This window comes from Melanaphis sacchari, unplaced genomic scaffold, assembly GCF_002803265.2.
Source record: "Melanaphis sacchari strain LSU unplaced genomic scaffold, SCAv2.0 Contig13_pilon_pilon, whole genome shotgun sequence".
Classification (NCBI taxonomy): Eukaryota; Metazoa; Arthropoda; class Insecta; order Hemiptera; family Aphididae; genus Melanaphis; species Melanaphis sacchari.
In genome coordinates, this window is record NW_020270588.1 from 2,480,350 (window position 1) to 2,624,528 (window position 144,179).

Consider the following 144,179-nt stretch of genomic DNA (forward strand, 5'->3'; position numbering starts at 1 on the left):
CCCCACAAATACAGCAACAAGTGTGTGAGTTACGTCTCGTTATATCAATGTAGAATTAGGTAAGTTTAAAGTAAAAAATTATATAAAAAAAAAATGATCTTGGACACTACAGTTTTTTATTTATATTATAAATAAGTTCGAGACGTCGTCCTTGTTAAATATGTGAAAATCACAATAATGATAATACAACCATATTATTTTATATAACTTTCATGGCTATTGTGTTAAACTTAAAATTTGAACCTACGTGAATATTTTACAATAAGGCTTGAAATGGATTGTGCATCGTGTGGAGTCTCGGTGTATTCATCATTATTTTTAAACCAATTCAGCCTCAAGCAAAATCCTTGATACACACTTGGGACGACGATTAATTTATTACTATACAATTAAAAATAACGACGTATATGAATTTTAGAATAGTATTACGTATACTCTAATTAGTATGTTAAATTGTTTTCATTTCAATATTATAATATGATCTTGATTTAATAAAAAATTAATATATTATTATATTTTTTTTTAATATACGATTTTGCATGGTACATTTTTCCTTAGATATAACTTCTCTAAACGATTTTATTGGTTCAGAAATCTTGTTTTGATTATTAAAAATAATGTTATACTAAAAAGTTGATAATAAAAACTAAATAGTAAAATATTTAAGGCTATTTCGAGATCTAAACGAATAAAATATTTATTATATTATATTTTATGCACCTTATCTGTAAATTTATTCAAAACGTATAACTAGTATGAAGACAAAAATAGCAAATATTATTTTATGTAGTGTCAGTAAGCAATATCGAGACAGGGGGGTGGGATGGAATTGAATCCAACATTTTCGTTTACCCTCCCCCTTCACCCCAAAATAAAAAACTGTTTGTAGTGAGTCATACAAAAAACATAACATATTATAATAGCTGATGGAAATCGCATGACACACACACACACACACATACACGCGCAATAATAATACTGTAATATGACAACAACGATATATTTACACGGCGTACTGAAAAGACATCGTCACCTGCAGCATCATCCGACGAAAACAAAACGCCCCGCGGGAAACAATATAATATAATACATAACGAGAAAAAAATACGAACCGTTTCAATCCCTCTGGTCGTCTGCCATTCACTTTCATATCCGATGGAATGCCTTCACAACGAAAACGTCACTGTGGCTCTTATATACAGCTGCGTGTACATGCCCATGTGTGTATATGTATTTATATATATATATATATATAGATAGATAGTGTATAATATATACTATGTGTATATGTGTTAATGGTATATGCGTGCGAGATCCAAATCGTATCGTATTTCTACGGTGTTCTGGGGTACCGCCCACCGACCTTGTACTGTAGGGACAGATGCTGCAGATTTCCCAGCATCCGTCATTGAACCGGCTCTATGCTTTATGTGTATACCGTAGTACCGTGTCATCCTACTATGCAGCCGACCAGACTTGATTTCCCTAGCCAAATACATCTTTGTTTCCAACAAAATACCGGAAATCGACATTCGTTTGGGTAAGATGTTTGATGACACTGTCGCGTTGAATTTCTAGTATATATATATGTGCACATTGAATTCATATAATTGTCTATGGCATATAATAAATAATAATATATTATATACAAGACACAATTTTAGATAACTATTCCTCTCGGGGTACTTGTAAAAAAGTAATATGGACACCATCTTCTGCTGCTTACGGGTTTATTTTTACGAACCTCCGAAACTGACTGTTTTATTTTTCTGGACACTAAAGAACCGTCTCACTTCATAAAATACGTATATTTTATAATATAGCTCTGAACGTTGATTTAAATATATAATATTTTTATCTTTAAGATTCGTTTTTGTTTCTGTTTCAGCCATAGCAATAAGAAATCGTTTTTAGTATTCCGACAGTTTATTACACAATGGTAATTACTAAAATGATTAGGTACAGTAAAAAAAAACACAACCAAATGGGTATGTATTAAGACATTTAAATTGTTATCAGTCGGACTAAAGTTTTCTACTCGGTGATTCAAGAACCGTGCAGTCGTATAGTGAAATGAGATTGTCTTTTTTTGCTGTTTGAAAATTTACATAATATATACATACAATGTTTCTACCTCATTATACAGTAAGTCAAAATGATTTACAATTATAGACCATGATTTAATAAGTAAAAAATATTTTAGACTGCAGTATTAACGTAGTAAATACTACAATCGTTTATTATATTCGAACGTGTAAGCAAAAATGACTGTTAGTTAAGTTAATTATAAAACATAATATCATAAACCATAAACCATAAAAACTTAAAAAAAAATTGATTTATATTAAGATATAAGCAAATTTTGTTTTTATATCATGATTGAATTCAATAAACGTGACTATGCCGGATGCATATCAATACGTATAAGATATCGTTCACACGCTGCTTAATATTATTTACAAACTTAATCTAATCAACGCAGTTGAACCTATTCAGCAATAATCATCGTAATCAAAAATCAGTTACTGTTGACTAAAACAAAACAAAATATATACTATTCAGTATTCATCAATCAGTTTTTGAATACTAAACGAACACACGACTAATGACAGTTCAGTTCATCTAAAACCCAACGTAATACTTAGATTTGAACTGATATGGCAAAGGCGACTTGATCGGTTTGATCCAGGCGTGAATTTATATTATCGAACATGATCACAGAACCGAACATATAGAGTTCTTATTTGTTCTTGTCGGTTTTACGTTTGTATCAGCAGCTGACCCATCTATGATCGAATTACGGCCACAACGTCGTGGGAAACGCGTTTGAAAAGATTTAGTTGGATTGTACTTTTTACCTAGATTCTTCAAACTGCTGAATTTGGCTTAAAACTCAGACATCAATTATTAATGATTTGACCGGACTGACAGAGATTTTAATCATTGGCGTGGTAAAAAATAATAGTTTTTTTTTTTTATGTCTAATTATGTTGATGTATAAATTATACATCATATTTATTCAAAATCGTTTTAAACACATCTCAGTGCAGCTTTATATATCCATTATTATCATGCCAATATTATTATATTTTAAGTAATCATGAAAATTAATTAATTTTATTTATAAACACTTTTATAGAAACACTTTTTTTGATCTAAGTGTAGTAGTATGATCATCATCTTTTTTTGATCCAAACACTGTTTTTTAAACCAGATGCAATACAACTAAAATAAGTGCAATTTAAAAACCTCTTGCAGTCCTAAGATATCACATTGTTTTAGACGGTCATGAATTTACTGGGTTATCATCAACTGCTTCAACGAGTAGGGTCAAACTTATCATCGATTTAAGCGGTATAACTTAAATTGAATTGTATGACCGGCACGATAGGAGCGATACGTTTAAAAGCGAGTGCAGAGTGAGTGGTTTGTGTGGTGGGTTAGCGTTAGACGGCGTAAATTGATTTTTGCAATTAATTTAACACTGCGCCAGTTTCCTCAGTAATTACCTATACGTTGCGCGCCAAATCTGATGACCGCCACCGTTGCGTCTATCGCAGCGGCAGTCGTGGTTTTGCGGAGCAAAAAAAAAAATACGTGCTGGGGAGTCAAGTACGCTTGTCGATGGAGGGGTGGAGAATATATAACTATAAATTACCGTTCATGAAAGTTTCCGCACCACGTTCGATAACGCTGCAGCACCAGACCAGTACAGTGCATACCTATATACACATTATACTTATAATGAACGTGTGTGATGTATAGACATGTATTATTATTATTATGTTGTACACACACACCATGTACGGGATGGATTGTATTATATTATTATTATTATTATTATTTATATATTTTATAACGTGCGTGTGGACCAATTATTCGTCGTATATTATATAGATATATATACACACACACGCATATATACATACACAGGGCACTCGCTGCATTGCTGGTGTGCAGTATATCGCCCGGGGTGATTACTGGTCGGAGAACGTTGTTTATAGCCATTGTTATAAGAAATATAATTAAACGATTTCTCGATATTCGTTACCAACAACGACAACAAGAAACGGGCCGTGACAAAAAAAAAAAAATAAAACGAAACAATAATGATGTCGTTCGATAAAAACCGTGTGCGGTGACTGGATTCTCACGATATACATATGCCGAACAAGGCGCGAACGCGATCGCAAACACGACGACGCGAAATATAATAACTATTATGAAAGTAAAGATAAATAGACTACGCGTATTTAAGCACAAAATCATATTTATCGAAACGAAAACCCGATGGTCGGACGCAATGTTTGTGAAGCAACGTAAATCTGAAACATTTGAAACGTTGGGAGAAAAATTAGTTCCAAATGAATTTTGAAGTAGTGTTCACATTAAAATAACGATATTAATAATGTACTTCACTACTTATATATTATATAGATGTAAATACAATTATATAGATAATAATGTATAAATAATATAACCATTTTCAAATCAAGCAAATTAACTTTTAAAATTAAAAAAAAAATAAAATAATATTTGAAAATATATTAGGGTTTGGGATTTTGGGTTGCTGATTTTGAGTTATGAGGTTAAAGTTTTCCAAACAACAACTCTCCACAATACACATAATGTTTCCACAGTAAGCGGATTCTATAATAAAATATTGTTATGCCCATGGGTTCCGATAATATAGATCGATTTTGTGAGTATCTACATACAGTTAGTTTTAAAACAACCTATCGACTCTGCCACCTACCAATTTTCACCAAAGGTTATCTTGGTTACTCTCTAATAACCGTATTTGCTAATTTGAAAATAAATCCATATAGGAGTAATAAATGCACCAATGGGATAATATAGTTATAAACTTATACCTATATATTTTGCAAACAACTAATGACAGAATATAAATCGTAAGGGCTTATATTTTTGGAAATAATAATTATTCAAGTACCTATGGTCCATATAAATTAGACGTAGTTTAAACAATAAAATCTGATAATGCTTACCATATTATACCTATAATGCCGTATATAATGGTTATTTAAATACTAAATATATGAATAAGCTTTAAAATAGTAAATCCTGGTACTGATCATTTAAATGTGAAAATCGAAATTTAATAATCAATCATTTCTTATAGAAAATAACGATTTGTACGTTTTGTTCGTGATCTTTTTTTTTTTTATTATCTATACACTAGCTGATTCGATTGATTGACAATTTTTTTATTACGGCAAAAAGCAACTCTACCTCAAATTACTTAAAATTCGATTTAAAACTATTTGTGAGATTGACTGCTGTCCTTTGCGATGAAATATATTTACCAGTTTCCATAGGTAATCATATATTATGGTCTGTGGGAATCGATAAAATCTCATATCGGTAAATCTAAATCGTAGGCACGCGGCTGATTGAACCGACCGCGTATGCTCATTTAATATACATACATACTAATATAGTAACACTGGTTATAAATACCAGTATTTACCGGCATACATATTAAATAATGCGCACAACGTACACGCGCTTGCCGAACAGGATACACGAAAATGTCTTCGGTCGGCGGCGATGATTATAATTTTAATGCTCTGTAATTACGCGCGCAGATCGTACCCATAGGTAACATACAAAACGTAAAAATCACGATAAACGTCTGCCAATAAACTTATACTATAGCCGTATATTATATGGTATATGATCGAATAATATAGTCTGTATGCGCACCCGTTGCAACGAGTAGGTATATGATATGCATATAAATATATGTGTGTGTGTGTGTGTGTGTGTTTACCTGTGAATACTTGTGCACCTGTCCGTCTACTCCGACCGGCTATTTACTTAAACTATACCTACTTCCAATTTATAATGGGTATCTATATTATTGTCGTTCGTACGGGAAGGCGCGGTCACTGGGTATATTATTAAACGTCTAGTTGTAGTACTTTGGCAAACGGCGAGGAGTCGGTGAGTTATATTATATTATTATTATTATTATTATTATTATTATTATTATATTATATCAAATAGGTACAGGCGCGCGAAAACACATACCGTCGGGAGACTGCGGATAGTAAATAGCGAATATACGACGTTAAGTTCGGGCGGCGAACAAAGGAACAACGACGACAACGCCGCCGCCGGCGCCGATTATGTATACCGGAGTTTATAATGTACGCGAACAAAAGGGGACAGTGTGTGCGTGTTGGCGGGACATATTGCGATCTGGAATATTAATAAAACGAGAGATAGAAAGAGAGAGAGAGAGAGAGAGAGAACACTCATATTATATTATATTATTGTATATTTATATTTATATAATAGCACTTAGATTATATATTCTATCGTAATGCGGCGTGGCTGTGGTATTTGTGTGCGACGGGAAAACGTTACTGCAGCGTACAGTAAATTAAAAGCTGCGAACCGACAACTCTACACACATAGGTACCCATCTACTCATCCACATACAAATGAGTGTGATGCCCGTAGACATGAAAACGCTTCGGGCTTAGGAATCAAGAGTTTTCAATGAAAATTTTTTACATAATTATGAACTATATTTTTATTTTTACTGTATGACAATTTTTTTTTTTCGTATGATATAGCATATACATATTTGACGTAATAGTGGTAGTCAACCAACAGCAACAGAGTCTTGTTTGAATCGCTCTGTTAAGTTCAGTGCAATACCTGCATCAAATAATATGATAGAAAAAATAAATACGTACCGTAATTATTATTCCACGGATCAGATGTCTTTTATCTGAAACTATATAAAATTAATATTTTTGAATATCTGATGCAATATTGTGTATAAAACATACATTAATGATTGAGTTGAATGAATTCATCGGAAACTTGCTGTTGACTATTTTTGTGTTTGAACTGAAGATTTTTAATAGGAAGAAATCATCAGAATCTACTGCAGGCAAACAGTACACCTTTATATCTTACAATATGTTAAAAATATTTAAATTATAAAGAGATAATGAATAATGTTTGTCTCGGTACAAGCTAATATTAACAGCTGTATTTTCATTATTCGTCTAAGTTATTTGAAAATGGATTTAAATTATAGTTAGGTGATAACGATGTTTATATAACTTTCTTTTTTTAAATTTATAGTATTTATGAAAAAAAAAGTTACGAACATTAATTTTAAGTTTCAATGGATTATAATATTATATTAGTTATAAACTTAGCACGGAGATTAAAACTAGTTTTAATATTCATGAAACATAGCTTTGCATTTGTTTTCTTACAAGATAATGTTTAAGATTTTAACGGAAAATAAATGTACTGATTTTATAATGATGCATGTTTTTTTTTTCTTTGTTTGTCTGTAATTACCTTTGTAATGTTAAAAATACTTAGATTTACAACTTAAATACTTTTTTCCGGTAGGTAAGAAAATTAACATAATTAATACTTTAAGGGGTTAAAAATTAAAAAGTTTCTAGAACTTTTCTTAACAATTATTAAAATTATGAGGAATATTTACGCGAAACCAATATTTGATAAATTCGATTTTGGCATAACTCAAAAACAAATAATTGCATCTACATAAAATTCTTATCAAATATTTATATTTGTATTATTATTTATATGCATGATAAAATTTTTTTTGAAATTTTTTTTCGTATAAATGTCTAGTACTTGATGAACAACCTTAAAAATGTATTACCGGGTTCCTCATAAGTTATGAGTTTTTATACCCATTTCGAAATAGGTATTAAAAATATAATTAATAAGTTAAATTTTTTTCATAATCATTTAAAGTTAAAATTGTAATAACATTATTATGGAACGCTCAATTTTTATAGTTCAGACTTAAAAAAAATAATAATTATTTGCTGATTAATAATTCATCATGTGACTATAAAATATAAAAATATGTAAACACAGTTTTTTTTTATAGAAATTTTAAAATACAATCTGGACAATATTGAATATTAATACAAAGAATAACGATTTTAATTATTTTTCAGTAATATAAAAAGATTATTTAAGGGCACTTTACGCCCTTTAACGTATTATACGATGCTACTAGATTTTATCCATATGACAGAATAAACAACATTATGGTGATTAGGCAAAAATGAATACAATCTACCGTTTTAAAAAAATAAAATAAATTACTATAATAATAATATAAAAAATTAATGTATTAGTGCAAAAATAATTAGACTTATGCTAATCACTTAGTAACACACTAAGCTGATTATTTTTGATCAGAATCGTCTTTATGTATGGAATGTTCTATTAATTAATTTAAATTGAACACATACATTAAAATGACTTCCTCAATGAAGAGGTAAACTTGAGAAATACTGTAAAACAGAGTAATTACCAATATATTTTTTCATTTATATTTTTAATTATAATTTATCTATGAAATAATTGGTTTTAATTACGTTAATTCCTAGTGATATTATGATGGTCTTAATTAAATACTTATCACTAAATAGAAAAAAAAATATTGATATTTAATTAATATCGTCAATCTTTTTATTTTGTATTAAATATGTTATTTTTAGTAATTCATTATTATTTAATTATAAGATTATGTTTAAAAAAAAGATTTTTTTTTAGAAAAAAAACAAATTTTGGCACCACAATGTTAAAATATAATACACATAAAAAGTAAGAGCTCAATAATTAACATATAATATAAATTGAATAATACTACATGATTATAGAGGTAAATATCTTTAATTTAACCTTCAAATGATGATGTCTCAATTATATAATTTAAATAGTACAACAGTAATCTGTAACGTGTAATATTATTACTATTCTATACGATTGTTTATGTTATTATACCTATTAGATCGTGCGCCAAAAAATATTTAAATTTACATATTATATTGCAAAAACCTCAACTTTATAGTATTATATATGATGTGAAAATGTAATTACTTATATTAATCATGAATAACGATCGATGCGAATAACAAGTTCGACGTTTTGAATAATACCATAATGGGCTCTTTATTTATAATAGCAGATATATGGGTATTTGAACAAAAGTGATAAGTGCTGTGAAAAACCAACTCATTTGTTAATCGAAAACCACACGACCGTTAAAATTTGTCAGCATGTGCTGAATTCCCAACATACGTGGTTTAAGTGGAAATTATTTAAATTATTTACGTTAGAAAAACAAATGTTATCAAAATAGATAGGAAAAACCTAGAAATCTTAAATTTAAATTACCTAATCAATTTTTAAAAAAAATCTTTAAGTCTACGTTTTAAAAATTTTACGAATAATTTAAATAAATAATTATAATGAACTTTATCAAGAACCAGTGTTGAGTAAATAGGTATTCCCGTTTTTCTGTATTTTTGTTTTAGTCAATAATTTTTAAAAGTGAAGCAATTTTTTTCCTTTAACTTCTATAAGTATCAAATTTGACCTGAATTTCAACCACAAATTATCTTTAATATTGAAAAATTTTCAAAAACAATCAAATGTTAAATTTTACCATCAATTAAAGATCGAGTGTACACCCGTCCGAACAACATCAATGCAATTTAAATCGTCCACACCGACGAATGTTGTTAACTCTCATATAATATACACTCGCAGACAGTGTGACAGTGTACCTAAATGTGAAAATATTATTTTATCTATACAAATGCGGTTTCTGCCGTTTTTCTCCTTACTTTGATCTATTAATTTCACAATCTATGAAACTACGAATTTAAACCTAAAGTGAAACGCACCATATCCTCTTGCTTATATTTATATGTATCTATAAATACATACAAGTATAGTGTTTCCCTCTGTATACACTATTCGAATTTTGTGTTCTGGAGTAAGAAATTGTTTCCGGTGCGCTTCCGGCAATCCGCCAGTTTGCCGACACTATCTCCGTATCTCCATATGTGGAAGTTTATTTTTTGTTGGCGAGTTTTAAAAGTCGATATTCGTTTGTACATCCATATTAAACAAATTATAACTAAATAAAAAGGATGAATCTATAGAAATACTACCCATTAACTCAAATTAATAAAATTATGATAAATATTTGGGAAACATGCCCACTACAGCGTGATCAACTAAGTTCCATATATTTCCAACTATGTCGTGGCCCGATTAAACGAATATAGTTGATTGTTTTATTTAGCATACATAGTTAATAATCATATAGATACGTTTATGAATTTAAGCACAGCAAAATCGAATCAGAAATCATTATCGTTAATAATGAGTTTCCGTCGAAAATCACTTGATTCGTATCTAAAATTTTTTTTTAATTAATTTTGTGCTATTGCATGAAAATTAGAATAATACATTTAAATCAGCTGTTTTTCATAAATTTAAATATCTATTTACGCTGAAAAGTGCTTATATTGACCAAACGGAATATAGAGATATTAATAACATTCATTTTAAATGTTTAATTTCCGCGTGTTCAGCACCTCAAACGACCAAAACAAAATGTTTTTATTGTAATGATAGTGGTAATAAAAACATAATAACGCATAATAGAAAATACGAATACGTGTATGTATCTACAGTTTATGTTATACTTTATTATTATAATATTAAAAACTATACGCGTTGGGCGTTTGATTGGAAACTGTGTCACGCCACGCCGTCGACGAATCCAATAATATTATAATAATCTAATAATAAAAAGCAATATTCACATTGATCGAACTCGGCCTCCACTCCCGTCCACCGGTATTAACCCAGTATTTTATTAGGTAGGTATCTATGTGTATTATAATGTATCGTGTCATTTTCGTTTTGACAAAATCTCGTTGAATTTTTGAATTGTTGTTTCGAAGAAAACGCAGGCGTTATTCATATTGTAATGATGACGAACGTATAGTGTTCCAAAAGTGCGACACAGAATGTCATTATAATATTATTAGCATTTTTTTTTCACCATTACAATTTTCTAGTTTTATTTCGTTTGACTGAATAATTTAAATCGTTGTAGGAAGTATGAAGGGGAGTGCAATACTGTCGTCGTTTTGTGGCTTATATATTATAAATTAATTTCGTTTCGGACGTTATTTTCTGCGTATTACATTCGTTATATACATACATTCTACTTTCCGCGCTATGCATATATATATATATACGTATAATATATACGTTATTTTTCTCTTCTGTAAAGGACAATTGTACGCCAGTTTTTTTTTTTTATATGTATATATATATAATATTACAGTCGAATTTATCAACATCCGTTTCGCAGTCGTAAAAACATTACGTTATAAATCACGTTTTACAAATATTTGAGAATATGTACAGCCTTAAGCTTAACTTTAAAAACAGAATTCTTTTTTCGCGTTTTCTATTGGAACGTTAAGAACGCGTGGAATACAATAAAATAACAGTTTTTTTCGCTTGACATCTAAGAAACGACACAACTATATTGTATTTACGTTGTTTTATTTATATCCTTTCTTGATTGGTTAAAGGGTTTGTCTCGGATACTACTGTAGTCAATGAACCGATTTTTCGGGTATTTCGCATACAACAGACGTGTTTTTTTTAGAAATTTGGTCCCCAAAAAACAACATTAATAACTATTTACCTTTTGTTTAAAAACAATTATAAATTTAATTAAAAATAAGTCGAATGTGTTTTTATTTTCAATAATTATTTGATTATTATCTAAAAATATAACGCATTTAAGTATATTAATAGAAATAATTAGATAGATGTTGTATACCTGGAAATATAATCTAGACGCAAACAGATTGCGTGCCCGTGCAATTTATAATTAAAAACATGATTAGTTAAAAAAAAAAAAATAGAAATAATTATTTCGATATTTAAACAAGATTCAAATCAATTTATAAATATTATAGTTTATATAAGTGTAATACTATAATGAACAAAACGATAATTATTAATTGAACTTTTTGACCTCTGTTGTATTTTTTACGATTAGATCGTTTATATGACGTGTGTACTTTTTGGTTTATACGGTAAGCGTGTAATATCATATACAATTACTTTATGCACCCATCTAATATTTACGCACGTATCAGCTATAATACAAAATAATGTTTACACGGTCACATACACACGCACATAGATGAATAGAGATAAATTAATTGATTCTGATCATAAAAATGTATGAACAGGAAAAATAATTCATTAAAAACGTATGTGAAATTGGTGCGCTAAAAATATTGCTCAGACCACCTGCGTTTTAATATAAGGAGTATATAGATATAAAAACAAAACTTTTAACCGATTTGGTTTCTTTTCTTAGGAAAAATTTTTCGTGGAGTATTTTGTAAGTACACCAGTACCTACATATAGTTCAAAGTCCGAAGACGTGTATGGAAAAATATCATAATTCCTGTAAATTGCACTCATAGTTTACACTATTTACAGGTAGTAATAACAGTACCTTTATCTAGTAAATTTCACTCATAATATTTATGTCGTATACTATACTATTCACTAAAATACTACCGCTATGATTCTATTTTTTTTTTTTTTTTTTTTTAAGAAGCTTAGAGGCGTTTAAAATTTTACTCAAGGTATCATATTAAGTTGAATTTTATTTTAAAACTATAAATATGTAAATTATAAAAAATACAGTTAACGATATGAATGTTTCTTAAATGATTATTTTATAGCTTCACTATATTGTTACTTGAGAACCTTAATACTGAAGTTAATATCAAATTTTTAACTTTCCAGAAGAAAAAAAAAATCTGGTTTATTGGTAGCTGGTAGAAAATTTATAAAAGTAAGTTGCTATCCCTTTGAATAATTATAAATCATAAAACACGTATCTATTGTTTCTGTCAGAAAAGTTATTTCTACCAGTATTTAATTTTTATTAAAAATGTATTATGATGGCCTTGATTACTATTTAAACTTTAAACACGACATTAGAACATGATATCTGAAATTAATTCTTCTCTGAGCCATGATATTTTTCCAATTAATGAGATTATCTTTAATGATTAATGATTTTAAAAAGCCATGATAAAATTTTGATTTATCATGGCGCATATTTGGTTTTAATCTCAAAATAAATACTGACCTAAGTTTCTTGAAAACACGAATCAATATATATATAAAATTTCAAATTCGAATGTTTAGTGATCGGCCATGACGGTTCTTAAGCGTCGATATTATTATTAGTTGCTCACACTATTAGTTTGCTAGTACTGTAATATGTACATGACTTATTCTTACTTAGCAAAACTTCATCAGAAACTACCAGCGTAATTCAATATTTAATATATTATGTTTAGCTGAAAAAGAGTAGTTAGAATTTACTATTTCTATAGTATTTTGACCCAAAAAAACGATAGTTGAAGTTTAAACTTTATGTGACAATAATTTACATCTGCCCAATATAAAATTATGTCATCAATAGTAAATTGTGTTTCTTGCCACTTACCAAAAATAAAAATAATTATTAATTGTTGTATAGGTAGATATATATATATATATATATCGTGTAAATGTAACCTAATCTTAAATTATAGTTAATTACTTATTTAGCTTTTTCGAGAATAAAAATCAGCCTGCTTTTATAGGTTAGATTAAGTAAATTATAATAGTTACTATAAGAACCACCTTCGTATGTACCAATACTATACCCGGATTCTAGATCCCGTTGTCGAAAAAAAAAACATTTATTGAAATAAGTATTGATCGAGTTCGACCCCTTTCAAATTACCTACAACGACAGTACAGACCAATAGTGGCCAATCCACGGTCCACGGACTACTTTGGATTAGGAGCTGTGGAATTGATTCCACTATTACAAAAAAATGTTTATTTTTATTTTTCGTGTCGCATACATATAATTTGGTCCGCGGGATTATAATGAATTTTCATAGTGACTCGTAAGATCATTTGGGTTGGCCGTTCCTAATATAGATATACATGTTTTGCAATTTGTTTGGTATACTAAAATGAATGGTTGGATTTTATCAATGATCAACCATCATATGATTTTTATTGTTTTTAAAAAAAAATACGTATATTATATTCATACTAGTTTTCGAATATAATATGCTTGTTATAGTAACATTCGTGTATGTTTTACCCGGTAATAACCCATATAATATTATGATTACATTGTTTTACACACATAATATCACTTGGTACTGCCACCAAGCGTATCCGGTTTCCAATCTACTGTTATAACCGTAGGTGTAACGCAGAACAATTCAATTTTCTATAAAGGAGTGACAAAACATGTTACACATTTTGAATATTTAGGGAGGGCTTAATAAGTTACGCCCATGTTGACTGAATACACTATAAGATATAATAACGTGCATTCTTATACATTGATCACTATTAACTGCTACCTATATTACTATGGTATAGCTTACAATAACTTGATGTCACAGATGTAGCTGTTATACTTATGCTATATACCTATAGGTGTGGGATTTTGTTTTCAAACAATGCACCTAGTTGAACACAATTTATTTCTGAAATTTTTTTTTTTTTTTATATTGTGCAAGAGTATTACACAGCAAATATTTTGTTTGTATGTATAAACTACGATGGTTAGAAAAGAATCAATAAATGATTTAAGCAATCCCCTGAGCCGAATCATAAGGATACGGAAGTAACCTAACGGCCAAGCCAATCGGCCACAGTTATATGCAGTGTGGGTATAATAAATTATGTATGTTATATATATAGATGTATTAATGAGTTAAGTAGAACATCGTTCGGTGTTTTAGATCGATGTTCAAAATACATGCTTGGCTTGTAATATATACATTCATTTTCATATGCCTGGAATAAAACCGTTAAATATAGTACGACTAAGTCATAAAATAATTGACTAGAGTATATAATTTTCTCGAGTGTGCTACAGAGATTCAACTGACTACCGTCGAAAATAACACAAATATTTACTATACTATTAAATAGTTAATAATTTTAATAGGTATATGCACCCTATCTTTTAAATAATCTTGGTGACATGGGAATTTGATATCAGGTCTTAATGTATACAGTAAGTGAATTGTTAATTTGATGGTTAAAATAATGGAGTAAAACGAATCCTCATTAAGAGAACGCTATTTAATTGTGTTGTTTTTGTACAACATTGCAAATTTTCGTTAAGTAGAACCAATTTTGTGTATTTAACTTTTATATAAAAGTGAAATAATTTTATTGTAACATATTTATAATACTTTAATTTTGAAGCAAATTATGAGAATTTCTAAATATTATTTTTTAACTTACTTGTAACTTGCTTAAAAATTAAAGTACCTTACAAAGCCAATGCTAGAACACGGATAATAATTTTACCTTTAAGTTTAATAATAAGTCATTTCACTCAAATATTTAAACTAAACACATAAAATTGGTTATGCTGAATAACAATTCACCATGCTGTACGCTTGTAACTCGAAAATGACAGGTCATGCGGGTGTGGCGTCCTCTTAACGTCAAATTTGCCATATTATGCGTTTGTATAAAGACAGAGACAACCCATGCGGGTGAAAAATGTTTCAATTTAACAAACCGAGTATAACATATAACTTATAGTATATGTAGCAAAATATTACCTTACCTATCATATTATAATTCTTTCACTAAATTATCAATGGGAAACATTACAATATTGCTATTGTCTACGTTATATCACCTATCAGAAATACAGAACAGTATACTATAGAAAAAATAAAATATAACAATTTTTTTTTTTCCATTAATCCATTGAGTTATTAAAGTTATTTCATTGTAAAATAATTATATTGACTTACTTGACAATGGCATGTTATGTGTGAGACTTAGAATGTTTAGTTACATAATATGGCAAAATAACACTCGTCGAAACTATGCATTTAATAATGTGTATTAAGCAATACTATTCTATTAGATCGATTGATTTATTTGTATTTCAATGGGCGAGACCATGTTGTATTATATTATAATATGGCAGAATTCGAGTGGTTGTTCAGCATGTTAAACATATTATACGAAACGTGCGCACCATTAAAATATTTCCAACAAACGAACACACTATATTATATTTATGTGTTTATATTACACGAATGAAAGTATTTAACTTTATGTTTTACGCAGTTTTGTTGTTGTTTTTATTGTTGTATAAAATAATTTAGATCCTAAACTAAATTATTTTGAACGTATATTTTGTTTTCTCGACGAACGACTTGCTCTCGACTCATGCACGACATATTATTTGGCACGGTCGCAAGTGTACAATTTATTTGATTTATAAAAGTATATCCGATATCCACATACATTTCGCATATGGAATGGATGTAACAAAACATTACGTGCGCGTGAAACCAGTCGTTACAAGGATCGGTAATAATATTGTGAACGAATACAACAAACCAAGCACATATGTTAATCGAACTATGTATAATACGATATTATGAGTTTTGTCAAATTATTATTATTTTTTTATTTATTAGATGGGCTGCAGTCCAAGTACAGTTAACTTATTAAATAAAAGTTATAGAAAATACAAATTGTTGGCACTGTTTTACGATGGTTTGCCTTTTAGCTACAAGCCTAGTATTCTATGCACTTGATATTCAATATCAGTGCATAATGTAGTTTGTGATCATTTTTCAGCTGGTAAGCAGCATAATCTTTCGAAAATATGGTTTTTATTGATTTAATAGTAACAGGTACATAGTAAATTCACTAGTTATTATTAGGTTTTAGTACGGGGTACAATATGATATTATGTTATGTACCGTTCGATTCGTTCGATAATTAACACAAACTATTAATGCCATTTTCGCACCAAATCATGCGTGTTAAACAATAATTAAATTATGTTCGCAGTTTACTGTAAAGTTAATATTCCGCAGATTATATAGATCATGTATTATAACAACGCTACTACTGAAATTATTGCTTAATAATTGGTCTATTGATATCATCTAGTAGCATACTTGCAGGAATTTACAAGGGACTGGAATATTATAGTACTGTCTGACAGGCTCACGAAAATAAGATTTAAACATTTGACCCAGGCTTCTAGGATTTTAAATACATTTCAGTTGTGCCTCTTAATTCCAAAAATTGCAAAAAGTATCTTACATTAGAAAGAATGGCTTATAAAAAAAAGCAACCCGAACATCTTATTAATTTTAGAGTGAATACTTTTTACAACGTTTAAATTTTTATAGATCGTAACTTATAATTTATCAATCTATCATAACAAAAATACAATGACTCCAGCTTTCTTAACCGTAGGTTTATTTTATCAATACAAATTTCCAAAACTCCACAAAATTAAAAAAAAAAAAAAAATTAAAACATTCCTTTTTACTATATATAGATACAATGGTGTTATTTAAGTTTTAGTAAAATCCATTTAACTTCTCGATTTAATACGAGTATAATATAATATAGTTGAATGTAGCATGTGTATAATGTATACGAGTATATAGTATGTAAATACGCTTTTCGTTATTATATAAGATCAATAAATTGGATGAGAATAAGTATTTATTTTACGCCCGTGGGAAACGTCAAAATTATTAATATAGTACGGATTAATTGATATAGTTTGCGATTTATGTTGGGTCAAATATTGTCTAACCCTTTTCTTTACCTATTATAAAGCTGTATTTGTTGCCTTGTGTACCATCATAAACTGAACAAATATGCCGTATTATATTATATACATACAATATAATATTATATATTAAATAAACAAAACTAAATTTATTTAATTGCGTGGTTATAGCCGATCCGAACAGACTGATAAGTGTATTACCGTATTTTTGTTTAAAACATATGTATTTCGTTTAAATACATAATAATATTATATAATATTACATATTATAATTTTATAATATTATTTTCTATAATAGATTAAATGGTCGAGTCGGCGAACAGTTGGATATTAGGTCGTATTGGCAGAAATTTAAAAACGAAACATTGTTTTCTTCTCTCAATCTTTTCCTCAAGAGTGTGAGACCTCATTCACAACAATCGAACGCTCACAAATTCGATGACGTTTGAATCGTATCGAACGGTTTACTATCACAACACACAATGACGACGCTGTATGAAAATAATATCAATTACGTTAACACAAAGATATATTTCGTCAAAAGTGACCGAAAGCCAAATTCAATATAATATATAATACAGTGAATTATGATATTCTATAACGGGCTATTAATATTATTATTATTATTATTATTATTATTATTATACCCGTTGTTTGATCGCTCAATACAACCGGAACGAAAAGTGTATAAACCAGACGAATTTGGTACAACTATGAGAGTGCCGGGCTCACGAAAAGGAGGGAAATATAATAAATAGGCGTAGGACGAGGTCGAGAAAGCATTTCATTTAGATTTTTTTCATTAAAAACAACAAAGCACACATGCACATACACAATACAATATAAATTACAATCGGCATATTTTCCGCGTTTGTCCGCCGTTGCCGTTCGAGTGCGTACCTACCTATATCGGTAAATAAATGGTTCGCGTAGGACCGCGTAGTAATATATATATATATGTTTATACCATGTGCCGTGTACAAAACAGTATATGTATTGGCGTTGGTGCGAGTTGCTCGCACGTGCTCATATTATATTATAGACAGTAGTTCACCCCGTTTTTTTGCACGCCCAGAACCATACACTCTACTCAAAAACCCAAAGACAAATTATACCTTTTTTTTTCCACCGTCGAACTGAACGAGACGGGCGAAAACACGATGAATACATTATTACCGTTATTATTTACGTACTACACATATAGTATAATAATAATAATAATCAGTAATATATTATAGATATCAGCACGACCTCGGTACATATTATATAATATCATTACATACTCGTAAGAGTGTATATCGAGCCGATGTGATTTCCAAACAGCATTCGCTACATAAATACGAGCACAGGGCCACATCGTCGTATCGTTCGCTCGTGAGACTGCAGACGGATTGTCGTTATCATAATGTTTTTGTGGATTTGTGCTCTATAATAATTTCTTATTTTCTTCGTTGCCGTCGAAATGCTGAAATGTTGATGGCGTGATGACTGTATAGTCCGTATTATTGTAACATGAATGCCTTCAAGTGGTTTAAGTGCTTAGAACTTTGGTTGCCTACTGTATAGAAACTTCATTAAAAATAATCTTGTGGATCATACGTTTCGCGGAAGTGATTCAGCACCACTCAAGAGATCAATAAATATAAAAAGTGGTACTACGTTAGAAAAAACGTTAACATATTTCATTATCGTTTTAGTAAGAAGTGATATATTTTTTAGAAACTGGTCGTAGAATATTTTGCTTATTAACTGTGTTTTTGAAGATAGATCATCGAAACAGTAGCTTCCTATAATTTTGTGGGCTAATAATAATAGACACCTAATATGATATATACACATATAATGTAATAATATTATAAATATATAATATATAGGGTGGTCCTTATTTATATAGGGGGAATATTTTTTTTTGATAAGTTAATACAGTACCTTCTTAATTTGTTCAGTTACATGAATAGGTAATTTTGACTGAAATTTGGAAGGCCTTACTCAACCCCTTCTGGTGCTACATCGGGGTTGAATATGACAAAAGAGGGTAGTTTTCTTATTATTTTATTTAATTCAGAAACTATCGCAATTAATGAAAAAATTTAAAACTTAAATTATATATTATGATATTGTCTAAAAAAAATCATTTTACAAAAATTATCGCAAATCCATTATTTTTTTTACGAAAAATTGATAGTATCAAAATATTGTATTTATTTATTGAAATTGATTTTTTTTTTTGGTTAATTAAATATACATTACGTCCGTTTGGATGTATGATAAAACATCTAAAATTATTATAATACGAAATTCAATATTCTAGAAATAAATGCTTACACTAAAAATGTCATAAGGTTAACTTTTTTGTAGGTTTTGGTTTTATTTAACTACATTTTTTGTGAAATATATTAATAAAAGAAATTGTTTTTTTTTTTTATTATTATTTTTAATTTTACTAATAATGAATTTTTGACTCTTAAAATGTTTTCATGAATGTTTGTCTATCACTTTTTAGATATTTATTTCAATAGTCTTAAACAATCTAGAAAATTTAAAGATATTTTGAAGTTTGATTTAAGTTAACTATAGTTAAAATATTTGCCTATTACACGAATTTTTTTTGTTCTTTGTTTTTTGTAAATTTCTTCTATTAGTTTGACTCCTGTCTCGCAGCTATGTTATTCATGTTTTTAATGATTTTATGATTTATTTTTCAATGTTGTAGTTATTTTGATTAGGCAAATAAATTGGATCAATAGTCAACAACTTGGTGGAAACATTAAACCTCTTGAACATTTCAATTGATTTAAAGTATTTTTAATCAGTTAGTAGATCTTTTTGAATCAGAACTAATATAAAAAAAAATAATTATAGCAATAATTGAGAATTATTATCGTGTTCTGTTTGTTAAAAATATGAAAATAAAAACAAATGTTTTTGATAGGTATAATAGTGTTATATATCAGATTCAAAGTGATTGATTTTAAAATATAATTTAATGTATTATTTATTAATGGATAAATGAAAATATGACGTGTAAACATGGACATGATAACACTCGTGATCGAACTCGCTGTACGATTATATTACAATAAATACTGTTAGTTCACAGATAGAAAAAAATAAATAAGAAATACAAATGCGTCCCGTGGTTTGACGACGGATTAAGCAATACAAAAACATCGAACACGACTATCGTCTTAATAATCTATCAGGATTAACACTACCGTGGTATACGACAAATGGCCAAATGCGACTTATTTTAACGTATCAAACGTCAACATCGAGCGCTGTGTGATGCCTGTATTATCGAGACCAAATCACGATTCCTTCATATTATTTAAGCTGCGTCACATATACAGCTCTAATACATTATTATACTCGTATTATCGTGTAGACGGGCACGTGTTCACATATACAAACAGATTAATTCTCGTATAAAAGCGTGTATATCGAATGTTATCCTCGGAAGAAAAGCGGAAAATGTTAAGCCATACTATAAATTTATGAACGTGTATAGAACGATGTGGATCGTGATTCGTTATTAGATGTTCAAAAAACCACAAACGTGTCGATAGTTTTTTTTTTTTTAAATAACCCGTCCTTGACGTTGAGTGTGCATTTAAAATTAAAAAAATGCATATATTATACATGTGGGCATTCGGCTATTAACGATACACGTAGGTAGGTATCTACTTACTTACGGTTATGTTGACTAAAATATGCAAAGCAGAAAATAATTTTCGTTTTTCAATCACGTAATTATCCCTGGCTTGTTAATATATAATACGTATACATACATTATAAACAGTATAAAACACACGAGCACCCACACATAATAATTAAGGTATAGAATAGTTGATCTCAAAACTAAGTTTATGTTTAGAATGAGCTCGAAAACTGCACTTCTTATAATTTGTAGACCATATTCCAATACTGCATACCTTATTTCTTTTAATCAATAAAAAAAATGTACTTACTTTTTAGCCTCACTTTAAAACACGAATATATAATATATTTTTATCCACTTGAACAAGATTTCACATTAAATTATTTATTATACATAAACTAAAATTTAAAACTCGTTTATCGATTACTTTATTATTGAGTAAAAATATATATATTTATTAGCCTTATTGGCTCGTTACTCAGCGCAATACTGTATATAATACTATAATAATGATAGTATAATACTATTCATTAGTTTATGTGTACAGTTTTCATTTACTTTTATCATATTTAAATTTAGAGTTCATTAATACGTGTATTTTTATTTTATAAAACTATGTAAGGAAAGTAGATAAAATGTCATCTACATATATGAATTATTACCTACTACAAATATTAAATACTATTTCTACATAACATTTGAAATTTAAACAACCCACGTCTATTATTATCAGGAAAATATTGGTCTGCTAAATATTCTTCCTTGAAAATAGGCGAGTGTGATTGGTGATTGACTCTGAAATGTTTTAAACGCAATAATCACGATGACTGATGAGATGAAAAGGTTATTTTAATTGATAAACTTCCATTAACTACACGTGTGTATGTGTGTTAAAACAAACACACGTGGAATCTGCTCATCTAATATAATATAATGTAAGAATTTATTTAGACGATATACGATTAAAAAAGTTAGCGAAACGAACTCGCGCTTTGAGGTCACGACGATCAAAGGAGTGTCTCCCCGGAGAGTACAGAGAGAACGAAACATGTAGAACACGACTAGCATAATATTATAACAATACAATAATATAGACTATCGGTAAATATCGAATAAACAAGACTTATATAGATATAGATAAAAAAAAAATAGCCGAGATAACCACTGCAATGTAGTGTAACGTTTATGACCATTGTATAATGATAACAATAATGTTTATAAGGCAGCAAGCAGACGTGTGGATCGATAAAAAATGCACCCGATCGGAGGAATTGCGTTTTTATTTTTTTCTGATCGTCAGATTTAGGAAACGGGATTTATTCATCGTTAGCGGCTATGCCAGGCATTTATCCGTCCGCGGGGATGGTGCGAAATTTTCCAGAACCGTGCAGATGTGCTCATCCGGACATCGGACACGTCTCCGTGAACCGGATCGCCAGCAGTTTTTTATATTATACAGTGGTAGTCTTTATATATATATATGCGTGTATATTAAAGTTGGTGTACACGCGTATATAGTATGTGTTTCATATATTCTATAGAGAAATATAGAAATACCATCTATAAGTTCACCATCTCAGTGGCTCCGGGGTGAGATATAAACCTTTTTGGAGTCGTTGGCACCCTTCTTCGACCGTTCTGGACGTTACGCGTTTGGGTGGTCCTCGAGTAAGTACTCGGAGTGATAAATATTATAGTTTCACGCCGTCGTAATCAAATATGCGGTTCGTCGATCAATTAACGTTGATAATATTATTATGTCTTGTTATCATGGACAACAACAGCATACTGGCGGAATAATTACCGTGATTTTCGGTTATCATATATTTCATAGAAAGACTTTTGATTAGCTGCGGTAACAATATATGTGTGTCAGATGTCCGCGAGATCTCGCAATTTCGATAATCCTCTGATCGTTGTCAATGTGTGTAGTTATGTTTACTTAATTCACAACATTGACGCATTACAATATCCCAATATCCGATAGGACTGAATTCGTCTTTGAAATGTGTTGTATAAATGTATAATATAAGTCGAAGTAATGTTTATCTAATATATTTGTGCTATTACATTATGTATTTAATATTTATATATAATGTATATACTGGACACGTCAATACACTTTTAAACTTGATTGGACTTTTAAACCCAGACGATTACTTATTGTTATTTTTAATTCAGATATAAAATATTTAAATTAATAAGCCATATACATGTTGGCTATTACGATCAGAATTACATTTTAGAGGTGGGCGACGACAAATTGATATTTTCCAACCTCCGTTTACGTATAAACTCCATTTATGGTTTTCGCAAAAAAACAACAAAATATTATAATTTATATCAGTGTGTACCTTTTTATTCTCAAATACAAAAGTAATAAGCTATTATGAACATAATAATATTTACCTACTATCTATAAGCTTGAAAACATGTTTAATAAAGAAACGATAATTTTGACAGAACGTTCTATTCGTTAGTGAGTAAAATTAAAGTAATTTTTAAATTGTGTTTTGAATGGAAAAATTAAGTTCCTTATAAAAATCAAGTTTTAAAAATACTGATTTTACATAGTATTAATGGTGACTGGTGAGATACTACCTATAAATTTAATATAAACATCTGTAATATGATGAACATAAACATATAATTATATGTGTTATAACTCGACTTAGAAATTTTCTGATCAGACGTTTTAAAACATAACAATTTTTACTGGATACACGTGTCACATTAATGCATAACATGTAATCATGTAATCGTGCAGTAGATATTCAAACCGATCTGACTGGTCTGCGTCTGTAACATTTCAAGTATACATATATAATGCTTTGATGTACGTACGTGTTGTTCACGAAAAGATTTTTTCAATCAAACACTTAGGAATAAACTTATTTGAAAAAAATTGTGTTTTATTTGTATAATATATGTATAGCAAATAAAAAAAATCACACAAAAAAAGCAAATTCGTAAATACCTAAGTATTTTTTGTACCTAATATTTGCTATAGTAACTTGAAATTCATAATGTTAATAATATGAAAACGTTGATGGAAATGTTTAATTTGATTTTTTCTTTTAGGTAAGATAAGGTATATTTGAAAATATTGGAAGACATTTTTAGAGTAACATTTATGCTCATCTTGATATTCTATCCAGTGTCTTGAATAATGTTTGAAGATACTTTTTTTTCTCGGCATCTTGCCCAACCTGGTATTTATGTATAATGATGTAATGTTTGTTAATATAATATGATCCGCAAAAGTTGGCGTTATCGCAAACTGGCTTCCGCCAAACATCCACATAATATATAATTTATTATAATATACACGGGGAAACGAATACTGGGAGCTTATATACTTAATCTAACGCCGATTTGTGGAGCGTAAGTACATTTTCTCGGTTGTTTTCTGTTACGAGAACGCGCAAATCTGCCTATTAAACTCAATGTGCGTAAACATACTACACGTCCACACATATTCATATAGCAGTCATAACGCGATGGCCAAATGCTTATACCATAAACAGTGGCAGTGAACTTTGTCTGCGACGCACCGTTGTTATATTTTATCAGCAACATAAATACATTTTAAACTACTATCTTGTAGACATGTTTTATGCTCGCAGGCAGCAACGAATAAAAGAGGAATTTCGTAGCAACAATGCAGTCTCGACTTACTGTAAAACGTACAAATTTTTTGAATTTCGCATACGATATCATCGCCCGATAGTAGTTGTTTGTTTAATTATTCTAGCGCGAATACGCGACATCTTTACGATTGCCTGACTTTATCCGATATTCAGCGATCACACACTACCCGTATGCGTAATAATGTGTTACCGTGTAAACGGTTCGCGATGACAGAGAGAGTGAGTGTAAGTACCTATATTATACTGCCGGAAACGTCGCATTGTTGAAATTCCCAAATGGTCACATATATTCGGTGTTCAGCGATGTTTGCTGTAGCTTAGGTGATACGTGCGATTACGGCAATTCCACTGTACGGCGAGCATGGCGAGAATTGTGTTTGTTTTAGTAATAAATTGGCAGTTGTTCATTAGTTAGGAATAAATAAAATAGTATGTTGTGTATAGTATTATAATCCAGTTTGTGTACACATACGATTTAAACCCCGCATAAAATATATCACACACATTATTATATTATATTGTTATGGTGTTGAAATATAGAAACATATACATTTTTTTTTTTTTTTAACGTGCAAAATAATTACAGAGTTGCAGATGTATGCCACAGAAGATCGTTCAATATATTTTCAAAAAATTATAGTTAATCATAATGAATTGAATATTGACCATACCCAATAAATATTTTAGTATACAATATACAAATATTCTGTAAATCAATGTTAGAGATATAATATAAAAATGACACTTGTACCAGTGTCAAACGATTAAAATACATGGTTAATGTCTATAAATTGTTATGCAATAGGTTTTAGAAATTTATCAAACTTCACCAAAAGTACTTTTAACAACAAAGATAGTTGAATAGTATTAACATAACTGTAGAGTTTTTAGATGAATTGTATAGTTATTTACTTTAATTTAAATCGATGCATGGCGTAGGTATATTGTAAAAGTAACAACTATTGAAAAATTGTTAAAATAACATATTTTTGTTATCATGGTGAGTACTATAAAAATTCAAATTTTTTAACTCAAAAATAAACAATTTATCATATGTGAATTAAAAAATAAATATTTTATAAAAATTCAAATTGTTAATTAAAACTTTTTAAATTACTTATATACTTAAATATAAAAATACTCAATGTATTTTGTCAAAAACGAGTTTTGTCTAAAAATTTTCCTTAGATCCCCATCCTTAAAATAAACCAACTTACTACCAAAAATCAAAGTGAAAGTTGAAAATTGTATATTTAGTGTTCATAAGAATATTTTTATCGCTATTTAAAATTTGTTTAAATTTATGTTTCAAGTTTGATTATGTATTATATATTTTTTAAATATATAAAAAAACACATGCATGATATTATAATAATCTATTCTCAAATATTAACTTAATTTTTATATTTCTTAATGAAAAAAAAAAAAAAAAAAATTTACAGATGTTATAAAAAATTTAACTTATTTAAAACTTGGAAACATCTCCAAATCTATAGAAATGGATTTAATCCAAAGAATTTAGGTTCGATAGCATTCTAAAATTGAAAAGTTCACATGATAATGGGTCTGAAGTAAATAGTTCGTATCAGTGCATTCGTATATAAGTATATTAGTGTATATTAGTATATATTATTAAGTATTAGTAAATGTATGTATCGTGACTTTTTTAGCTGATAGTTGTTGTAGTTAATAATGTAAAGTTCGAAAAAAAAAATTACTCCATAAAGTAACTATAAATGGAATTTGAAGTTTTTTTTTATCTGAAGGTTATTACTTTAGTTTAATAACAATGAGTACGAAATATGATACTTGATATGGTATATTTTATATGATATTACACATTAAGTTGTTTACATACAAGTAAATAGTTTTTGATTTTTACCCTCTTAAAAACAATTTATTGTATTTACGACCAACACGAGTATAGTGTAGTGATTGTTCTATTAACAATAAACGCAAACAATCGATAGTTAGTATACTTAATCATGGATGAATTTAAATTTTTTCAATAGTCAAAACCTTCCAATAATAAATTTGTTAAACGCTGCAAAATGTTACTTTTTCGAACGATATTTATAAAGTCTACTGGTTTTATACTTAAATTCATTAAACACCATCACTGTATAATATTATATAGCATACATTTAAAGCTAGACTTCTCAGACTATTACCCAAAATTATGTCTAGTTTTTGTTTATCTTCAGACTAGCTTTTGACCAAAACTAATGTAATGTTAACGTTAAGATCAAAGTATATTCTATAAACTGTTAACTGAATGTTTGCACCCTATTTTAATAGTCAAATTTATAATGTTTTTGAACAAATGCGTAGGTCGTTTAAATCATGTTTGAAGTTACAACGGATTTTATTGATGTAAATTATAACTTTACTATTAATAATGAAAAGTAACGAATACGGTAAAATTATTTGAGTATAATCGTAGTAGTATTTTTCTATTATATTATATTATAACAAAGCATTTTTTTCTGATTATACGTTTGATATAATATTTTAAATACAATACATAATCTAAAGTATTATATAGCCCTTTTTCCCAACCGATCGGATTTATGGTGTCTTTGTACAACACGAAGCTTTTGAAACATATTTCCTGTGCCGTATTGAACGTGTTTAATGAGAGAAGAGCTGCACAATATTGCGATATCTGCATCATACTAGGGATTAAAAATTGGTGCTTGCTCACAATCGTGTTTAAAGTATAATATTGTGCGTGCTCTGGGATAAAATAAAAACAAATGGCAAAAACGCACGATTTATGTCGAAATTATTGTAAATATCGTTTAAATCAAACTCACCGAGTAGACTGTTTAAACATTATGAATATTCTTGCTTGTATCGCGAATACCTATAATGTAATTGTACTCGTCTTAAATGGTATATGCGTTTTGACTCAATGCACCTACTTATTAACAAATATAATACAAATATAAAAATAAATTTAACTTGTTTAATTTAATGGTTTTATAATCAAGACAAAATCGAAAATGTAATAATGTGTTGGTATGCAGTGAAATGTTTGCTAAGATAATATAGTGTGCTGTTTTTAAACCATTGGGTACATTAGCATTTTATTAAAACAATACTTTTCGGTTGTGAGCATTAAGGCCAGAACGAAAATCATGAGTGTGCGCAATCGATTTAATCAACTAGCGTTTTAAAGGAATTACATTAACCGATTTATAGACGTAAGTAAAAACAAAAGGTTAATGTGTACGATTGCTGTTGTGGTAGCTGAGTATGCTCGAGGCGTCTTAATATTATTGTTTGGGTCTCTATCTCACTCTATCTTTCTTTCTCTCTCTAACCCCGTCATACGAATTTCTGCGTTGGTGAAAATAAAAGGGACGCGGATTACAAACGGTTGAACGTTTTCGGTGAAAAAATTAATTATTTTTCGACCTAGTCTCCAACAAAGACCCATCCATTACGTCTACAACGGCTGACATGTCAACTCATGAGCCACGTATATACGCGTACGCCTAGGTATAATATAGGGGTAGGCAAGATGTGTGCAGTGCGCGTGCCTTGTAAGACCGCAGCTGACGGTAGTCGTTGAGTTGTTGTCGGGCGGTGACCGTAATATTAATTTTTCGTATAACACCGACGACCAAAAGCACAACTTGGCTATTTACGTACAGTGCCGGCATGTTTGCACTCGTATGTGTGTGAGTATGAGTGTGTTTATACATAAAAGTTTTCTACCGAAATCCATGACGGCGGTGATTCTCGCTTTAGCTGCGAAACGCACCACGAACCAATAGACAATTTTATGACCCGATGAAGACGATAAAGGTGATTTGTAACTATACCTGTAATAGTCGAGCGCAATTGGTAAAAAAAATAACGATGACAATTCTATCAGTTTTTTAGTGCTTTCCCGGCGAGCGAATATAGTTTTGTTTTTCAACTACCTAATTCAATTTAATATATTGTTATTACTTATTATTATCACTGTACCTAAATACATTCATATTAATTCATATTTTTTGTTAAATTTAACTTTTACGTTATATTATAGTTCTATATGATGTCATGAATACAATATATTATATTGTCATACACACGTGGTGGTGCCACAGAGTTTAATGTCGTTTAGGTACAGAGTAAACCTGTCTCTGCATTATTCAACTAACCAACATTGCGTTCCTTGTTTTTAAATAGTTTTGTATGTAGCATAGTGAATTGTTCGAGTTGATTTATTTTATAATTATATTTACCACTATGCAATTATAGCTTTAAATATGCGTACAGTGAATTTATTAATCGTTATTATTATTGTGTAAAATTGTTATAATATACTCGTATACGTAAATGTAGGTAAATGAAAATAAAGGTAAGACTTGCCGACATTCGATATAGAAATATAAACAAATACAAATGTCCCAAATGGCTGTAGATATGTATAAATAAAACCGTATCCTATCTGCACCCACTACTCACAAATCAAAGGTTAATCTAGGTTCGGCTTCCTATAAATAGATTTCAGAATAGACCAGTTCTTCTTTTATTGATATTGAATAGTTCTACTCGTATGGAATTGCTATAAATTTAATTATAACGTAACTAACTTTAATTTATATTTAAAAAATGTATAACTGTTGTTAAAATAATAAGTAATCATTACATTGCAATATATACAATTTATTTGCTGTTACATGCCATTATACACATACTGGTGTATACACACACCAATATTTTGTATCCTAGAATACACTAATATATAAATGCATTTTATTCAAATGCATTGTTGGTATGTATTTTTAAATTACTATGGCGAACTTGTATATACATTATACACATTGTCGGAGTAACATTTAATATAATGTAACGTCATGAGTCTCAGGGGAGACTTTATTGTTCAAATATAAATTATCCAGAGAATGTGGCTGTATGTTTAAATAGGATTTACCAAAGGTTTGAGAGTATAGTACTATAAGTGAAAACAATTTTAAATATGGTGCAAATAAAAATATACTAACTTGGGTATTTTTTTTTATTAATTTTACATTGTAGGTATAACAGTTCAAAGTAACTACAACGTAAAATACTTAATCGAGATTCACAAAAATACGTATATGTTTAACAGAAGCTATATCTGTATGAAATTCTTGAGTGACGGTAGTCTGTGTTTGACTGTATTTACAAAATGCTTTGTTTGATTATTGGTTATAGTTATAAAGGTCTTTTATATATTATGTATACTTCGTACATATAAATATAATAAAGATAGATGCCGCGTATAACTTATTTGAAGTTTATAGCATACACGTGGGATTGAATGTTCTATAAATAAATTTGATAACTGTACAAGACAACAATATATAAAGTATCGAAAATTAATACATTAATAATTTTAAAAAAAATGTATAATATTAATCTAACTGGTACCTATTAATGTAGAAGAAACTCACACACCCACGATTATTATATGCAAATCATTACAGTTAGATCGCTTAGAATGCATATTATGCAGAACTGAAATTGTCAGGTATAATATTTTGAAAAATCTTGAATTTTAAAGACAAATAGGTATGTGCATGGTAAGTATCTGTACAAATAACTGATTATAATTCAAATTATTATTGTATAGCATACTCAACACGAGCGCGGTCGTATTGTCGTTACTATTTGGGTACAGTAGAATACCAAGAACAACATATATTTTCTCGTCACGTTTGCGAAAATACATTAATGAACTTGGTGAAGATATTTCTCATCGTTTATAAAACACAATACTGTGATACTAAAGTTTTTGGTGAAAAAAATGTATAGTATAAGATATTACAATGCAGCTGCAATACCATCGAACAAGCATAATTCCTAGGTATTGAGAATATAAAGGGTCTTATTCCATTCAGGCTTTGATCACTAGTTTAGCGCAAAATTAAATTTCAACATCGACCTTTGTAAGACTATTTGCTATGTAACCATTTCCAGTTGCAATATCATTATGCATTTATTGTTTGCAATTCACTTGAAAAAAAAAAAACAATATATTAATAAGTTCTTAACAAAGCAGTTAACTTTAAGAAAATATACGTCAATAAATGTTATATAAAATGAACTTTATGCAAAACATAATACGACTATTTCGATTTAAGTTCAAATGACGAAGATACCATATTGTAGTTGAAGCTTTAAAACATGATAACATTTTTGCAATTTAATATGTAATTAAAATTATTTTTTTGTACGACTTTGGTTTGGAGCTTATCCGCTTATCTTACAGGGTATCTAATATATGTAACTAAACATTTTGTAATTTATTTTGGGTGCGATGGTAGGCTAATAGCACGCTTCTATCGTTACCAAAACGTAAGTATGTCTTTTATTTAACACGCACCCGACTTTGATAAAATATGTATAGTAGAAAATTAAATGCATTATTTATCTATAATAAAAGTACTACATTCATTATATATTAAAGTTATATCAGTTAAATCCAAGTTTTAAATATACAAACACTTGTTAATCAGAGCGTGTAAATTGTATTTTGTTAATTCATGGAGCTTAATACAGTTTTGATTTTTTAAATCTAAATTCAGTAAACAACCAATACAAATAATATCAATACATTAAAATTGAAAATATTTTTATAAACCATATTTATATGATTTTTATACATTATGACAGGTATAAATATATTTGTATTTGATTATACTGAATTTTTTGTATTTATTTACACTACGTGAGCATATCCTTGTATAATCATATGCCTCGTTTAGAATCGTTGATGATCCGTTGGCTTTTGTTTAAAGCCGACACAATGAGTCACTGTGTGCAACGCACATCCATCGAAAGTCAGCAAATACGATAAACTTATATATTATAATAATATATAGTAATATCTGAGTCGAATCTAGGATTGTAAATCTCAATGGTCTTAGTAAATCGTCGATAAACACGGATAATTTTGATTAGATATTTACTTGTTTAAATAAACTGTAGAGATAATCATGATAAATACTAGTAAATATCTACATTGGGGTAGCACTTAATTGTATCCTAATAAAATATACGTTTATATACTATGATATTTAGTATTGTAACTTTAAAATTTGCGTTATGAGACATAATATACGTATTATAAACACGTATATAATTATGCGTGTACCATATTATCTAGAAATATGAATATATTTTAAAGTTATCAATCAATTTTAATATATTTTATTAAATAATGTGGTCAATACTTTATTCATGATTATTATAATAATACACATAAATACAGAAGTACACGGTACATATACAGATAAACAAAATTAGAATCTCGACCGTGCAATAAGTAATCAGTTATTAAATATAAAATCGATATCTACCGTGCGGTTACCCGTGCGATAGACGTGCTTAGAATTTTTCTTTCCTAGTGAGAGCGTAATATCTTCGAAGAAATTCAATGTTAATGAAAATGGTTACATGTTACATTTTAACTTTTTTCAAAAAAAAAAAAAAACTTAAAATGTAAAATTATTATTTGAGATCTTAACTGAATAAGTTAAAAAAAAAAAAAATGAATAAAAATATTAAATGTATATTAAGCTATAAACACACAGAAGTGAGGGTGAAAATTAATTTTTTTTTTAACAATAGTCTTAAGTTTAAAATTTATTAAAATTCGTCTTAATAAAAAAAGGCAAACAATTTTTTGGATTACAAAAATCCTTCTTTTTAAATAAAATTTTGAAGTTAAAATTGTGTGTAGAGAGTATTGTTTATGTACTTTCAATATAATTATTCATAATTTAATTCATATCTTAACTTACCTAATGGCATTTTCGATTTTAATTTTATGCGTGGATTATTAAAATTAAAAATTATAATTGTTAAGACTATTATTTTAAAGATAAAATAAACAGTAATGACGATAAAAAAATCAGATGTCAATTTAATATAACACCTAACTATTCATTCATCATGACCTTAGACACAAATTATGTGACAGTTATTATAATAATGTCTATACACTGGTGTTATATAAATATTTTTTTTTTTGTGAATATTTTAATTTTATATCATATTTGATATTGACGTTCAAAAGACTATGGAAAATATATCATAATAAGTAATAACTAATAATCAATAGTCATAACACATAACAACCACATTTAAAAAAATATATTGCAAAACATTAATTATACATTCTAGTAGATTAGATCACAACATTTTAATTTTAACTGTGTATATCATTAAAAATGTAATTTCTATTTTTATTACAAATTATAGCTATTATTGGTTACATATTGAAAAATAATTAAATTTAGTGTGCATTTTTATGCACATAAAAATTATGTTGTATTTTCATTTTTATTTTTTTTAAATTTGTTTTTGAACTAATATTAAATTTATATGATTTGACACCGATTAATTAATATTTTTCCTTGGATCAAAATTTATTCTTGTCATTAACCTTCGATAAATTTTTTTTTTTTTTTTTTTTATTGATCCAATAAAAAGCCCGACAACTATGGTCATTAGCTACAAATATGCAATATACAATAGTTATTTACAGTTTTTAGGTATTCTTATATATAAATTAAGTATTGATATTGAAATTACATAATAGGTGGGGTTACATAGTGTACAGTGGGGTTAAATATTATTATATTAAATTGTAAAGGCCTGTCGATTTCAGGAATTTTATTAACTTAGAGTTTTCTTCAGTGTTGGGTCCCAGTGCGGTGTCCAGTGATGAAACTAAGTACATTTTTATACAAAATTTCGGGCCAAACGCCCTAAAATTAACTTTAACGTTATTCAACCGAATCTTCACTGAAGGCTTTTGGCCAAGTACATGGAAAAATGGTACGGTAATACCAATTCTAAAACCTGAAAAAGATAAGTTTAAGTCCGATGGATACAGACCAATAACGCTCTTAAACACCTTGTGTAAAATGTTGGAAAAAGTCATTAACTATAGACTTACTTGGATACTAGAAAAACATAAATACTTATCCAAACATCAATACGGCTTTAGAAAAAACAAAAGCACAATCGATAACCTAACTCAAATCAACCATGAAATAAACCAGACTTTTAAAAATAAACAGATAATGGGGCTAGTCAACCTCGACATCTCAAAAGCATACGACTGTACATGGAGACACAACATCATAGTCAAACTAAATCAAATACTATGCCAAGGAAAGACACTCGATTTAATAACCGACTTCTTAAAAGATCGCACATTCAAGGTTAAAGCAAACGGTCATTTATCCAAAGAATTTACCCAAGAAAACGGAGTACCACAGGGTTCAGCATTATCTGTTACTCTATTTCTCTTAGCCATAGACGATATAACCCAAAGCTGTTCGCTACCCACAAAATGCAATCTATTTGCCGACGATTTTAGTTATTCATGTCGCAGCAGCAATATAAGCTCAGTACGAAATCACCTCCAAACAACCACTGATAATTTAGTTGAATGGGCAAGAAACACAGGTTTTAACTTCGCACCAACAAAATCAAACCTCATAATATTCACTAAAAAGAAAAAAGTTGGTGAACTTTTAATTACACTCAACAACAAACAAATCCCCATTAAAAAATCAGTCAAAATACTAGGTATCTTCTTCGACTGCCGACATACATGGACAACACATATAAACTATCTTAAATCTTCAACTAGTCAATCATTAAATATTCTAAAAATACTTTCACACACATCCTGGGGAGGAGAATCCAGAACACTTCGATAAATTACCTGTTCATGTTATGGTCATTATAGATAATATATGTGTTTATATTAACTAAAAATAAAAGCTATTAAATCCGTATGGTCTTGCGTGTATTAGTTAACACATATGCTTTTTTATACATTTATTCAAAAATAAAATAAACAACGAACTCCGCCGAGGTTTAGGATGAGTTGAACATTATCGCTATTTATCATAGTCGACAGAAAAATATTCACTGGCTAGATTTTCATTACTCCGCACATGCGAGTTGCATTCGGATTGCATTCAAACGTACGAGGTTTTCCGCAGTTTTGAATTATTTACAAGCTCCGATGTTCTATTACACCACAATGAAAAATTTAATTTCATGTCCTGTGACATCGTCCTACCACGTATATTGTGTATAGCCATATAGGTCAAGCGTTCAGTAATTCATCAGTCCAAAGTGGCACGTATCATATATTTTATTCTTCAGTGTAGTGTTTCTTTCACTGCAAATATTATTATTATTATTATTATTATTATTATTATTATTATACTTACTATACTATTTTTCCTCTTTTTTCTTTAAATATTTTTTTTATAGTCTAGTAGTATAAATTTATAATATTTGGCAAATTGTATATTATTTTATATTCACATACGTTATGCATAAGAGACACGAGTATATAAATATGATGACAACAGGTCACAAGAGGGCACGATATTCGTGTCGTGAAAATTGTATCAAATCATATTTAATTAAAATTTTTCACGAAAATTACAAAAAAAAAAAAAAGAATTGTAATAATATTTAAGTATAGAAGAACTATAATATTATTCAGTGACTTTTGCCCACGGTAAACGATTTTTATATATTCATATAATATATAAGTAGACAATCATATTATACTACAAATTGCAATATAATAATTTCAACAATGTCTTATGTGTAGGAAAACCGAACTATATGTGAACAGATTCAAGCATAAAAGCTAATCGATAGATTTATAATATTTGTATAGGCTATAAGGTAAATCTATCACGTGAAACACTGGCCTGTATGACGTGAAACACATAGCAGTTGCCAGTTCAAAATATAGGTATACGAAATAATAGTTGAACCGTTACCGGAAACTTTGACTACATATACATATAACGAGATAGGCATTTCAAAACTTTGTTGGATTATAATATAATAACATACACGAATATATTTTTGTATCACTGACATATTTTTAGCATTCTTATATTCTATTAATCGTTGTCAATGCAATTACAAATCTTAAATTTTATTATCTTCTGCCCTACAAAATTACTATAAAGTAACTACTAACTATGTTCTATGATAATGTATCATACTACAATTATCGGCTTGCTTATTATTTCATTGATTACAATTTTAAATATGTTTCTTATATATATATTTTTAAAGCTAACCGTAAATTTAAAAAAAAATAAATATTATACTGTAAAATATACTATGTCTTATCTCAGCCTCAACAGTGTTGTGATTTACTGATCTAATATTTAGTTTGCGTCGCGTAATTTTCTTAAATATTAAACTTGCTTACTTATACAGGGTTACATAGTGGATGACGATGATTAATAACTCGTGTATCTAATTCGATTACGATTTATGGATTTATAGATTGTTATTATTTATTTAGTTTTGTTTTTGTTTCCACTAAAGTCCTAGCATTGTTTTATTTTTATTATTTTTATTATTATTTTCAGTGTACAAGTGTATAACATATATACTCTAGAAATACTTGAAGGTTTGTTTATTTTATTTTGGTTGCTTTTGTTTTTCCTTTATGACGCACGCGTGAGTCTACATAGGTTTCACCAAAGTTTTCTTTAAAAACATTGAAACTTGAAAAAAAAAATCTAAACAATAACATCTTCCTAAAAATACCAATGTCTGCTAAAGCGGCACGACGCGATAGTCCTGTACATAGAATGTATGTTTGTGAGCTTGCAAAACCTAACCTAATCGTTCAGGGACATAAATAACATTTTTTTGTAATTTTATTTTTATTTGTGTTTTATGATGCGCTTCAAGGTTAAGTCCAAGTGTTGAATCCTTTAATCCTCCACGCCCACACACGACTTAGTTGACACGAATGCTATCTTGTCAGAGAACACTAGGGAAAAGAAAGAATATTTACACAAAAGTAGACTTTTTTTTATACACACGATTATTTCTTTTAAAAATATTTCTTTATAAACTGTCAGTAAATAAAAGGTTTTTCACGAATGAATTTGGAGTGCAGAGCGTGTATCTGTGTATACATAGCACACCACTCGTGTATATAGGTACACTAACCATATATATATATGCACGTACAATAATATATTTGGTGTAAAAGCCAGAGTGAGTATAATAGACATTAACGACATATCTACAAAGTTCACAATATAACGTTATACAATGTGTGCGTATATACTTTTATCTATAACTTTTTTGTGACAACTTTTGTTGTATTCAGTTCTTAGTTCTACTGAGTGTAGATCACGAGTGATGACAGACAAAGACTACGACACTTTATAGTCTTAAATTTTTTATTAAACGATTTAAAAAAAATGTATTTTAAATCCATAACGTGAATAAGATTTAGTCTATAATTATATTTGAAATACTTGTGTAACGTGGCTGGGGAACCTAGTTACTATATTAGTTATCCAGGGAAGGTTTTCTGGTCTTTATGGATAAATTTCCCGTAGCTAGGGGGTTAAAACACGGTATGTGGGATCTTATCAATAAATACAACACGTTTAGTTTATAAATCTCTGTTCAAAATATATTTTTGGTTTGTACTTAACAAAATGTAGATGGTGGTAAACAATCCCTGTGTTGGTGAGTTCGTGTTTGTTGCTGGTCAGTCTCGAACTGCCCTTTCGATAAATGGTGCGTATTGGCCACAGGCCTCACAATCATTAACAATGTTTATCTCAGCACAAATATCCTACTATTGCCTACTACGGAATTGACACATACACAGGTGTCATGTAACAATAATATATATTATTGTTACACTTGTTTTGATAAATATATTCAAATTCAATAATATTTAACAATAATTATATAACTTAATGATTCAAATTGAAGTTTTAGTAAACTTATTGATTAGAAACCAATATTTTTTTTGATGTCCTTATGAAGTTTTTGATACTATACAAGGTAAATGATAAAATTTCAATGTTCTTAGGTTCTATATTTTATACATTGCTCGAGTAAAATAATTTTTTATAGTTGTTAAAATATTTGATTAATAAAATTACCAGTTATTTTCTATAAGTATTATTAATGTCGACAGGATCCAACTGTTAATAAATCTCATAATGTTCCATATTTTAATTTATAACATAGCTACAAAATCAACACACATTATGATGTGTAATTATCCGTATTTTGTACTTCGTTTTTATTTATGATATGCTTAAGACAGTAAGATGTTCTTTTCATACCTATATAGTAGTATATACACTTCCTGACAATATATTATTAATAGTTGTCCAAAAACTGTTTTAAAATAAAGTGCCATCTAAACATTGGCGATCTGATGAAAAACAAAAATTAATTAATTAATATACAAAAGTGTTTATACGCTACTTTATCGTTACGAAACAGTGAATACCTACTAATAGCCTCATTTAATAATCAAGTCCTACGGATCCAACAATACATTTAATTATCTTGAGTTAACTTTTGACAAACTACACATAATGCAAATTTACGAAAAATGCGCAAATCAGTCGATACGAAACTCCAAGGGATTGTTTTAAAACCTAAATTTGTTAATAATCTGTACAGATTAGTTATATGGTATACCCAGATTTGGACATTTGCCAAACCGTCCATTACAAAAACTTTGCGAACATTCTAATCTATATGCCAACGTCAAATAACCTCTACCATTGTTATATTTATATATAGGCACCTATAACTACTTAATCTTAATGAACCAGCCAAATCCTACTATACTAAATTTTATTAAAATCTGAATACCTACAAAAATCTTAAAAACCCATACTACTATTCTATAAATGTTCTCATAATTTTTATATACGTACCCAGATGACTTAAAAATAATAACATATAGACACCTCCCAAAAAGGTAAACAAAAATTAAAAGACAATCCTAGTTGAGTGGCTTTGTTGATTGTCTTTTCATTCAAGTGAATTCTGTTATAATATTATCTTTTTACTATTTAATATTTTTATCAAACTCTATAGACAATAAAATATAGTTATTTCTAGATAAAATAAAAAATAATAATAATAATACATTTCTATATATTTACTGAACCATTCAAAGAAAACAAAAAACGCATTACGTCTTGATTAACAAATTAATATTATTATAACATTTTTTGTCGTTACATTTAATATTATCAAAATTAATACCTATCTATTTATTTTAAATTCTGATTAGCTAAGAATGGCGTTAAGACATTAACGAATGTAAAGTGATAAAAAATATAATTAGTGTGCATATCTTGACGAATGGAATAATAAATTACTGTAAAACCTTAGTTTATCCGAAATATTACAAACTTTGGTCATTTTGTACGTAATGATATTATGGTTATATTATTCATTCGATTATTTCGCGTGAATGACAACAAACTACTATATCACGTATACAAATACTCGTATTATCGAAGTGGTTATAATATAGTCATATATTGTTTATCGTTTATTCTACTATTCAGAACGTACCCATATAATATTCATTCTCACAAACTGTTTTATTTCTTTATATTTGGGTTCAAACAAAACTCAAACTCACTCTAAAAAGGATACTGTATATAGTATCGACTCAAGTCAACCACATTTTGCTTCTTTGAATTTTTACTCGTATATATTAAAGAGGACACGCAATATTATTTTTTGCTCAGATAATTCCCTCATACGTGACCCATAATTGAGTGGTTTTAAAAACAAATCTACCGACGCCACAGGAGAAGTAAACAAACATAAATAAATAAAATATGTACTACACGAAGAAAATACAACTATTAACTGTAATGTGTGTAAAAATGGAGTTAAGGTTATATAAATATTAAATATATTTAAACATATTATATAATAATTAAAATTAGCGTGGATATTGTTATTACGTAAATATAAGTTAGCTATAATAATATAATGAATAAAAAAGAAAACGCGATAATTATTGAAATCGGTATTGTCGTATTAGTATATTTTTGTCGAATCTTTTTCGGATCGCCAAACATTTTGTAATATTGAATTGTAAATATCTATTTAATTATTCGACGAATAAAAAAAAAAAAATTTCCATTGTAAATATTTTAATTTCGACTTAATTCAGTTACTATTTTTTTATTAAAATACAATATATAAAAAATTATCTTTACTTTGGGAACATTTAAAAAAGTTCTCATTACATTAGATATTCTTATAGGTGTTAAAGGAATAATATTTTAGGTTAATACAGGTGTATAAAAATGAATAGTTTAAAAAAGTGTTATGTTCAAATATCTTAATAAAACTAAAAAAAATATAAAAATGTCATTTAATATTGCTTATAAATTACATCTTAAGTTAGTGTTTATAAAGCTTGTTTTATAATATTATGCGTCTTTACAACAAAATAAATTTCAGGGTAAAATTATCGTTTTATAATTATTACTAAAACGCATAATATTTGACCTTTATTGTAATTATATTTAATTATATTAATTTTGAAACTTTAACACTTCTAAAAGTCAATTTAAACTTTATTTCATTAAAAAAATACAAATAATTTATCATTAAATATACATTAGAACACATTTTATTTTTGCACAAAAAATTAAAATACTATACAATTTTAGAAACTAATTTATTTAGAGGAAATAAGTTGTTTTTATTCATGATGGTCAGTTTGATCTTTTTTAAGATTGTTTTTTTTTTAAATTTATTAATAGGTCAAAGATTAGAATCTCTTGATTCAAATTTTAAATTTTTGTCGACATTTTGATTCAAGTTATATGTAAATACTTTAGTTCATTTTATCTCAGAAAAAATGTTTAAATATTATTTATAAAATTATGAATTTTGAAAAATAAATGTTTAATATTATTTATATGATAGAAATTTAATAAAGAAAGACAATATGTCAATTTTATTTGAGCCATTTTATTTTCACTAAAAACTGTGTAGAAATATTCCAGGGTTTAGTTAAGTGTAAAGGTTAGACTGCAAAATCTTAAATATTTAATTAGAGTTGTAAATTTTAAATAAAAATAGGAAATGCATATGATTTATGATCTGTAGAATATAAGATGGAAATTGATTTTTTTGTAATTCTTACATCAACAGTTAAATTTTAATGCGAGTTGAAGCATAAGAATGTTAGTTTTTTTTACCCTGATGAATTATAAAATTATTTTCCGAGTACTATAGATTAAAATATAATTAAGCATATCGTTAAGTTTTGTGATTTTGTTTAATTATCAAATATAAGATAGTAGATGAGTTAGACTACTTCCGTGTTATTCTATTAAATAGTTTGGTAAATCTAAACGCCCAAAGTTGCAAGAACAGTTAACTGTCGATTATCGATTTCTATACATAATCGAAGGTAGTATAAGTGTAATAAAAAATATGTATGTATGACTTGTTTGGGATAAGGAAATTTCAGTCTAGCTCTCATCTATAACCAAAATAGAATCACACTTTCCATCTTTATTACACAAAAGGTATTGTGTATAATATTGAGACAATATTTCGATTATTAACCTACATGTCTCCGAAAACGGTTTTACATTTGTATCTTCTTTAGTGGTGAATTTTGGATCCTTTATTTGAAACATAAACCACAAAAAAAAAAATAATAAATACAATTTAAACCAGAAATAAGAATTGTGAGAGAATAGTATATTATTGGACAGTTTGAACCACAGAAAATCAAAAAATTATCTTTCTAGGTGTTCTATTTATAATAATCCGTCGCCATCTAAGAATAATAGGTATTTAAAATTAAGAAGATAATCTTATCTTAAAATCAAAAGTTTATTTATTATGAAAATATTAGCTAACTCGGCAAACTTTTTTTTTTTTTTTGTACACATTTAATTTTAATTTTTAAATATTCATCTTATATCTAACTGTTTTACGACGTGTATAAATATAGAATAGAAAAATATAACTTTTACAAACAAAAAAAATTACAAATTCTATGTACAGTGTTATACGGTATACTAAGTATAAAAATAAAATATGTTTCTTGTTAAACAAATTACATAACAACGCATGTAGTAGGTATCTTTATAGTTAACAAGAGTTGTACAATTTTGTGCTTTTCACTATGAAATGTTGAAATGTTATTTATTTTTTTATTTTTTTTTTTTTTTTAGTGATATTTACGACATTATAATCTTTTTACATTACAAATTCTATGTATATATCTACACTATATAAATGTCCTAAACAAATGTTGAAGCGTTTTTTTCCTGCGCATACTATTGCAACATAAACCAATAAAACAGTAAACAAAAATTATATACGTTGGCTAATATGTGTAAGTATAAATATTTTTATGTAAATTTGAAAATACAATTTTACGCCAATCGAATGAAAAAAATGTTCTTAAAACAAAGCAATAAACGTATTATAAATTAGTCTGTAAAGTTTAAAGACGATCGGTATATTGTGTATAAGATAAACAACGAACAACTTTTTCTAAATTAACTTTCTAGATACCGTGTGTACTGTATACATAATATACAGATTTTTTTATGCTCGGTAAATCAATTGTTTAGTTAACAGTCGTATTGTTTAAGTAAACAGTTATTTACCTCACTATAATTTGTCCGTGAAACATGTGTAAATTAATAGTATCTTTTGTCAAACATGAACTAAAATAATCTATGTAGAATGTTCTAATTTATCAAAAAAAAAAAAATAAACTTATAATTGCTTGTAATATAAAAAACAACAATAATAAACAATTGTTTTGTAATTCTAAATCTACTGGTTAAATTATGAAAATGATAAAAATATGTAGTTATTCAAATTTCCTATTTTATATTATACAGTTACACATACAATATTGATTAACCAAAATTAGTATAATAAACAATATAACAAATTTACTCTTCATAAGCACTGTTTTCACATCCATAATGATTATTTCAAAACAATAGGTAGTTAATTACAATATTTTTTGCGTGGGAAATATTAATACAACTTAGATTTGTATATACAATTCATAATAATATAAACTTTATTCAAATCATTCCGGGGTAAATTAATTGTTTTTCCTGTAAAGATAATATATAATGTAAATAATGTCGAGAATTACATTAAAATAGCTACCATTATACTGTAAAGTATTTTATTATAGTTATATTTGACTATGAGAACAATGTTCACGTAGTAGGTGCGCATCAAATACATGAGCATACTAATACTACGTGTAACATTTTTTTGTGATAAAATAATTAGTATAATTATTGTGTGCAGAAGAATGCAAGTTGTTTTGTAATTATAAATGTAAATTATGAAAATTGTGGTTTTTCGTAAATCGTGTTTAATTTTTAGTTTGAATTATCGAGTCAGAATTAAATTTTGCTCAAATATTGGTGTTTGCTAGAACTCATTATCTTAATAAATTGCGTGTATTTAGAATTGGTATTGTATAATAAATTCCAAGAAAATTATGTATTATTAGACAGTCCTCATAAATTAAATAAATATACACCTGTAAGTATTTACTTATGACTTCATACACAACATGAAAAACAGAATGTAAATTTAAAAAAATACTTAGAAAAATTATCTTTAAATGACTTAAATAAGTAGTTTAGAGTTTCTATATTATGTTGGTATTCTATCAAATTAATCGTAATTATTTAATATTATTTTAAATAATTTAAATTTTTAACTAATTAAGTATGAGTGAACGTTGATACGTTTTATTTATATGTAATTAAAATATAATACGTTATATTGTTACTTTTTTTGTATATTCTGAGTGTTATTTAAAAACTTTAGAAATATAGATAAATCCAATAAATGTTTATTTGACACAATATATTTCTACTAAAGGAATAAGTATTTAAATATATTCGAATATAATATGTAACATGATATTTAACTATAATTATAATAACGATTTTTAATAATAATATATATATATAAAAAAAATCAAGTTAATAAATAATAAAAATAATTGTTTTTAGTAAATAAATTACATTATTCAGTAATCCTGGGTATCGAACAAGAACTAACGCTAAGCTAGTATTAAGGATAGCATATTAATAGCAGGATATGAACTATTGATAAACTATTTTCTTTGTTTATTTATTTATTTATTTTTTAATTATAACATTATCACTGGTGTTCACTTAATAATTGGAGTAGGTATTTTGCATTCACCTCCATTATACTACCTTCCGAAATATATAAAAGTCATTACCGCTAGAATTTCCATGAATAAATTATGGAATTTTCGAAGCATAGAACTTGGAAAATTATGAGAACTTTGCCTGTTTTCTTGAAAAGTTATCCTGGAGTATTAACACCCTCGCGATGTTTATCGATGTTTGATGACGCACACACACATACACACATATCACTGATTTTTGTATTATATATAATTGTAAAGTATTTCATATATTAATAATATTATATTGTTATTTAACGCTATATTATAATATTATAACAATATTGGCTGTTTTTTTCGATGCAAAGTTGTTTTTGTTACGATGCAGCGCAATTTCAATGCGCTATGTTTGCATATAATTTAATCAGTTCTACAAGTATTATTTATGCATGCCTTGTTAATATTCTGATCTGATTCTTTTGTATTTGGTTCGGTAAGATTAAAATTGAATCAATTAAGCTTTTTGTTATCGCACCGTCAAATCGAAACAGTTTAGACATCTGCACGTTCTTCAATTCAAGGCTCATTCCATTTCTATTATTTATTTTACTAACTTACCTTCATTTCATTTTATCGTCGATAATTGTTATCGTCATTATAATATTATACTTGGTATTGAGATAAAAAATAATTTACTCTGCGAATTTCATCCAATCGTTACCAACTGTAACATGTATTTTAAGAACATCTCAGATCAATGTCTATATTGTGCATCGTGTGTCATGCCTAATTCCTGATAATAATACTAAATATATAATAATTATACTGCACACGGGCATGATATTTATTTAATATATAAAACGTAAATAATCATTTTAAAATATTTATTTTTTTTTAATGTTATCTCTAAAATACGTTAAGTGTCAGAATATTAAATATAAAAAGCCATTAAACTTCATTGATTTAAGAACATTGTTTTTTGTCAAGACATCTTAATCTTACCGTGATGGTTATTAAAATCTACACACCTTACCTAAACTAAAATGTTTAAATTGGAACAATAAAATGCTATGTTCAAATTACACTCGGGTCAAAAACAGATAATGTTCGAATTTCATTGGTTCGATTGTTCTACAAAACTTATAAGCGTATTTTTTTTAAAGTAAAAACGAAATATTCTGTACGCTGATTTTGAATTGGTTTGAACTTTTTCCAAGAAGATAGGAAATAAAGAAACGTACATTATTTAATGATCTTAAAATGATAAGACCTTACAATGGGAATATATGCACAAGTACAATAAAATTGTTGTGCTTTTAAATATAAATGGGAGCTGTAAGACCAGATTCGGATAGACCAATAGGTTAAACTTGTTTATATTATAAATACATATTATCGCTAACCTATTCATTAAGAAAAACAATATATTTTTACATTTTTTTTTCTTTTTTTTTTAGCCAAACATGTAAGTACAAATCTATAATTAATAAACAAATTATCTTTTTTCCAATTTATTTAATTGCACTTTTTCGTTAAGAATAAAATTTAATTTATATTGAATCGTTGTTGGTCATCAAATATTTATTAAGATTGTAAAATACAAATCATCGTCGATTTGTTCCTAAACCTTTTTGTAAAGGCTAAAAATAGCCATTGCATATCAATAGAAATATTAGCTATGTGAAAACATGAAAACACCTAGTTCAGAAAGTCTGATTTTATGCGAAATTTTTGAATTGTTACCTTAAAGAATATTTGCATAACCATAATTTCCTTTAGACTATTATTTTTGATAAGTATTAGTTTAACTCATTTTTCTATATTTTTATATCAACCTTCACAGGAGTTTCCTTAAATTTTTTCACGGTGTACTTACTTGTCAAGCTTTCACGAGGTATAAGTTTAAATGTATGTTTCGCGATATTATTGGCAAGAAGTTTATTATTAGAGGAAGCTACACAAAATTATCTTTCAACGCAGTATTGTAAATCGAAATTTGGACTTGATATTGAAAAAAAATATTTAAATAATTCAAGTTTCGAAATTATGCTTTAAATCACACTACAATTTTCGCATTAATATTCTATTGCTTGTACTTAATTATATAGTGAGCACAGATAGGGGTAAGTAGGTGTAATTTTTTCAAAAATATATAGGTAACTAGAAGTTTTATATATATTTTTTTGTATAGTTGATGTCAATGAATTTACGTGGCAGCAAACTATAACGGCTACATACATAACTTGTGATCTATAAAATGCTTTCTCACTTTATTTATTTTATTATTATTTAATTGTTTAAATAAGTTTTTGGATAGCTTTTTAAAAAATATATTATTTTAACTATAAAATATTTAATAAAACTCAAATATGTAAAAACATGTAACATCAACTATACCTTAAAACAATCAAGCAATCCTGCATTTTATTTCTGTAGTGAAATCATTTAATTATCTTTATTTGTGACATAATATATGTAAATACACGCAAACCCGCATCCTAATTATTATTTTCAAATAAAAGCTATACGTACTTTTTATAATAAAAACGACAAACTTTATTATACATTAAATATGCAAATAAAACTGATATTCGTTAATAAATGGGTTTTATATACTATTGTTATTGTAACGAGTGTAATAATTCGATCATTATCATTTCTGTCCCTAGTGAAATTCTAAGTGTGAGTTGACCTATGTTTCAATCATTTTTACCAATTTTGAATACACTTGTTATTGAAAAATGCACTCATTATCCTTTTTCCAGCCATTCATTTGAGCCCATACAACGAGTATAATATTCATGGGAATTTAAAAATCCACACGTCATGTATTCTTACGTTATATATTATATTATACTAAATAATATACGTTATGTACCTATCTATTATTGTTAAGTAGTATGCTAACCGTAAATATCAAAATTAAAATTAAAGCTTATTGATCGCGAATTTGGTAATTTGTGTATATAGCGTATTAAAATTGTAAAGCATGACGTGTATAAACACATCGTTCATAATAATATATTTTATATTATATCATTATATACACGCGCTGTATTCGATGGGCCTATAGCCCGTGGCGTAAATATAAATGTATATATATTTTTTTGTTGTTGTGTTTAATTAAAACGATATCTCATAATGTCCAAAAAACACTTGTGATATAGGCATGTTAAAATACACTGCGTTCACGGCTATATATCGTGAAAAGTTTTTGTTGGGGAGGGGGGACGTGTTTTCAAAAATATAATAACAATAAATATTATATTTTGAATTATAATAATATTATTATGCTGTGCAGTTGTGCTCAGTTTATAAACATTATGTTATAATGTTACCTTTCGATAGATTATTTCGATTACCCGTGAGGTATGTGCGCGTATTGTTTCATACGGTACAAGACAACACACTCACACACACTAACTAATATAATACACCCTTAGGCTACTCGTGGTGTTTATATCAGAGAGATGTGTCCGCGGCAAGTTTTTTTTTTCACAACATGATATTGTATTTATTGGTTTTTATATAATATGCGCTAACGACTCGACAACACGAACGCTCGTATATGATTAATTGTCTGCCTAACGTAATTAAACTCTTAACGCACACGCAAAGGTCTGCTCAAGGGGTTTACGTGAGGTTTGAGCTCTCCCAAATCCTCCCCTTCAAATTGATAGATGAAATAACACTAACCATACTATTAACCCTCATTTTCCAGGACAAAAAATAATAATTTAAGACAATATCGGCATTACCGATCACCGGAAGCACTAATTATCTGCATTATTCAGTTTCAGATGTATAGATAACAATCATTGTAAAAATTAAAAACATATCACGGCCATAAAATAATGTTTAGTGAGTCGCTGTGCATTTATATACGCATGTTTAAGCATACATACCATACATTTATCGTATAATTTAGATATGACATAATACGTATACATACGGCACACTATACCACACTGGAGTTTATGTTTTCACGTCACTATCTTCTACGCTGGTTTTATTCGCTACGTTTCTAGAGTTGTGAATGAAAATAAACATCTCGATTTATGAATAAAAGTCAGGTGGTCGCTGTACCACCTGCAGTGCGTATATTAGTTTTTGAAGATCCGTCACGGTTGTAGAGAAAGACATAGAAAAACAGTCTTTTCCACTGAATGACAATTATATTAAATAATATCGTCCGTATGATACGTGCGTTTTCTAATATTATTGTTAAGGTAATGACAAACTAAGACGATATTGACTAAAATTATTTCGAATTTTTACTGCCTAATGGATGCCGTCGACGATATATTATTATTTTTAATATTTATATTATCGTTGCGACGATACACAGCGTGAAACTTTTAACGTCCTTGTTTTATTATACCTACAAGATTATACCCCCGAATATCACTATTATTGCCGTGGATAAAACGCCCATGTAGGATTTGTGTGTGTGTGTGTGTGTTTTTTTCTTAAGAATACTATAATATGTATATTAGGTAAATGGGTATTGTGTATAGGCAATATTTACGATCGACGCGTAACAGGTTTGACGGTGATGAGTCAATTTAAAAGCTATAATAATAATACTGCAGGTGCATATTGTAATTTATAATACATACAATTATCGCGTCGATGGCCGTCGGTGATAGTTTAATAATATATAATGATATAGTCGTAAAATACGAAGGATCGGCAGAGGATGTCGACGACATATTCTTGTCGCAGGCGTATAAACTGTATACCTATATTATAATACATGTATTAAATTAATATTGAATTATTCAACACGGGTGTACATAAAAATGCTTCGAAACATTAAACGCGTCGTTCTCTGTCCTATTAAAAATTATAGTAATATTATAACGTGTATTATACGTAAGCATGTTATTAAAACGTGCATCTATTAAATGTGTTGTATTTTAAATATTATAATATAGTTTATATTTTCACGCAGCTATGTTTTTAATTTTTAATGCATTTGTTTTAGGCATATATATATATATAATACATGTATTATGGCAGCAGGACATTAAAATGTTTTATTATAATCTGGACCGTAGTTCTGTACATGTACATCAACTGATATAAAATCGGTAGTCCACTATAAACAGCGTGTACCGTCTGGAACACGTTTTTATACACCAAATTATATGGTATGATTTAGGTAAAATGATTTAATTATGGTCATTACTCATTAATAATCACACGATGGAGTAGTAGAATAATTTCAATCGATCGGTACATTACGGCAACGTGTTAAATACACGGTTTACATCGCAGATTTTGTGGTAGTGGTACGCCACTTCAAAAGCGTTTATAAATATATAATACTATTATTCTTTATTTATAGAATCAAAAACAGCAGCTGCAGCACTCCGGTCCAGAATAAACTATAAGCTTATGAATATATAACGATATTATGCCTCAGTAAAACAGGATAGATCATCGCTGTATTAATCATTTACACAGTGTGATAAGGTCGTCAGGTATACTCTTCGCGGAGGGCAGATGATTGAATGGCTCAATCAAGCCAAAAGGATTGGACGAGTCCCAAGTATTTGCGGTCGTTAAATACCATATCGTTAGCGCGCCTACGTTTATCGCAAGGGCCGCCAATTTTGTTTTGGTACACATTACAATAATTATAATGATGATAGTAATAATAATTAAATAATAACATTCTAGTACAATATAATATTACTCAATATGTGTAAGGTTAGTTGCGCGCGTGTTGGCTTGTTAACGGGTCTGATCTCTAAAGTTTTTTCAATTATTTCTTATCAAGAAGACCAGCTGTTTATTATATTGCTTATTATATTCAATATTGTACATATAGTATATATTAGTTAGTAATTTATATCTTACTATCTATTCTATTTTTATTATTCTAAATAATTATCATGTTAAAATTGTTAAAAATTGTACCATTGTAATCATCAATAGATGTAGATAGCCAAGGCTAGGAACATCTTATTTAAAAAAAAAAATAAAAAAAAAAAAAAATTATATATACATTTTAGCGATGTTATGTTTATTGTTTTAAATATAAAAAATACTAAATACAATTTAAATCTATTTGTTCATTACGATAGTACCTACTCAGCAGTCTGTATTTGAATTAAAAAAAAAAAAATATGATAGACGTGTTCCGTCACAACTAGGTCGATCCGATTAGGTCTTCGTATTTTACAACAGTTTTTTAGATGATTTTCAGTACTTAAAATATTAAAAGAAAACATATTGTGTCGACCAGTCATGTATGGCTAATAAAAAACATATCAAGTCTAGTCATTTTGAGTAACTATTTCGATATAAAAATGTAATATGTAGGTTAGGTAAAAAAAAAAGGTTAATAAATATCATAATATTTAATATATTTATTATTACGAACGGGTTATAAACATTATATTATGGCTGAATTTCGATTTTACGAGGATTTAAAAGAAAAAAATGTCCTAACATTGTTATGAACAATTTGTGACATATACTGAAATTTGAAATTAATTTCTTTCTTGATTTAGAAACCTATAGAATCACTGTAAAATTCAAAATATCATGAATTTAAATTATTTTATTTTTGATACTAATATGTACTAAAATAATAAATTTTAACTTGATATTTTATTTGATTGAAATTTGTGAATTTTTTAATGAAATATGTTGAATCTTATATTTAACAACTGTTTATGTTTTGTAATTATTAGTTTTATAGTTTTATGAACGTTTTAATTTGAAGTATAAATAATTTTTTTGATTTGCATTAAATCATAATGAAATCTCAGTCATTAAATTTGTTTTCACTAAGCTTTAGCAGTTAAAATAATTAATTCATTCTTCAAAGACTAATTCGTAGATGATGTAATTTATTTTATCTGGATTTCATTAATCTGAATTTAACGAAAATAACTTTGTTTGTATTAATTTTTAGTTTACAGAATAAAATTACAATGACCGCTGCGAGAAACTGAAAACAAAATAAAAATAATTATGTTTGTTAGCTTTTATTCAATAAAAAAAAAAAAAAAAAAACAAAAAAAAACAAATACATTTTCAGAATATTTGGTATATAAAAGAAAAAAGTAATTGAAAGGATGTAAAAAAAGTAAAAATGTAGCATAGAATTTAGGATCGGTGTTCTTAATTAGTGAGTAGAAAATGTAGAGTGTAATAAAGAAAACAAAAATTAAGAAATTAATAGTACCTTATGGATTACCAGTAGAGGTATCAATTAAATATTAAAGGGTTAAATAGTTTTAATAAAAATATTTTAGCTTAGGAAAAGATTATGAATTAATTGAAAAAAGAAAATATTTGAGAATCCATATTCCAAATCAAAGAAAATAATATACAATATTGTGGAAATTATAATAGTTTTTACATTTTGAGTCATTATTTTAAAATTAGAAAAGTACTATAAAAAAAGAAAACAGATTCTAAAATTATGATTTTAAGAAATTATTTTGGATCTATATCATAAAGGTCTATAATTAAGTCTATGCTCGATAGGATGTAGAATATCTAATATATTTTTATGTAGTATATATAGAATAGGATAGAGCTTATGATGGAATACCAATAGGAGTATTGCAGTGTACGTTTAGAAAAAAAACTGTACTGATAGTGAGTATGAAAGTAATGGAAGACATGCATAAATAGGAAACAATGAGTGAAAGATTGTATCTACAGAAACAGAAGAATTTAGTAAAATAAAATTTAGTAGGTTATGTATTGGGGTTAATCCTTGATTCCTTTTCTGTTTTAAATTAAATCTATTACAAAAAATATACAAAATAAAGTATTTTAAAGTATGTTGTTTGCATAATGCTCTATTAATGGAAAAATATTTCCGAAAGAAGTGATTAAGATTTTGGACAAGTAAGGAATAGAGTTTGAAGAGAAGTAACTAAGTATAAGTAAGAGTAAAATAGAGACAATCGTATATAATTTTTGAAGTATTAATCGAGAAATATATAGAGTAAGAGATCGTTTGATGATATGATGGTGTAAATAAAATTAAATCAATAAATTCAAGGATTTAGGATTAGTGTTATAAAGGATTGGTAATTTTAAAAATAACATCAAAAATAGAATTATTAGCGGGCGGATAAATTAGGGAAAGCGTTAAGTATTGTGTGTTACAAGAAGAAATTAAAAGATATATTTTACAAATTAGTCATGAGTTCAGTTATGTTTTATGGATCAGAATATTTAACGGTGAACATTATAGTAGAAAAGACAATAAATCTAGCAGAAATAAATATCCTAAAAATGCTAAATTTAATGTGTGAAATGAATAACAAAAGAAATTACCTAACCTGACTTAGAGAGAAAATAGAAGGGGCTCCGATTATAGAAAAAATGTTTGTGATGCAGGTATAATATTATTTCTCAAAAAAATTGGTCTAAATAAAAAGCTGAGCCCATTAGCACACACTATATCCAACTAGACGTTGAGGATGATCCTGGGTTGCGGTCATATAATTAGATATTATGATTCGAACTAGGAAAATGACAGTCATATTTATTTAACACGGATGAAATGAATTATATTATAACAAACTAGTATAGGAGTGATGAATTTATTCCAAAACGACGCGTTGCTTCAAAATTTCGGTTTTAATAAAGTAAACGTGGCAAACAAAATATATAATTCACTCTATATCTCCCCCCAAACTGTATAGACCGTAGATTTATCAACAGAACGTAATATTATTGTTACCGTTATAATCATATAATATATTATACTACATAATATATATATATATATATATTTAGCGGCGCACAAGCGCAAATAATAATATTAGTACCTAATAATAGGTACCCGTCACAGTGTGGTTGTATAATAATATTGTGTCTACGGTAGACGACTTTTCAGGATTGTAACCAAGCAAAGGTTCATAAATTAGATTACTATTATCAATTATGTAGAATACTGCGACAAACTGATGTCCAAACTCCAAACATATACTCGTAAAAGGCACATATTACAGGTATGTACTAAATACATGAATATATATTATACTATGCCAGACTTTAGTACCTTCATAATAACGCATGTCTATTAATTATCGAATTTTATGATACACATATACGTTAGTATAATATCCACAATATGGTGTCATTTATAAATTATTTATCAAGAGGTTTATTCGTTACATGTACCAATGTTTCATCTGCAAGTCAATGTTTGGATTAATTTAATACCTAAACGTCTTAACATCCTACAATACGTTTTTGGTATTAAAATAATTTATGGTCGGACATACGATGTAACCATGTCACGTGTCATAGACTTCATTAATTGTTTTAAAAACAGGAACATTTTTTTTTTTTTTTACCGAGGCGTAGAGTCCAAATCAACTAGAACCTGCAAAAACTCTTAAATTGACCATCGCCTAATTACAGAACACTTTTTTTTTTTGAAACTCTTAATCTTATTGATTAAAACTATGGATTAACCAAAATATCTCATAATTTTAGTTTTTTAATGGTTCAATAAAGTTGTTGGTTTCACAATTAGGTATGTTTTTTTTTTTTTAATTACTTATTGTCTCTTATCAGATTTTTGAACAGAAAAATGCTCCTATCAACTTGGTTTCAAGTTTGAGGGTAATTTCTAGCAACAAATTTTTTTAATTAGTACTTTAAGGGGTTGAATATAAAAATATTTTCATAATTTTTTAATTGAAAAAACCTATAGAAAAATTACAAAAAACTAGAATAATATCACAAAATAATTTTTAATTTAAGATTTTTTAATGTATATCAAATATTGTTATTATCTTTGCTTGGTATACATTTTAAAATATTTTTAATTTTTATAACTCATTAGATATAGATTATTTAGATATTTGATTTTTTTTTTTTTATATTAAATGTTGATAAAAAAAATATATTATACACTTGATCAAAAATTTCAAAAATATAATGATATGATACCTAAATTAAGTTATTCTAATAATAATTTTAAATTTTAAATAACGATTTTTCTCCATAAACTTTTAAAGCTTAAAATTAAATATGATTCGTAAAAATTATAAATTATTTTTTTGATAATAACTATTCATAAAATTTTTAATTTTTATAGTTGTTAAGGATTATTATCTATTAATTAACTTAGAAGTTATTAGAACAGTGTATAATAATTAATTAAATTATATTAAAATAGTTATTTTATAAAAATGTTATGTTTTTTGCAGAAAAAAAAATATATATATTATTATAAAATACCTTAAATAATAAAGGACTATAGATCGTTTCGCTAAGAATATTCTATTATATATTTGTACCTATGGAATGATTCATCATCTATTATAGTATGTAAATAATTATGTATACTCAACTCTTAAAATTATAAATAAACAATGAATACGTTTATTTTTTAAGTTCATGACACGTAAAACTCTTTTATTTATATAGAAATTTTAAATTTAATACCACATGGTGAGTGTTCTTAATTTTCTTACCATTAGTTTTTTCAAATAATATTGATACAATAATTATGATCTATGAAAAGTAACAACTATTGTATTTCACGTTTTTATTTTTTTTTTTTTTTACGAAAATAGTTTTAAATAGTTAAAATAGATTAAAATATATCAAAAATATTGAAAAATACCAAAAAAAAAAAAATAAATAAATAAATAAATAAATAATCACAAATAAGGTTTGTTTTGATAAAGTTTACATATATAATAGTATGTGCATCATATTTTTATTTTTAAAAATTTTTGTGGTATGAAATTTGTAATAAAAACTGTTTTACAATCGTTAGGAAACAATAGTGTCTATAAAGGGGTACCATGTTGTTGTGATAAATAAAATATGACACTATCTCATTTTTCATATTATACTGTCACTATAATTCAAAACAATCGACAACGTATTTTTTAAACTATAGGTAGACATTTTATACTATAGAATTTATTGAAAATATACAATATGTTTTATTTTTATGTAGTTTTCATACAATTATTATAGTATAATTTCGTTACAAACTACATAACTATGGAAGTTATTAAAAATACATACAAATGACTGTGCTATAAAATATAAAATATAATTTGTATACTAAACTACAATCATAAATTAAAATATTAAAAGTTACGTGCAAAATGTATATAGTATATACAGACGCTTAGAGGATAAAAGTTTAAGGAAGATTTTATGCTTTTTTTTTATTTTATAACATTTTTATTTACATTGAATATTTGTTAAGTTAAATGGTTCTTTTTTAAAAAAAAAAAAAAAATTTATTATAAAAAACAATATTATTATTGTTTAATTTATTTGATTATTGAAAAAAATTTCAATATTATATACAAATGACCAAATTAAATACGATAAAGTTAAATACATCAAAATATTTTCAATCAAACGAAAATCCAATAAAACGATGAAAAACACATGAAATCAATAGTTCAGTAATAATTAAGTACAGATTGTGGTAATTTATATTAATTCTAAGTATCTAGTTCATCATTAAAATTACATCAGTCACGATCACGATATTACAACAGTCAACAGCCATGTAAACATAAAATTGCCTAAATAATACAATATCTCAGAGAGTCAAATATTTACGTAGTACTTTAAATATAATAATAAAAAAAAGAAAATAAAAATCGATGATTTTCACTCTTAATCAGTTTTTGACAAAATCGAAATTAATTGTTTTATTTTTAAAAGTAATAATTGTAGAAATCAATAATTTATTCTTGAATTTAAAAACGTAGTAAATGGTTAAAATATTTTGGGTCTTTATTTAAATTATTTATAAATATTTTAAATATTATCAACGTTATAAGTATTTTTTAGATGTATGTATTCATAGAAAAAATATTGTTAAAAAAAAATATTGTAACAGTAAAAAAGTTTGAAAATTTAATACGAGATTCCTAATAAGTTATTTTTATAGATATTATATAGGTTTTACGTTGTAATCCATATTACAATTGTTTTCAAAATTAATTTGTAAGATATAATAGTTCGTCAATGAAAGAAAATTATATAGTCGATTGATTTATACACAATTACTGTCAATTTTAAGATAATAAATAATGTAATGTGCTTATTTCAAAATAAACATTTGGATGTTGTCTTAATAAACATATAGTTTGTAATAGCATAGTTTATATTTTCACAGTTACACTTGTAAATAACAGTTTTTATTACTTTATGCATAATTCATAAGAAAAAAATAATAATTAATAAATTATGATTTTATGAATTTATAGGGTCATAATACAGTAGAATAGTCAATATGTATATTTTATTTAGCACTTCCGAGTTTAGGGATAATCCACGAGCTTGTACTATGTTAATAAAAAAAAAAATGCAACCACAATATTTTTTACATATTCTCTTAATTATACGATATTGACGTTGTTTTGTGGAATTTCGTATTTTTTTTATATTTTGTACACCACAAATGTTGCAACTACAAAGAGATGCTTTTAAAATATATGATTGAAAAAATACTATCCTATCGTAAAAATAACAATAAATTATTAGTTTACGTTGATTACATTACATACACACTGTGTGTTTCGATTGCGGACTGACGTCACCGACGTATAGATGCATCATGGTAATGTTAAACCTGTATCTGAAATTCAAATAGCTAAAATGGGTAGGTGAAGTCAATCGTATACGTCGAACATGATGATTGCAAGTTGCGGTGTGCTAATGAAATTAAATTCGTTTCACAGCCGATCTGCGACAGTGTTACAATTGTCGTTGACTCATCGTCACGAGCTCATCTAACGAACAACTTATACGCACATATACACAATATTATACTATCAGGTGTGGTTTTTGGTAAATAGACCCGGCCGGTCTCGTTAGGCTGGATTCTCCCGGGGGTAGACTTTAAAGAGTGACAAATGACAATCGAGAAATCTTAACGAGTTTACCCATATATTGATTTATGTTTTTCTACATTACACTGCAAAATATATAAAATGCCATTGCAGTTACAAACGTCAACTTATCATGTCATAAAAATACGATGGAAATAGAATAAATCGGAATATATTTTTGCACACCTAATAAAATATTATATGGGTTATGCATCATAAATATTTTCACTAGAAAAATGCATAAAAAAACAGTTTTCTTAGAAATATTAAGATTTCATTAAATTATAATTTTATTTATTGTAGTATAGTAGAACATAATAGATAATAAAATTTATCATAAGTGATTATAATTCTATAAGTATAACATGTGAAGACTCATTATTCGATATTATATTACAACAACGGAAATTAGTGGTTGAAATTTTGTTAAAAATTACACATTTCACCATTTTTTATGTTGTCGATAGGGCCCCAAATCTCCCACTTAACTAAGAATAGTAAAGACTATTATCATTAAGACCATTATAAAATATCAAAAAATTGTTAAAATTTAAAAAAAAAAAGATATAATGAATAGCAAATAATTTATGATATTTTTTTTTTAAATTGTACAGAGAACAAAGAATTGTAGTATCGTTAAAAATTTATATTTTTATGGCTCAAAATACTGAATTTTATATAATGGGCTCAAGTGCTTACATCTGTATATTGTTATGTTAAGTACTCGTGTAATCATGCTATTAAACAAGAAATAACAATCTACTACTTATTTCACATTTATATATAAAAAAAAAAACACGCAATTAAAATATTAAACAAGAAGTTGAAGTAAACATATGCACAAGGACATATTATCAACAGTTCATAATCATAATAATTGGTAACATTTTTTGCAATGCTATAATGCACAGATATCTTTGAAAAAAAATTGATTAGTAAATACCTCAAATTCTAATACATACACAAATAAATATTTTAGTATCAGTATAAAAAAGAGTCAAACATCATTAAAAATATCAATAGAAGAAGTTTTAAAAGATACAAAAAAAATAAAATAAAATATAAAACATATAAAAAAATTCTAACATAGACATAAAAAAAAAAAAATTATTTAGCGATATGGAAGATAAACAAAATACAGATTATGAAATTTAGAGCCAGGCCTTTCTGGATATTTTTATGAATGTTATATTATTAGGACAAACATAAATACTAAGTACAAAGAACATATACTAAATATATATAAAACTAAAATGTATTAAAAATTATAGTATAAAACACGGGAAATTTATTTAAAGAGATCAAAAGTCACATAAATAAGTGTTATACAAGTTATACCTAATAAATTCAAAAAAAAAAAATTACTTATTTAAAATATTGTGATATGAATTTAAAAAACAAAATCTTTTATCTTTGTATTTTCACTTTAAAATATCACTTTATCAAAACAAAATGTACGTGACAAACAAGCGACTAATTGATTTATGAAATCCAATAATAACTATTCATTACATGGATCGTCATTGACAATGACATATAATATTCCTTAAATTCCCTAAAAATGTTATGTCCTAAAGAACTTTATATGCATTCAAGTTGATGATGACAATAATATTCGATAAATTATATAATTATTTAGATTACGTTTAATAATTAATATTTATTTTATCTATTACGAATAGGAATTTCGTTCATCCTAGTTTTAGCGGCATGTCCTTCTGTTCTAGTCGGTAATTCAGTTTGTCCCGATTAATATTAAATTAGATTTTGGTTTACTTTGTAACGTATATTACGAAAAAACTAAGTATTATACAAATATATTGAAAAAAAAAATATTCAGATAAAAAGTGTTTAATATAAACAAATATGAAAATTATATTATTTATACTTACCTACTAAAATATTGAAAAACCATAATATCTATAAAGTACTAATAACAATTAATAAATAATAAAGAATTGATATGCGTAACCTCATATTAGCTTTAAGTGTTACATAAAAAAAATCATAAAATGCCCCAAATTAATTGTCCGGAACTTTTATCCCTAATGATATGTAACCGACAACCTTACATAGATTTGGTACATAGATTGGTCACCGTGTTTCTATCTTAAAACTAATGCAGGAAAACAAGGAAAACAGGAGAACATAGTACCACTATATAGACATGCACATAATTTTGGTGATAACCGAGGTCTTATAAGACTATTTAGCTTAATTTACTTATATTTCGGTACATAATATACTAGTACCCGAAACAAAAAAATATAAACGGTACATGTGTATATCGTTCGATCATCATTCGTCGCAAATATATAATAATGATTAACATACGTCCCACACCCTTCATAAGTACTGTAATATTATTATTGGATATTAATAAATACTATACTAACGTTTTAGGATGCCCTTATCGACGTTTCATGTATACTTACCAAATCGATGTTGTGTTTTTTTTTTTTACAGTTAATTACTAATCAAAAATTAAGTAAAATTTTAAAGAGGGTTTTTTTTTATTTTACAATCAGAGCAACAAATTTAATGGTTTTACAACTACTTGTGTTCCTTTTCATTTATATCGTCAATAGGTTTACATAGTATATTTATGACTTTTTCATATTTTTTCTTTTAAATTAACCTTTTGGAGCAATAAAAATCGTTAACTTTGAGAGTGATTTGAGGTAAAAAATTTGATAGATTATGGAAATTAGAAGTAAACAGTTAAGTATACCGTATTTAATAACTCGAGAAAAAAAATACATAAAAATAGAAATTTTTACGTAACACAAATTGTTGACAAAACAGATTTTGCTATCTGATGATAATTAAAAAAACTTATGATTATTTTATAGAATTTTTCAGTCAGGGTTTAATTTTAAAAATATGTTGACTCTTCTCGTGTTATTTCTAAACAATTGAAAAAACAAACTTGTACGTTTGATTTTCAAATTAGGTATATCAATATTTTTAAAAACATATCTAATAAATAATTAAAAGTAAAAAAAAGATTTTTATTAGAAAAAATTAAAGTTAGTTTATATCACCTAAGAACACTTACTAAGTAGAACAATAAAATCTATAGAATTTAAAATATGGCTTTTAAATATATTTAAACATTCCAAAAATTAGAATTTAAATAAATGCATTGTTAAATGAAATATTGGAGGGGGGGGGGGGGGAAAAATTACCAAAGAATTACTCTGTGCATTAATATTTATGCAATGTTTTTGGTATAAATTAGTTAAACCGACCATAATGATGGTTATAACTTATATAAGTAGGTACATTATAAAATATCCTAAAAGTATTAATTGACACTCTTTATCCCCTTAAAATCATCTATTACATCCAATGATTCATCAATGAATTCAAATTACATACATCCATTATAGTACCTACTCAATAACGATTAATTAAGTATACTAAAAATATACTATATGATCGAGTAACTGTCGAGGTTTATAAAAAAATAAATATTAAATATGTGATATTTTGAGAATTATTTTTTTCTTTTTCATTATAACTAATTGCATAATTAACAATACTATGTAATATTTCAATTTAATTAAATTAATATCCAACACAACATGATATTGGAAATTACAAATATGATTAACATTTAATTTTTAATTGATCATCTAAGAAGAAAGTAATTTTTTTTATTTCCGTGATAAAACAACCTAATCCAAACATTTACCAAAATAGAATCCAATTTATAAATGATTTAAAATAAGTAATACAATTTTCTCCAATATTGCAAACAATAAAAAGAACAATACTCGTTTAAAATCGAAATTTGTTTGAGGTGAAATTACTTAGGTGAGCTATGTCCACGTAGCCCGGTATTCCCTAATCTTCGATTAATCCCATTAAAATAATAATAGTTTAGATAAAACTGCCTCATACGCAATGTACCTAGCTATATATTGTTATCACCACGTTTCGAAAACAATACACTTCAATCATTCATGATTTAATATAATAATCCGTATACGCATTGTTTGAGTTTGAAATTCGCTGTTTTTGATATTGTTTTGTGTTAATTCGTGTGTTTAGATTTAAGATAGGCAAAAAAAAAAATAGGCATAATACTATCTTTTTTTAAGAATGGTCGCTATGAAATTTTTAAGATAAAAAACATAAATTATATTTTAAGCATCCATTAATAATATAAGCGTACTTGTTTAGTTAACCTCTAGTTGTGATCAGATTACTACTGGTGATAATATTTTAAGTCGCCAAAATTAAAAACTTATTTAAGGGGTATTTTAATCGAGTTAAAAATGTATTTGTCGTTCATTTTTTTACAGATAAAACATTATACTGTTTACTGCAGTGTTTTATGAAAATTAATTTTTGTAATATTATTTTATATAATATTGTTAAACTGCTTATTAACAACTGTATATTTTTTTTTAAATGTATAGATACATAGTATATGCATACTATGAATAAGTACTTGGTACATAATATTATTATGAATTAGTATGTGGTTGTTTTACGTATATTGAATAATCTTAATAAAATAGTTATTTATATTTTCCTGAAAAAAAAAATGTATATCATTCAATAAATAGCTCAATTCCAATAATAATTATACAAAAGATAAATACTAAAAAAATTGATGTGTTTATAGATCAAGCTCTCTCAAAATTTTATTTATTTGTGCAATAAAATGTTAATTCGATTGTTATCATTTCATTAATAAAATCTTAAGCTTTTCCTTGACATGAGAAAACCTTGTATTCGTTAATGAATCATTACGAGTACCTATATTTATAAGTAAATATTTAATCTTTTTGACAGTCAAATACATCAATTTAATTCAAAATAACACGCAATAATAATAATTATAGTTCAATTTACTATTTCACCATATGCAACTTTGCAATTTACTTATTTCATATCAATTCGATCATTGACGTTGTTACTGTTGCAGGTTTACTGTTTGATATTTTTCTATGGTACACATAATTTTAAAACTGAAAAGATTATAATTGAGTTACCTAATTAATTATAAAAGGAAATTTTTTTTTATTATAATTGTAATATCAATATCGATTTTAAATTAAACGATTAGATAATTTGAAGATAAAACGATTTTGAACAGTACCTATACTCACCATATAAAAAACATAAATACAAACACCTCCATTCCAACATCACAATGGAGTTATTATACAATCGTGTTTAGATTTTTATACACCAGCTAACTCATGAAAAATAAAAATAATAAAAGTATTTCACATTCTTCTCGCTGACTTTGAACAGCTATACCGTTCGGAACGTGAACTTATATTGAATTATTATTTTTTATGATTTTCGTACGTATAAAATATTGAAAAATTCTTGTTATTATAGGTTTAGCCGTGAACGTTAAATCAAAGGTCAGCAAAAAAAAAAAAAACAAAAGTTATATAACGAATAACAACTACTAGTAGTTTACAAAAAAAAATAAAAAAATAATAGTAATAATAAATAAAAGCATAGAAAAAAGTCAATTGTATATTACATTTGAGTAAATAAAAATGTATACATTTCTAAGTGCTTATTTATAAATATCGTTATACGTCGGTACTCCAATGAAAAAAAAAAAAAAACTTCAAAGCCTAAATATATACTACGCACATTCATGAACATAATGAGCAATAAACTCAGAAATAAACGTAAGCTTATATAATAGTACTCGCGTTACATGTATATGATAATAATAATAATAATGATAATATATTTGCCGTTCTTTGAAAGTTTGAACTACGTTGTAATATACTGCCGATACACGTAAGTACGTTTATAGTAACTAGAACGATGATGGTATCATGTTTAGAGTACCTACCTAAAAGTATAACATGAAGCGGCCCGCATTTCTTAAGCTGACCCCTATGTGCAGGACAAACGGCAAACAAATTAATCTCCACTGCTGTTGTAGTGCTGAACTGTCGACGTATGTAGGTACACAATACACGTGTAAATGTGGAATAGCTATAAATTTATTATAATAGTACTTTTACGCAAGAATTCAAAAACTCAACTTAAGAAGACGTCAAGCCCGCATTTGTTTTCTCTGCCTTACAACAGTGCGTAACATAGGCAATTTACGACCAGTAGCTCAGGTTTGGTAATATTATAATATCGTTAGGTTGGTTTAGTGTTAAAGTGAATTAATCAATTATAAAACTTTACAGTAAAAACATTTTCTGTAATGATATGTCGGTTTTTACGACAGTTTAGTTTTTAAGCAAGAGAATTTTTCAATTACGCCATATTATATAACCAACTTGCCAACATTTCGATTATCGTAAAAACGAACGGAAAAAGATAATATTCTTACTATTAAGTTTTATAAAAGGTCGATTCGCTTCAGTTTTTAAGCTAATTAAGCTAAACGTGAATCGCTGGGCGTAAATTTACTATGTTGCGCACTTGTAAGACGGAGATAACAAAATACAGGTATGATAATACGATTTGAAATGAATAATTTTAGAATATACATATTTTACATCATTGAGTACATCAAAAAATCACCAGTAGTTTGTATAAATTCACAAATAAACATTGCTCAATCAAAGTACAAACGAGTTGTGCGTTGAACGAATACATTTTAACGTTTAATTGAAACTTTTCGTGAAAAGAGATATACCATATCATTTTGGGTTAACTGGAACTAATAAATAATGTTTATTTTTCATTAAAGACCCTTAATCTAAAACAATAGGTAGTTAGATATAAAAAAACAGCTGTAACGATATTTACAATTGTTCTGTTTCTGTTTTGGTTCGATAGATAGAATACTATGTATTATGCATTGTAATATAGCTCAAATGATTCCAATAACAGTAAAATAGAGCTTATATTTAATAAAGATGCTTTTATCATGATTTAATTGTTTTTAAAAACATAAATTATATACATATATTACAATAATGTGTATGTGTTTTTGTATGTCAACCATAAACTTTTGAAATAATACAAAAATGCTACAATCTTTAATACCATTACTGTTAGAAAATAAATATAGTTCGGAATCAAAAGTAAACGTTACTCTTACTTTCATTAATAATTCGTAAAAACAAAAAACAAAATTAGCGATCAGCATTCATTTTTATTTTTATTTTGCGTGAATATTTTTTGCTAACCAATTTAAAGAAAAAAAAATATCGATTATATTATTTTACTTTAATTCAAAAATAAATTATCTTTGATAGATATTTGAAATCTTCACTAATTGTAATTAAATAGAGATTAAGTTTAATTAGTAAACTGTTTTATAACCATAAGTGAAACAAATTCAGTATGTAATATTATACCTATTTGGAAATATTTTTAATTTTATGATTAGTTATATAATTTAATATTTTTAAAGAATTTAAATAATTCATTTACGGTTATCAATGAAAATATAGCATCATCATTCATCACGGTGTATCGCACAAAATATATGAATATTGTTTCAAATGAATATCACTGTTAAAATACTATAGTTGTATTTATTTTGTATATGCAAATTCATCTGATACATAATATGCATACTCGATGTACAATTATTCATTACAATATGCTCATCCCCTTATCTGTTTGGGGAAAGCGAATGGGTTCTAAAAAATTGAACATCATTAGGATACTGATAATTTAATGAAAGTTATATGAACTGTAGACAAGCAAAGTAAACATTTACTTATTCCATTAAACTTTAAGATAATATCATATAAAATTGTATTTCATCGTTAATTTGTATGCATTATTTGTATGCAGTTATAAGTTTTAATTTGAGATCTTCGTATATATTTAAACTTTTTCAAATATTCATTTTTAAGTTCCCCCATTCATCACAACTTCAACATATAATATTATTTTCAATTAAGTATATATGTTTAATTAAATACAAAATATCTGAGATGTTAGTAGATACAATAATAGTAACAATTCTGAGTTGCTGTTACAGGTTTAAACTAAAATATAACATATTTTGACTTTAATTTTAACTGAGTGTAGAAATTCTAGGAGGTTAGTCTTTTTCAAGTTAGTGTGAAATTCAGATATTACATTTATATTTTATTGTTGTTCACTAATTTGTTTTCTATTTTCTGAGGCTTCGAAGTGTACCTAAATAATACAGTAAAACTTTTTGAAAGGGTGAAAACTATGCAGCGTTTTGTTTTCAACTGAGCATTTTATTGACATGTTCTTGGATATTGTATGTTTTATATATATGTATGTATTTTTTTTAAGCTGAATAAATAACGCTGCAGTCAGTGGTGTGATATATAGTGGATCATTAATATTTCATTAAATAGAAGATCATTATAGACTAGGTTACCTAACCGAAACTATTGCTTAATTAAATATAAATAGTAAAGTTTTAAACATTACAACTTCTTGAATTTTCTTGAATTTAAAATGAATGTTATTTATGCGTACTGTTTAAGTTATGTTATTTAAAATTATTATATGAGTAGTATGAAGTCTTAGAGGTTTTAAATAGTCATTTTAGGTATGCTCATTTTGCATACTGTGTCACTTTGTGACATCTAAGTAAGTCCAGACGTTAGGGGTAACTTTAGAGGCTAACATCCATTACTTTTTTGGCATTTAGGTCATACACAACTATTAGTTTTATTGAACTAAAATTAAATTTATTTAATTAAATGTATGATTAAAAAACGATAGTTAATAAACATGTTAGTAAATAATTTTCATATACTTAAAAGATCAATATTAATATAATATTTTTTTTCATAATCACTTACATGAAAAAAATGTTCACACAAATGTCCAAATCTAAAAATAGAAGTACAGCTTCAAAAGTTTGTGAGAACGGAATAACTGTTTTATCATTAATTTAATTGCTCGTTGATTTAAATCGACATTGACAGTGGAGTATTGATAGTATCAACTAAGCAAATTAAATACTAAGATCTTTATAGCGATTATTTAAAACACTAAATAACTGATCATCTTTTTTACATACATGTATATATTATAATGTATTTTGTTGTTCCTATTATAAAGTGTGTCATATAATGAAAATTATGGGTGGCACGTGATATATTATAAATAACCATGAAATTAATAAATCATAATTTATTGATGATTATATACAGATTATAAAAATATACGTGACTAAGAAAATGTGCATAATTTTAAATTAGTGATGTTTTACTTGAAAATGCTTGTTTGCATAATGTATTGTAAATTATATGTTTAATATTTTGCAGTAAATCATTTTTATTGAATTATATTAAATCAAATTTAAAAAAATACTATTGCTAAACTAATGATAGATAAATAAATAGATACCTGTAGTACCTATTAAAAATAGTAAAATTTAGTACATGAATAAAATGTACACTCCGTGTAGATTAAATTATTTTAATATCTATGTTTATTTTTAATTTGAAAAAAATAATACTGGTTTATTATATGTATTAACTCGCGTTGCACCACTAGTATACAGCCATTAAACATTTATACGTATAACACGTATCGACATAATATAATATAAAATATCACACGTCAACTCTTTATATCGGTATCGTAGAAATGTTTTTATAAACGGTATGAACAAAAATAATAATCACGAAAAAATCGACAAAACGTCGGAAGATTCGTAATACGATTGTATTCTGATAAACTGTCAGTACTCGGAAAATTGAGTTATCAAAAAATAAAATATAAATTTGGCATTCAATTAAATACACACACACACATGAATATATATTGTGTGCAACTATATAACATAAATGCGTGCACTCACTTCATCCCATATATTTTTTGACATTAATACCTTTTAAATGTAATAAGTCGTTAAGATTAATTGTTACAAAGATAGATTAATTTAAAATTAATTTTATTTTACAAAATATTTCACCAATATCGTACTTCATATAATATATATATATATATATAAATATATGTGACATGGATTGTAGCAAATATTCATATTTTGTAGTTACCTGTTTTTCTTTAACTGGGTGGTCAAATATTTTAAACTATTTCTATATGATAATAAATTATTGTCTATACTGCATATATGAATAGTTAATACTAATTTATTAATTGTCTCAGGTTAAATCTATAGATCATACTTATATATTATATACGCCATGAGTAAGTACGTTACGTAAATGTTGAACAAGAAAAAAAATGTCTCGTTATGGTTATGAATACCAACCAACCTAACACAACTTCTTGTATTATTGTGTTTTGTTTTAAGTTAAAAAAAAAATTGTAAGTTTTCATGTGTTTGAAAAATGTTATGATACAATATTATTTTATCTATTTTTATCCCTAATGTACAAATACGCCTACGGTTTATAGTTAAGTAAAAACCAACAACAACTCAACGCACATTGCGAATTGCACAATAAAATATACTTGCATCCTGTATAAAATCATATTGGCGTCATCGGTCGCTTTCGTTATTCACATTAATCAGATATAATATGGGCACAAACTATACTTGATTGATTGAAAATAAAAATAAAAAAACAATTGCCATATGATTGAATTTGAAACATGCCATAATGATGTAAAAAGACAAATTGTCATTTTCATATCACTTTTTTTTTCTACAAGGGATACTCGTATACTCGTTACAGGTATTCGAGTATAGGTCATTAGCCGTATTAAATGACTATGTATTCGTATACCGATTTTGTTTATAAAAGATGATCGAGTTCGTATCATTTGGGCCGTATTGTCACGTTTACATGTGACGTATGCCAGATAGTTTAATATAACATATTATTTAAACTTGACTAAGCATCTTCATTGCCAATTCAAATTGCTGCTTGTTGTAAAACGATATTATTATAATATAACATAATATTAATATGACCATTCCATAAATATTTTTTGATACTCGTAATTTCCGGTTTGAAATCGCTCTCCCGTTCTGATATTAAAATATAATAATATGTTATATGTGTGGTAAGGTAATACATTTTTATAGTGTACGAGACCGTCGGAATACTTCTGCAAATTGTTGTCGTATGACTAAGTCTAGTGATAATACATTTCTGTATATTATAACCCTATCGCGTTGTGTGTCTCATATACGTATACGTATAATTATATGTTCGACGTACATTCATTTCCGAAAGTATTTCGTGCCGTTCGCCGTCGTATTAACACGTTTTAAAATAATAATTATCGTGCGATTTAATTTCAATTCGATGGACGGTATTCGATTATTCCATAATGATTACACACACATGTTCAATTATGACGTGCCTATGTGCCATAATATACCGATAAACGTTGGCGAGACAATGCTCATACGGCGTGCGCATGTGTGTCGAACCCGCAAGTATTCGTATTGTCTGCGAAGGCAGCATTTCGTTTTTCAAGAAAAATAAAAATGACTTAAGTACGCATGTGTGTGTGTGTACACAAGTTTATGTATTACGTGAGGTTTTGGCGGGTTGCTCCGAGCCCGATACAATGCGAATTTTTTGCGAGTTTTGCGATCGCCGACGAACACGACGCGAGAAGAATTTTTTCTATCTTTACTCGCCCGCCTGCCTCTATTTACTTCGACGCAAACGAAAAACCGATATGCCGACAACGATAGATTTCATTTTGTATCGGTACTGTTGTTCTGCAGTGGTTCATGACTGTATTTATCGTAATGATCGGAGTATATTTTCACGTTAATACGAGTATACTGCTGCGCATCGTATAATTGATTTATCTTTCCGGTGGGTAAAATATTCCTAAGATATTAATATAAAGATTCTAAATCCTTACCGATAACAATTTTTTCTTTGATCATATCACTGATTTGAAGGTTCATCGAGAAATTAGATTGAAAGACTTTTGACGCTGCTAAAATATGTTACTGCAAATTTGAGCACAACGAAGTATCATTGTGGATAAATGTAAAAAAATGTCCATCAAGTTTATTAAAATCTATATTTTAACTGTGCTTAAACTGAAATACATTAGTAGTATTTTTTAGACGGTTGATGGCTCCCCTTAAAACTATAAATCTATACTACCTCGCCCATCCTATATATTTTTTATTTTTTCTGATTCTGTGTCCCCCGTAAAAACAATTTAACCCACCCGCCCTAAATATTTTTTTTAATTATATTAATTTGTTATTGTCGTTAATAACATGTCAAATTGTTAAAATATAAAACTGAAATTGATTGAACTCAAAGAACGAATGATAACTTATGCAGTTTTCAGTATTACCCCTATAGTACCATACTATCGTTCTATGTAATGAGGAGTCTATTTCATTAAAACCTGAAGTACTAAACGAACCTACGCGAGTTTTTATTTTCAATTTTATTTTGGAGCAAATTATTCTTAGACCATTTGACGGAGACAAGGGAAGGAGCTGCAGAGGAATGTGATTGAACTGTATCGGTTGTATTCAATGAAGATGAAATGTCACTTTTCGTCAACACATTACCCGAACCTTACGTTTTAATAATACAATATTATTATTCATTATTATTTTTTTATTGGTATTACAAAAAATAATAGCATAATATAAAAATTAGTATTTTTTACTTAATGTTTTTCGCTCGGTGGTTATACCCATCACATATTTATATTTATTACCATATTTAGCATAGCCTAATAAAAATAACATTCATAGTATCGAGCTTATATGTAGAATAATATTAATAATCAAAAAATACATATCACGTCTTTTTTTAAATTTCCCGATAAAATATCCTGATGGCTGAAAGTTTTTTTACATGCACAACACTTGAAATCATTATAGTCATACACAAGCTGTTCTCATAGTTTATGAGAATACTATCACTTAATCGGATAAAGACATCATGCTTTTATATGCTTAACTTCCCGCAAAGACACTCATTATTAATGACTAATAAGTGAAAACATTTTTCTTACAATAACAAATTTAAAAAAATACCAAATTTCACCTTTACACGAAAAACATTTACAATGTTTAGCAAATAAAATAACATTTTTTTTATGAATAAGCTTCTATATTATTTCATTTCGTTTATTTTATCACATATACTCATGTATACATTTTTAACAAGTGGTGTTTTACTCGACATTATTAGTCAAGTATTAATTTACATATTATTAATCAAAATAAAAAATTAACAAAATTAAAAAAATATTTAGGGTGGGTGAGTTAAATTATTTTTGCGGGGAACGCAGAATTGGAAAAAATAAAAAAAATATTTATAGTGTAAGTGGATATTTATGGCTTAATGATTTTAAGAAGAGCCATTAATCGGCTAAAACATACTACTCACATTCATGTTTTATTTTTATATTTTCTATATTATAATAAATCGAGAGCGATTACTTAATATAAGTATAACATAACAATATAATCTAACCTAACCTTGGAAATATTATGGTTGAATGTTATCTGCCACATGTATGTTTTTCAAGTTTTGCACAAATGTTAACTGATTTACTTAATTTATTAGTTGTGTGGATACATTTTAAGTATCTTGAAAATAATAATAACGAAAAAAACTCGACAGCTAATTGTTTATTCAAAAATAATTACTAATTTTTTTTTTTTTAGATTAAACCTTCATACGGAATGTTAGACGTAAAATCAATAAACATGGATGGATTTAAAGGAGTGATAATCTATATATTTTCGAGGCAAGTATCGTTTCTGATAAAATTATACTATCACTTATTATATTATACTTACACGTGTAATACCAGTAGAGCACTTTCTATTAATGAACAGGTTATGGAAGATTTATATTTGTATTTTGGTTTATTTTCTGTGGTAAAAGCAAATGTTCAAACGTTGGTTATAGGTATCAATATATCAATATCAATAAATCTCTTCCTAACGCATGTTATTGATTCGTTCATCATTTCATACGGTGTACTCGTACTTTAATTTATAAACATTCACGCAATCGCGCTGTAATATACTATATTATATTTAATTTTAATTACTGATAAATTAAAATTAATAAAAGTATACAGAAAATCAACTAACTAGTTCGATTTTGATTCAGGAAAAAGATTTCAACAATACAAAATATATATATATATATATATATAAATCTTGATCAATATGCATGTGTACATATCAATATACATCGTGTGGATAAACTGTGTTTTTGAATAAAATAATCCGCGATTACAATTAGAGTTGAACTACTAATAATATATTTGAAGTTATATGTTTCTATATAAAATAGACATATTTATAATTATATGAGAAAACAAATATTTTTTTCCGTCCCCGCCTATCATCAGCAGAAAGTGCTTATTTTCATCAGAAAAGTCATTAAAAATCGTAACTGTTATGATTTTGTACATATGTTTTTTTTTCTTTTACACGATATTTAATTAAATAAGATATTTTTACGTAAAAATATTTCACAGAAATCTATAATGGAGATTTTATTAACGAACATCACTTATTTAGCTTTTAAAATATGAAATAAAGAATATAATAATTTTATATCTACTATATTTATACTCATTATCATATTGATAATAATTATTATTATTTATACTTATTTTATATCGTTTAATGTATAAACCAGTATAGAGAGAAAAATAAAATTCATTGAATCATAGTTCATACTCAAATATTCAACGTAAATGTACCCATAATATAAGCAATTTAAACCATAATAATATAATTAACTTTATAAAAACAGTATTGCATACTTCAGTGAAAAGTAAACCTAATTGATTTTCATTTATTTACTATTCGATTTATTATTATTATTATTATTATTATTATTTTTCATTAATAAAACCTATAAAATATTATTATTACTATAAATACTTATTATAAGAACTTAACGATATTATAATTATAATGAATGTAATTTAATCTCATTTATAAACTATTTTTATCAATTTTTTATTGAAATTAATGTTTGATTTTCGCTATTATGTATTTTCGCTCTTTTTTACAATTCGCTATTTTTATTTTCGCTATTATCAAATCGCGATTTTTACATTCGCGGTAATTGTTTTGCTATTTTGGCCGGATACCAATACTGTCATGTACTAGACATAACGATCTAATTTCTGTAGTGAATTCATTTATTTTAGTTATTTACATGCATAAATTGAAAATAATTGGTTTATTTTATTAAATCATTCGCCATATTTTAGGAAAGAGAAAAGGTTTAAGAAATCACTTATAATAATATTATAACTTGATCTATAAAAAAAAAAAAAAATGATTTAATATAGTATATATATTTTATTAATTTAGCTTTAATCAGTTGTATAGTTATTTTATTCAATAGTCAAATGTTTTCATTATATTATAGATTTAAGTAAATGTCTTCAATTATTTTGTTTCTAGTATATATTGTTTTTTTTTTTTCATTTTATTATTGACATAAGTAATTCTACGTTCTACGTTACCAGTTAAAAGTTGGACTAACTAAACTACGAGTAATATTTCTTAGAAGCAACATAGGACAGTACTTATATATAGTTATTTAAAGTAAATGTTGCATTAATTTTTAAAATACACAAAATAATAACTAATGATAAAGTTTTCTCTTTGAATTTCGGATCAGTTTTTGGGTGTATTTAGGGGGACTACCAGACACCACACTATTAGCATTGATTATAGAATAGTAATAATATAATTATATATAATTATATATTATAATAATATATAATTATATTATATTATATTATATAATATTATATTTTTCTATTCTATAATCAATGCTATTAGTATGGTGTTATATTATATTAATTCATTTTTATTTTTTTGTGTGAAGAATTTGAGTTCCTACTCGGATGCCTTTTTCTTTATAGTAAGTTGTTAAGTTGTGCGACCATACTATCCTCTAAGTCTAAGCGTTACAAACATAGTTACAAATAACAATACGATCTTAAAATATTAATGATTATGATACTACGACCTTATAATAGCGTCATTTGTAGATTAACAATAACCTATTAGTGATATCATAGAATATAAATAAATATTGTTTTAATATAAGCCACGAATCACGATTATAAATAACTAAATAAACAACCATAAAATAACCACAGTTATTATCATCTATCATTGTTACAACGATTATATTATAATATATTATATAAATAGAAAATAATAAAACTAAAAAAAAATATTTAAAGGAAGGGGTCTATGTATGATGGGGTGAGGTGTTCAAATATAATTGACTCGGGACTCGGTAAGTGTAAATACGAACCTATATATAATTATATTGTACAATAATTATTATCGTAGAGAATAATATACGATGTCAGTTTTTTTTACACGTTAATTTTTCATCGTCGACGACGTAACATTATATGGAAAAAGCGATGATCGAGGCGTGTTTGTGTACGCGTTATGTGCATAGCTATGATGGCAAATATATTATAGTGTTGTAATAGTCTTAGGTCGTATATGGTGGCGGCGACAGGTGATCGCGAAAAGTGCATCGATCAATCACGCCGCGTGCCACCGTCGTCCGTGTTCGTCACGGCGGAACGCCGCGGTCGCAATATTTTATTTTATTATTTTTTTCTGCATTACACAAAACGAATAGGCGCGCTTTTATGATTTCCTCCATCCTGCAACTGTGGTGGTAACAGTGTTGGCGATCATTATCATCGTCCTCGTAGTCTCTCACTATCCCGATTCTTTAGATATGAAGGACATAATATATCAATTAGAATATTAGAATACAATATGTTTGGGTGTCGTATCCCCCCATGACCTATTTTATTTTTATTTTTAAATTAGTTAACCATACTAGTTATTTACTGATTTAACCATAAATATTATTATTTATAAACATATAGTCTATATTTTATAGAAATAATACAAAAATCTCGATTCTCTTATGCTAGTTGTACATAAATACTTCGTAATAAATGCAGATTCTTAGGTATCACAATTGCATTGTTGCACGATTATACCTATATATTGTACTCTACTTATTATGGTAGTGGTATAAAAATAAACCACCGAGGCACCGAGCGTCAAGTATTATTTTTTTGCGATTCGACGACGCTCATCAGTCATAAGATTTCATCTAAATTTATATAGACCATAACAATATAAAACGCCCTAAAAATAACTTATAGATTTGTACACATCATCAGAATTTTTTGTAATTATTTGTTTATGTGTCACATGCGTACATATATTTATTGCACTGAAAAGAGATTCTTATGATAAATACATTTATTTTTGGCGGGGGGAGGGTAAAAGGTAAAATATTATCTTATCCCCCCCCCCATAATTATGACAAAGTCACGTTAACTATGTTAAACACTAAAATAATAAAAATTAAAATAATATTGTAACCTAACCTAACCTCATAACTCATAACTCCCAACTCATAACTGTTATTATTTAAATTAATATAAGTTGATTCAAGTATTCAGTTTGCAGTAAAAACTTAATTTTAAAACTATACAGTAAACAAGTATAAAATGTCTTGATTATATAGTTTATTCTTTTGAATATTATTTAACTTGATGAAATTGACGAACCACTAAATGAATTCATGGAAAATACACAAATGTTGAAATCAATTGATTATGTGAAATATTTATTTCTATATAATAAATTAATACCAATAGTTTGTAAAACTATTTGTATTAATAATTTATTAATGATAAATGACTAATTTAAAAATTGAACCGTTTGCAAAAAATACATATCACCACATGAAATTTGGAAAACAAGGAACTATTTGGGTTTCAGTCAATTTGAGCGTTTTGGAAAAAAATCATTCGGCAAAATGGGTTTTGGGCATTAATTTTTTAAGGGTTAAGAAGTGTTCCGTATTAATTCAGTTTCAAGGCTTTGGTCATAACAAAGGTTTTACATTCAAAGTATATTATTTACAATAATATAATATTAATTTATAGCTATAATATTCTGTATTATGCTTTATACACGATTAGGCTTGTCAGATTAGATAGATTTAAATGTTCAATTAAAATTAGATTTTATTGATGATTAACTTTAATTGAGATGTCAATGTCCTGTGAAATGTCATAGTCGAACCGGTCTTGAATAATATAATTTGCGTACTGCGGCATTCTACTACAATGCGCTTGGCGGAAAGAATAACTCCTCGACAATAATACGTACCCTTACTATATCCATCCCAAGAATCTGCGGCTTGTGGGTAATCCCGGTGCGATCTTATAATAAATTGCATAATAGAATAGGATGTCGTGGTGTCGATTATTCAACTGCAATGAATTACGCTTAAACTCTCCCACACGCACTCGAATATCCATCCAGCCACTGAAAAACTGTGTACCTACGTGTAATCGAAACTGAAGAAACCCAATATTGACGGCGGTTGTAAATGTGTCGTTGAAAACTATAATAGGTATTATCTACTCGAAGCCACCACTGCCCTCGCCAACGTCGGATATCGAAATACTATACAGGTCACCGTATTATATTATTACTATGATATAATATTATAATATACATAATATTAAATAAGGGAACCATGTGACTTTGCTTTTTGTTTTTATTTGTTTATTTATTGGTTTATTATTTTTTTTTTTTTAGAATGATTTACTTTGTTTTTTAAACCCGTCGTAACCGAATACGCTCTGTCGCGTAACGATAAAACTACTTAGGTAGCATATTATATGTATATTTTATATACATCGTATTTATTTACTAATATATTTTCGATGATAATAACACAATAATAATGACGACGTATGTCGATTTTTATGTTAGATTTGTGAGGACAAAAAATAAAAGTCATAAAAATTTGATTCTTAAGTAAATTATTATACTGCATAACAATTATTAGAAGGAAGTTTATATAGATTTTATAGACATAAGGATAGGAAAAAATAAAACAATTTGTAGAATAAAATTATTATATAAAAGTTAACACATTTTAATTACATATATTACAACTATTTTAATAATATTTATATTTTTTTAATAATACTAAATTGTAAGTAAAAGGTAGGATACATTAAAATTCTTATTTTATTTGATAGAAGGTTACTATGTAAGCTAGTTTTTTATAATTAACATATTTTATATATGTATATATTTATATTTTTGTATTTCATAGTATATTCAATTACTGTTCTATTATATTTTCTCTATAATGTATTTATTTTACGTTAACTTAAAAAAAGTTGAATATAATATTCTAAAAATATCAACATTTTTCTTATTTTTATTTGTACTAAATGTATTTTAATTTTATACAGAGTTTATTTTATTATACTGTGAATGTATAAATTATATTTTTTCTTTATAAGTAACTTAGTACATGCCATTAATAATTGTAATTTAATTAAAGGTTATTTGTTAATTAAGAATAAGAACTAATATTTAAGTAGGTACTAAGTCATTTATGTTATTTTTTATAGTATTTAATGCTTAATCAAATAGAATTAAAAAAATTTTGTAGCTATTTAAGAGTTTTAATTTTATATAGGTAATCTACAAATGTAAAAATTATGAAGATTAAATTCAGACTGAAATGTCTAATAACCTTATAGTAAAGTCTTGTAAAATGTAAACGCCCTTGAAGATATTGTAATAACTCAAAAAAGGGAAATTAAAGTTATTATTTAAAATCATAAAGTAGCAGGATGAAAGGTATAAGCTTGATGTGGCCGGACTGACACAAGGGACACAAGCCTTGTATGGAAGTCCGGTATAAAGATTATTAAAAATACTTGATCTCGTGTTATTACACCGTTACACAGATTAGATAGTAACATAATCTGTATTAACAATTAGTATTTTAGACATGCACCTTACCTGATTCGCCGCAGTGAATACTTATAGTACGTTCCTCGGAGAAAGATATAAGGTGACACAAGTTACGATACGGTTTAAGGAAAATTTATGTTTAAATAAGAAAAACAACACTGATTTAACATAGAAAAAGAAAGAAGTCCAGTTGTCGCTCGCAGAATCTTGTGTGTAAGTCGTATGGTGGTTTGGGAAGAGCTCCATACAAGCTGCAAGTGCGCCTGCACTCATAATTTTGTCGGTGCTCATGCACTCGATAGTTTGACAAGATGAAATGTTCTCTCGGCAGTGCATGAGTACCGCTAACAAGGTGCATGAGCACCAAGCTCAATGATTACATGAGCACGCCGACAAAATTATGGTGCAGGCGCGCCAGACAAGCGGCAGGAGTGCCCAAAACCACCATGGACTTACAGCAAGATTCTGCGAGCGACGGACTTCTTTCTTTTCTATATTAAATCAGTATTATTTTCTTATTTAACATAACCTCTATTCCTCGATCTATACTACTGCTCGAAACTATATTCACTACTGTGTAAACACATCTAATATATTTTACTACTATCTGTATTCAACAATGGTTATTAGCAAACCACGATCTCGAGAACCTCCGAAAACAGGAGGAAGGTAATAACGAGATCAAGTATTTTCAATAATCTTATACCGGACTTACATACTGAGACTTGTCATCATCCATGAACCTCAAACCCTCTATCATACTAATATTTTATATTTAAACGTTAGTTACACTTGTTATTGGTGGCTTATAAACTTCAAATAAAATGAAATATTTGAAAATTCAATAATAAAACAATAATGCCATAGTATAAAAATATTAAATCATGAAAACCATTTTCCCAAAAATAGATGATCTTTTCAATAATTTAACAAAGCCATTCACATGAAAGATGATGATTTAATTAATATATTTTAACAAAAAAAATAATTTTTCTCTATAAACTGAGTTAACTAGTTTTATAATTTTTGTAGTACTTAAGTACCTATCAAAGTTAATTACATATTTGATTATGAGTTATTCGTTGTTAACATTTTAACTGTTTAATACAATGTATTTAAATCGTATATTTATTTAATACATTGTAATCTTATACCATAAACTATTAACTCATATTATAATTTTGCTTAAAATTTGTATTTATTCGTACATTTAAAAATAGATAACTAGATAGGTTTTAAGGAATTTTATTATATTATGATCAACAAAAAAATTAATCCTGATAAGAGAACAGTATCATCTATATTTTTTCTCTCAAAGTCAGTTGTTGTTGAATATTAAATAGTATTATAATAGATTTATTCATGAATATTTTTTCAAAATAACAAAAAAAAAAGAATAAATAAAAAATAACAGATGACACTATTCAACCTTACCTTATATAACCACCACTACTTTTGGTAAAAAATTTAAAAATATTATAAATGAGGTTATGTACTTTATTAAATTTAAGATTTATTATATATATATATATACATTACAACAAAGAAAATAATTGTTATAAATGACTAAAAATACATAAACACATAAATATATACATCAAAACATAGCCATAAATTTTATTATTACTTATAACTAAGAACATTGTTTTTTTATTTTTTTTAACTAAATTATTTATTATATAAATTATATATTTATCTAATAAAACATTTATTTAAATATTAAATTTAATTAATATATTTTTAGTATTTTACACGAAAAACAATGAATATACGTATGTATATTAATTTTATATACTTTTGTTCTGGCCACTTAGCTTTTAGTTAGACATTTTTTTTAGACCTAACTGCATCATACTTTATTATGTATTACTTTATCCCACTAACACATAGTATCCATGGAATTAACTATAGAACTAAAGTGTTAAAAAGAAAGAATGATTTCATTTAATACAGTGGATTTTTAGATATACAACGAGTTTCTAATTGAATGTTATTATGTTGATACTCAGTAAAGAGATAAATTAAAGATTAGAATTTTGATTTCTTAGAATATTTCAACTATTATAGTCGTACACTTTATTTCGAATACATTTTATACAACTAACTGAATAAACGCAAATAGGTCTGTTTCTACTTACCAATATAGTCACTTATTTTGACTGCGGCTTTACTATGAACGCCCTAAACTAGAAAAAAAAAATATAAAATTATTTTGTGAAAACATGTTTTTCAATATTAATATGATAACAATTGATCCATATCATAACAATTTATGTGAAGGAGATCGCAAAGTTGTAAAATGAAGATTAGATCGACAATGTTTTAAGCTCTCGGTAATGCAGACTTATAGAGATATTGAACAATATAATATATTGTTATTTTTTATTACAATTCATATGTATTTAATGATATTTGCAATGCGTAACAGGAAAATCTGTTTAAATATTACAATTGTAAATTAACAATAAAATATATCTATACATTTTCTGAAAAATTAATAACTGTAAAATTGTATCAATATTTTTAATTGATTTAGGTAGGAAGGCAACGTTTTCTGTATCGCAATTTCCCATTAAAAAAAAAGAAAAAAACAAATGTATTTCTGGGTAGCTTATATTTCCAGTGATTTGATTACCAATTTATATCTATGCATTGAGAAATCAATAATTATAATTTATAAACATATTTTAATTCAAACTGACAACAATTTTCTAAAAGTGTCTTTAAAAATATATAACTTTCATTTTTTTTTTTTTTTTTGTTTCTCAAATATTATTTTGATTACAGAGACATGAGTTTTAAATTGTTTTTTACAGGTAGGTATTGATAATTTCAACAGCAGGTATAGATGGCTTACAAATATATTATAACAATAAAACTTTTTACGATTATAGATATGACTTAATTTTATAATAGCTTGCCTACTGTTGTTTTGTTTGAAAATACGTTGGTGTTTTAGAGAAAATGTCGGCAGTGCTTGCTGTTCCATTTATGAAATTAAATTTTATAACAGTTAGCGAAACAATTAAAAATAATACCGATTCGATACACATAACTATATATGCAAACAAACGCACACACACATAATATATGGATTAATAAATCTCACTCGTAGACCGTTACAAAGCGGTATATTAACAATAATATGGTCTTATTTGAGCGCAATATTTTTTCTACGTATATTACGTATATTTTATCTTAATATATATAATTTTATGTACCTACACGTCCATGACACGGTGGCATGACTGGTTAACAACGTAGGTACCATAATTTAATATGTTTGTTGTATTTCCTTAAAAATAATAACAGTGTTATACATAATAATTATATGCGTTATATACTTATATAAATATATGCTCTGTGTTGACAAATAGAATACTACAGCTCCAAATATGATAGAAGTGACGTCATAAGGTTATCTGTTGATTATATATAATTTTATTTAAAGATGTTCATCTTAAAGATATTTTGTAAATTATAAATAAAAAGTTAGCTTTTTTATATCATTGTTTAGCTTTCATCGCTTTATTGTTGACTTTAACTGTACAAAGTATGTAGTAGTTTATTTTAGTATTTTTCCAAAGACTATTTACCTCATAGTTGACGAACTTCTTATCTTTTGCTCACGCCTGAACCTTCCTTACTATACCAGTTGAGTTATATGTTTTGGGGCGTATTTTCTCAAAAACACTTTAACCCGTAAGTTTTACGTAATGAACGAAAAAAAAAAACTATACGTTTAAAGCACAGGCAGGTACAATAAAAATGGTATTCGTAATGAAAAGTTAACAAAAAACGTTTTGACTACCGAGTCATGCGTGTTTGTGCTATGCAAATTTTACTGTAAATATAGTTCTTATATAGTTTTAAACTACCAAATATAAAACACGTGCCTATATTAACTATTTAGGCTGATTATTTTATTCAAAATAGCAATTTCTTAGCTCAAATATTATTAAATATATATATTTATTATTTTGTTTACTATTTAAAGTGTAAACATTGTACGACACAATATTTTTGAAAATAAATTATATTTTTATATTTTGATTATTATTAATTTTTTTTCACATCTTTAAAGATAAATTTAATTTTTAATAAAATTTTATGAATTTAATTTGCTATTGAATTTTCCTATATATCGACATTTTTTCTTACACAATAGTCTGTTGGGGAATATGAATTTGACAATAAATTTACTCTTTCAAAATGAAATATTCACTTTGTATACATGAAAATAAATATACTTACAAATTTCAAAAATTACTATTCGTTTAAGTTTTATAGTTTACTTGATAATTTGTTGTTAAAACACCCAAGAAGTTAGTCATTGATTTTAATTTTTTATTATTAATTATACTCAGTATAATTTTGAACATACTTTGTATACATATAATTTAATTTTTTTTTATAATAATAAGTAAAGCTAGATTTTAATTTCTTTTAGTTGTATGAATATTTAATGTAGCATAATAATAAGTAATGTTTATACTTATATGGGGTATTGATATGCAAAACTACTGTATAAAAAACAAATTGTGTCATTAAAATTGTGGGATGATTTTTCAACCACGCAATTAGATATGCAATTTAAATAATGCTATAACTATAAAAGAACCTTTTTTTTAAGTAGTAAAAATTGTATCTTTAAGCTGAGTAATAGATATGTGTATTAATATAAACTAGGTAAAATGTATTTTTATTTTCAAAAAGCCATATTAAATTTTTCATAGTATATTGCAGTGTCAGGTTAATTTCCATTACTTTCCAAAACTATTTTGCTTTTATAATTCTAATAAATTATTATTGAAAATTCTTAACTATATAGATTCGCTTCTACTTTATACAATTATAATTTTTATTATAATTTTTTTCAATTTAAAATATTGAAATTAAACTATAAGCAATGCTGAAAATAAGCAATTGTATACTTTCTATTCTTAATAACCATAATATTGTCGCACTTATGGAAATATACAAGGTATAAGGCTTAATGTATTAAAAAATCGTTACCTAATTGAAGAAGAATATAAAAAACACCACCACAGGGATATGCCCTGAATTATTATTTTGAATTTTTAAATAACAAAACATACAATTATTTATATACTATGTGGTTTATTTATCTGTAAGATACCAGTTTAGTACAACAGTATTGTATGTAGTAAACATAAATTATAATAATATCATATCATCTCAATGACAGAATTGATTAATGCAATATCGACTACAACGATAATACTATTAAAATAGTTTCAAAGTTAAAACCTTACAGTAAATAAGATCTGGAGTTGAAAAAAAATAACAATTTATCAATATATTATATTTATAGAACTTATATGTATATATATATATATATATACATAAATATAAAATGTAGAGAAGTCCGCATTAGAAATAGGCATATAGCTTATGTTTTACATTTTTACATGATATTATATATAACACACTGGTTTATTACGTAGGTAGTATGATATGGACTTGCATAATGCATTATTATAAATCATTATTATTGATGTGGCAATATGGAAATCAAGCGTCTGATATGAAAAAAAAAAAAAAACAATAGACAACAATTGAGTTTAGAAAAAGGAAAAGAACATACGGCATCTAATAATAATATTTCAGTAATATTGCTTTTAAAAAATAAACGAAGTTTTAGAATGTTTATTTCATGCATAAGCTCTTCGTTCCAAATCTAATATAAATTGTTTTTTTTTATTTTATTTTTTTAATTAGTAGTTAATGGAGTTAAAAATATTTAAATATTTAATTTTTTTTTTTTATATATTATTATATAGAAAGTTACCTGATTCTACCTGTAATTGCACCCGTCTTCAAGATTATTAATGTAGCCCTCAAAAAAACGTTAATTGAAAATCAAGGTCTGCTGGTATGTTTTTTGTTATACAAACAAATGTATTGTAATAAATTAATGAATTTGAAGACAAAAAAATAATAATGTAATTTATTTTTGGTAATACCATCGAATTATATTAAATCGTTCTATAATTAAAACAAAGTAGGTACTTCAATATTTTAAACTAAAAAAAAGGGATTAAAATAATTTTTTTTTAACATAAATTAATAATTTCCGAATGCCAATAAAGTTGTAAATGGGTGCATAAATATTCAATCAACAATTAAAATATTGTATACATGTACCTACTATAATATATAATTTGATTAAAAGACAATATTACTTAGATGAAATTTAATATTGACATAAAAAAATTAAATACTTATTCTCATCTGCATTAAGTTATAAAATATAATCAAATTGTTTTAAAATCAATTAAAATATCAGAAATGCTCTTTTGCGTATTTAATTATAATATTGTTGTAATATTTATAAAATTCAATACATTTCCAATGACAGTGTTTTTTCAAAGTGAAACGTTTTGAAACAACAGTCTTTGCATTCAATATTCATTTATTTAAATTAATATTACAATATTTTTGCTCTTTAAGACGAATTCTAGCACCATGATAATACGTAATTACGAAAGAATAATAATAATTAATAAACGTCAATTTTGTGAAATTACAAAAAAAAAATATAAAAAGTATAAGTGATGTTTAGATCAATATTATAGGTGCGCTATTGAAATACGTCTCATTTAAAATGACTTTTGTTATCTTAATTTTATATTTTCTGTATGGAATTGTATGAATAATCATTATAATGTTATAAGTCGTTGTGTGTATCTAGTATCTACCGTCCTACTCACATGCTTGGCGGAACTATATGTGCGCAGAATTTTATTTCAATCATGTCCAATACCGAAGCATATTATGTACACAACGTGCTCTGGATATTCTTCTACTCAAAAATCGTAATTTACTTGTTAATTTGTACAAATTAATTTTCTATTCGCGTAGCAAATGCAAACCACCGATAGTAAAAATGCGTTTAGTAAATTGAATCCACTAAATAAACAATATTGTTGTTTTAGAAAAAAAAAGAAAGACAGAAAAATATGCAACGAAGTGGAACATTTGTACGCCTCAGAAATAAATTTAGGGCGCTATAGATTTTCATTATATGTGCGTTTATGATAATAATTTTTGTACATGTACCTACGGCATCGGATGATTAGTGCACTGATTACCCGTTAAATCGAAATCAATTCATGGTAAATTATTAACACTGTATGATCACAAGAATATCAGCAAGTTTCGGTTACAGAATAATATTATTATATGTCACGGGTCTTATAACCGGATCGAGGATTACGTCGAATACCGGAAAAGCGTGCCCAATTGGAAGAACGGCGACAAGTCGGCTATAATATTATATTAATTGAATGTAGGTGTTTAATTTACCGTTCCACCGACGTGCTCTCTCGTTGAGTGCACGCTCAGTGCAATGTTATTTACTATGACTTGACAAGATGGGTTGGAATTTATTATTATTATTTTTTTTTTTTTTTTTTTTATTATACATAATATATTATCTGCGCTTCTAAAATAATATTACGTCCGTATTCTCATAATGTATTTTCACTCGGCCGTGCATCGACGATTTTTGTCGACGCATCACAATATCGTATAGGTCGACATGATGCATATAGCAATGTATTCTATTTTCATTCGTTTGCCGTTCACTACACATCTAAATAAAACGGACGAATGTAGTCGTAAAAAAACTCTTATCCCAATATAAAATGTGTACTATTATACCCAAATCGTTGATGCAGTGTTTGCACACGATTTGGTAGCGTCGAATTCGACGCGATGACCGTGGGAACACGATGGCACTCATCCGCGGACCATGTTACAACAGCTATAGTAAAATATAATATTGTCATCGTGTGATGTGTGATTTGGTCTCTTCGTTCGCGTAATATGACTAAACGATTGATAGTTTAATATTATATAAAAATAATAGTGTGATTTATCGAATGTGTTAGTATACAAAACGAATATACCTAATATGCGTGACACGCTGTTGCCTAATTATTATCGCCGTCGTTTGTGTGCAAAAAAAATGGTAATTGAGTTGTTTGTATAGGTACATAGATTAATATATTGTCATCCATTCCGTCATGAAAAACACTAAAATATGCTATGGGTTATATTATAATATTGTCATAATATATCACCGCAGAGACGCAATGCGATGTGATCGCGAGCCAAACAAGAAATCCGATTTCCATTAAAACATTACAACATAATAATAATTTGGTGGTAAATATGTGGCTGCATTTAATAATAATACAACAAAGATATTAATATATTATAAATATATATATATATATATATATATATATATATAAGTATATTATACATAGAGATATAATATGTTTTTAAACATATAACACACTAATCAAAGTGGTCGTTAGATAATTATTACTGTATATTACTGTATATAGTATGCTAAACGTTCTATGAATGTATATATTATATATTATTATTATGTGGACATAGATATGCTACTCGTTGTATGCCGTTTCGACTCTATGCTATTTGTAAGTACGCGTAAACGCGAATGTGATATGCTCGCCTTTAAACATTGTGTATTATTATTATTATATATATGAATGCATATACTTGTACAATAGTAATAATAACACATTACACGCGGTCCTGTGCTATGGTTGATTTATGTAGATACGAGTTATAAATTATAAAATTTATGTGTGTAATATTATACATACATGGATATGTGAGAATGTATATAGTATACATTTTACACGCGTGCGTAAGCGTATGTATATACTGTAAACGCGTGCATTATATCCTGCAAAGTATCGCCGAATTGCAGACGTAGCTAGAACGAGTTAGAAAATTCTGTCTTTTTGAATAAATCACGTCCATAAATAATGAAAAGTTTAAAAGTTTTCGAAACCTTTAAAAATAATCCGACGTTTTGCGTTCCTACGCATGGTTTGCCGAACCACGCATTAAGAGGTTTAGTAATATGTCCCTTTGTAAAAATATGAATTTTTTAGTATTACACCCTTAAATTACTTTTTAAAACCATAGGCATATCCAAATTTTGATATCAAGTGTTTTAAAATATTCCAAAGTTGATTAAAAAAAAAAATGTACCTATTAGAGTGTATTTATTTCAAAAAAATTTAAAAAATAAATAAATATTAACTACTTGTAGTAATTAGTTGTAAGTCTTATTAGTTATTACTTATTACATATAAACTAATGTTATAAATATTTAAAACATAAACTTTAAAATGTCCTCATTATTTTACAATTATTACCAATTATCATTATTATTATTATTATTGTGTTTACAACAATACATAATAATAAAATTAACGATGAATTTTTATCACAATCTTATTCCGTTTACATTTTACTTTATTGCCCTTGATTTTGCTATAATTACACAATAATGAATTGTGTTTTTAAAAATTATTTTACTAGATTAAAATATTTAAGGATTGTTAAGTAAAGTAAATGTAAATGATTTTGTATTTTGTGATACTTATTTTATTATTATGTTTTTATAATTAAATACTTTTAACTTAAAAAACACGGCGATCAAAATATTAAATGAATCTTTTAGAACTTAACAATATAATTAATTAACAAAAAAGACATCAAATAAGTGTTAATAAAGCACGTTCAAAAGTTAGCAATCAGAAATACTCGTTTACAGCACATTTACGCTCAAAAATTAATTTAATTAAAGATACCTATATCAGCCTTTACGGTTTAAGTATTATAATAGTTGTATAAAACTAAAATTAAAAAAATGTATTTTAAAGGTATGAGATGTGTTAAATATTATGTACGCCTGTAATTCTTTATGGAGAACAAAGATATTTATATTTTTTGAAGATTGTAGTACATGTCAGATTGTTGAAGTCAGACACTGTAAATGACAGTTTCGTGTGCAAACATGATACTGTATTACAACATAATTTACTTATTGTGCACTACAATAAAGTGTTATAGAGCGACATTATCATGTCACAGCGACACAATGTAGGATTAAATTTACTTAGTTACTTTTAACTTCGATAACGACAATATACAGTCACTATGGACACTATGTTCTAGTACAACTTCATCGAAACAAGCATGACCACTGCCCTTACGGGTGGACGGGGCTAGAGGATACTAAGTCGACCAAGATATTTAGAACAAATAAATTTGTTTATATAATCACCTAATATTTTTAAAATATAATTTAAATATTTGCTTTCTCTCTTTGAATCACTCGAAACTTATTACGTCTGCCTTTAATAAAACAAATCTTGTGTCGTTAACTATCATGTTAAAGTGAATTGACACATTATTAAACGAACAACTGTGAATATTATTTGGTTAGTATATTGTATTTTTTTATGAATATTTCAATTTTTATGTAACAAAAATACACATAAACATGAATATCGATTTTAATTTTAAGTTTGTCAATAGACTCTCGGGACTGGTCTGCAGGTTAACAATGCCAATATATTAGGTAAATCGACCAACATACATACGTATATTTTAGTTATGGACATAATAAATAATGATAAAGGGGCATATTATCCAATGATAGATTACAAACCATTGACAGTTAATACATCAATAGATGCAATTTAATTTACAAAATCGATCCAAACAACAACTATTGGTTAAATACAAAATAATTTAAATAATAAAAGTTCACATTATTATACCATCATATCTTAAATTGTTATTTAATAATTATTTTTCATCTTACACATTCGTTTCTCAGAGACGACGGCAGTTCGGTCGCAAACGACTCGTATTGTACTATTATATTATAATATTACAGGTAGTATTGTTACCGCCACCGCCGCCGCCGCCGTATTGTCTGCATACTATTACGATTGTTACAATATTACTATAACAATCATTCCATACGTTGGTACAAGATTACTATCGTTGATCCCGTCGCGTTCATTATACACGCGATGCGCCGCCTAAACAGCGGCCAAACGAATTTTCGTCTTTGTCGCCGACTGTTAATTATTCAGATTTTTTGGACGGTAATAGTAATTATTACGCGACGACGGCATTTCATAGATATATCGTGTGCGTGTAATGAAAGGGACGGTATAACTTATTTATTGTAGTACGTCCATATTATACATAATAATATAAACTATAATATAATTACAATAATATTATTATGCGCGAACACACGTAATTTAATTGTCAAGTAACAATAATAATAAATAATGATGTACCTACCTATCTAGCAACCACACACGAAGCGTTATTTTGAACAATAATATTATAAATAATATTAGTATGTGTCGTCGTCGTCGTCGTAGTCGTCGAGAGCAAGCAGTTGTCGGCTGCCATTACGACGACGACGCGGATAGTCGAAGGCTGTATGGCGGGCATGTAGGTTTGACAGATACAATCGCGTCTGTTTCATGCGCGCGTTTAATTAACATTATGTTTTTTTTTCTCTATTATATAGTATAGGTGTACGTTAAAAAACAAATGCGTCCCAGAGAATGAAAATGATAATATCATGTGTGTGGTGGACTTGTTACGAGACGGTCAGAAAAATACACAATGTAGTCGTTTTAATAATAATAAATAATATTAATATTATCATGTGTGGACAATGTGATTTTTATTTTTACCTTTATTCAAATTTTTACCCGAAACACCGGCTGACGTTAACTGTTGCAACTCCATAGTTATTCGTACCTATGTAAAAATCGTATAGCAATAATATTAATAATTATGATTGTTTTAAATTGTATTATTATACGAGTATTAGATACCCCACAATCGTTTTCCATAGGTAGTGAGACGGTCCATTGTACCACAATCTCAAAATGGCCATTACAGTTTTAATTTTTTTTCATGTAATTGTTAATTTATTCTTTTAAATCCAATTACGTGAATTAAAATAATAATAATACAACCGCAAGAAATGAACTATTATTGTCCGAAATCAAATGTGATCACAATAGGTTATCGATAATAATATAATATGTTCATTATTATTTTATTTTAGATATTTTAAAATAGTGTCTAATGACAAGTGAACATTATTATGAAATAAGCTTGTGTATATTGTCCATTTAGGATCGTTTTTTTATTCACTTCAGTCGATAAATTTGTAACCACCTACAATGTCTCCACACGAACAAAAAAAATAATAAATATTGTTATTTTAAGCGCAATAGTTACTACGACGGTTTCATAATATAGTTTATGTTTTTAATAGTCCACTGTCCAGCCTATAGTTTTATAGTCTATTCGATTTATTAACAAACAACTCGTATCACTTTCTCACTATCCGTAGGAACAAAACTTTTGATTTTTCATAGTTTTTAATCGCTTAAAACTTTGGCGGTAGGCAAAGATCTTTCCAAATATATATATATATTTTTTGAGGGGGACGGGGTTTTTAAAAATTAAGTATCATAGAGGTATATGAGAACTTTTACTTCTACGTTTCCATCTGTCTTATAAATTCAATATTTTTTTTTTTTTTTTTTTAAGGAACTAACTTTTTTATACGTTAACGAAACTAACCAAATTTAATAGAATAAATTAAATATTAATGAAACTACAGTATTACATTTTTAAACTACCAGTTTTCTTAAACCATGGTATAAGTCATATGAAAATTATTAAGATATTGCAATTTTGAACCGTACACGTAAAAAATTCAATAAGTATGTTTTCCATATCACGAATTTTAAACCAAATTAAACATCTCAAGTTTAATTTAGTTCAAAATTTTAACTATTAATTTAAAATTCAGTAAAATTTAAAAAAATAAATATAATTTCATCATAAGATTTACCATATCATTTTCTTTATATATTTTAAGTTTTATTTGCAAAAAATAATTAATTTTTATACGCATTTTATGTTTGTATTTTCTATGTTTTAAAAATTATTTGTAGATAATTGTCAAGATATCAAGTATGGAAATCGTTTTATATCGAATAAAAGTAATTAAAGGTAAGTAAGTTTTTTAAATCTTTAAAATAAATTTTATACTTTGGCATGTTGACATTTTTAGTCAAATTTAAATAATCAATCTTAATTAATTAAGCTAATAATTCCAAAAAACTGATCAATATTTTCATTTTTTCCCAAATTTTTGAAAAATTATTGAAAATTTATCTAAAGATAGGTTAGGTTAGGATGCATTTTTATATATCTGAAAACGTGTAAACAGAATGAAAGAAGAAGAAGAAATAAATTTCTTTTTAACATCAACAGATCTCTTTTATCAGATTTTAAAATAATAATTTAAAATTTAAATTATTATTTTAAATTTTAAATGATTACTTGATGTAAATTTAATTTAGACATGTAAAATAGGTATTATTTTTTGTTTTTTGAGGATATTTTCTTTGAGTACCTTTTTTTTCTCTTGGTGGCGCTAAGCTTGTGTAATCCCGATTTTCATCTACGATTTTTATGTATCTCCCATACAAGCATTTTCTTACATAGATGAAGAAAATATTCTAGCAACACCGAAAAATAACATTGATGTAAACTAAGTAATAATTTCACCAAGAAATTAGTTTACGTTAACATTTAGACTTTAAAATATTATGTTTATGTTGATTGTATTGAAATTTAGTAGTAGGTCTTACGATAAAAATCAAGATTTTCAGTCACCGCTAAATGCAGTGTAATGGTACACAAAAAATAGTTTTTGGTTGGTTCGTAGAAACAAGGAAGAGAGAGAGATCGTGAGCAGAATAACTATTGTACAAATGTAATAGTATACGCAAATTGAATGTAACGACGCCACTGGTTAGATGCTCAGCGTTTTCGAATTACAGCGACTTTAGCTGTCTAGCCCCTTACAAATACGCTGTTTCGAGGGGTTATATTATATAGGTATTTTTTTTTGTTTTTGTTTTGTCTGCGTGCGATGTGTATCTGTGCGCGTTGTGTACCGAATAATCATTAGTGAGCGTGAACCCGTAATAATTACTACCCGCATACATTATGTCCTGTATGTACGCGCAAGATCTCGTCGTTAAGGCGACGAAACAACAATAATTATTATAGTAATATTATTATTATATCAGCTAATAGACAAAATTGTACGCCTGACAACGATGTGAATACCTACTTCTATAGGTGTTCGAATCCTAATTAATATCTATTTGTCGTACATAGACAATATTATAACAATATGTAAATATCATTATTTATACAACTATTGATCCGTTGTTTGCTATTAATTCGCCAAGAATATTAAAACTACATAAAAATAAAAATAAAATGTAATATATTTAAGGATCTGAACTTAACGTGATCACATAATACCTATTCCACTTTCTGTACTGCCAAATAATATAATTTTGGTAATTATTTTGTAGTTTACACGAATATTTATATCAAAATAAATAAACAAAACTAACGCATTAAATCAAAATATAGACAGTTATTAAATGGTAGGTATACGTGCAGCATTAATACGTAATAATTTAAAAAAAAAAAACAAATTACGTCCTGTAACATTTGATAAAGTCTTTCACGCAGTGACGCAATCGCCACAATCGTTCGCATTTATATAGCATCGTGTCACTACGCTGTCATGAAATACTACAATGTCGTTTTATTTGATTATTTTTTTATTTTTTTTTTTTGGTCGGGGTGGAAACTAAAAAATGTTTAACCTAACAGCCAACAACGGTTATAATTGTGCGCGCACTATACCGTATACATACGACATAATAATATTATATTATAATGGCATTGCAATGCTTAAAACATAATGTAATATACATAATATTATATTATTGTTGGTACGTTTTGTTAAATTACAAGACCACCGAAAGGGGCGCCGCAATGTGTGCGGTCCGCTGCAGCGGGTCTAGGCGGCATGTGTCGGTGTCATCTCCGGTCTAACGATTATACTACCAGAGTTGACGAAATTAAGTAGCTCCATGTTGCTGTGTAATTTTGTTTTTTTGTTTCACCCGTCACCCTTTTATTACTCGTCGACCGCGGTGTATATGCATCATGTGGGTTATATTATACCTATACATAATAGGTATGCAGGACCTTACGTTAAGGACCGCCCCGTGGGAACTGCCTGCAATAAGATCAACCTGCGCATCGTATTTTCATGAATAATAATAATAATAATAATAATAATAATAATAATAATAATAATAATATGCTATTAATATATACGAGCACCTATAAAGGCGCGTGTTCGCAGACACGCATGCATACATTTTTATGAATTTTATATATATTGTAATATTATATCATATATAATAAATGTCTTACGATGGTTATGGTTTAAAAATAAGCTTGATGTGCTATAATATGAGTTAGAACAATAAAAAAAAAAAGAAAAATTCAAAATTGAACATATTATTTATTATTATATTCGTTTAATATTCATAAAAACTGTATAAGGTATAGATATACAAACGGCAGTTGTTATATTATTTACATGACTTTAAAACTATTATGATTTATTAAGTGGGCTCATTATAATTAATTAAATACAAATAATATAATACTGTATTATAGTCACTTATATAGGTGCGTGGGTGTGTAATTCGACGAATATTATAGGAACGGAAAAAACACTTGGGAACTTCGTCCAATGGTTGAGCATCCGTAAAAAATAAAATAAACGATATTTTTTCTATTATTATTATTATTATTATTATTAATGTTAATAATCCAAATAATAACAATACAATATAATATAGTCTTCACTATAGGAAAAATTCATAATCACCTGCAATATTGACATAAAAAATATTATAATTATATGCATAGAACCTACGTAAATTTACAACTTACGAAGAGCTTCATAGAAAAAAAAATCCATAACCTATTTCAATAAAGGCACGTACGTGGCCTCGTGTCATTTTTTAAAAGCGGAATAACATAAGCGTACTATACACTTATGTAAAAAAAATAGTTGTGGCTTATCAAATGTTGAACGACTTTTGATGTGTAAAAAAATTGTTTTATTTTTTATCTGTACAATTTAATCATGTGTTCAATTCATAGAAGAAAATAACTATACAAATACTTCTTATATAAGAAGCTTAGAATATTTGTAGTTGTATTTCACGGAAAATGAAATTATAGAAGTTACCAAATTTTCTAAACATATACCGTGTGTAGTAATATAAAATAAATACTTACAATTTTGCTTGCTGTCCTACAATCGATTTCGAATCGTTTATTTTATAAATTACAAATTATAAATGTGCAATATTTGCAGAGTATCTTCAGTAAGACTGTTAATATACAAGTGACAGGTGGCAGTGGCACAAATGGAACACCCACAGTTTGTATTTAATGGTTCACAAATGTTTTAATCCAAAGTATATGAATAATTCATCATATTTAAAAAAAAAAAAAACAATGAATATTCCACTTCAAATCATAGTATTTGTGTATAATATAATATATATATTATTATTTTAAACATAATAAAGTATGAAACATTTAGATAAACTTTTGCAGTTTTGTATGCGTTGTTATCTTCGAAAAATACGACTTCCTTACAACGATGTTGTGAAAACGATTGGTGTGTTATTTTTTGAAATCTTAAAAACACTAACTAACGTCTTATGTTTTTAAGTAGGTGTAATTTACTTGTTGATTGTCTCTGGCAATATGATTTCCTTCCAGTTGAGTAACTTTTTTTCATTGTACTCATGCAAATATTAACTCGTTACAATGGTGTAATACAGAAATATGACAATGTCTCTTAGAAATGGACACCTTTCAAATATTTCAATTCAAGTTATTCAAAATATCCAATCTAAATTCAAGTCCTAAAATCGTTTTGTTAGGTATTCATTATTATTCTATACTTTGAATTAGGTAGGTACTATGTTTATAGCTGTCTACAGGTAGGATAGAACATACAATTTTCAAGCCCGTTATAGTGGGTTTATTACAATATATTATTACCTATTATAATAACATCATAAATTCGGACAAGATAAAGTTTTAATCGCTTAACAATGCTTTATTATTCAGATATATTGTTTTATAAGTAAAAATGTATTGCAATTCGTATAATTTACGATTCCAAACCTTGAAGCTAAAATTAATGTGTTGTAGTTTTTAAAAAGTGTTTAAAATAAAATAATAGGAAATCGAACAATATTGCATTAATATATTATTAATATATTATTTATATATATATTGCATATACTGCAAAATCGGAAAACTGCTTTGCTGTATTGTAGATTTGAGTGGTGCGGTTCATCATTAAGTAAGTTTCTGTAATAGATGTACTTAATTTTAATTAAATGATAAAATTATTGTATATAAAAAACCATTACAAGTGAAGACATCTGCTAGCCATTTATATGAATATTTTATTGCTATTAGTAAGTTCATTTTTCTATAGTACTATTGTAGATTTAAATAAAGTTTTCAATGAAAAACCTCGTAATTTCTAATATTTATAGCTATTATAAGTCAAACCTAACGTATAACTGTGAAGTTGTTATAAAGGGTTTTGGTATAAATATCTTAGAAATTGTCTGAATATTTTTAAAATGTGTAAATTAAATACATGGAATAATGAAATCAATTTTGAATATCGAACAAAAAATAATTTTGAAATTATAACGATATATTTAAAATTATTATTTTTCAATAAAATATCTAATTTTATCAAAATTAATTTAAATTCCTATGAAAAAGTTGTATATTTTTTTATTTAAAATAGTTAGATTTTTGTAAGAAAATTTTTGAAAAAAGTGGTATGCATTAAATACCCAAGCTTTTGAAAATATTATTAATTTTTAACAATTATATAATTATAATACTAATACCTTCAATACTCTACTCACTCAAAGTCCAATAGCTTTTGATAACCTTGCACAGTATTTATATTTAGTTTAAATATATAAAAAAAAATGTCGTAAAAATCGATTAAAGACACGTATGCAATATAGGTAGGGTATCTAGGTATTAGGTATCATCGCATGTTACTATTTCGTCTCGACGCTTGCGTTTTATAAATATAATATAAACGAGGCCACGTGAGAGAGTGCAACGTTTCTCGCTTGACATAACTCATGAAAATATTATACATGTATATTTATTACGAGATGTAGTGTAGATTGAGTTGTAGTGCATAATAACAGTAATTTTTTGACTACAGAGCTGATCTCTCCAATACTTATTACAATACTTGGATAAACACTTTAGCCGCAGTAGCATAGTTGATAGGAACACACGACATACTATTTACATATTGGACGATCATGGTTGGAATTTCGTATTGGATATCTACTAGATTATAGCAGTGAGTCGGTTTGGTTGAACAGTGTTTAAATTTTTTTCAAGAAAATTTAGACAAATAACTAAAAATATAAATAACGATTACTCAAATTATCAACTGTTACAAAACATTGGTCTTCAAAATGAAGCTTAAAACAGTGCAGATATGAAAAAAAATCAAACAAACTTATAATTTTCATAAACTACCACTAACCTTCATCAACTTTGTTTCATATTCATTATTAATAGTATATAATATTTATACATATAATTAATTATCCAACAATTTATTTAAAACTTATAGCACTGTTTTTTATTATATATACACTTTTGATAACTTGAATATTGCTAGTGATGACTACAACGCCAAACAGTTATTATGAGGTTGTACTTCCAATTATCAAAGATGAAAATATCCATGATCTACATTTAATGATTGATGTTATACATTTTGCTTTTCCTTCAGGTCAAACTTATTTGTTACTTATTATGTGTAAACGCGAACAAAAACTCGGGTATAACCTATTTCTTCGTATTATTCATAAACTGAATGTTTGTTTTCTTTGATTTATTCACTGATCGTTCATCTATAATTTTAACGTTTGAAAAGCACCTAGATCAAACGCTAAAATCTGTTTCATGGATGAACTAGGTAAGATTTAAAGTCAATACAGACTTGAACGTTTTCATTAAATCAAATAAAGACATTTAAGTTTCCACTGTTAAATAGTTAACTTTATAAAAAAAATATTTAAAGTAAAAAAACGTTAAAAACTTAATTAGATCTTATAAACCCATTATTTTATTGCTGATTTCTCTGAACTCTTTGAGGCTATTTACTTTAAAAGAATTCAATCAATTATACAAGTTGAATAAATTATTTTAAATACTTAATTAAATATATATTTTACGCATTCAATAATGTATTATATATTATATTTAAAAATTACAAAAATGTTATGATATTTATATAAAATATTCGTAGCAACTAACAACACTAATTTGGTTACCTTTTCTGATAACACAGCTTAACTGTAAACCAATAAGACTATCAGTGCAACACGTAATTTCTCCAAGAACACCTAGTCTAAAAACACTATTCCACGAAATTCATTGAATATATTATACTTAATAAAATAATTATATTACTCTTGCAAAAAATGAAACCAGATATCTTAAAAGAAAATCTGATTAACCTATAAACCTCATATTCAAGCCAAGATAGAAATAGCTAATTCTATATTCCATATTATTCGTTCTCTTCTAAAATTAAAATTAACTTCGAAACCAAACTACTTCTATAGAAAAACATATTTATCCATGTGGTATATAAAATGAGGCCCATCCAAACTATCCATTAATCGCTCAATTCAAGCCTTTAAAAACATATAACTCCATGTAATTACTATTAAATGATGGTACGATAATTTATTTGTGTTACACATATCACAATAATTATAAAAAAACCTACAAATAATTATAACAATAATTTAAAAAAAAATAGCGAATGAACAAAGATTTATTCAAAAATAACCTTTAATGCTAACTCTTTAATAATAATAAAAAAATAAATATTTCGTATTTTTGTTTAAAAACACAATAGATATAAATTAAAATAGTTCAAGACAACATCACTTCATCATAGGAGTATAGAACTCATACAAACCTCATATTATTTATTACCTACTTGTTAGTTGATAGTAGATATTCATAGTTCTAGAATGGCTATATATCTAGCCTTTTTTGATTGAAGTCTATTATATTTCACCGCGTGGTAATATCAATATAAACATATACGTTTTTTCAGTTTAGAATTTTATACATGATAATAACTGAGTATAATACGAGCCAGTATTATAATACCGAGTTTGTTTATTACTTTTTAAATTTATTGCATGAGTAGATGTTTTACATTATGTTACAAAAGTAACCATAATTGTTCATTTATTTTAAACTCATCATCTTTGCAATCAACGTATTAAGTACAGTATAGCTAATAAACATGTAAATGTTATGAAAAATATAATTTTATATTATAAGTATAAACACTTTCAGTTTCCTCTATAGCACTTACTACATCAATATAATTATTATTATTTTTTCATGAAAATCGTGTTTTTGAAATATTATTGAGTCAATCAGAATACATTTTTTAAATATAAATTGAACTCGTACAGAAAATTCTATTATTATTGTTGTTATTAAACTGAATCAGCGTACCTACGTGAAAGGATTCTCATTCGATTAATGCAGTGAAATATATTTCAATAGGGAAATACAAAATCTGGTTGGTTTTGTAAATACATACATTATATAGTAATGCCATTAACAATAAAACACTCAAATTAAAATAAAAAAATCAATTTTCAGAGTTGGCTTTGGTTTAAGATAATGCGTTTCATGAATTTACTGGACTATGATATTATAATGTATGTAAAAAAATATTTGTGTTATATATTACATACTTCTCACATGATATTAGGGCTTATAACATAACGATATTGATAATATGCCTACTTATAAATTATGTGAAATTTATGATAATTTTTTGGTAATAAATAATATTTCATAAACCAAAACAATAAAGTTTTGGTAAGCAATGTCAAGTCGGTATATTTCCATATTGTATTAATAATATAATTTAATAATATTGCATGCGCTTGGTACATTTATGGTTTAGTTGTAATAAACTATGAGTACGTTTAAAATAAATTATAATATTATTTTCAATCTGGTGTAAAATCAAAGGTAGCAATAATAAAAAAAATATTTTTTTAATGAATAATTTATGTTTATTTGTATTAAGGAAAACAATGTATTTAATAATGTGATACAATAAATGATCATTGGATGATAAAAAATAGTAAGAGATTTAAGTGGCGTAGTATGGAAATAATTATTCATTAAAAATATCACTAATAAAGTAATTTAGTAATATCTTGTTTGATGATTTATTTATTAGTTTAATAAATATAACGAATACAGTTGCATTCCACCCAATGAAAAATATTGTCTTAAATTAAATTAAATTGAGTTAGTTAATTTTAATTTTTTAATTAATTTAATTTTTTTTTTTTTTTTAGTTATTTCGTGTACATTATTACATATTATGATTTATATATTATGTTTTAACCACAGCATTAAATAATATTATAGTAATTATTTTTAAATCAGTAGTTGTGTAAATTTTCATAATATTTTGTCGTTTTCAGCCATACACTATGATATTATGTAGTGTATTTACGAGAATTAGTACTGTGGAAAAATATTAAAATAGAAAATGTATATCTTAGATAGATTTGATTCCAGCTATGTTTACTATTTAAGTATTCATATTGTTTGCCAGTCTTATTAGACTGGTGATCCAGTTGATGATACAACTTTATATAACTTATTTTATCGTTTTTTTTTAAAATTTAACTTTAAATCTCTTATCTAACCTTTAAAAATTATATTATTTTGCGTAACAACTAATAAAATAATAGACAATCATTGTAAAGAGTGAGACATTAACGATACCTATTGCCATAAACACGCATGCACTTACTTGCAATAGTAGTAAACATCTTACTAATAATTTGTTATAATATAATATTTTTATAGCAATAAGTAATTAAAAATTATTTTTTTTTCTTTCTTGAGTACTTTATAGGATTTAAAAATTATACTATGGGAATAAGATTATAGGTTGACCTCAAAAATGAAAATAAAATTCAATCGATAAATAATTTTATAATAATATAAAATCTTTTCATTATTAAAAGTATATGAAGTATATATATTATAAACTAAAAACTGTCGTACGAATTTGGCGGGGAATAGAAAATATATTTATTTGAGTGAGACTAATTTGCGCTCTTCAATATCATACCCTCGACATTATTGGTATAGCATGTTGAAAGACTTTTTTGTGTTAACAATATATCTATGATAGCCAGTCATATTCGTATAACGATGTACGCAAATCACATTCAACTGCTATAATATTATATTAAATTATGTAAGTACTTAAATGAAAAAAAAAAAAAAATTATACGAAACACACATGAACATTGTCACGATGTTGTCAAACACGCTATTCGTTCAAAAAACGTACGAATAGGTACTTTACCTTCCTATATTTTAGGTAATATTGTATGTATCGTATAATGTATCGGACATTATACAATATAAATAATATATATATGTATAATTTCATAGGTGCTTATTGTATATTACTATTGTGCCATAATAATATGGGCCCTTGTTATCGAAGTCATACAGCTGCTGAAGTCTGTTATCGTGATTTTATCGTTTCCCAGAGAAGACTTTATAATTTATACGGATATTTGATGTACAACACACACACACACTTGAATGCGATGACTTATCATAAAGTAAAATTTTATCACGTGAATACCTATCTACATAATAATATATATATTACTATAATATACCGAATCCGTATATTTCATGTGCTCTAATGTCCGTGTGGGTTGAGCATCGTCGTATTTTCGTGTAATGTCGTTCTATAATATATAATAACGTCGTGCGTATTTCAAGCGATGAGTACTATAGATTTTTTTTTAATAAACATCTACGCTGTGTACATCTTCTATGTGTAAAGAGAAAAAAAAATAAAAGTTTTGTGTAATCGGCATCGGCTGCAACCGAGTCTGTTTGAAGGACTTCTGTTCATTATACGTCTTACACAATACATACACACACACACGAGATAGTGTAGACTTTGTACTGTAGAAGTGTAGAGTAATAATACTATTAATAATATACAAGCTCGCTGCATGTACTCTTGGTCTAGGTGGGCTTCTTTTAATCGGTGTCGGTGTGTAAACAAATTCTGGCACTTTATGAAAAAAATATTATATACCTTATCTTGAGAACAAGTCGTAACACAATAGGTACTGAATCTCACTTTATTTTTATGTTCACATATTATGGCATAACATCATTATTAAGACTTAACTGTTATTGAAATGTTCAAAAAAAAAAATAAAAAATAAATTCAAATCAAGAAACCTAATTTGTAGGACATTATAAATCTAATAAAAAAAAAAAAAAAATTGGAGGTACTTTTACCCATTTTGACAAAAATAGGTAGATTGTCCATTAAAATGAACAAATATTAAAAAAATATTACATGAGAATAAAATTATTAAGTTTGAAAATAAAATGTACTTATTGAACAATCTAAATAAGTATATAAAATACAAAATATGTAAATATGTTAACAATATTTTCATTTTGACAAAAACATAACAATATTATTGAAAAATAATAATAAAATATTTATTTTTTTTATAATATCCCTTAAAAAGAAAAAAAGCATAACTTAAACAATTTTTAATAGCTTAATTAAAAATCTGACAAAAATTCATGTTTTTTATTAATGTTCTTCTTCTTATTTTTTTTTATCGACTGACATATTTTTCTCTTAATATTAGCAAGAGTTCCATGTAAAGCTCATTGACATTTGCATTACAAGTGTACGTAAAAGAATAATATAGTAGTACTAGTGTCTTATAGTTATATACAGCCTATTATTATATAGCCCTATAATAGTATGTGTCAATATACCCATTGAATGGAAAAGTTTCTTTTCTTCTTTACATTTCACTTTCTTGATTTAAACTTATGTCAATTTGTCAACTTAAGGTGAAACATCTATCGAGTCACTTAAACAACGTATTTAAATTAGTAAATTAATTGTAATAGGAAAAAAAAAATGATATAAAATATAAATGCTAAACAATTTAAATATTTCTTATTGAAGTACTATTTTACGATCAGAATCATATTTAAAGAATATAATTGTTAGGTCCGTGCACATTTTTTTATCAGTTTTGTATGGTTAGATAATGTATATTTTTTATAATATTTTGAAACTCAAATGTGTTGTCTTTTTAAAAACGTATAACCAACTTAAAAATTATTAGCAAGTAATCTGTTATTGGTATGTAAATCTTATTATATATTTATGATAACATAGTACCTATACTGATACTGTAAATCGTCGTAGATAATAAATCGCGATGATAATATTTTACTAATTACAAATCAAATACTTCAAATAGATTTAGTTTAACAAATTATCGTAAGGGGAGATAAAACAAGTCTTAATTTATTCTAGACACATCGCTTTTTATGTTACACATATAATAAAATAATTTAATTATTTTTCCGTAATCTGACTTATATTTTCAGATACTACAGATCAATCAAGTGAGTTTTTTTAAAGACCTTTTAAGTTTATTTCAATAAAATATTAGTTTTTTTGGTATAAATATAGGCATGTTTTACTATTTCTAAGTAAAATATAATATAATAAGATGTATTGAGAATATATTATTCCATAAATTAATGGTTTAAAGTAGGGCTGGAGCTTTATTTTACCGGTATATCTTGATTGGATAGTAATTATTGTAATCGAAAATAGCATGCCATTGTATTCCTATAAATAACATAGGTATATATTTATAATTTATATTTTCTAAACTTTAAACCAGGTATAAAAAATAATCCATAGTTCAGCATTGTAAATTATATTATATTTGTCCACAACTTTAAAAAATGTTGAGAAGCTTTGATTTAGATATTTTTTTTATTTTTGTAAGAACTCCCTCCCTGGAATTATCATGAAATATACTGTAGTTATGAATAATAAATAATTATATTCTTAATTTTTTAAATATATATTAAATTTTCTTGACTTGAAAAAACTTTTAAATTTACTGAAAATACTAATTAACGAGTTATGGTGTTCTTGTAAATAACCAAAATATGAAATTTTTGGTAATTACCGAGATTAGGTATTGATGATTTTATATAACTACATAAATAAATGTATATACTGCATACGGTACCATATGTTTATAAGAAACATTGTTTTTATAATTTGTATGTAATTTTTTTATATTAAGGAAATTTCTGTAATATTTTTCTAATAAAAAAATTTCAAAATAATCAAGTTTTCTGTTGATTAAATGTAACATTATTGTCGTATTAGTATGATTTGTGAAAAAAAAAAACCACATACCTACAATCTACATACTTTTTCAATGAAATTAATGTACGATTCAGCCACTAAACGTGTGAAGATATCACGATCAATTTCTATATTCTACGCTGTGTCCATGACGTTTTACTTATTATCATTTATAGATTAATGTTTGTGTCTGAACATATCTTTAATATGTGTTTGCACGTGTGAAGAAAACCAATTTTACTGTTCATATAATACTGTGGTTAATATAATATGATAAATTGTTTAATTTAAGTTTATACACTATAATGGAATACACAGGGAGAAACGCCTGTAGTGTATATAGAACAAGTAAAGTATCTATAGTATCTGTAATGTATACAAATAATGTTGGTGGCGTGTTAGTAGCTCTATTTAGTGTTCACTGTCTCATAATTTATCTGAATTCAAAATAGTACGCAGCAATTAAATACAATATAGAGTTGTATTTATCCAAAGCATGACCTTGCATTCAAATTGAATCTTTTGATCCTCTGACCAGCTGATCATAGCTGAAGGCACACAAAACAAGAAGCGAAATAAGTTATACTAATGGTAATGGGAAAATCGTTTTATGTAACACGCATATTAATTTAGAAATTATACTTATACTTATCCTTCTAAATGTACGTATATATTATTATATTTTTATGCAACGTGTCTACAAATGTAGTAGTTATTATTTATTAAGATTATTAAGATATGTGTGATTTAGTTTGAATAATAATTTAAACCTGACTATTTATACAATACTACCTAAATAAATGTTTGTACGTCTATACACAACTAAAATACAATAAATCACTTAAAATGTTTTTAAAATTTTATGTATTTGGTGTAACATAATAATACACTGTGTAAACATTATTTTATATAAGCGTGCCCGTAGAATGAAATCCCACCCGGAGCAAGATTAAAATTCAAAGGTTAAAGTAGTATTTGGCAAAGATATTTTGATATACCTCTAGGATATCCTTTCTAATATAGGTACCGGACTAAAAAAATAATTATCATTATATCATTGTACAAAAGCATTATATGTGTTTATGTTATAATAACAATTATCAATTACTAATATAATATTAAATTACAATAATTATATAAATCCCAAAGGGGCGGGGAGGGCAATAACCTAACAACCCATTGCCCCCCTCCGTGGGCGCCCTTGATTTTATATTTATTTTGTTTTAAATAGTATTGGTTTAAATATCTAAATATGAAATACATATAACATTAGGGTATAATAAAATATATTCTACTATTGTTACAACATATTAATATAATATATTGTAAATCTTATCTGATTTAATTAAAATTAATAAACATTCATTTCACATAATAACTTTTTATTTTTTCTAAAGTAAATATAATTTATGTAATACCTACTCATAATATATATATAATTTTAAAGTTTTTGAACTATAAATTAATCAATACAAATTCAATTATATAGTATGTAATAGGTTTATATGCCTTTTTTTATTTTAGGAAAAAATTTAAATAGCCTTCTTTTGACCTTTAAAAAAAAATATTTGATGTATTATATGTCACATTTTTAATTAGCTGTGTATTACAATAGGTATACAATATTTTTCATTTCCATCCATGGTAAAATGATAATATTACAAATTTTGAATACGTAATATCAATTTAATGTAATTTGTCGATAAAAAAGATACCTACTACTATACTAGGTATTATTTATATACAAACAGTAATTTAAATAATATTTATACACGATTAGTATAATATAAATATTTTCATTAAATACGTAATACATATACTTATATAATAACAATGGGGAGTAATGGTTCACATGTCTTGATGAACATCAAAAGTCAATAAGTGAACCAAAAAACTATACTAAATATGGGGATATACATAAGTTATAATTTATATTTTATATATTTATGAATTATGAGAAATGAATCAAATATTATTTTGAAACTTATTACATAATACCAATACGGTTAAATTAATTTGAAACTAAATTAAAATCCAATTAGAAAATGACTTGTAAATATAATGTAATATGTACAAAGACAGTAAGAAAATCAAATAATTAATAAAACAATTTTATTATTCTATTTCAATTAACAATTTCATCAAATAAATTTATTCTGAGAAATCAAATAAACATATTATATAAATTACGTTAAAGTATAAACCTAAGATTATTTATACACTAACTATATTTTACTTACCTACAATTATTATTTTAAACAAATGATAATATTACATTCCAATAAAAAAATCGTTTTGTTCAGTTATGAATTTCTATACAATATTGTAACAGGTACATTGATAACCGAAACATCCAAAACTGTAATGCAATAAAGGATATAGTATTTTTACGATATTTAAAATTATTGCAGTACCTATTAATAATATTAACCCGAGATGTCACGATGTTTGTCAAAACTTTCATAAACAGATCAATAAAGAACATACTGATAATTATCAAAATTTACATTGAATTTTGTATCCTAACAAAGAATACATACAGTTTTAGAACACCTATTCACGTAATAATAATTAACAGTAGAAATGAGTAAAATATTTTTAAAATTACTTACGAAAAAAAAAAGTTGACTCAACTGTAAGTAGTGGGCTATATTTTCAATTTGATCTGTATTTTTCATGATCACAAAAATGCGATTGAATAATTATGATATAATTATATTATTGTATTTTTTCGTGTTGTTTATAATTCCGATATACATAATAAAGGGTATGTTAGGAAGTCATTTTAAGTTTGAAATTGTAAACAAATTTTTGAAATGAAAAAAAACTAGAAAAGCATACAGTCCACGAATCGTGTACCGACATTTAATTTTAAAGTCTTAAGAACTAATGTTGTATACTACATATTATGCATTTAATGATATAACAACAGAAATACATTATTTTGAGATGGTGCGAATTAAAAGATGAAAATACCATTGTACATAGCACGAACCGATGATGTACATTTCAAAGGCAGGTATACAGGCCGATCGGGTACTTATTGTGGATTGTATTTTATTAGTACGTAGTTGTATACAATTATATTAAATTGATGTTGGAAAACGCTGACTCGAGTGTCTTTAAGCGTGCACATTCATGGCACCGATTGCGGGCAATAAATGGTTTCGTGACCGACAAACGAGTATCGCAATTATATATTCAAATAATATACATTAAATTATTGCCGATGTCGCGATCCAAAGACTTTTTTTCTTCGTTTCCGTCGCAACGAGTGTTCGAAGGCGGCCATATTTATTTTATTACGTGATCACCACTACAGGAATGATATAATAACGTACACCATGAATAAGAAGCCCCCGGCCAAAGCTTTGTGGGGTGATAATGAACCGAGATGAAAAAAAAAATAAAATATTACATACACGCCTGGTAAAAAATTCTTCTCAACGAAACACACGTGGCCTAGATGGGGAACTCGTCAGTATAGTTAATGAACATAATATATAGGTGGTATTTTCGTACGCGTGCCTATGCGTATAATAGTGTGTATGACCTTTTACTCCGAGAAAACAACGAAACGATAATTGCTTTTCCGAACGAAAAATTACTTAACAATCACCCTCACCTAACCTTTCGTTCAAGGCGCACGAAGACTTCAAGTGATGGAAAGCCGTTTTCAAGGGCACGTTGTTCTTTATCCAGGGTCCGTGATTTGGGTCGGATGGGTATTATTACTAATTACGATAGCCTCCCTCCTCAATTCTTTAAAAATGCATGGTTAATAGACGATAGCAATAATTTAACAGTCATATGTGTTATATTTGACTACAAAAACAAAAACATTTTTAAAACATAATGTTAAAAAAAAAAATAAAATTATATACGACTATAATGTTTCTATAATACACGTGGTAGTCTATTTAAATGCTATATCACATAATATGTTGAATATTTATCATATTATCATAAAATGTAATTTTCTATTAAAACTAATATAATTTTAATTTAATTTAATTTTTTTTTTTTTTTAACGACCGAAAGTATTGAAGAATAATACTATTATTTGTATAATTTTAATTTTCAATACACACACCATAACTCAGTTTATACAGTTTTATTTTTGTCAAATAAAGTGAGTAGTAAACTGAGATACTTGAACATAAGCTCAAATTTCAAATAATTCATCGATCTGAATTTAAATGAAATCCAAGTTTTATGAATAACACATACTTTATGTATTCAATTTCACATTAAGATATAAAAAAAAAAAAAAAAACAATAGATGATTTAAAACTAATTATTTTTCAGTTTACACGTGTAGCGCACTTTTTTCAATCATAGTAAACTAAAATATTGTATAATTTTTGTTTTCTGTGTTTGAAGTCACTTTTTATAGTAGAAGAAGAAATATTTAACTTAAATATATTTCTGATAGTAAAGTGAATCTATTTAGTAATTTCAGGGCTTTTAAGTAAAAATGTCCCGTGCTTTATTAGATTAGCTGGAAAAAAATAGGAAAAACCAGGAATTTTTATGCGAAATCAGTTTTTAACAAAATCAATATTGTTATTTATAGTTGTAATTTATAAACCAATTAATTTTCAATGTACGGTATAATATTTAAAATAATTTGATTCTTTTTAGCTATATTTTAAATTTTTGAATAGTTTCTAAAAATTGTAATAACAAAATATTTGCTAGTTAAAAAAAATTAGAAAAAAATCAACATTACATTCCAAATAAATTTTTTTTTGTAATTTAAAAAATATTAAAATTACATGATTTATTGTGACTTTTAATACATTAATAAATTATCTTTTATGTTCTTTAATCCGTTTTAGTTTGAGTTGGAATTAATTTTAAACACATAAAACCCGCTTTTAGTTAAAATTGTTTTTACTTAAAACCAAACGGGAGTATTCATAAACCGATTATGAGTCTATATTATGTTGATAAGATAAAAATAATAGCTTAGATGTAGTTACAGTAGTAACAACTCTAATCGGTACCTACGGAAAATTAGGGTTTTTTTTTATTTTAAAGCTAGGTAAATTTTAAAGATTTGAATAAATCTTAATGAATTCTTATTGCTTGTAAACTATTAGTTATATTTCAATCTAATTGTTTAGTTTAAACAATTTATTTAATAAAAATCATAATTATCAAATCAATAAAAAAAAAAAGTGTTGTGCATAGTATTTTTTTTTCGTCGTATGCACTTTGTAAATTAATGTTTTTTTTTTTTTTTTCAATAAACAAAACAAATGTTTAAAACGTCTCTTATATTGTTTATTTTGTTTTATACGTATAACTGATGTTAGATTTTACAAAATTTTGAAGTTAACCATGTGATATATGTACATATTATTTTTTTAATAAATTAGAAAAATGTCAGTAATAAGTTTTTATTTAAAATGTTTACATACATCTTAGCCTATCAGACGGTACCTATACTAGTTTTTGTTCAATAGTCTATGATATCAGTCTCTTTTATGTACATTTATTGGGTATCATATTTCACACATATATATATAGGGATAAACATACATTATGTACAATGTACACTCAATTTTATTTTAAAAATATGCGATCCACAATTGTATTTACACATTTCTGAAATGGAAAACACAATAGTTAGGATAATAATCTATTGAATTATTCAGTGTTTACTTAAAAAATAAAATAAAAACCTTTCTGGTTTTGATATGGATTGTTACCCTACGCAATGGTAGACACAGAGTGACTCTAGGGGGCACCTTTTTAGTTTATGTTAATATCAATAAATATCACAACAATTTTTAACCATTAAACTATATTTAAGTATAGTAATTAGTGATACCTAAAAACCATGTATAATATAAATGTCTATTTTTTATTCTGATTGATTGATTAAGATATAAAAACACCTATAAAAATTCAAACATTATATTCGGTTTCCAAAAATATGTATTTTATTGAACACAAATAATATAACAGTGTATTTATATTCAGATTTATTATGTAATATAATTCGTTTGGCCTATTTTGTTTGTAAATAAATAAAAAATTTGATTAAAAATATATTTCAGAGGACTAAATAGATAAAGATTTGAAAATATTCATTATTTGTTGACATGATTGAAAGTTAGTCGTGCTTTTGAAATTTCAATTATGATCGGTTTTATATTTTAATCATAAACTTTTTATTCTTAAAATTTCAATATTATTAACCGTTTTTTTTTTTTTTTAAGTAATGGAAGTATAAAATAGATTAACGTTTTATCAAATTTCCAAGATTGTTCTCAAATTTGTGTATGGTTTCTTAAAATGTAATTATATTATTACTCACCTGCTGTTTTGTATCATACAAAAAAAAAATTCAAAACAAACGAGCAAAGATTTGTTGACTTCTTTTAATTAAGCTTTTAACATAATAAAGTTGATTTTTTTTTGTTTTTAACGTTGCGCGTGTTTGGATGTAATGATTTTACGATATTTTTATTGGTGATAAAATCAATTTCAACAAGCTCTGCGTGGACTAAAAACGTACCTACAAATACGTATTATCAACCAAACAGTGCGTGTTCAATTTACTTTTTCTTTTTTTTTTTAGTATTTTTTAGTATTTCTTAGTTTGTTTTGTGTTTAGATGTATATTATAATGTACTTGTATACATAAAATTTAACAGTTAAATGTAATTTACATTGAATTATACTTACTAAATATGTTCCGAGATTGAAATAGACTCAGTAATCATTTACACATCAATGAATCGTTATATTCTGAAATAGCTTAATATCTGTAGATCGCTTCCCGCAAGATGCGATCAATTGTTTTATATAAGTTAATATTCGAACTGCGTGATCTATATTTTCCGTGTGACCAAACAGAAGCGCAACATCTTTAATTGTTTCTATGGGAAAATCTTATTCACATTATATAGAACAGTATTTCATACGTGAATGTATGTGAACAAAAATAAATACATTTAGTTGAAGAATTTCAAACGCCCTCATCGACACCGGAACAGCTGTATGGCGATAAATAATTATACAAACTTCTGTTAAAATGTATCGAAATTATGCGCACACATGTTCGCACCACACGTGGTCTGTATTTACAGGGCTGAATAAGCATAATATTTTATGTAATGTACGTTGTGTAATCGTTATGGCTAAAACCAAATTTCAATTAAATGTGTGGGAATTGAAACACTTACTAAAAATCAACAAAATACAGACGTATGTCAATAAGATGTCTGTACCTACGCTGTTTAGAAATGACGTAGTATATTGTGGTTACAAAAACATACTCGACCAAAAAAGTATTAAAATTAAAAATATTTTGGTATTAAGTGAACGAATGACGAAACACGTCTAAGCAAAAATCTAGACGATAGCTTAAATCGATTATTGCATAACATCAATATATTATATTCAAATATATATATATACATTAAGTTTATACTATAGACACGCTAATATTATCAACATAAATAATAGTTCTAAATACAGAGTGCTATAGTAGTTTAATAAGACTTAAAACTTAAAACTTAAAACATGAACACATAATATATTATAATGTAATAATGTATCATATTATTTGCTATTTAGTCCAAAAAGATTAAATTTTACTTGTGATTGTATTAGAACCATACTTAGTGCTGTAAATAGCTTTTGGTTTGTATGTATTTCAAAACTAATTTTAATTATACAACTTAACATTACACGGCAATGTGTATAGGCAATTTAGCTACAGGAATTTATTGATGTTTATTAGATTGAAACGTAACTCATAATAGTCATAATACAATACATGTTTAAAAATATATATTATTTTATTTTAGTTTCGTGATAAAACATTGGAGCGTGATATGTATTATTAGAAAATATCAAAATTTGAATTTATTTTTAAAAACTTTAACGTATTCGTCTTCATTCGCGTATATTATTTATGGTGATCCTAGTGATGTGTAAAATGTAAAAACATTAAACAAGTATAATTTTTGTAAAAAAAAAAAAATACATATTCTGAGTACATTTTTTTTTATTTGGCTATCAAATGACTTTCAAATAGTTATGAAATAAATGGTTACATGAAGAATTTTTAAATTATCATTATAATAATCGATGATAATTAGTTTTTATAAAAGAGTCTGTACGGTTATACGAGTACATTGTAAAATAATAATATTTTATTTGATTTCTACGTGATATTATTTTAACACCATCGATACGTTTTAGTCATTTAACTTAGATTTTTTAGCTTTGATTTGTGATGAATTAAAAATTAAATATATTTCTATGGTATATTTATAAATATATTTCAAACACAAACAATATTGAAAGTAACTAAGAAAAAAAGCAAATATTTGGATACAACGAAAAAGTTAAGGAGATGTTGAAATTTGATAAAGTACATATTTTTCCGACTGTACTATTGTACTATCTAATAATACTGGTATAATATCAAAAATTTGACGTGAGTTTTCAAGATCACAAGACCTTAACCTATTTACTCTTAAAAATAATCACTTGAACGCTACACTTCTAATTTTTAAGGTTAAGTATATTTCTGACGTTAAGTTAAGCAATGGCAATAAAAAAAAAATAAAAAAAATATACATGATATAATACTAAAAGCTCAGTAGTAGATCCAAAGCGAAATTAATTTTTTGTTCTTATAGAAATTAGATGATAATTTTATAAAAACGTATACAATTATTATTCATCATATTATAACATATTTCAATAAGAATTTTTGGCCACCAAAAGGTTAATTATGAATAATTATTGTTTTCATCTATTATTTACAAAATATATCCATATATAAGTTTATTTTTTTCTATTCTTCGAGTTAATACATATAACTCATGATAATTTATTGAGAATCGTCCGATTTTTTTTTTATGTTAATGGCGATTTGCGGTGTAAAAGGTTTTTTTTTTGGTCATTGTCATTTGTATTTAAACCTAAAACATACATTTTTTATACTGTTATAAGGCCCAACATATTTTTTTAAACAAGTAACTAATCATATTTATGATAAATTTTAATTTGTAAATAATTGCAATAAAATATTGAGTAATTTGGCATATCATGTATCCAAAACATTGACGCACCTATATATTAATATTTGTAACACACACACACCACTCAAAGACAATACGTTGAAAAATAACACGCACAACCGGCTCACCTAAAGCTTTTAATAAATCTAAATTATAGTCGCATATAATATGATGAACAAATATAGGGGTTTTCAAACTTTCAATACACTTATTGTACAAAGGTATATGGGGCACGGATGCGGACGAGAAATGTAGTCACCCTCGAATTTCCAAAATGGCTGGTCTACTCTATGTGTTTAATGTACACGTGTACTAACGCAAGCGTTATGTATACACACACACACACACACACACACACACATATATATATATATATATTGTATACTCAATCATCGTCGTACCTCCGCGGGCAATTATTATTATATTCCGTGTGCGTCGCGTCCTTGTTTAACTCACTACTGCTACTTTGCTGGTGAATAGGGGTGGCGCGCCACTAAAAGCATACTATTTTACACACACAACACACAGACACGTATAATATATATATACATACATTTTGACTTGATTCCCTTGGAAAATGCTAACCCACACACCTCGCGTTCCACGGACCGTCATCATCGGCACGACATCGCGTTCGTTCCCGAACAAAACGTAAAATCGCCGTCGTGACTCGACGATATACCCGCTATTTCTGTAACGCACACACACACACACACACACACACACACACACACACACACACACACACATATAAATGTACGGGGGAGAATGTTGCTATAAAATGTGTAGGTGACATGGACGACTGGGGGACGAGTAGCAGGGTGCGTAGGTCAACGTCACTACCGAACAGAAGCCAAATTTTTGGTAAGGTTAGGTTTTGTTTTATTATTATTTCTTTTCACTCTACTTTATATTTATTTTTTTCTTTAGGTAGTAGACACACGCTAGCGATAATCGATAATGCAACGATACAGTATAATATATTATAGTGTACAGCAACCGCACAAGATGACGGAAAGAAAAGTTTAAAACAGAAAAAAAAATTACATAGGAATATATGCACTGGTGATGGTGGCATGTGAGATTCTGCTATGGTGATGGTGTTTATATTCCACTCGGCGGAGGCCCCTCGACAATAAAATCTGATCGCCTCCACCGCACCGGAGCGGAGCGGTTTCATAACGGTTAAAATAAATAGTTGGGTCATTTATATCGCGGCAGTGGGACTTATTGCGCGCAATGTTTCCGCAGCGCACGGCGGACGTAAAACGATTCCCAGAAGATTGAGCTTGTCGTTGACAAATTTCGCACACTGCACACAATGCGCACCGCTCCCGAGAATTATTATAATTTCCCGTCATTGCTCCCCGGGGGCGGAGTTGTGGGGGCGAATGTGGGTAGGTGGGTATCATGGTCGTCGTGTGTATCGGGAAGGGATGGGGAGGGAGCATCGTATGTATATGCGTTGTACACCCGCGGGCGTAGCTCAGAGTATATATTATTTTACACAGGTATATACATCACATTTTATAAAATTGGTACACTTATATTCGTAGGTAAGTTTTTATACAGGGTGATTTCTTTCAACGTTTTTTTTTTTTCTGTCAAATTATATTTACTTGCTATAGGTATCACAAAACATAACAGTTGTATACGCAGTTATTGTACAATTCATTTTTTTTTCAGTGATACATCATGGCAAAACCGCCGCACATCAATTATACCTCCACGGTATTCCCTGTCAATTCACCATACTTATCTTAACAAAAATCCATAATATGCAAAACGATGTATACTTATTTTTGTTATCTAATTATTTCAATATTCAAAAAAGTTTTATATGTTTGATCCATCAACTTTTTTTTAATAAAAGTATTACCCTTATCATATCGTGTTGTATTAAATACTATACGTATTATCAACTCAACGTTTAAAAAAAAAAAAAAAAATGTTTGTAAACATGCCATAGTACAATTAAAGTATTGACAAGAGTAAGAACTAGTGGTAAAAACATTTTATTTCTATTTTTAAAATACCAATCGAGCAATATAGAGTCTTGAAAAAAATCACAAACGTGCACTTTCGTATTAAATATATATATATATATATATATCTTATATACTGCACTAGTCAATACAAGAATACGTCTTGACTGTTGTAGTATGATACGCACATTCACCCAGTGCCGTCATTTTTATTCGTAGTGCTTTTTTCCTCTATTTTTTACTCCTCTCTTCACGTCTCTCGTTTAGCAGCCCCCTACCAAGATGACTTTGCAGACGACGCAACGTCGTCGTAATCAATCATTATACATATTTATAGTGCATATATATATATTTATACATACATATATAATGTATGCATTAGTATGATAAATAATAATCAATACGGCTAACCGACGCCATACCACTCCTCGTTTTCGAATACTGCCCACCAGTTCATGGAGTCCACGTGACAATTACAATGTTTACCCTTCGGTTGCTGATGTAAATATAACTAAATATAATCTTACATCCCTGGTTATATCCCGGATCGTTTGATATAACGAGATTCGTATGCAAATCATTGTAATTCCACCGATATGCATAAAGCAGTGGTTTTCAAACTTTTTTGAACACGTCACATTGTGCTCTTCACAAATGTTTCACGTAAAAAAAACAATTTTTAAGACATTTTTTTGATCGTTATCTAGTTTTGTTTTTTTACATTAAAATACTCTATAAGATAATTTCATTTTTTTTTTTTTATATATTTATATTATTGATTATTATTATAGGTATACTACCAGCCATGACACCCAGTTTGAAAATCGCTACTGCATAATATTCAAAAAAAATTATTTATATATCTTTAAGTTCACCATTAATGTCAGTCATGTGTACACTATACACCTATCTGTCATGTTCCGTTTAATATTGCTTCCGAATAATATTGGACTAAAAGATCCATCATTAAATTTATAGCTGTTAATAAATAATCTATATGTTATTATACAAGTATAACTAAGGCTATCATACTTATGTTATGCGTGAATTTACTTTTTTTCTTTTATTAACTATTTTCTTTATAGAAATATAATTTAAAATAATAATATCGTCGTTATCTACTATTTTATTATCTTACACAACCTTGCATTGGCCTTCCCTAGGTTAAGTTAGGTAGTTACAGTGGCGTAATAAATACACCAAACTCTACGTCCAAAAGTATAATTTAAATTTACTATCACAACAACACAGTTGTACAGTCTTCTCGTCTAAACAGTTTTCAACTTAGCCAATAGTAGTCGTAAAGTTGGTAGGTTTTTATATTCTATTAATATATAAGCAAATAAGTAATTTTTAAGGTATGAAATTAATCTTAAGACTTTAAGGTAACAATATACATATAAATATAAATTATTTAGATGTAGCATTAGATGGCTATGATGTCTATTCTGAGATCTCAATTCTAATTAGAACCTAAATTGAAGTTGTACTGTAAACATATTATTAATATACTTTCTCAATAACAGTTGTATACTTTAAAGACAATTAAAATGCATTTCCCTTAACCATTAAATATTATTAACATAATTATTTGTATTAATTTCATCTTTGTGTTAATTTTTATTTAATATTAATAAATGTATTTTATTGAACATAATACGATATAACATTTTGGCATACCAAAGTTACCTAAGTATTTTAAATTAACCTATCTACTATTTAAAAACATATTGACATCTAAAATTATAAAAGATACAAGGTATTTTATATTTTTATATTGTTTTAAATTTTCATTAAGTATTTATTAATTTATGTATTTCATTTATTTCATTATAATCATATTTTTAGCACATTTGATATTATTTTTATTAGTTTATTATTTTTGTATGAAAATAGTGGTATTCAAAAAATCATACTAGAAAATGTTTACACAATAGAAATCTATACTTAATTAAGCATAAAAAGACTTATAAATATGTACTAACGTAGAAAAGTACTGCCTCAAAATATAGTTTCAAACTGTTTTATTTCTAATATTTCTAGAGTGATGTGCGTAGTATTATATTGATAGTAATAATTTAACGCTATTCGAGATAATTGTAGTTATTAAGGTATTTTCAATTTTACAAACATCAAATAAATTAAATTAATATTTTAAGTGAAATCGATTTAATTTTTTATTTTTCATAACAATAATATTATGTTTGTTAAATAAATTTTAGAAAATCGTTGAATAATATGTTCTTTAGATCAAAATTCAAAATATATATATATATATATATATATATGCATTGACAACTTAAACGAAAAACGTGCAAAAAAATACTAATGTTTTATTTAGAGAGAACTAGTTAAAGTTTAAAAAAAAGTTTCACCTACTGAAAGCCAATTTTCTCAAGATGCTTCAACTCCACTTTTGTCTGAAACAACGGCTACTACGTGACTACCGCTACAAAAATATTTCGTAAATGCGGTCAGAACATTTGGATTTTGATTGAGTGGGGCTTTTATATTATTAACATACAGCTATTGATTTTAATTCTGTACATTTCAATATGATATATCGGTTTACATGAATATACATAAGAAAAAAGTAAATTGTAGTGAAATTCCTGGAACAAGTTCAAAAATACGAATATAGGTCTATCAATTATCAATGAGTGCATCCAAATTTAGTTCTAAAAACAATTTACTTGACTTTTTAATATTAAAAAATAAAGTAACCTTTATCATCAACTGTAAGGTAACTTTAGGTACAAAATGATAGTACAGAGATTAATATTTTTAGCGATATTATATTTTTCAGCCAATAAAATATTGTATTCAGCAGTTTTTTACATTCGACCAGTGGCATATGAGATTTAGTCACCTGACTATGAATGATATATTTTATACCTGCTATTATGAAAAAAAAAAATGTCATTTACCGAATAGTCCCAAACTGGGAGAAAATTGTCTTCCATCGAGTTGTATATTATTCACGTATGACATTAATAAACGTCAAGAGAGACAAGGGGTCGGTGCTCTTATTGTGTATTCAAAGTATACAATATTATATATGCATGGAAATTGTCAAAATGTTTCAAGTTTTACGAACGATACACGTTTTACACAGCCTGGCTACAAACGTTTTATAACGAGTTTGTACGATAACACTAACACGTGCATTTTTGTACCATAAACCTTTTTTTTCTTCTGAAATCCGTTGTAAGTCAAAAAACCTTCGAAACACGTAAAATAGTATAATTATTCGTTACGACTACAGTTAAAAACTTTTTATTGCTGCTTCTACACATTACATGCACAATTTTATCTAAAACAACGTTTGCATATACCGTCTTTTCCAACAGTAACGAGAGTCACGTATAATGGGGTTTTTCTTTTTGCCTGAAGTTTAATTAAAGGGTATGCAAAAATTGTTTTTTATTTTACGCATAAATTATTACCTAATGTGGTATTGCAGTGAAAAATATTAATAAATAATAAACCAGCTTAAACGATGTTAAATAGTTATGTTGGATAAGTATGTAAGTGTAACAATTTTAATTTTAAACATTTTAAGACGAATGCACATTTTACTGGGGCGTTTTAAAAACATCAAATAATAATTTATATTGAAGATATTGTTTGACTAAACTACTCTGAGTTATTGAAATACTTATCGTTTATAAATTAATAATCGTAATTTTAAAGCTTAAGTCAATTTTATCATAATAATGTAGAGTTAAAATTTGACATGTCTTGACTAGAAATTTGGATACACATTCGTACGCGTTATATATTTATTTCGATAATTATGTATCCAAATTCAATGCGATTACAGTTGATCTTTTTGCTGTGGTATCAAATGACAATCCGATCAATACGCGTGGTATTCACTTGTGCATGATACAAAGAGTATCCACATGGTGTGTCACAGACCTTGCAATTTACATACGATCACACATGAAGCTCAAAATCCAAACTTCAAACCGACTGAGAAAAACATTTTGTGAAAGATAAAATACTAAACTTTTATCGCACAATAACCTTTTCATTATTAAACACTCTGTATTTACGTGAATATATATTATGTATATCACGTCTGTTTGAATGATTTTATATATATATATATATATATATACTAACACTTATAAAACCCTTTCCATTTCTTGATTGCCATGTACACGTTTGTATTATATTTACTTTACGTACATTCCATAATGACAGACTTCAAGTAAAAGGGTGTCTTTATGTCACTTGATTTTAGTTAGTGGGGTGTAGAAATAATTTTGTATTCCCTATAATACACTGATATGCATTATGTATTGTACAAAACACAAATAATTTTAAATATTGCTCAAATAATTTTTTATCAAGTTAATAAATTAACTTGGAAACATTTAGAAGGTCGCTAGTAGTAAATCTAACTTAATCATCTTATACCCACATGAATACGAGTAGAAGGTCAACAAAATGTTGCCTTTTAACTTCATAAAAACGGCATAACTTGAATGACAATGCATAATAAAATAGTAAAATAGTAATATTACTTGACTAAAAACGAATATCATCGACGGTAAGATTTCATATATTATTTATTTCAGATGGTGAGTGTAAAATATACTTATTTTAGTTCAATAATAAAATATCTAATAATTGAAGTCCCCATTTAATCACTAATAAAATTAGTTGAGTTGCAACATTTTCTGATTTTAGACTAAAGCAAAAATCGATTTTACAGCTTCATTAGTATAAAAATGATTATTATTTTACGTATTTAGTTTATCCGAAAGAAGGTTTGTGTAGGTGTTAATGGTAAAGAATATAGCCTTGATACAAATAAGAGGTTTGTACCATCCACTATTGCGTAGGTATACTTGGTCTTTGATAATTGAATCATTAAATTGCGCGCGATGAGTGTCACTAACGGACGTCTACCCGTAACGGTCTCACGTCCAATTTCACAGTTAAAATTGTCGACCATTGCGCTTGTACAGTGTGTTATTATTGAGCAAACTTGCACTTAAATAATTTTATAAAAAAATACATTCCAGTGACGAATTTTTTTTATGTTTAATTATGATATTTATATTTTAATGAAACTTTCATTGCTCAAATACTAAAACATTTTGACAAATGTACTCGTAAGTTAAATTGTTTGTATTTTTTAATGTTTCTTGATTGTAATTATACATATTAATAAGCATATAGGTATTAGACAACTTATAAGATTCTCCATATTTTTATATTAATTAAAAGTTATTTTTATTGTGATTACTCATTATTCATTACTTATAAGTAGGTAAATAAGAAGACAATTTAAGTCTCTCTTTATATAGCAATTATAAAACTTATATGTAAGGATGTAACACATATTCATTGATGATAGGTATGATAAAATAATTATGATAATTTTTACGACCAAATAATAAATCAAACGAATAATCGTTTTATAAGGAACAATAATTTACAGAAACGATGAATCGTAATTAATTTTGACGATCACCATTGGGAATAGACAATAGAGTACAAATACTCGATTATATAATATATATTTGTATATGGCATTAAAAAACAGATTTCTGCACAAAAGGTGAACTTTTAAAGTGCGATATAATATAGTATATTTTGTAACAATTGAATTTCTGTTTTATAAATTCACTAATCATTTTCGACCTCCACAGTCGCAATATACATAAATATATATTTCGATTGATATGAGGGAAGAGGGAAGTAGAGAACAATTGATGGCCATCATGTAATATAATTGAAACTCAAATTGAAATCATGAAAACTGTTTTTATCAGATAATATTATAGTTCATAAATAAATTATAGTAAAAGCCTGATTTATAGGTAAACTTATACGTTTTATTTGATAACTCTATGATTTAATATTTATAAGTACTTATTACGTGGAAAACATAAACTTTTTTTATAATTTTTTAGACATTTAATTAAAAAATGTTTTATTTAACCAAGGATGTACAATTAAATAATTACGGTATGCTAAATAACATATATATATGACTAATAAAAAGGTATATTTGATAATCATAGTTGCTTCACATTACAGAAACTAACGCAAATATTTGTTTTAAACCATTAAAAAAAAAAAAGAAGTAAATTATACCTTATCCAGCTTAAATATTAGTATTTTAATTTTTGTATAATTATTCTATGATACAGTTGTCAATAAAATAAAAATTAATTGTAAAAATAACTTTGCTGAAACGTTTAAAACTATTAATAAATTGTACTAAAATTAAATTATTTTTATTGGTAGATGATATTCTACTATCCATCTAAAATTGCATAACACATCCTATAATTCAATAAACGGTATTAATAGTTTTGGGTGGCAATTTTTTTTAGCTATCATCTTGAAAAAAATATATAGCTTATAATAACAGTAATAATAATAATAATAATAAAAAATAAATAAACCGTAAATGAAAGTGAATCTTATCTGTTTATTTGATTAACTAATGTACCATGTTATTTTTTAACCAATAACAGTTATATATTTTTTAACTTGTTTAATGTGTTACTGTCTCAAACCATTCTTTATAGTGCTTATCCTACAGATTTTAGAGTTTACCGACATATATTTGTTTTGAAAAAGGCTATGTAGGATAATGTCATTTCGAACGTCGAAAACGTTACAATTTCGTAAAATTGGTGACACTATAAAAAACAAAAAATAAATAAAAGTACAAATTCACGTATACAACAAAAATGGTTTCATTTTTTTTTCTCAAGGTTATTATATTTTTGGAGACGTGAAAAAAAAAATAAAACAAACAAAAACGAGTCTGTTTGCGATTTTGTAGTCCGACTGTTATTCGCGCACTAACATTACTTTCGGCGTTGTTGTTGCTGTTATTATTATTACTATTACTATTGCTCTCGTCGTCGTCGTCATCGTCGTTTTTCCGTTTTCTTTGATCACCATTCCGATATTATGTGTTCGACCCAATCGTCGTTATTCTGCTGAATGTTATTTTCGCACCTGTTTCTATATCCGGCGTTGTAATAATGCAGCTCCTGCGGACATGTTTTTTTCACGTCACGTATAATATACATAAAATATCAGACATGCGCCCGCCTATAATAATAAGCTGCAAGACCTATAACAAATAGTGCATCCTACAGGAATAGTTGTATAGTATTATTACTGCACGGTATAAATATTTCAATTATATTATATTATAGTCGTAGACTTTATAGGTACGTCCAGTAGGTAGATAGTGCAAATTATTTCCACCCATATCCCCTACAATAGTATTATTTTACAGTCGCTCACGATAATTTGGGACTTTATACACCCCGTTTGGGTTCGTTTCGTAAACGACTCCATTTTGTACTTCAGTTTTTTGACTTTCAGTTCGCACCCAATCACCATAATAAGTAGGTAGACAACCCGGTAATGTGGGTAAAAGGGTAGTATGTTAAGCTTGTAGGTTCAGCACATCAACGAACGATAATAATTGGCAAACGTCTGAACCCGCTACCGGGTTATAAGTCTGATCATTTTAGGCAAGTTTAGTAGTGAAATTATACGATATTACATCATAAAGTCATAATGTATGTCGATTGACGAGACTCGCACACAGTGGTCAGTGAAGCAGCATATCATAGTCTCATAGTAAGAACAAAAAAAACAATAAATTTCAAAGGAAACGTTTAATTTTAATTAATTTCTAACAACTGTTAGAAAGTAATATATTAGTAGATATATAAGTTATTAATATATTATGTGTATATTATATAAATAGGTGACTTAATTTTGGTCCCATGGATCCATTATTAATACAAAACATTTTTTAGTTGAATTTGTTTCTCAAACAGTTTGTTGTATCTAAATATACTATGCATATTGCATATATTATTAGATTTTCACAAATATTATTCTTAAAAAATTTCTTATATTGTATTATATTCCACTTGATTCTGTACAATATAATATAAAACAATGTCACCAAAGAATTTGCCTATGTTCAACGGTAGTGAAATCCATAAATTATTACAGTCATATGCATCGTAAAACCAAGAAGCAATTCGTTATATAGGCACAGGAATAATAATATACCTATAATAACTTTATACATACATATATATATATAAAACACACACAAACTAAAACGATGCATTGACATAAAAAATATTCAATTTGAAGAAAAAAACTATTTTCAACAATAGTTTGCTCCTGAGGCTATAAACACTGATACTTATAACATGTCGATAACAATATGTGTTAGAATGGAAAATTACATCTACCACAGGAAATTTACATGTCGGCTGTAGTTTTCGTACATCTCAATAAATTATATCGAGTGAAACAATATTCGTACGCATTTTCTGGTGACAAGAACTATACTTAAAATACACAGTTCATCTCGTCTAGAATAATAATATGTAAGACACACGATATATTATCCTATTTTACAGAATCCATTTGCGAAAATATGTTGTAAGTAATAAACTGATAACCAATAAAAATTACATATCGTAATTATTAATTACGATACAGTTTATATCATTAAATGCTCTTATAATATACAATATTCTTAACCAGTTGAATAGACCGATAAAAAAGTATTATTCTATTTAACTATACAGTATATTATACAATATTTATCTATATATTATATTGTAATAATATAATTGTGTTTAATAAATTAATTGACAGTAAATAACTAATATAACTCGGATACTAATATTTTAAAAATCTAAAAAATGCCCTAAAAATAAAAAATACAATTATTGAATTAAGTGTATGATTTAAATATTTGAAAAAGCTTATTAAACTTTTAAATTAAAAATATATATATATTAATTTTTAAATTAACCTATATTTTAATTTAAATGAAACTGCACTGAAATTAGTTCAATCTAACTTAACCTAGTGTATTTTTATTAAATTAAATGATTTTTAGATGATATTCATACCTGCAAATGTCAATGGTTTATATTTTAAAATTTCAATTTCACTAAATTAATAAAAAATAGTAAACATGTTTTTAAAACTTCAATAAATAACCTAAAATTGAAAAAAAAAAAAAAATGGAAAATAAAAATTAGTTATTTGAAACTTTTTGAAAGTTATTTTTAAATTATGTTATTGAAACATATTTTAAGGTATAAAAGCATGGTCTATGATTTTCCAAGAAAATTTGGAAACGTCCATTAACATTTGGGCAAAAATAATAAATAAATAAAATGTTAACTGCAAAGTTCTGACAATACCAATGAATTTTTTTATTTTTCATAAAAGTTCTAGACAATTCTTATATATATGATTTAAAACTGTTCTATATATTGAATTAAATATTGAAAACATTATTTTTTTTTAATTGTTCTTATTCATTTATTATTATTTTATATTTTGATATTGATACAAGCTTGTTTTTCTATTTATACTTGTATTGCAAAGAAAAAAAAATTATTTTATTTTAATAATTAATTCAATGAGCAAATTTTATTTATAATTTATGATGTAACTTTTTTGTATACTATTGCTGATATTCTTAATTACAAAATATATTTAAGAGCATTTATCTACAAATAAAAACATTTACAAAAATTAATAATGATCTTGAAAGTCATTTAAAAATTGTTTTACATTTGGAAAAACATCTCATAAACACAGTTTGTATTTTGTTAGACATAAAGCAAGTATATAAAACTGAAAAAATGTTCATCGCAATTCTTCTATTTCGTTTATATTAAACAATTACTACTAAAAGGAACACATTTTAACGATTGTATACCGTCTAGCAAACAAACGATAAACTAGAAAACTTTATGCTTGTCTCGACCCATGTCAAACCTGAAGCGTGTTTGACTGTCCAAAACGGCTGCTAAAGTTACTGTTCGATTGTCACCAGCCTTAAAATAATGATATATATATATATATATCATGGTAAAGCAACATATATTTTGTTGAGTCCTAGGTTTAGTGAACTGTTTTCGGACCGTTTTTGAGCTATTTATATTGACTAATCGGTAAATCTCATGATATAGAAAATAATACAATTAAGCCATCCCTCCTAAATATGAATAAAAAATATTTTTTTAGTTAAGATTCTTATAAAAATATAATAGTAATAATGTATGCATAAAATCAAAAACAGATTCGTTTCATTACATTAGATTTGTATCAAAAAGCGTAAAATAACTTAGCTGAATGAGAAAAAACCAATAAAATATAGTTATAGCTTGAAATTTCTATAAATTTCTATAATATTATGTAAATTACGACTCAAAAGTAGGTATCTTTAGTACTTAAAAATATCACAATATAACTTGTAACCGAACAATCAAACGACATTCATTGAAGCTTACACTTATGTATAATGACTCTATACATTATATTATTAAATTATTTTCTATTGAAATATTTTTAAGAAAATGGCATCAATAACCAATAATACATAAATCAGAAATATAATTTTATAATTTAGTGTTTTATTTTTGAATAAAAGAAAGAGTTCTGGAGAAATATAAACATTTTAAAATGAGCTTTAAAAATATCTTCGTATAATATGTCACAATAACATATTGCATAGAATAATGTTAATCAATACAAATGGTTACGGATCAATATATAGAATATCCTATTATTTGTCTTGAAGGTATAATATACTTAAAATGTGACACCTATTATGTATAAAATAAGTACTTACAGATACGAATGTTGTATATCAATAAGGGGTTACTTTTACCGCCTACTAGAAAACATATTTTTCATTGTATAATTGTCGAAATTTATGACTTCGTAGTTTATTTGTTTTCGTCACGTTCTCTATATAGCTGTTTAATAAAGTAGTACAATATCATATTATAAAGAATTAAATCATATCAATAAATACATATACAAAGTTTTAATTGGAAAGACAAGAACAGATAATTTATTCTATTATAATTATCAAATATTTGTATGTTTATTATAAAAAAATGAAATACAATTAATAAATATTTTCATAATTTAATTAATAATATTTTAATTTTTTTTTAAAGGTTATTTTTACCTATCAATTATTATTAGTTATTATCCTCTAATGGTAATATTCTAAAGAACTAATTTTTTTTTTTTTATAATTGATATAATTGATTGTTAAATTTTCATGAAATATAACAATCCAATAACCTTTCAATTATTAGGATATTACAAAATTAAAAAATGTCCAAAAATATACGAAAACAAATATCATGTTGTAATTGTTGTATAAACTAATTTATTTTTACTTATGTTATATTTAGTATTTTTTTTTATTCTGGAAATAAAATAACTTTAACAACTTATTTTTATATTATAAATCATGAGTAACAACGATATATTTTTTTTTTACTAATTTAATGATTTTTATCTACTTAATAAAACCTATCGAAGATTAATTATTTCTAAATACACTGCTAACTTGGTCACTGTTGATCCTTTCACTACTTCGTATAGTATAGGTAACCTGTTGGTACTGTATTACAAATGATAAAACATCGTTTACACGGACAAGTAATTTAATTACACGAAGACTTTCAAAACATATATAGGTAAGTATGTTTTCCACATTTACTGTAAAATGTAATATTTTTTTTAGAAACATAACTTAATGATATTACTTTTATGAAAAAGAAATAATACACGATGAAAAATTACAATGATTGTTTAATATGATCATTTCTAAAGTAAATTGTTTGAATATTTATAAATAATATTTACTAAGTTTTACCACAATTATTAGTGTTGTATTGATAATAAAATGTCTGTCAGTTGCGATATTTAGTATTTTTTTATTTATTGTTTGTTTAATTTTCAATAATAAAATAATTTGCTTAAACCCAAAATTTCAATATTATATTAATTATGTTCATTTAATACCTTTATATTTTTTGTGTTTTTTAATATAGTTTCCATTTGATGCGTTTATTAAACAATTTAAATTATGATTTATGTTCTAAATAAAATTAAGTACTATATTTTTAAACAATTTATATTGTATTATACATTTTGTTATGACGTATTAAAGGCACACGTACTTTTTGAAAACAAAGACACAGTCGAGCTTTCATTGCGCTTGATATATGTTATTGAAAACGAATCATTAGTACAGCAAGCTTTAGTTCAATGTGACGTATTAATAATTTAAGCATGTTTGAGGCGCTGTATTATTATTAATATTTACGGTGGAGTGCATACAACTTAAACATGATTTTTTTTTTCTTTGTGAACAACTTAATACGATTTTCTATTTTTAAGTTTGATTGAATACGTTTTTAAAGAGTATAAATTTATACATTTTTCTCAGACTAAAATATTTTTTAAGAATATTATACTTTACATATGTAGGTTTAAAGTGTCAGCCAAACCAATTCGGTGTATTCTCAAAATACAAATATCGTGTCGCAGGCACTTACCCTCTTCGTTCAGAAATACCCGGAAGATATGGAAGTAAAACTTTGCAGATGAAATTTATGATTTTCGATTTACAACGACTTTTATTTTAGTTTTTCTTTACCTTTTCGTTTTTTTTTTTCCTCAACAGTTCTCTCTCTCGTTAAAAGAACTTTGAACTCGTTCACTTTTTTGATTATGATACTTCAAACGGTGTAGAAAACGAGCTGAATAATAATAATAATCTGTATAGGTATAGTACGAGACCACAGCGAAACTCAAAACGCGGGGAAATATCGATTTTGGTTTGAACAACAGTCGCCAGAAGGCATTCGTCACAGAGGTGTTTTATTATTATTATTTTTTCCTATTTGTTATTACCACTGTTGTTGTTATTATTCTTATAATTTACGAGTAGCGGACACCGCCGCGCTATCGTGTCCGAGAACTCACGCACACGCATAACTCATATAAGCAACGCAAACGTATACTTATATATTGGTAATATATATTACGCGTTCTCGACAACAATGGCATTTTCAGTGTCCCGAGTCCCGACCGTATGCTGCACTCGAAGGGTCGGCGCGCGCCGGGCACGGATTAAAAAATTCTGAACTGACGTCCGTTTGTTTTTATTATGTTTGTGAATACGCAAAATAGTACGCTTTGTTCTGCTTTACTTCCCCCTCCCTACCGGTCCGTGTATTGTGATGAACAACGTGCTATCACGTAAGAATTTTTAAGTGCATACGTACAACAGAGATTCAACAATTACCATAATGCTGTAGAACGGTCGACTAACGACGATTATAATATACTGTAAGTACACGTATAGGGTCTGTGCATTATAATAATTCATACGGTTGTCGACATTATATTTAAGAAAAAAAAACCAGTCGTCGCAGAGATAGGATGTCGCTATTAATTATACATTACACTAAAACACCATTAGAATGAATTAGAGCTGACGACAACGGCGCGTTCAAACGTTACGCGGTGCATCGATTTAATTATGTACCTACCGCACAACGTGTACTGAACGGACGCGGTGGCGCCATTGTGTATGCAACGCGCAGTCGGGTTAGGTCGGTAAGTTCACAACCGGTACACCGACCCACTAATTCAGTATTATATTACATGGAAGAAACTGTGTTCGGCGCATCGGTTCAAAGACGACTTTTCCGAGTCGGTGGGAACCGTTTCCGTCACGACGATTGTACATTTTACGGACGACAAAATTCCCGATCTCGTCGCTCTTTGACCGATGGTAGTAGACACCTTTTTTTTTCGGGTCATGTCATGTATTCGTTTATAGTAATTTTAAGTTGTGGATATATTTTAAAATGCGTCACTATGGTGTGTGGCTTTTTTCCATAAACTTTAAGAAGATTATTTAATATATTTTAAGCTGTTTTTATAGGTACCATCATGTATGATACATATTGCTAGTAGTTATAGTTTTAAGTTTTCAATAAAAAACGGAATATTGTCCGTGCAGTTACCATGCTACATACAATGTGTCAAAATAACTTTGTGTATTATAAACTATGATGCTTTCATTAATACAATAAATTATAATATAAAAACATTGTTTAAAATGTTTTTTTTTTTGAATTTACATAAAGCTAAAAATTGTTTAAAAATTTTGAATATAAAATAACATGAAAACATGCAATTAATTTAAATTTAAAAAGCCTTTTACTAGTATATATTATGCCATATCCTCTCGGTAAAATACATTTTTTCATCAGTTGGATGTCGAAATTGTGAATCTTGACGACAATATATAATACGAACATTCGTTTATTCGTTTTATAACACATATGTATATTGTTGTAAACTTTGTGGAGGACAAACCATTGTTAGTTATATAAACTATATTTTCTATTAATTATAATGTTGTATGAATAAAAATATAACAATATATTATGTGATATTATATTAAATTTTATCTTTGATAAATTTATTATTTATAAATGAGACAATGATGACAATTTTAAATTAATCATTTTAAGTTTTAAGTGATTAAATCATGTCAATTTAATTGTAACAAATATATCTACGATATGGATGCGAAAAATTATAAATCATTATAAGTATTATTGTGCAGAAATAAATCATTGCGGTATACCTAATAATAAAACATAAACATACAAGTAGATAAATATAATAATATATTTTAATTTTGGAATTGCTTAAAAATTATTAAACAAATGTTAATAATACGTATAGATTCGTGTCTAAACTACAGTAAAATTCATTCAATTATAAGTACTCGTATTAAATAATAACTATGAAAATACTTTTTCATTATTGGAATGGTTGTTTATTGATTGAAAAGTTTCTAAATACTACTAAGGGAGAATAAAACTCTACGGACATTTTTGGTGTGAAATAGTTTAGTTCATCAATCCATTTCCAACTCATTGAATTGATAGGTAACAATTAATAATATATCAAAAGTGTGATGGATGAGAAATTTGTGAGTTGACTCGTTCTGAAACGTGTGAATAAAATATTAAATCGATCGATTTATAAATATGTTTTACGTCTTCACATATTTTTTTATGCTATTAATAAAGTAATATGCTTTCATATTTCATACAAACGGTAGTTTAGTGGGGCAGATTTAACCTTGTATTCATATTATGTAATATGTTCGACGGTAGATAAATTTTTTAAGTTAAATGTGACAGCTATGGTTTTATTATTATTATTATTTTTTTTATTGCTATTATTGTTTGTGTTGTTTTTTTTTTTTTTTTTTAAGATCATTAAAATAATTTTAAATAAGTGTATTACATATCTTCGTAGTTTGCAGAACAAAGCTAATGAGTATTTTCCCAAGAAACATAATTCTATATTTCCTATTATTTTGGTTATTGCATATTTATATGCAAAGAATCTTAGAATTGTGTAAGTTTCTTATTCAAAACATTAGAAAAAAAAAAAAAATACTCATGTATGAAATAGCTCAAAAACACATACCAAGAATATACGACATTAACATTTTTGTGACATCATAAACGTAAAGAAATAACAAAAATATTTTACTATTTCACATATGAAACACATATGATCAATATGTTATAAGTATATTATGATAATATTACTAAACCTATAAATATTGTTCACATTCATATTATATACATTTTTTATTCAAAAAAGAAAAAAAAATAATAGTAATAAATAAATAAGTAAAATCTTAGATCAAATATTTACCAGGAAAATATTATTTTTTTGCTAATTTTTTTTATTTATTAAATATAATTACAATATTTACTCGTTTAAAACAATAAGGAATTTTGGTTAAAGTTAATATAAACATGGCGAGACTAATGTATTGGAAAAGCACTGAGTAACTGAGTAGTGCCACCCAATAGATTAAATTAAAATATATTTAGGCCAGGTTCGTTTAAGACGTCTGTGGGGGTTATCGGAGATTGTGAAAGAAGACAAAGGTGAAAAATACTCAACTAGTTAATATACATTTATAAATCTAAATATATTATATCATAAATTTTATAGAAATCAGTCATAACAGAACGATTTATTTTAAAATGACCAACACTAAATAGTTCATTATTTAATATCTTACTAATTTTATTATTTTAAAATTAAACTGAATGAAAACCAGCTGAATTACACAATTTGTATTGTAATTATACTTAAAAATTATAATAATAATTATTGAAAAAAAAATTGTGTATTATTTTATACAATTATCATATTCGATGATTTAATATAAAAAAAAAATAAAAAAAAAAATACCCCGGAAATTAATCACAAATTGCGACATTATTATGTCCAAAAACATATTAATATATTTGAAATGTTTTCTTACATACATTTACTATTATCATAAACCAATGCTCGCAGATTTATCGGAAAACGTTTGGTACATTCGTTTTGTCAATAATTCTTTGACAATGAACAACTTGGACGAATAACATTAATTTAATTAAAATAAGAGCTTCTATAGAAAATCTCATGTGTATTAGAGTGTAGGTATATGCATTAGAAAATACACAGTCAACATAAGTACTTTTATGTTATTATATATTTAGCGTACGTACGTCATGTCTCTATGATGCACGAAAACATATATCAAATAGGTATTTACAGAATTAAAATACATCATCTAAACATAAACATTTCATTTTTGTGGAGGTGATTCGTGATAATTTCGATTCTTATTATATCATATCATATCATATTAAACGTATTTTCGTTTCAAATGTAGCCCATTGCTCATTTATACGGATTTGAATGTAAATATTTATACGGTAGGTACACTATTAAAAAAATATGTATATAAATATATAAAAAAAACATATTAAATAATATTTAACGACGATTCAGCACAGACTCTGCGTACGTACGGCGTTGCAAATTGTAATATTATGCGGTCCATGTTTTACAGTTCTGTAATACCCGGCAATGGATACGTTCAAAACATTCAAGTTTGCAGGGTGTGTGTACTTAATATATTGTTGTATGTATAAACTATTATTATATAATTATAATAGGACCCTGGGGCTAAAATAAATTAAACTGAAAAAAAAAATGAACAAACAAAAAAAAAATCCCTACATGGAGCCAGACCTACAGTAATGTAATATATGTATACCTAATGTAGACACTATCTACAGCAAGAGCGATACACGCGTGTGTGTGACGGCTACGACAACGATAACTATAACGATATAGACACGACGATGATGAATATTGAAACAACTTTTACAGTATAACGTTGCGAGTTCGTTAGAGTTAAAAAATTAAAACCTTATATTATACAGGTTAAATTTTTATTCTGGCTATCCATAAAATAATAAGCCACATTCATACACAGTTGTATATACACTTCTTATATATTTTTTCCGTTGTCGATTTCACCATTAACTATACTTATTTTTTTTACTTATACAACTAAATATCTTTATACAGCTGCGAATACTGTATGTACAAGATTAAATACACTGTATGAATACAAATTGTAATTGTTAGTACTGATTACACATATACACAGTCTCCATATAAAAATTATAATACTTAGTTTATAATTTTCGTCATTTGTAGTCGTTTGATTGGAATTTGAAATAAGAACCTAACCTTAGTTGTGCCCCCTTATCTTCACAGTAATAACTTTTTAATTTCTTCGTGTATCAATATTGGTGCATAATATAATGTACCTATATAATTGTTCCCTAAATGTCTATGTTATTCTTTGAAAAATCAAATTTTGATATTACACATAATGATCATTTTTGTGGGTGGGATATTGATGAGAAATGTTTGAGAATTTTATTGAAAATGTATATTATTTGTGTACTTAACTCGATAAAATATGTTGGTGAAAGAGAAAACAAAAATTCAAACTATTTCGTGTTGTTGCTGTGTACACGTGCAAATCAGAATTTTTTTTTTTTTTTAATACAATTAGATAACGAAATCGTTTCAGGATTAAGTATACGTATGCATTTAAAATATTGACACATGAAATTATTTAAATTTAGTATGTTAATTGAAGAAAGAGGAAATATGGTTTCTATATTTTTTTTTATATTATCTTGCTTTAACCAACGGTAATCAAATTACAAAACGTTAGAACTTAAATATATTTAAATGAACTACGTGTTAATTATAAATGAAAAAAAATATTGAATGTGGATCAGGGACACGTACATATCGACTAGGTCTGATGAAAAATCAACTTCTGTAGCTATGTTATTTCACAAGTTAGTTTCAATCTCTACCCCCTCTTTTACAACTTCTCCACCACTAACACTACTATTACAATTCAGTGTATATATTCTCATTGGAGCTTACCAAAGAAATGCGAGGTCAAAGAGTTGTGTGCGTGTTTACGCACGTATGTGTTTGGTCTTTTAAAACGCACGAAAGCACCTCCTCAAGAAAATCTTGGCTACGTGCCCGCGCATAATGGTCTTTTCTTTTTTTGGCTTTCTTCGGCCGGTTTTTAAATCGCGAGACGTGCACCACTGCAACCACCTCGCGTAAGATATATCAAATACTCGAAATCGTATATAATATTATCATTATCAACATTTCCGTCATCATTATCGCTGTCACTGTATAACAGAACTCACGTTATTTTAAATTGTAAATTATATTGTTTTTAACACGGACCTCTCCCTCCTTTGTAGTTTCTTATAAATATCTAATTTTTTATATATTATTACTTGATAAATTTATTAAGCATAATAGCATATCGTTTAATAAGTTTATAATGCTGTTATAATTATGTATAACTAGACGAGATTGTTACAGATACAAAATAATGCAATAATGATGATAATGGTATTGTATTCGTACGTGCCATTCGTGGACAATATATATTTGTTTTCTGTCAACATTAATCAACTACCCGTTGTTATTGATAAAATAATCATTATTTTTATAAGCTATATTTTATAAATTTAATGAACGTCAAATTAGATTTTGTTGTTTTATTATAGATTCTTGATAAATTGTCTTTGTCTTGTTTTACAGAGAACTATGAAATATAAATATGCGAAATTGTTCAAAATAAAATTAACCAACAGCTGTGAGATAATATTAAAAAAAATTACAATATAGTATAAGTTTCATATTTACGTATTATTTACAATATTAAACTTTTTAACTGCATAAAATATAATGGTGTTGACAGCTATTTTACGTTCTGTTTATGTATTTTAGTACATACAATAAAAATAATCTACTATAATCCACGCGCGTAATCAATGTGATTATATTAATAATGAATATCACTGTGTTTTGACACATTTTTTTTCTTATGTTATAAGTATCACTAATATAATATAGATTTATAACATAAAAATTATTATTTAATAGTATTCAATATTTTAATTATTTAAAATTAGTTGTATTTCAAATAAATCATTAATCAGAAATTAATTGTATCAAACATTGCATACTATCGATTTTAATGTATTAATTAAAATTTACAATAAACCAACTAGTTTTCTAATCAATTAGAAAAAATGCGACACCCTGTTGTCAAACTCCTTCATTAAAAAATGTTTAGTACTAATAAAAGAAAATAACGAGTGATAAATTATTACAGTTTGTATATAAAGTTTAAAATTATTTTTCACCTAAATTTCTTATCTAAAGTCGTTACTAATTCTAAATCATGCATTATATTTTTAATTATAACATTTTATTTTTGTATTATTGTTTTTTAAGATTTTTAAGTTTATATTCTATAACATTTTAATGAATTCTTATACTTATCATTTTAAATTTGAAATGTGTATCTACATAATAATTCGTCATGGTTTAAATATATTAAATTATGAAGGTGACCACGTACGTTGTAATATTGCACTTTAAAGTTACCAAAAATTTGTTTGTTAAGTAATAAAGATAATAAGAGTAACCAATGATCGTCCATAATATGAACTGTGTATGTGATATTTGTGTAAAACTTTAGCTGAATGTATTATTTTAAAGAAAGTTTTAAAAATCATTATTATAAAATTTAAAAATGTGAGTGTCATTAATGAAAATAATATATTCATTGAAAAATACTTAAATTTAAAGTGTGTGAAATTTTACAGAAAAATGTATATATTAGCAATAACTATATTAAGAAAAGGACAAGGATGCTTAAATTTTAGGTGTTGAAAAAAGTAACTTAATCTCGTAAGGTCTTCAAACTTTATTCAAAGCTTCAGAAAGATAACTTTTAACAGTGGCCTCTGTAAAACTTTTGATTATATTAGACGAAACGAAGATTATGCCATTGATTCATTGGAATTCAGAAATTCACTGGTTGAATTAGTCAAAGGTCTCTTTGTAATAGAAAAAGCAACTAGGAGCTTTCAAATCTTCAGTTGTTTTTACTTCTCATGCATTTTTCATTACTGTGCAATACATTTTTGCTCTAAATCTATAGACTGAACATTTGAAAATATACGGAGTCATTGCTACATTTGGAGACCGTTTCAACATGCTCAATAATAAATTTATGTGAATCTATCATTCAGCTTTAAGTGGGTTTTATAAATATATAAAAACCATGTAAAAACAAATATTTATTGAAACAAAAATATTGATAAAAAAAAAAAAAAAAAGTAATAAATAAATATAAAACTCAATAAGTGTACGTTTTTTTTACTTTCTTAGATTTTCGTATAATCGACTGAAGTTATCATCAATTAAAGTACACCACAAACTGACTGGAAGTGTAACCTCTATTATCTAGAAAGTAGACAACCGAGTATACTTACTCAATGTCGATAAATAATGTAAATACAACAGAATATCCATAATAAAGTCACCAACAAGTTAAAGTCTATAAAGTATTACAATTACGATAACAAAGACGGTAGCTGTTGTGTTATACACCCACAACCAAACGTAAATGAGTTCAAATATTATATTTTGAAAATAGAATAGTCACCTGCACTGCTGGAAATGTTGGGAAATAGTAAAAAATAGTAAAAATTTTAAAATTTTCAATATAGGTTGGGCTGACGCATTAGCAGGTAAATAACAGTTTTATAGCCATAAAAAAAATGTATGCAAATTTTAATAAAAATCGTATAATTAATGCTAATAGCATGAGGTTAATTTAGGTAAGAGTAAATTTATGTGGGTATTCAATAATTATATTTTTTTCAATCAAATTTTGGATTTATCATCTATTAAACCAATACCATGTAAATTCTAATTTTAGTTATGCAAATCCATGTTAATTATATGCTAAATAATGGTGTAAACATTTTCAAATATTTTGAAATGGACCTAGCTATCCTAAAAAAGTCGATTATTACTAACTAAGACATTGATATGAATATCGTATCTAAAAATTAATGCTAACAAACACAGTTAATCAAAGAGAATAAATCTTGAAACGTTATTATTATCATTTATTAATTTTTTACTGTGTACGAAAATTTATGAATTTTAAATAGTTGTAAGTAAGGTAGTTAAAATTAAAGAATATTTAATAATTATGTCGATAAGATACTAAGACATACAGATTAATCAATAATAATATTATTTTAAACAATTTTGTATTATTATAAACTGTATAAGTAAAACTAAAATAATAATAATTCAGCTATTTACTTAGTATTAGAAAACTTTAAAACTAAAAATAAACATAAAAATGACCATCTTTATATTATATTTTAATTATACAATATAATACGTGGTGGTTTAACCATCTAACGAGTTTTAGTATAAAAGTGACTAAAATATTATGGGTGTGGTTGATTAATGGTGACTTTGAAAACACGTTTTAATTTATGAATAAATGGTATTTAAGTGTCTTACAAATAAAAACGAAGGTATATAATTTTTATTTTTCATATTATTTTAATTATGACAGTGAGGTAGAATGTGATTTTTGAATTAAAAAAACCCAATTAATCCATGTTCTATTAAAAAAATAAAAACCAAACATATCAACGAGTGATTCTACTAAAAAAATTCTCAGATATTATATTAATTTATTTATATTATGGTTTTACTGCTATTTTTAGCTTGTGAATTCAAATCAATGTCGGATAATATTGAAAAAACAACTAAACTTGTATATCTGGACAGGTAACGTTACATATTATATTGGTTGTTTTATTCTAACCTTTATAATCGGGCAATTTCAAGGGTGACAGAATTTGGTTCAAGCGTAAAAATTGATCATTCGCTTTCTAGAATCCATAAAAATAAAGTACCATCACAATACAATAAATACTTTATGATTTTTGATGAAAAAAACTTATAGTCATTCAAACATTTAGATTTAAATCAGGAACAACAAAGTGGTAAAGATTTAGGAATATTTTCAGTCGACTGGTTATAAATATTTTAAAAATAATATTTAATACGTATTATTAATTAATAAAACTGTGATTTTTTTCCAAGCATTTACTTTAAAACTTAAAAAAAAAAATTATATTTATTTTAAAATTTAACTGATATAGTGATATGCTAAGTATAGTTTGTGAAAACCGTAAAAGTCTACAGACAACATCACATATTATTATGATCAAATAAAGCGATCAACTTTGGTAATATAAATTGTCAAATTAGATTAACTATAACTGTCAACCAGCGAGGAATTACAATTGTTCATTATCCATAACATGTAACAAGTATTAAACAATGTTGCAATGCCCATTTGCTTTAGTCTTTAGTAGAAAAATGTTTATAAAACTGTTCCTTGAATGATCTATACCTCATTGAACTATTGAACGGTTATAAATAATTTGTTGTTATTTAAATATTTGATAGTACAAAAAAAATGTTTCAATAATAGATATAATTTTATTTTAATATATTACTATATATCACTGTTTTTTAGAAGCGACGTACAAATATATATATTCAGTAATTTATAAATTAAATTATTAAGATCCTACTCAGAATTTAGAATTTAAATCACCTACTTATATGCTTTTTATACAGATGCAAATACAATTAATGTAACAATTCACCTATTATTTTAGAATTAAATTAAAAGTAAAACATAAATATATATATATATATATATATATTATGAGAAAATAATATAAATTGTGTGAGTTATAATAATTTTTAAAATTTATCTTTATCCAAACAAATACAATTAGCAAAAAATATGATTTCAAATGTCGGTTGAGTTTGAATAGTTGAATACCTACTATTCTATAAAACAATATTGTTTAAAAATGAATTTGTAATAAATATAATAATAAATAACACGTATATGAACTTGACCCACACGTTGTATTTAATAAAATTGAAGTATATGCAATATCCCAAAATATAGAGAATAATTATCAAATAATAAAAAGTTAATTTAAATTTAGTAAGTTATACACAATAGGTTAAAAAAATAAAAATAAAAAACATACATAATATCACAATAAATTCAAACCTTAATCAATTTATTTGTTACGTTGTATTTATTACGTAAATGTATAATTTACAATATACATAGAATAAAATTAAAGGATAATATGTATATTATACGTAGGTAATAGGTATGTCACCGGTAATTACTAACCGTTTGAATTTCATTATACATACGTGTAAATAAGTCTTACATTTTTAAGTTCAGTTTCGTTATAGAATACAACTATATACAGACAGAATAAATGATAAAAATCTATTTCCAATATCAACGTAGAATATCATCATTAATATAATCTTAATAACATATAGTTTTCAGTGTTAGACAATAATAACTTACGTGGCACAAAACCTAGTTTTATTTGTGATTATTTTCAGTTTATTCAGTTCCATGTGATCACGGATCCTACGTCTTTTTAAAAACTGAAATAGGTTATCTATCGGATAATGTTATTATTGTGAGTTTTTGAGTTGATGTGTTAGGGTGAAATAATAATTTTATATGGAAATACACAGAGTTTTATTTGAATAGATGTACATTTATGTGAAATTGTAAATAATAACCTTGTATAATTTAAATAAAACAAAATATATTTTAAATGAAAATCATTATAATAATTATAAGGTCGTTAGTCAATATTATCAATTTTTTTGTATAATATCTAAATTTAAAATTCTTACAATATTTAAATAATTTATAATTAGTTACAATACTAATTTTCAATATCAGCGAGGTACTAAGTCGTTAAATACGATTATTTTTAAAATAATTAATTCTATTAAGTTATACGTTTTTTGTATTGTGTTAAGTAAACAAAGTTTAAAAATATAATATTAAATGATAAAAATAACAATTAAAATACTTATGCATAAATTAATTTAGGAAAACCAAAATAATAAAAAATATTTTCTTCATTATATTAGTATAATAACTAAATTATAATTATAGTAAATAATTCAATCGAATACAATAAAGTAAGTCTTTTAAGATCACTTAATTGTATTACGGTTTATTAAAAAGCATGTAGGAAATGCAGAATTTATTTAAAAAATAAGAACATTGCATAGTAATAGCATTAATCACTAAAATTTCATTAAATAGTGGATTTAGGTGTTTATATTGCGCATTGCACTCACTATGTGGACTTGGTGGTAAAAAATGAGGCCACAGTATTTACTTAGCAAAAAAAAAAACTATACTTGGAGCTGACAGTGACGGAAATCAATGCTAGATTAGCCTACTAGTAGAGCTCAACACGATCCGGTCTAGACCGATCTGGACCGGACCGGAACGCGGTTTGGTCTTTGTATTTTAAAATTTAATGTGGTCCGGTCTGGTCCGGTCAAGTCCGTCTTCGATTTAAATTCGGTTTATATGGTCCGGTCCATATTAATTATATATTATGTTATTTATATTACATGACAAATAAATAACATTATAATATTAGTTATGTTATTTTAATTTAGATTAAAATGTTTTGGAACAACAAAATAGTTCGTCACGTATCTATATTGTCTTTTTGTTGACATATATTCACCCATTATTATTGATCTATAAAAATAGCGCGAAGTAATGGAATTAGGCGCATTGTATTTTTATTATTATTATTATTTATTTCTAAATTTATACACTATAATAAATTATATAAATATGGCTTAGATAAATATTATGAACATTATACGTCAAATTTTCGTGAATGCCAGTCGTCAAAAAAAAAAAAATAAACTATCTTTTAAATCGTTGATAATCACCTTTTGGTAAATAATGATTTTAAATTAAAGATTCACAATCATTAAAATAATCATTGCAACAATGCAATGTAAAACAATGGCGAATATTTTGATAAGTACTATAGAATCAAACTATAATACTATTAAACAGGGCTCGCAAGTTCATACATTCGGATGTTTTTTCTGCTACATCGAAAAACAAACCTAACCGGGCTTAGTTTTTATTTCTTTGGTCCGATCCTGGTCTTTTTTTAAATGTATCAGTCTGGTCCGGTCTATAAAAACACGGACTGTGGAGAACTCTACCTACTAGTTTCACGTACTTGAATACACTTTCGACGAGTAAGTAGATTTCGAGTAATTATATTACTAACGCATTATTTAATAATTCGTATATATATATATATATATATATATATATTATTATGCTTTAATATTTTGCATAGTTTTTAGTATAATAGTCAAACAAATTAAAATTTAGTAGACATTTTTTTTTTTTATTAATCATTAAATACATTAACATAAAAATCATTAAAATAAAAATAAGAATTTTATGTTAGGTTGGTGTTTACATTTTTAAATTAAATCAAATTATGTAATTTTTTTTTTTTCAAGAATAAAATTAAGTTTTTTGTGTTTTGTGAGTCCCAGTGCTTGACAGATTTGTTTGGAAATGTTGAATTAATTGCGACTCTGGTTGTATTTGTGGCATTCGGTATGGTGTGGTTGACCGTTAGAGGGACACTGCAGCATGTAGTACATAGTAGAGGATCGTCTTTACTCATTAAGAAGTTGTGTGTTTAGCAAGTATATGTGTGTCCAATTCGGAGTCGGTTTATTATCGTTTCTTCTTTTTTATCGAGTTCGATGTTTTTCCTTCGGTTGATGTTATTTTTAATTTTTTTTAGTTTAGTGTTGAGTTTTCGCCATTGGGTGTGCAATTTATTATTTATGTGAGAGTTAATTTCGTTTTTTGTCATCAGCGAATTTAATGGAATTTATAGTTGCAGTTAATATTGAGACAATAGCGTTGTGAAATTCTTGATCAGCTATTTCGTTTCCGGTGTTTCGGGTATGCCAATATGCTCAGGGATCCATACGAATTGGATTTTTTCCTTTTTCTCCAGCCTGGAATGTTTCTTCTTCGATGAGCTTTATGATATTAGGTAGGTTATGTGTATTTTTGATGGCTAATAAGTTGTTGAATGAGTCACTAAGTTTTATACATTTGGTTTGAAAGATTGCGTATTCTTTGTGGAGATATTTTACTGCTTGATATATATTCAATGCTTCTGCTATAAATAAGTAGGTTGTTTACGTTTATAGGAAAGTTAATACATAAATTGTAGTCAATGAATTTTTTTTACAAAATTCCGTATAATTGTATAGAAACTAAAAATATTTAATATATTTCCAATATTTTTAAAATTAGATATTTTATCTGTGATTAATTAATACCAATCTCATAATAATTTTATATTACCTTTTCAACACCAAATCAGAATTTTATTTTATTGTTTTTTTTTTCTACTAAGCTACACATTTATATATAAAAATTGTTATTTCTTTGAATCTTATTATTAATTTCTATTTTTGAATTAACTGAAAATTTACTTACAGAAATGTGTGGTTTAGTTTTTAAAATTGATATAATTGAAACTGAAATCTTATAAATATATATACACAAATATTTTGTGTTGCTAACGAGGTAAATATTTAGAAAAAAGCAAAAATATTAAAATAAATTGATAGTAGATACTAGATAGTAATACTATTATTATAAACTTAATAAGATTACTTTTGCATACGATCCATATAGGTTTAATACGTTTTGTATAATACAGAGTATATCAGTATTTAAATAAAATGGTATTTTTTAGTTATTCCGAGAAATATATTAAACTATGTATTTAGTTTTTCATTTTTTCATATTCACTTTACCAGATTAGTATCCTTTATAAGTAAACAGATTACGCATATGCACAATAAACTATTTATATTCCACATAAAATTCTAATTGTTAAAGTTTTAAATGTATGTATAATACGTATAGCTTTTTAATAGTTATTTTTAAATAACCAACTAAATAAATTGATCGAGTGACTCTATGATACACCATTGAGTTAATGAATTTAATACATTTACATTTGCAGTTATAACTGCAATTATTATAAAATGTGTTTTCATTATTTTTATTTTTTTTTTCATCGTTAACTTTTAATACTTCATTAAATTTAAAACTTTTAATTTTAGAAAACGGAAATTGCGCACACAGTAAGTTTTATCGCAGTTAATTTTTAAAAAGTTAATATTAAACTATTTAATAACATCAGCCATAATTTAATTTTAGATATTAATTTTGGATTTATTTATCAGACATTGGAATAGTGTAATTGTCTGAAAAATAAAATAAATCGCATTTCATATTAATGAATAAAAAATAAAAAAAGCAAATTCCCTAAATCTCTTCTTTGTAAAATGCTGTATTGAAGAATATGTTTAATAGTTGCTAAAAATATTATTTACAATTGCACGTTGAAAACAGTTTACCAAAAATAATCAATACTAAAAGATATTTACACAAATTACAAATACTAACGACATAATTGGGACCCAAAAAGCTTGACAAATAATTTGGACACAATTGATGAGTGACTGCAGCTGATAAATGTATTACCATTAACTGCATAAATAATAAAATAATAAATATTATTATTTTTAACTAAAAAAATATTTGACCTTATCGTAAGGCAATTTCCGAAAATATAATTGATGATAGAAAGAGAAATCTATCAAGGGCATAGAAAATACTACACTATAGTATTCAATCTTATTTCCACAAAATAAGGTCGTAACTCCATAATATAGTATCGACATAGCTTTGGTCTAACATTATATTATTATATATACCATTAACGAGGTTATTCCTTAACTAATACTAATATTGTTGATAAATCATTCATTACCAATTTTTGACTATGTATAACCATTTTATTATCTATATTAGGACAATTATTTGTTTTTTTTTTTTTTTTAATTAAGTATTGACAATTCGGTCTATTAGCTGTAGAATTTTTATGTCTGTCACTGTAGGATATGGTACTATATATTTTTGTAATACATTTTTCTAGAAGTATGATTTAGTTTTGTTGCTAAAAATCTAGACGATCGGTCACCCATTCAAGAACTAGCAACGCTAGACGATGCTTAATCGCAGCACTACTTAGTTATGTGACCAAATACTACACCACGTCATGTTTTAGAGTAATTATTATGTACAATAGAAAAAAAAATGTTTTATTTCTTAATATTATTGAAATATTTTCAAGAAAAATCAAAATTAAATTTCATAACTCTTTAAAAATAACATGATATGCTATACACATCATTTATTTATTTATCTAATTCATATTATTTCTTCTATGCACTTTTATAATTTTAGGTATACGGAAATAATGTATTAATATTAAGCGTTGCACACAAATCTTCATGATAATATAGTATGCGGCCGTTGTTTAATAAATTTCGGAAGCCTCTGATGACGATACGCTTTTTATTTTCGATTGCATCGTTATGCTTAACATTAGGTAGATAACATGTATATACGATATACCCATAACGAATACGTCTAGTACCGTGAATTTTATCCTAAATCATTGTATTAGTTATTGACGCGTTTGCAAGTTATCGTACTGCACATTCATAAGATGACGGAGGACGTGGCAGCGTTTCACTGCTTAACATGACTTATTACTATACATATTTTATTGATAAATATTATTTTTACATATTTTAATTAATTTTGTGGGAAAGGTAGTAGACTAACGTACCATATTATCCACAAATACCATTCGATCATTATAATGTTCATAGTTATGTGCTACGAATTCTGTGATATAATAATATAAGACTGTAAATACAGTAAAATATTTGAACTTAACGTATTTGATACATGATCGATGCCTGTTCAATTAGAATTTTTATTTGTGACCAAAATCATGATAATCAATCTTTCACAGTCAATAACAATTAATATCATTTAACGCTGTAATTACCACGTAAATAATGTTAATTTTATAATGTAGTCAATTTAACAGGCACTTAAACAATTTAGTTATGCAACAGTGGGAATTCATTTATTCGTATCTTTGATTGGTATGTATTTTTGTTAAATTTATTTAAGCCCTTTAATAATAAGATTAAAACGAAAAATATCAAAACACCAGATACGCTCAAGAGGACACTCTTAAATTTACCACTTCAGCAGGTGGGTTGTATTAATATGACCAATATCCCGCAGAATAATTAATTACTGAATGTCTCGTACCACTGAACTTCGCAAATCTATCAACTACGTAACTTCAATAAAAAAATATTCAATTTACTAGTTTTTCTGATGTTTACAGTAATTTGTTTTCTAACGTTTGAAGCACATGAAAACTTCTAAGAAAATCAAATAACGGTAATGATTAATATCTGAAGTAACTATTAAAAAAAAAAAAAATTTCAATTAACAAATTAGGATCACATGAAACTTTTTTCATCAATTTGATAATAATATAAAACAAATACAAAGAAAACTAAAAACGAAAATAATTGTTTAAAGTGAATGCATTACTTTAATTGTATTAATTAAGCAATATTACAATTTTTAGAAAAACTCTGTATATTTATAGTAAGTATTGAGTACTACAACAAATATGTTTCCTAATTATTGCTATTATTTTTTTTTATTTATATGTAAAATTATTTAATCAAAATAATAATTGTATAAACTATTTTATCATTAATATTAGTTTATTTTTTATGTTTTTAAATAATTAATAATACGTTTGTATAATAAACAATAATTCATAGGATAATATCACATACTTTTAAACAATATAATTTTTTATTTATTAAATGTGCTAAATTAATTATTGTCTATTATTACTCAATGATAATATATCACGTATATATACTGTTTTATACTGCATTTACATATATATCCACCGAGTATGCTCATCCCTATTTTATCCTTTAACTTGTATTTATTCAAGTTCTTACCTTTAAAAATTTAAATTATTTTTAAAGAAGCTATTTTTAAATAATTACATATACATTAAGGAATATTTTGAGGCAATAATATATATTTATATACAAGATTCATAGTTTTTAATTAAATAGTTAATACAATTTGTGTTTTACATTACAAATATTTGTTGTTGTTGTTTTTTTTTTTTTTTTTTTTTTTTATCAATGAAATTGATTTCATATTTTATATCATATTGATGATGTTGATTATCAAAATTCAAATCCTCCTAGTATAATCCTAGTATAATGTATGTTACAATGATCAGAATTAAAAATATAATAATGGTTTTAATAATAATTATAGTTTATTTAAACTGTCCAATTTTTACAATATAATTTCATTTAGTTCAGGGACAACCTTAAATTTTGAGGCATTGATGAATATTATATTTTTTATTATTAATTTAACTACATTTATCAAATAAAATGTTTGTGTGTATATACATTTTTATTTTATTATTTTTATTATTACATTCTAGTTTTTTTATATTAAACATAGTTTATCTTATACGTTTTGTATAGCAATATAATATAATATGTTGGTGCCGAATTTCTAAAGTCATCATTAAAGTAACTAAATATTTCTTTTGATTTATTTGATATTATAAGTATGTAATTTTTCACCAAATGTATTTAATAATATATTTAATAGGGAAATTATTTTTAAATTGATTTATTCCATCTTTTATAATTATTTCCTTATTTATTTTAGGATCATTTCCGCTCTATAAAATTCAGATTTAAAACATAATTAAACTTCAAAAAGAGTAAAAGTTCATCATTTAATGGATGTTTCATTTTTAGAAGGTGTAATTTATTTTCACGACAAATTAATAAAATAATTGCAGTTTTATTTATTTTTATTAAATAAAATATCAATATATTAATTTGTGAATTGTTTTAAAATGTATACTAGAATGATTTAGTATATATGAACAATACATTTAAAAAACTTATAGCAAAAATATTTATATTTTTTTTAAATTTTATTATCTTAAGGTTAGGTTAGGCATAATATTAAAGATTAATTTTATAATTAAAAAGGTTTAAAAAAATACGGTTTTTCATATTATATCCATGTTTAATATTCCTAGATTGATAATGATATTTTTATTTACATTTTCGTACTCAAATTTGACGTATTTTTACTTTGACCTTAACTGAACAATTTTTTGCAAAAAAAAAAAAAACCATATTGCCATAATGAAGTTGGGCATAAAATTCTTATGTGAATTTATATCCAATATAAATTAAATGACTTGGATGTTTAGTGGTGCTACCAATAAATCATCTGATACATTATTTTAAAGTAGATTTTGGTAAAAAAAAATCTTTGTTATATTTACAATGTTTGAAGTTAAAGCAATTTAATGTTTCAACTTAATAGATTATTGCGAAATTGCATTTGCAATACTGTATATCAAACACGAATTACCTCAAAAAAAACTATTAATTTTAATACGCTTTGTTATCAAATATATTGTAGAAATATAATTGCTACATAATTGATTATTATCTA